The sequence below is a fragment of the Rhipicephalus sanguineus genome, chromosome 8, assembly GCF_013339695.2.
Source record: "Rhipicephalus sanguineus isolate Rsan-2018 chromosome 8, BIME_Rsan_1.4, whole genome shotgun sequence".
NCBI classification, from domain to species: domain Eukaryota; kingdom Metazoa; phylum Arthropoda; class Arachnida; order Ixodida; family Ixodidae; genus Rhipicephalus; species Rhipicephalus sanguineus.
Genome location: NC_051183.1, coordinates 128,542,628 through 128,667,208, shown reverse-complemented (window position 1 = coordinate 128,667,208; position 124,581 = coordinate 128,542,628). Strand labels below are relative to the sequence as shown.

Below are 124,581 nucleotides of genomic sequence, written 5' to 3'. Positions count from 1 at the left end.
GTGGACAACACCTGGCATCCCTTGGCGTTCTTCTCCAAGAAGCTCGAAGCTCATAAAACGACCCCTTCAACCACCAGTTCCACTGACGAAACCGCGACCACCGCCCCGACAAATTTGCCAGCCTACTACAGAGAACTTCTGGCGGTATACGAATCAGTGCAACACTTTCGCCATATCCTCGAAGCACAGAACTGCACCATCTATACCGACCACAAGCCTCTTACCTACGCCTTCTCTCAACGTCGCGACAAACTTCCGCCTGTACAGCAGAACCAGCTCTCGTTCATTGCACAGTTCACCACCGACATCCAACATGTCAGCGGGAAAGACAACGTGGTCGCCGACGCGCTTTCACGTGTAGCAGCCATCAGCTCTGTGCAGATAACAGCGGACGTCCTCGCCGAGGCTCAGACTACGGACGCCGAACTGCAGGAACTTCTCAAGGGCAGGTCCTCACTTCAGCTGCAACAAGTCCCCATCCCAGGGTCGACAACCACTATCTGTTGCGACATGTCGACAAGACGAAGCAGGCCCTATGTGCCCCTGTCCCATCGCCGTGGTCTTTTCAACCAGCTCCACAACCTCAGCCATCCCGGCATACGCGCCTCGACACGCCTCGTGGCTGACCGCTACGTCTGGCCCTCCATGCAGCGGGATTGTCGCACCTGGGCGCGCACCTGCGTTCAATTCCAACGCGCTAAAGTCACCAGGCACGTCACGTCACCACTCGGAACATTCCCTCATCCCTCTGGTCGGTTTGAGCACGTCCACCTCGACATCATAGGACCCTTTCCCCCGGCTGGACCCTATCGCTTCTGCCTCACCGCCATCGATCGGTACACTCGATGGCCCGAGGCATGGCCCCTCGAGGGAATCACCGCGGAAGACGTCGCCTCGGCCTTCTTCACCGGCTGGATTGCTCGTTTCGGCTCCCCCCGCCGCGTAACCACCGACCAAGGACGACAGTTCGAGTCGCACCTTTTCAGGCTCCTCGGGATGACCATCGGTTTCGAACGTTTGAGGACCACCAGTTACCACCCCTGCGCCAACGGAATGATCGAGCGTTTCCACCGACAATTCAAAGCAGCCATTATGTGCCACCCGGACTCAACCTGGCTCGAGGCCATCCCAGCCGTCATCCTCGGTCTTCGCGCCACCTTCAAACCGGACATCCACGCTACACCGGCAGAGCTCGTCTACGGGGAACCACTCCGTCTCCCAGGGGAATTTCTCGCTGCACTGCCATCCAGCACTACGACGTCAGATCCCACCGACTTCGTCGCCCGGCTCCGACGCACCATCGCCGCCTTACGCCCGTCACCTGCAGCCCACCACTGCAAGCCTACACCTTTCGTCTTCAAAGAGCTAGCATCGTGCACGCACGCTTTCCTCCGCGACGACACCGTCCGCAGGCCTTTCCAGGCACCCTACAGTGAACCCTACCTGGTCGTCCATCGCGACGACAAAAACTTCACTCTGCGCCTGAACGGGAACGACGTCCGGGTCTCGATTGACCGGCTCAAGCCCGCATACATCGCTGCGAACGATCCGGGCAGCGCCACTCCACCCACAGGCATCTATCCACAGCCGCCGACCTCGCAGCCCGCTCCGGTCACGACACGCTCTGGACGTCTGGTACGCCTCCCAGATTTCTAAAGACCCTGAGGGCTCTGCACTCCGCGGGGGGGTGGATGTGGCAACACACTGCGCACAAACCGGCGCAGCCTCCGCCTCGTCTCTTGCAGTCCGGCGTGACACGGCTGCATGCTACACCACACCTCCGATAAGGGACAGCGCCACCGCAGCGTCACCGGAGGCTTACGTCACCGACGGTGGCTATAAAACCAAGCTGCCAAGCTCTGAAGTCATCCTTCCTTCGCGACCCAACTGAGCGCAGCGTCGGTATGCTCGCCGCGCTGCTGCTACTTCGCTAATAAACAGTTGTTATGTTAATGTTGGGATGCGTCCTTCCATCGACACGGCATCCCACAAAACTAATATATCTTGAGCAAGTAAGGCAGAAATCTGGGTACGCAAATGGATATTTTCTCAAAATTAAACAAACTTGGTCGCAGTTAAGAAACTTCCGAGTAAACATTTTTGTTCATAAGCGTTTCCTGCTTGATTATTATAAGAGCAAATTTGCAAATGTATCGAAGTATGTTAAGATATAATTGGGAAGTATCGTGTGGGATACAATTGTTCCGGAAGTATCTTGCATCTGTATCTCATATACTTCTTGCCTGGGTATCTTGTATCGTATCGCGATACGATTTCAAAGTATCTTTGCCCAGCCCTGCTGCATCGGTCAATGTTGTCCTGCATCATGAAAGTTTATCCTCATTTGTGCGGTTCATTTCATCAATATAATTATCAAGAGATACGACTTTGTTCACTAAAGAAGTGGCCGTGTCTATTAAGACGAATAGATTACATTGTACTGCCTCTCTGATCAATTTTTAGTATCATCTATTAAATTTTCTGTTTTCTCTTAAATTTTCGCAGCTGATGTACGAAATGGAGAGCGGAGTCAGTTCCGAGGCAACTGAAACTGACAGCATACCAGTGCCAGGAACACCAACTGAACAGCCACCATCGCCTGCGTCGTCGGCGGCGCTGCAGTCGTCGGCTGCAGCGCCGCCGCTATTTTCTACACAAAACGGCCCCCTCCAAGGCAGCCGGTCGCGCCACGCAAAAATTCTAGCACGCTCTTGTCTTGTGTAAACAATGATGGTCAGCACTGTGTCCAACAGTGTTAGAATGACTAATCACATCATTTTTGCCTTAATCCTTGACCAAGGAGAGTACAGAAGCGTGGCTCCATGCAGCCTGAGATATTTTACTTGGACTACATCCCGATAATTTAAATTTGAACGCTGACTGCAGCCTGAGACGTTTTACTATGTCGATTACTACTTCTTTAGCGACCGTCGGTGCGAAGGACATTGCTTCTAAATATTCGCTTTCGAACATATTTATCTTTATTCATTTGTTTTGTGAACTTTTGAGGCATATATGCAATATCTACACACTGCAAACGGACGCGTATGTGCAGAGAATCTCGACGAGGCGCGCAAATATATGGACGCCGTCATGCGGCGCCTTCGCCGCGACAACCTCGTGCAAGGGGTCACGAAGGCCGAGCTACGAAGTCCGGATGACGACTGCTCCGCGTGGGAGCTGCACAGCAGCACGATCTGGGGCCTAGAACGGATCAGCCACGACGTATAACCCTGGCCGCTGAAGACACGCCCGGACGACGGCGATATCGACGACGTTGGGCCACCGGAACGCTCCGACGTTGCCGCAGTCGTGCTCTTGCACGACATCTGCTTGAGGCCGTCGTACAACTACACGAGCCCCACGCTAACGGTCTCCGGCCAGGTCTCCGGGTAAATTGCCATCGCGCGGCTCTCCATGATCATTGCCCGTGAGTACGCGGCGGAGCTAGTATAGTGTTTTACCATTTCGTTTAAGTTAATTTCAGGGGAAGGTTTATATACACATGTCTCAATAGACTGCACAAAACAATTCAAAAATTTACAGCAGCGCCTATTGGGCCCGACATGATCGCATTCTAGAAGGCCAATCTGTATTTGCATGTGCTTTCTTTTCTTCCACATTCATCGTTCGGCAATCAACGCGCCCGAAAGCATGCTGGCTGATGTGCTCTGCAGAGAATTCACGTATCTCTACGACCTTAGAGTTAAGGTCAGCTAACCTCAACATGGCTGGTCCTGCCCTTTTGCCGATAAGTCAGACTGTTGAGGCGTGTTACCAAGATACTGACTGACCAAATGCAACGGGCAAGCAGGTCTGGAACACAAACAAATGTGCCTGTCATGTCAATTAGCTCGACTATTTAGACAATGACGCTCAGTTAGGTAGGTCGCTTACATAGGTAGTCTTTTTATAATCGAACTTTTATTGAAGGAAAGGTTTTGATCAGCTCTAGTAATTGTTTTCATATTTCATGCAGTTAAGCGTAAGTTTACTGCAGATAAAATCTTGTGACTGTTGTTGCATATCAAGAACGCAGGATCAGAGGGCGGAAGAGAAACTTTATTGAGCTGCTCGTAGTTACAGAGCCTCGAGCAGACTGCCCCGATGGAGGCGGGGTCCTCGAGGAGGAGGAGGGCCGTTCCGTCACTCTCTTGTTTACAATACATGGCGAGAGCGGCGTCCCGGGGAAACGTGATTCTACACGTCTTTAGTTCACGGCGGCTGCAATAGCACATAATTCACAGCCGCGCACAGATGTAAATACGGAGAGGCTAGTGGTCTCTCACTATACACACTCACGTTGTTAAACACGCACACTTTGCCGTTGCTTATATGTGTGGCTTTTTAGTTCCCAACAACTGTGTCCGTTCTGAGTGCATTAACTGAAATCACTAACTCTGAAACACTGAGTGCTTTTCAGACCACCATTTCATAGCATTTGGACAAAGCTCCTATTGCCACAGCCCTCTGCACGGCGTGACAGGGGGCCAGGGTGCAGCGTGGCAATCCCCAACCTCCAGCTTATTCACGGAATATGGGACGCGAAGTTTGCTCCATACCGTTACGCAGTCGGACCTACCGCGTCAGTTTTTAAAGAGAAGGATTATGACCACGCAGATTTTATTGCGATAGCAATTATATGGACAGTCTCGGCTGGATTTCGCCGTCGCCGCCGTCATGAACCTTATATGTATAAGTATGTATATAAATATATCAAAGTCCCAAAGAAAAATAAGTCAGAAAAATGTTTCCGAAGCGCTGAATCGAACCAGCGACATCTCGTTCCGCAGCGCGTTGCGCTAACCACTACGCCAGAAAGCGCAGGTTCTTCATGCAGCTAACGGTTAGCGTTATATACACACCCTTTATCGCTGGCATGATTCAGAGACGGCAGACGATTATAAGCGTTTCTTCGTGACCAGCGAGATGGCGCGAAGAGCGCGGCGGGCGGATTTAAAATTCGTCGGCGAGCTCGCTCGCTTCTTCTTATATTTGCGCAGGGAGAACCTTGCCCTTCCGCTGTGTGCTCGCGCGGTTTTCTCGTGGTGAGAGGAAGAGGGATGTTTCGAGCTTTTACCGTGAAGTCCGCGCTCATGTTACGGAGCGTACGAAAGTCACTCGAGCTCAAGGGACACCCCTAAACGAACAAACAGAAGATGAGCGCGAACTATCAAGTGTCACAGCTCGACACTTGAAGCACGCTAGTTTCCTTCGCTGCTTCGGCCGCCTTTGCAAGTGGGGCGCTGTTCAAAGTGAGAGTATCCGTTGGCGAGCCTCACTTCGTATAGCATTAGTTTCTTGCTATCGCATTCGTTGCATCGCCCTTGCGGCGAAACTGTGTCTTTTTTAACGATAATGTCGGCCCTAAGCACACCTGATGTTGCATTCCAAGGACTATTTGCTTCCCATCTTTACTTCCGGAAGCCACGGACCAAAGGGAGGTCGTTTAGAGACGGTCGCCATTACTTCATTTTCAGGTTTTTTAACACGAAAGTGTTTTATGCCGGGGTCCACCAAGTACATCCGTCACGGATATGACGTTGATAAAATAGACGCCAACGGGTGAGAAAGAAAAAACCCAAGAAGAAGATACCCGCGCTGGGAGTCGAACCCACGACGTCGCGGCCGCGACGGCAAGCGCCTGACGCCCTACCGAGTAAGCTAACTTGGGAGATGCTAGACATGGCGCGAACTCGCCTTATATCTTTCACCCACGCCTCTTTCACACATTCTCTTTCGCGGCGTGCAGAGCGGGGCGGTGCCGCCGTCTGTGAGATGTGAAAAGAAGTAATGCTTCACGATCGGCACTTACTAGCACTTACTCCGAGATTGCACGCGATATCGGAGGTCATGGTTAAAGCGTCTCGATACCAGAGAGGTTGACTGGCCGCGCTGGCGTCGCCGCCGCACCCTTCACGCAGTTACTTTCTTTGCCTTTGGCTTCGTGTTAGTGTGCGTCGGCTCATCGCAGTAGTGCGGCTTCCACGTGCACCAACGGGATTTCTCCGCCGCCGACTGCTTCGATTGCGAGAGCACCGACTAACAAAACTGCTGCAATATTCGTTGCAGAAAGGACGCGATTTTGACGGGCGAATGTCGTGCCTTGGTGGAGCGAGAGCAGCGCCTGCGAGACAGAGGCCAGCGGAACGCACGTGTTTGCGGCTCAGGCTACGAACATCTACCTCCCGTGTTGCTGAAGCGCAGTGTGCGTTATGTATGCATGAGCAAAGGCGTCGGCTACCCATTACTAGAAAGCGCACACCGTGCCGTTTCTCACCTTAATTGACGACACTTTGAAGAAGTGCATACCGGGTACCAGTGTTGATTATGAGATTGTTGATATCATCCTTACGCGGGATTCACGATTCGCTGTGTCCAAATTTATGTTCACACCGTCAGCTACCATAACGGTTTAATCATGATCATGGGCGTTAGTCGTCGCGATAGCGACATGCTGTCAACATGGGTGCATCCATGTGAAACAGTGCTATAGCTGCCAAATACGAATAGACATTGTACAAGCTCTCATATATCACTACACAATAAGCACTACTTCTGTGAAGACACGTATCTCTTTCGTGTTATATCGATTCCTATCACGGAGGGATCAGCCATGTTTTTTTTTTACATTTCATCGTCCATTGTGAAGCATGTCGTCTTTTGGATTCGACCGTAGCGGGGAGTGGAGAGGTTCACACAAGGGAGGGCGGCCTCACACCTCCGCCCTGATCAGGACGGAGGGGCGAGGCCTCCCTCCCTTGTGTGAACCCATCCCAGATCTTACAAATGTATCAACATGTTGTGCAAGTCTCGTGTATATGTGGAGTAGTTGCACAGAGTTTTCGCGGTTTTTGTGTAGGGTTCAACTTGGGAACGAACAACACGTACAAATCTCTTTTTACCGGTCGAAGGTGGCGGTGTAGGCTTATTTCACTCATGCCTAAATCAAACCGTGAGCATGCTTGTATTTTTAGAGATCAAACCAACGAATTTTGAGAGCAATCATAAAAACAAGCTTGCGCGACTCTACCCGGTTTTATAGTATCAACTAAGGCTATAACTAGACCAAGCATTCGCAGTTTTCTCCATGAAGTTCTGTCTTCTTTTCCACATCTTGAAGCACTATTTTCATTAGAATATTTGAGTGGAATCGCACGAGAAAGATATATAAATATCTTATAGAAGTTATGCTACCTGTGCCAATGTATCATGCAGTTTATGAAATTGCATCCGAAGGGAATGTTCTAAAGAGGGTAAAGAAGATACCAGTAAGGGCGTAAAAAGTCATTGTTCTTTGAACTACATAGCAAGACACTTTCTCCCAATCCTCTGCTAGAGCAAAAAGGACTCTTCGTCCACTGGAGTATAAATTGTATGATATGCAACAAACCAGAAACGATAGAACACATATTTTTGGATTGTTGGGACGCAGTCGTTTGATGGAACATTCTTCAACGCACTTTAAACAAAGAATTACCGTTTACTCCCTATGTTATTCGCTTCCTTCCCCTAACACAACATGTTTCCCCTAAGACACAGTTATGCTGGTATGCATGCTGGTTGTGTTAGAGAGTATTTCTTCGAATATGCAATATATTTAAGAGAAACCTAACGAGTTCAGGAAGAACCACCATTATGGATGTTTATGTTGGATGACCTGATTTCATTGAAGCGCTTTTAAATCTTCGACAGGTTCACCTTTTTAAGTAGCACCGTCATTGTTATGCGTGTTGTTTGTATTTTGTGTGTTGAATATGTATGTTTGCGACATGAAATTGAAAACTATGCGTAATAAAGAAGAAAAAAAATTGGCGATAGTTCGGTGGGCTAACCACCAGCCACGGTCGCAGAGCTAGAGGTCATGGTTTGGAATCCTGACAACGGAACATTTTTATAGTTTTGTTTCTTTTCCATCAGATCGCATTCAATTTGTTCACGTATTTCCGGGACGGAAATGCGTCATGAAAGTCTTGGTGAACCCCGGCATAAAACACTTCCGTGTCAAAAGGCGCGACTTTTTGACGCGTGCAACAAGGCAAAGTGACAAAGCATCAAGTAAAACAAGTAGAAATATCTCACCGATGTGAACTGCGTCCTATCCCAGGAAGCTACACGTACAAAATGAAGGCGCATTATTTGTATTTGGCGCTGAAATGCAGACTCAATGTGGGACTACATTCATGGGCAGTAGCCTTCACTTCGTTGACAAGAAAAGTTGTCCATAGAGAAATTAAAAAGTTGAGAGAGGACACTCCGTGAAATATGGCCTCAGGAAGTACGTCACGACTTCGTAACGATCTAGTGCGCTCACTAAACGGCAGCGGACGCAAGCGCAAAAAGAAATGTTATCATCAATCGAACAGAATTGTTTTTCCAAAATAATAATTATACGCCCAAATATGACATGTTCTTTATACATACAACAATTTAGTCAACACACCTCACGTGGTTAGTTCTCTTCAGCCGTACTGTGAATTATCATTACCTGTATCTCTTTCTATTATAACTTATTCAAAATAAAAATTACATCACGACCTCATATCGCACGAACCATTGAACGAGACAAATTAGGGAATTGCTAAATCAAAGCGACAAACAATAGACCGATCTCACCGCGAGTTGCACTACGCCACCGCTGCCGCAGTGCATGCCGGTACTTGTAGTACTCGGTACGTTCAGCTGCCTACAGCTGGTGCATCGGCGAGCTGGATTAACGAGCTTTAGCGGCCTTATTTCGATGAATTGAGATGGTTGTGTTGACGTGCTGTGTGCTGGGATGCTACAACAGGAGCCTGAAGCAAAAGGACTCGGATTTTACGTGTTCCCAAAGGATTTCAAGCTCCGACAGGAATGTGCGCGACAGTCAACGAAGTCGGACAGAGAGGCAACTACCGTGCACTTTCTTGTTCAGCCTGTTTGTGAACTGCCTGTGCATGATGCATCGTGGTTTAGCAGTGCCCTATTGCGTCATAATAACCTTGCTGCGCGAACGATGGACCGATCAGCGACAGCAAAAAGTTCATATAACGCGAGCTCGATCCCCTTGCTGGGGCGATCGCCGCCAGCGACGACAGATTGGATACAACGTCCTTTCCGGGCTCAACAGAGATCGCTTTAGTATATAGGGAGACCTAAACTGACCTCTCACCAAATGCGACGACGACTGTCAAGCGTCTAGCATGAACTAGACCTGTAATACAAGCCAATATTATAAATGCATGCTGTGTACAGCTCGCGCCGTGGAGCGCACGGCGAAAACTCGGCCGTGCCGGCATCGCAGCCAACTCCGCCGCCGGGATTTCCCTATATTATTGTGAACGCATCGTAAAGCGGGCAACAGCGGTAGCAAAGCTGAACTTCTTTATGAGTGTGGGCTATTAACCGTACACTGCTGTTTCGAAGCGGTAGGCCTAGCGACGATACCGGCGCCGAGCCACCGGCTGAGGCCGCCGCCGCCAGCTGGAGCGAGCTACTGCTTATCCGTCGCATTGCGTGTGCCGCCAAAATCTCTTACTGACTTGTCCATCCCTTGTACAGCAGGAAATATTATGCCATTCACGAGATTTTTGTGATGTTAACCTTGGCAAGCGGCATGAGCGGCCAGTCACAGTTCAGCGGACGCGCCTCTAACCTGCTTCACGGCGACCGTTTTATCTTCATTCACGTTTAACTTATTACTGTGATGGAAGTCCTGCGCTGACAACAAAGTCTACATGGAAAGTGTCGCCTCGACAAAAAAAAAAAAAGCGCAATAAGGTTATTTTTTCGTCCCTTCGGCTTTTTTTCTTTTTTTTTTCTCCTGTTGTCGTATAGCGGAGAGCTCTATGCAGTTTGGCAAGTTATTTTCCGGATACTGTAGCTTGTGTCGCTTGTGTGCTCGCATTCACTGAAGAAGATATTTCCTCTCATGACGACGGGAACGTGATTTCTTTTTTTATTACTAATATTTATTCAGCAAAACGACGCAAGCTCATGAACCCGACGAGACGACCTCCTCACATGTAAGCACTATCAATTGTTCTTTTTTTCTCTTAGCACTAGGATGCAGTTTAACCTGAAATAAAATAGCATACATTGGAGGTGCGGACACAGTTTTCCACCGCGTTCAATCGTCTTGCGTGTCGAGGATTGGTGCAACACGCCAATATACATAAAACACGCAGCAAGCAGCCGCACCAGCAGCGCTCCGAGAACTACAACTAAGATGGCGGCAGTGCCACTGTCGGAAACTCGCGCATGCGCAGATGGTCTGGTGGGATCGGTCTATTGCTTTGCCATTGGGGCGAAGAAAAGTGTTCTGAAAGCATTACCTTTCGTCATAGCCAAACGTCGGTTACGCAGAGTAATCCAAATGTCGCGCTAGTGAAACCGAAACAGGAAGAGCAAGCCACTTGCTCTCATAAACCACCAGGTGCGCTAGGGTCGATTGGGCCGCTGGGGTCTATGAGAGGGTCCGCTCTTAAAGGGGCCCTCCAACTATAGTGTTCTGCTCCAACACTTCTTTTGAAGCGCCTACATCGCTGCCTACCGCATCGACGCGTAGTGGCACTCGCCAGAACTATTGCGGGCGGAAATGACGAAGATGAGCGCTGGCCTATGATTGGATAATTGTAACGTTAGAACTAATAACGGCGTTGCATCACAAAAGACGAGATTATTGGGTTTAGTTTTTCTTTAGCATGCTTTTGAACACCAACTAGAGAGACGATGTTAGACTTTTCAGCTTTAATAGGCACCGTACAGTCGAGTTTTCCAGTGCGACTGCAGCGCCAGAACGCAAAACCTAGCGGACAAAAAACGCAATAATGAGACGGGGTTGCTCAAAATGGAACGCGATGTGCGCGTCTCCCTCTCTGAATGAGTGGGCGGACTGCGGCCGGGATACACGGGGGACGCGTTCGCGCGTCTGTTTTCTGCGTGCCCCTAACGGCCAATGCCAGCGAACTTGGGACGGGCCAGTGCGAGCAACGCAGCTCCCTCTGGTCAGTGTACGGTGCCTATACTGCAGCGCCCGGGAAAGCATGCGCCGAACGCCACGGCGCTAGAGGGAAACGCGCTCGGGACGCTCCAGGCGCCGTTGTTTGTAGAAACTGAAGGGAAAAAAATGTAAGAGCGTTGATATAGACGCCGTCGCAACAAGAAACATGTCTAAAACTAGAAAACATGATAGAGGCGTTCACGATCTGCCGCGTTTCGCACGCGCAGTTCACTCTTAATGCACCACATTGTTTGTTACTATTGCAACGGCGTCATCATTACGTTGGAAAGAACGGGCAACATTGTATGCAAGCTTCCCGTACGTAGGATCTTTCAGTTCATTTCATTGGGGCGCCATCAGACGTCACAGGGCGAGTGAAACGTGGCCAGGTGACCCCGCGAAAATCGAGTTGAGGGTAGACCTCCATTTTATTGTATTTTGAGTGTTCTAGGCTGAATAACTTCGGATTGCGTGCCCCTACCGCTGCCGTTCTTGCTTCACTAATCTATTCAGCCTTCAGTCTACGCAACCCGAAAGTAAAAAGTGTAAAACAATGAGGTCAGAAAAAGTGTTAGAGTGTCCCTTTAACTTTTTTTTTTCATTCTCTATGAGTTGTCCGCGAGTATACTACTGTGAGAGAGCAGCTTGCCATCCCGAAAGTAAATACGAGTGATCATTACGAACCGCTTTCACCTGTCGTGGGAGGGTCTATGGAGCCAACTAGGAAACGACACACCTAACGTAGGTGAATCTTGAAAGCCTACGTGCTCGGTCGGGTGTAAATTCGGAGTTTCGTTTACCTACACGAATAGTTTTACATGTAACCTGCACAATAGTAATTACTAAGAGAAAAGAAATCAAGTTTCCGTTCCATCTTTTAAGCAATCTTCTACAAAACAGATCAATCGCTCAAACGTTGCAGCATAAATGTATTCTACGAGTTCCTATATCACCAATCAATTGGGAGGTTCAACAACAAGAAGCACTGGTAACCACAGCAATGAATGAATGAATGAATGAACGAATGAATGAAATGAAATGTAATTCGGAATCTCCTTTTGAAGTTGTCTAGGCCACACGTGAGTATTGAGTGTTAATGTTGGTTACGTCCTTCATTAGAACGCCGCTTTCGCGGGACATGAACATGTTAACGCGATAGCGTTGAAAAGCTAGTTTCGTATCAATTCCGGTGTCGGTGTCGGCGGCGTCGGCGGCAGCGCCTTTGGTTGTGAGCGAAAAAGCAGCGTTATCCGTGAGCATAAATTTGAGCTAAGTGCAATTTAAAGATATGAGCTGGAGGGCGTGCGCACTTTGGCTTTTCTTGCGGCAAGGTTTATGTCTCCACAGAGAAGCGAAGGTAGGCTGGCGATTGGGAAGGCGATACGAACACGGCCCGATTACACTAGCTTGTTGACGCCGTCTCCGAGAGAGACAGGCTCGCGGTACGGGCGCACCATCTCTTGGAGGCGTTGGGACGCTGCTCCGCAGTTTTCCCGCCGTTTCTGAGCGATGGCGTGATCACGCCGCGCGGATGGTCTCTTACAAATGCGTAGGGGGTGTATCGCTGCTTACCAATGACAAAGGGCACACACATTTGTGCGCGAATTCTCTGACACACATGTAGAGGGTTAATCAATACTTAGAAAAATTTGCAGTGACTTAGGTCGGCTATGCCAGGATATACATAGCGTTAGCAAAAGTTCAGCTGATTATTCTTAGTTTTCCAGATTGACTAGGATAATTAGCCTACTTCTGTTCATTCTTCGTACGCTGAACCGCTAATTGCCAGACAACTACTTCGTGATCCGATGAGATAAGCTTCTCGGCTGTTCTACGCCGTTGTACAGCATTTGCGCTCTCCTTCTCCATGACGTTACCCACCTGCAAACGCCAGTCAGAGGCGCTATCAAGCGGCTCCAGCGCAGTGTCAGACGGCGACTGCACAGCGAAGGCGAATAGCTGCGCGCCCGCCGGCACCAGTGTGTCTGCCATGGCTACGACGTCACTCCTCTCGAATACGCAGACCAACAGCGGCGAGTCGCACGCGGCGGCGACAGAGAGCGCGTGAGATGCCGGCTCCGGTGAACCTGCTGTGTGACATCACTGATCCTCGCGCATGCGCAGCACGGCTCATGAGGATCCAAGCGAAATCGGCTCCAGCTAGGCAAGTGTAGCTAACGCTACAAAAAGTGTCACGCCACAGGGCTGTTGACACGTATGTGATGGATTCTGTGCATTCGTAATTTCTTTGGGTGGAGTGGCTGCATGTGTGAGTGCAGTGTGTGTGTGGATGGGTGTGCACTGAGTCAACTCAACGCGTACGGACGCAGAGAGAACCGAGGCGCAGGGCACTGTCTATATATTTCCTCAACAGTGCACCAGCGCATAATACTCGCTCGTACTTTCTACACCGAAAGCAATATTGTCAAAAAAGTTTTGTTGAACAGGGCGGAAAGATTTAGCCTGTAGGTATGAGTTTGTGTGTGTGTGTGTGTGTGTGTGTGTGTGTGTGTGTGTGTGTGTGTGTGTGTGTGTGTGTGTGTGTGTGTGTGTGTGCGTGTGTGTGTGTGCGAATATTGCTATTTCGTGCAGCTCTTAAAGGCGGTGCTTAAGGGTCCCCCAAATTTTTGTGACATGACCACAGTCTTTTATATTTGCAAGCTTCATGAGTGCCTCGAACAGGCACACAGCAGCCACATCCCGGTACTACGGAAGTGGCTGTACGGCATTAAATTGTTACAAGGCATATTTTTTTTCTACTGTGTACAAGCCTTCCTTTCGGCTTTACATCTTGTCCTATTGAGGGCTTTTAAATGCGCCAGATTTTCAATGCCGACTCAACAAGAAAATTGTCTATCCGTGCCTGTGCCACGTAAGGCAATATTCGTCATAAAGAAGAAAATGCATAAAAAATACATTTTCTTGGCGTTGCTAGTTTTGTCAGGCTTGGTACGTTATTATATGGACTCAATAGCTTCCGTTGCATAGCTGCATTTATGGTACTACTACACTCCAGAAACACTCCTTGTTCGAGGATTTTCACGCGATAGCGTTGGAGAGTTCGTTTCGCAGAATGCCGCCGTGTGTCAGTGACGGCGTCGCTTGTGAGCGAAAAATCATCCGTGGCAGAAAAAGCGAGAAAGATGTAAATAAAATAAACAGTAGAAACCTTCGGTCCGATTGAGGATCGATCCCGGGCCAATTGCGTGGCATGCAGGTGTCCTACCACAAAGCCATGGTGTCGAAAAAAACGCTACATAAATGCCATGCAGTCTCCTTAACGCATTTTTTTCGGCAGGTGTTACTACGAAAATGAGCCCATTCGGCGATTTGTAGTCGCATTGGCGAGGTTATCAAACAACGGCTTTTGCGCGACGCCATGTTTCGATAAATGCCGGGATAGTGCACCCATCGCCGTTAATACACACACAAACTTGAAAACAGCTCCAAAAATGGACAACTATGTCCATCTAGCGGAAAACATATTAAGCAAACAGCAAACTTTAAACTAATGTGCTGCGATCTGCGAGGCCTTGTGAGAAACATGTCTCGACTCTAGCACAGAGAAGGGTTTTAGATCGAAAACCTGTACTATTACTATAGAAACATCGCACGCGCGCGTTTGTGTGTCTGTGTGCGTATTAATACACACATTAATAAGCATGCACTTAGTGCAGGCCCGTAGCCAGGGGGGCCCAGCCCTCCTCCCCCCCGAAAATTTGATGACACATGGTGTTTTAGCGAAAACAAATCATGAAAATAGGCGTTTTTCTCACATAGACAAGGATTTCAGCAAGTGGGGCCCCCCATAGGTCGGCAAACTCACTCATGAGTCGACTCAGTAAGACTCACTTAAACTCATATCGAGCCGTGAGTCTGAATCTGAGCGAGTCAGGCTGAGTAATATTTTCGTGAGCCTGAGTTCGAGTGAGTCTGGTTGAGAACAATATCAGTGCCTCTGAATCCGAGTGAGTCCGAATCAGGAAAATTTTGGTGAGTCTGAGTCCGAGTGAGCCCCAAGGGCAAAATATATTTCACGAGTGAGTCTGAGTGAGATCCAAATTGTTTTGCCGACCTATGGTCGTATCTACTCAACTTCAGCATTACTATCCGCCTTATGATGACTGACGTTTATACTCACGTCTGCCCACACATACTTCAAAACACTAGCATTCATACGCCATCTTAATATTTATTGATTAGAGGCGAGAGTTATGGAGGCGGGCGACGGGAGAGGGGGGGGTTGATCTCGCTCTCAAATCTTTCACGGGAAGTACTTGATTAAAATATCTCGTGTGAGCCATCACTTTCAATGAAGACGTTCTTACTGGGTTGTAATCATTAATAACTCTTATTCCAAGGCATCACATCAAAACGCGCGAAGTAGAATGCCAGGTAGATGTGATATTGGGGTCATTCACGCCAACTGTCCCAGTCGGGGCGCTCGACAAAAATCAGTTTCTGTGAAAAAATCTGAGAAAATTACACACATATAGACATTCGTAATACAGTATTTTCCCAAATTAATTTGAGCGGCAAAATGTGAGTGCCATTTGCACTTCACGAAATGTTGGAGAACCAGGTATGAAAAAAAAAATCGCTATAAATCCACCGTTCCAGGCATTCTTTCAACATTTGATTTTCTGCGTTTTTCGAGTATCGTGATTTCATTATAGGGCAGTTCCTTATAGGAGCTTTATATTTTGTACTCCCTAGCGCGTAGGTAAATTTGAGTAAATTGTCGTGTTTTCGGGATTTTTTTTACAAAAGGCAAATGTCCATCAAATTCAGAAAGTATTTTTATAAAACTCCATAAAGCGTACTATCTGCTAAATTTTTGTTTTGCCTGTGTACGGCCCATAGGCTCTAAATGAAATCCTGAACTTGGCAAAAACGCTACATTGGCCTATGTTGAGACGTCTGTAGCACCCTAAGTTGATCCAAGAAAAAATAAGTGGAGAAGCGCTTACGATTTAAAATCATAAAGACTTTGTCCAGAGAAAGTTTTTTCAAAGTAGTTTTTATTTTAGTTGAGAAAACAATTTTTGAAGTTGAGTCCCACCATTGCATTGTTTTGCTGTGGGGACAATGCAAATCAACTGCAACAATGCAAATTTGCTGCGTAAAAAATAGGTAGTGTATTCGTAGCACATGATTTTCAATTTCTTTTTTTAGTACGTAATATTGTTTATTACATGCGAAAGTGATAATAAACAGAGGTAAGATTATAAAAATATCATTGGCTTAGGTGCCACAATTCCACCAATATTGAATCGCGTTGCGTATTGCATTGCTTACGCACTCGAGGCGGCGTACCACTACGCCACAAAAAGCATCTGTTAATGTGATATAACAGCTGTAAAACTGCATGTTACCAGACTGATAAATCCTACTTTAACCCAAAATCCGCTGCCCGCAACCACCCAAATAAGGATGTCAAAAATAGCATGGCATATTTTGTTCCTGTAGGGTGGCGGACGACGTACAGAAAGTGCGAATACACGCGCGTCGTCACCTAGTGCGCCGTCCCTTGCGGTATACATAGATGAACTTCGTACGGATCCGCTATAAACGTCGACGCTCACGCCTCCTTTCTCAGTTTTACAAGAACGTTGAGACCACTTATTTTGACGCCCGTTCATTCTGAGAGCGCCATGCAATAAGTAATGCGATTCATTATTGGGGGAATTGTGGCACCTAAGCCAATGACATTTTTATATTCTTACCGCTGTTTATTGTCACTTTCGTATGTAATAAACAATATAACGTACTAACAAAAGAAACTGATAACCATGTGCTACGAATACACTACCTCTTTTTTTAAGCAGCAAATTCAGTTGATTTATTGTCCCTACAGCAAAACGATGCTATGGTGAGACTCAACTTCAAAAATTTTTTTCTCAACTAAAGCAAAAACTACTTCAATTAAACTTTCTCTGGACAAATTCTTTATGATTTTCAATCGTATGCGCTCCTCCGCTTATTTTTTCTTGGACCGCCTTAGGGTGCTACAGACGTCTCAACATAGGCCAATATAGCGTTTTTGCCGAGTTCAGCATTTAATTTTAGAGCCTAAGGGCCGTACAAAGGCAAAAAAATTTAGCAGATAGCATGTTTTATAGAGTTTTATTAAAATAATTTCTGAAACACGACAATTTACTCAACTTTACTTACGCGCTAAGGAGTAAATAATATTAAGCTGCTATGAGGAAGTGCCCTATAATGAAATCACGATGCTCGAAAAACGCAAAAAAGCAAGTGTTCAATGAATGCCTGGAACGGTCGATTTATAGCGAATTATTTTTTTCATACCTGGTTTTCCAAAATTTCGTGAAGTTCTAATGGCGCTAACATGCCAAAAGGTTTTTGCCGCTCAAATTAATTTGGGAATATACTGTATTACTAATGTCTATATGTGTGTAATTTTCTCAGATTTTTTTAGAGAAATTGATCATTGTCGAGCGCCTCGACTGGGACAGTTGGCGTGGAATGACCCATTGATGTCAAAGAGCATGGACATCTTGTTCGAAAAAGCCAATTATACTCTAACGGACTGATGAGTCGACTCACATAGACTCAGATAGAGCCGTGAGTCTGAGTGAGTCCGAGCGAGCAATATTTGGGCGAGCTTGAGTCCGAGTGAGTCCAGTTGAGAAACTTTTCAGTGAGTCTGAGTCCTAGTGAGCCCGAATGAGGAAACGTTTGGTGAGTCTTAGTCCATGTGAGCCCTAAAAGCAAGATATATTTCATCAGTGAGTCTGAGTGAGTTCCACATTTCTTGCTGACCTATGGGCCCCCCCGAAACAAAATCCTGGCTACGGGCCTGACTTAGTGGTTGAAGTGCGCTCTAGGGGCCGGATTTAACTATCGCGTTCAACTCTTGAAGGCGAAGCTTAAGGGTCCCCCAATTTTTTCATCTCTTCAAGTCATCATGCCCTGAAGGTTTGCCTTGTTTGACTTCACAGTATAGGTTGTTTGTTGCTTGGCTGCTCACTAGCACCAATTATATTTAGCACTTAACATAGTAAATATCATTTATTACAGCTTGGCGCACTAATTTAGTTGATGTTTGTTACAACCTGTATACAAATAAATAGAGTCATAAATATTTTACTTTGTTTTCTAGGTGTAACTATACAGACTATTTTTGAATAAACACTGCCTCACTTTTCTTGAAAGTGCCTTGCGCAAACGTCCAATAATCCACGAAAATACTCTTATCAATCAGGATTCAACAAGTAATGGGTAAGTAGAGCACCAAGTCGGGCTAGTTGGTTAAGATTCATTATGACGACTAAGACTGCGCTAAAAACACAAAGACAAAGACGAGGAAACAGGACTCGCGCAGTCTCACAACTGAACGTTTAATGTTTGAAGGATGGCATATATACACAGTTAACACTTGATGAAATAAGATCATTGGACACAGATATGTCTTCGTCACAAAGTGGCACCTAAATATTTCAGCTCACAATCGGCAAGAGATACGGAAGGTTCACTTATAGACCCCCGTGTAGTGTTAATCTTGAAAGCCTCGAACACTACACGGGGGTGTATAAGTGAACCTTCCGTATCTCTTGCCGATTGTGAGCTGAAATATTTAGGTGCTACTTTGTGACGAAGACATATCTGTGTCCAATGATCTTATTTCATCAAGTGTTAACTGTGTATATATGTCATCCTTCAAACATTAAACGTTCAGTTGTGAGACTGCGCGAGTCCTGTTTTCCTCGTCTTTGTCTTTGTGTTTTTAGCGCAGTTTTAGTCGTCATTGTTGAATCTGCCGCGGCAAAACGATGGCGGGAAACGCCATGCCGCGCACAAGACGCGCGAAGAAGCGGGCGTAAGGCGGGGCTGCACGTGAGCACGCAATAAAGGGAATGAAGGAAGAAGTGTTCAACCAGGGCAATACGGGTGTCGGCCTCTTCTCTGTCGCTACATTATTGGTGCCGAAAACCCGGGAGAAGGCCGACATCCTCCTGCACCGATGCCGTACCGAGGATGAACAAGTTACGCAGACATCGAGGCGCCCTTCGCGGTGCCACTGCCCGACTCCTGTCCGAGGCCAACGAGATCCTCCTGCAAGGCACACTACCGTCTTCCGCCGACTTGCAGGAACTCATCGACGAGCTTCGCGACAAGTACTCCGCTCTCGCTGAACTGGACAAACAGATCGCCTATGCCCTTGAGGGTGAGAAGTTTGACGAGGAAATTACGGGCGCTATTGAGTACCACGAGAATATCGTGAAAGCCGTCAGCAGGCTTCGGTCCGCGATGAACGCGCGTGCAGCGGTTGGTTCTACCGTCACCGAAACCAACCAGCCGAGGCATGCGGGTACAATTTACAGAGCCAGCAGCTCCAGGGGAGCTGCCCACTCGGAGGCCATCGGCCAAGACCTCGCCGATCCCTCTAGACCACAAGCACCGGGTTTGCAAGTCGCCTTGCCGAAACTTCAAGTACCCACCTTCCGTAGCGAGAACCGTGAGTTACCGGGTTTCTGGGAGCACTACGAGGCGACCACTCACACGCACCCCAAGCTCACAGACATCGAACCGTTAAGTGCTTGAAGCCTAACTTGGCCGGCGCTACGAGGCGAGCCACCGAAGGAACACGGCTGACTGAGAAGTATTACAACGTTCCCGTCAAGGTGTCCACCGAAGGGTATAGCCGAAAAGATCTCGTCGATGATCACACAGACAGCCTGCTTGCCATTGAGCCGATCGAGTCTTCGTCCCAAGTGTCAAGGCTGCAGGACGTGAACGACAAAATCGAGTTCAGGACCAGCTGTTTGGTCAGCCTTGGCACGCCGTTTGCAGAGAACGCGGCTGTTCCACACCGAGTACCGTTGCACTCATTGCCGGAGGACCAGGCGATCTTGTACCGTAAGCGCACGAACACCGACACACACATCGTGGACTCTGCGGGGCAATCAAACGAAGAGCAAGTGAAGGCAATCCTGAAGTTCAGTGAAGTTGAAGTGGGAAGTCAGGAGCCGAGAAAAATGTCAGGTGAAAAAAGCACTTCAGGTAAAGCATCAGACAACCGCAAGGCAACGGACGTCTTGACAGCGCCTCATCTACCATGCGCCGTAGCACTGGCAACGATGTCATCATCGTCAGGTGTAATTTCAGGGCCTGGACAGACTATGTGTCCCCTCCGCGGCATCTCAAGACACGTGACGCGTGATTGACGAGCCACACCATCAGAAGAGGAAAAGCGTGCACAGAGCTACGGAGGCACGGCATCGATTGGGAGGAGCCTCTTCCACCTGACGTCGAGGACTTGCGGAAGTGGGCATCGGATCTTCCTGTTCTTTCTGACCATCGCTTTTCACGTTACCCGTCATTGGCATCTGAAGACCATAGAGGCGTGACAGTACATGACCGCCCTCTAACGCAACTCTGCGAGGACACCAAGGATGCACGGGCGCTGACACCCTCGCACCTCCTAACCGGCAAGCACGTCGTGCGGCTACCAGCAAGAACTACAGGGTGTTTGCCTGGTTCCACCGCGCATGACCTGCGAAGGCGTGTCAGGTGCGAGCACGAGCTTCTGCAACGGTTGTAGAAAAGCCGGAAGAAAGAATATTTGCTTCGCCTGCGCTCCGCTCATCAGTGCCATCCGTCTTCGTTCCGACTGCACGTTGGCGACATTATGGTTATCCAGAATCACAATGTGCCGGTACTGCAGTAAAAGTCACTAGAGTGGTCAAGGCGTATCCAGGCAAGGACGGCATAGAGAGATTTCGAATTCGCCTACGCAAACGGCCATCAAGTCCGGCGCACGGCTCATTGGCTGTATCTATTGGAAGCAAGCGACCACGCCGCGGCCCCGGGAGGATGTTGAATATGCCGCGGCAAAACGATGGCGGGAAACGCCATGCCGCGTTTCCGAATCCTGTTTTCCTCGTCTTTGTCTTTGTGTTTTTAGCGCAATTTTAGTCGTCATAATGAAGTAATGGGTAAGGTAGTGAACAATTAATCGTAATTTATTTATTATAAAAAGTAACACCCAAGCACTCCACACAAATTGGTGACAAGAGAAGCTGAGAGATGCGGCCCCGGCGTTTATCACGTGCTAGCATCTTTCGAATTGTCTCGTGTTGTATCTTTTGATTTCTGTATGACCACATTCAAGAGACGTGTGCCTCGAACCTTGTGTTCGGTGAACTTAGCTTAACTCCATATTAAGAACATCTAAAAAATTTTATCGGTAGCCATTTATGCTTCGACGGCTATTGTGCGGCGAGTATACATGCTGACAAAACCTGAGGAGAAACTAGTGTCAGCGCGGACACCCTTGGAGGCAGCGTGTGCTAGCATTGCTTCTCCATTATAGCTTCCGCGCACTCACGGACTCGCATACCGCGAACTTGTCCCGCTTCCATGCCACATATGGCTTCACTGTAGAAACTAATGGACCGCCCCTGCAGCGTTTGTTTGAACAGACAAGGAACCTCATTTGCGAATACCTGTGGCTGGCGAGTCCGCGGACGTTCGCGTAACCTTGTGAAGTACGTCGAAGACAGCCCCTCAACGACACCATTTTTATTCACTAAATCGAGCCGTAGCAATCCGATAATTCAAAGCGAACCCTATCGGAAAAAGCTGCGTTTCCAGTGCCTTCCAGTGCCTTTCAACGCACTGGGTGGCACTGGAAACGCTGTACAGTGTGTGCCAGTACATTACAGCGCGCTGGGAGGCACTGAGATGGGCTGTACAGCGTGACCAGTGCCGCCCAGGGCGCTGAAAGACACTGGAAGGCACTGTAAAGTGTGGCCCAGTGTCTTACAGCGTACTGCGAGGCACTGGCCAAGCTGTACAGTGTCTGCCCGCGCACTGGGAACACTGGCGGCACTTCGGAGAATAGGTGCGCTGTGTGGACCTCGTATAAAATTTGATATTGGATCGCGAGATGCCGAAAGAAAAAGTTATCAAATATTGCACAATATCATCCTACTCTGTGCCCTAGACATATCTAGCTTTAGTTCTAGTTAGGCGACGGACTTACAAATAGGCTTCCCAAGCAACGCTTAGCGGCGCTGCTGCTCTTGACAGGCTGCGCCATCTCTGGCAGAAAAAGAGAAACTGGGGTGTAAGCAGCGAGCGTTGACGCTCGCTTCCGTGCACGTGCTGAGCCCTCGCGGTGAACTTGCGGCGTCTCACAATGTACCGCTTGCAGTGTGGCTTCAAAAGGATCTTCAATTTGACTGGCACTTCCGAAAAGCGAACTTGATAAAATAAGAAAGGCTCGTCAATCACGTTAACGGTGAAGAGCAGACGATCGACGACAACGACGCCCAACTCAAAGCGAAGTGCATTTCCCAAGTCGCGATTACACCGTGTAGGACGTATACCTCGAGGTAAGTCTCATTCTGTCATGTTAAATATGAATGGTCCAAATGCACTCCGAAATGAAGCCGTACACGCTATCGATGTTCTCCAGCGTGGACTACGAATCATATGATTGTTGTTTTGATATGGCATGCTTACAGTAGCAGCCGTGTACTTTCGTGAACAAACGTTTGCGGCGTGTGAAAAAAAAGATTATACGGCCATGGCACTGCTTCCTGAGAAGGTTAGAGTCAAGTCCTCCGTGCCGCTGGAGAATCTACCGCCGATTAAGACGCGAGACAGCTGGCTGAGCTTTAACCACTGTGAAGCAACATGAACTGCTCGCCTCGTTTTTGCGGCTCTCGCGTCATGCTCGCAGTCTCCTTTTATGATATCGACCTGACAGGCGTATAACACCTGCTGCGTGAACGCGGCTAGAAAATCGCACAAAGTCAGAAGGTGGTTACTTGAAGGCTGCAATTGCAAAGCATGTATTAAGTGCCAGTTATATTTAGCGGCTTAAATATATATCACACTAATAAAGTGACAAAAGCAAAGCAAACCTGCAGAACGATGTCAGAGCTTGCTGAAAATGCTCAGACGTCCGTTCCGGCGTGATAAAGCAGCCCTCCCGACGCGTGAATTGCAGGCGCCGAAGTTCTGACAATGTGCCGAGTTCAGTTGAATTCAACCAACCGAGCAACGCTAACGGTATAACGCGAGTGTGAACGTTCAACAACGACGGGTAGGTCTCACGAACACGGGGAATCAAAACACAAAGTTGTTTCACCTACAGAGGTAACTGGACTTTGACAATGCGAGAAGACAGCGAGTAATCATGACTGTAGTCGCTGCGTGCATGCGCCGCGTTACTTACCGATTCAGGTAGTCGGAACGAACGAAAGCGATGAACTCAGACAGCCAAAATAGAAGGCGAGACAGCGCTGTCAGTTATCCACGCTTGCCGCCTTTATTTCTCGTACGACACGCCCGGCAACCGATACAGTTTAACACGTGAATCGTAATAATAATATCTGGGGTTTAACGTCCCAAAACCACCAGATGATTATGAGAGACGCCGTAGTGGAGGGCTCCGGAAATTTCGACCACCTGGGGTTCTTTAACGTGCACCTAAATCTAAGTACACGGGCCTCAAACATTTTCGCCTCCATCGAAAATGAAGCCGCCGCGGCCGGAATTCGATCCCGCGACCTTCGGGTCAGCAGTCGAGCGCCATAACCACTAGACCACCGTGGCAAGGCAACACGTGAATCGTGTGCCTTGGTGTTGTCTGCACTATTGTGGCTGGCCACTAAACCGCAATACTTCGGACCACGCTTGCGCTTCCGCGGGGTCGCTTCTGCCATCGCGGAAATGCGCAGCTTCGCACAGCAAGCCTCTCGGTTCAACGTACCCAGCTGACGGCCCCCCAGTTACCCGCACCGAGAGAAGAACGCGTGCGCACGTGCGCTACCGCTACCGTAAAAGGGGCTCAGTCGGCTGCGCATAAGGTTCAGAGCTTTCCGACAGAGCCGCAGCGCGGCTGGCGCGGCGCTGTCGCCGCGCCGCAAACTTGAGCTTGGGTTCCCTATACGCTGAACACATTCATCTGTCGAGCAAGATCGCGTGCCCATTCGCTGAAATGTGTGATCCAGCGTTGTGAACGTAGTTTATATAACTGTATCAAATAACTTATCATTCGCAATACAATATGACTTTAGCATTAGTCTGATAATAAACATCAACCGACCGTGCGAACGGTTATTGGATTCTTCGTAAATGAATATCCACGTTATTCACTGCGATCGTGGCGCACGGAGTACAGCACTAAGCCTAATGGTCAGTTCGGCTAGGGTGAACTACTGCGGCTGTATAGTACGCGGAACGTAAAATAAGCACAGAAAATATATCAATACAGGTGAAGAAAACTAATGTTCTCTGCGCTGTTCATATGGACGTTGTTTTCTACATAGGTATATGACTAACCGCTTAGCGAGTCAGTGCGATTGCCACAACACATCTGCGGTTACGCTAATATGTTCTTCAGCAGAACGTGAGCAATAGATGTTTTGATCCTGGGCAGCAAATAACAAAGAAATTAACTATCTCTCCGTTAGGTTTTCGCGAGCACGAAGAGACTGAAATCTGCTTTTCTAAACGAGAAAATGAAAATAGTAGCTACCGGAGTTAGGTATATCATGAAGCAAAAAGAGACCAACTCACGTCTTTGAAGTGTGGTGCAGCGGTATAAGTAGGACACAGAATGTACGCTGCGTCGAGGTGGTGGGTTCGACTGCTGCTCGCTCTTGTTTGTTTTTTTAGTCGCAGTGCACGTGTTTCAGCCCTAATTATGATCTGGCCAAGTTCACAATTTTTAAAAACAATTGAAAAGCCTTATATCGGCCCGTAACGGGTTTCCCAGTAGGCAGCGCGCCAGAGTCCAGAGTGGCTAGTGCAACGTGCCAGCGTCGCAGTACGCAGTTCCACGCTGGTCCAATCTTCATGTATGGCATTGGGACAGCGCCACTGGGTTTTCCAATAGGAAAATCGTATCCCGTTTAGGCTCAACGTCACAGCCCATGAGGAATTTTTTTTGAAGTAAATGCCTCGAACGATAGATTTCCTAAAGGGCAGTGACACAAGATCAAGACGCCCTGCCATGTGTACGCTACAGCTCTGGCGTTTAACGGCGTAGCATTGAGTTGAGAAAGAGAGAGAAAAATGCAGAAGCAAATGCGAACCAAGATGAAGTAATCTGAAATGATGTTTGTCACCCTTCCTCTGAAATAAGATTAGAAGGCATGTAGAGATGAGGGAGAGAAATTTTGGAATCAAGCGTAGAACTCTTGCCTCAGGAGCAACGCGACAGAGAAACTTACAAGACAGGGTACGCACTCCAGGACAGTGAGCTCACTGTTCTATACTACTCTGCATAGGGAGAGGGAGACAAGAGCAACGGTAAGAAAAAGGAGGGTATCCATAAAGGGTAATCCCGCTGGCTGTACGTTGAATTAGGAAACGCGATTTAAAAAGAAGAAATCTGGGGAGCGGCGAAGCATGTAGGGAGAGGAGTTTCTGCTCCTCTAACGTGAAACCTATGGAGGGGCGAAGCAAGCAGTGTGCACCGGTATTTCCCACACTAAAATCACTGCTAATGGACAAGGAGAGACAGAAGGGAGATTTAACGCCGAGACGCGCAGTCCGCTTTTAGTTAACGTGCACGCTCCGAATCTTTATTGTTCAAGTATGCCAAAGAGGAATCTCCCACCGGTACTACATCGCAGGTCAAGATCTAGTGCCTATATATAGGGGTGGACGGTGAACGGTTGTGCAAAGCGAACAGTCGGTTTTTAGGGGCGAAGCTCCTTAAAGCGGCACCCGTTCGTCCCTCGTAGTCGTAGTGCGTAACCAGTCGTTACGCTAGTACCAGATCTTGACCTCCAAGGTGGTGCCGGTGGGAGATTTTTCCTGTGCGTTGTTGAACAATAAAAAATTCGCAGCATGCGCGTTAACTAAAAGCCGAATTCTTCTGCCTCTCATTCCCCATTAGCAGCCATTGGCATGTTCCAGTAGGAAACGTTAGTAGAAGTAGAAGTGTAAGTGTTAGCTAAAAGCCGACTTCTTCTGTCTCTCATTCCCATTAGCAGCCATTGTTTACCTCCAAGGTAGTGCCTGGTGAGCATTCTCCTGTGCGCGATTAAACAATAAAATTTTGTTCAAAACGCCGTTGATTGATGAAATAAACGAACGAAAGACGCCAGATGTTTTCTAAAAGCAAAACGAAAGAACGCCAGATGTTTCTAAAGCAAAACGAGAAGACGCCAGCTGCTTAACGAAAGACGCCAGATGTTTTCTAAAGCAATGGTTTTCTAAACAATGAAAATTCACAGCGTACATGTAAAATTAAAGTCAGCTGCAAGTCGTCATAACTCTCATCGAGCCTTTAGTATAAACGCGCCCGATCTCACGTCGGTGATGATGTACTGGGCAGAATTCACGGAAGATTCACGGTTTACCGATGAACCTCCGCAGCTTCGCCCACTCATTATCATTCGCTCCGTGGATATGCTGTGATTTTTTTCACTCAAGAAACTCGCTGGTAGACGCTGCCTGCGTCGATCTTTTCTCTCGCGGGTGAGGGCGCGTTCTCATTCCTTGCGAGCTGGCAGTTTAGCGTTCATCGCAGAAAGAGCGTTTCCGTAGTCAATGCCACCGTTCGCTCTCTCTTGCCATACGGCGAGCGCTGGGGCGGTGGCGCCCTCTCTTGCGCTCAAGCAAATGGAGCGTCCCGACAGCAGACGACGATACACGATGCATGCCGACACGCGGAGACCCTAAAGGGTTTCGCCCCTAAAAAGGTAATGAGAATATCCGAAAAAAAATTTTGGTCACTGCTCTAAGATATGGTGCGTCACTGCGCCACATTGTGGCAAACAGCGTTGTGGTGACACACGAAACCTTAAAGCAAGCCGCATAGTGAAAATTGCCTAACTGCATCGCATGAAATTGATTCCTACAATGCGTGGGATGACCCGTATTTTTATTCCGCAAAACGTATATTAATCGCTTTGATCACGTTACCGTACGCTATAAAAAACTCGTGTGGCTAAAACTTAAAAAAAATTGGCCGCGTATCTGCGTGCTTCGCTGCAAATGTCGTCTAAAGACGATAGAAGAGGCGCTGCGTGAGATATGGACGCCATCTGGCAATACGTCGGGAACATGAGTGCTATGTTGCGGACTGGTAGACCCGGCGCAGCAGCAGGCGAAGACCGGCGGTGACCAAAACGACCGGCGGGGACGCCAGCCAGCCCGAACACGTGGTTTGGCGCGAAGCGCTGAATCAGAAGAAACGTCCGCACTCAACGAGTACTCTCCACACACTCTTTTATTAGATGCGAAGTATCTTAAGGTCGAGCTCAATCCGGTGGTGGTGGTGGTGTGCGGCGTGACCACCCTCACTGCGCATGCGCATACCCTCTCCACATACCTCCTCTCCACTCCCCCTCACCATTCCCCTCCCCCCTCTCCACTTCCCCTCTCCCATCCTCCTTACCACTATTCCTCTGAAACGCGGGCTAGACATGCCGAAATTCTCTCCTGCATAACGCCGCGATGAGCTCGAGCGCATGCGCGTCCCCTGCCCTTCTCTCTCCACTCCTACGCTGCCCCCCTCTCGCCCGCCTGTCAACCGCGTTCCCCGCTCGCCCTGTGAGAATTAACGGCCAGGCTAGATGAAAGACACGACGCGCGTAGCGTCCCTCTTCGCGTTCCACGACACGAGGTCGGTAGCATGCCCAATGAACGCCAACGGAACGCGATCGTGCAAGTGCTCCGGCTTCGCATCGCCTCATGGTCCCCTTTAGCGGGAGATGGTGTAATTTTTACACGTCGCCTGGCTAAAACAGGAATGCCAAAGCGGCGCCCCCTAGCATTCGTGCAGTGCAATACAGAACCGAAACCGAAACACAACAATGAGCTCGTTCAGAGGGCACGGAGGAAGTCAAGTTTAACGCGCAGTCGCATTTTCAGCGCAGCTTAAGAAACTAGGGTCTTTAGAATTACGTATGTATGCATTTTCTATTAAAGGAACACACCACTTAATACTTACCTAGTGATGTTGTGCCTCAGATATGCGTAATGTTTGCATTTTGATCGACAATGTACACAAGTATGAACCTAGTGAGCCTTCAAGCTGCCTGACCCTTGAGCAAGTGGTTCAACTTTGGCCGAGTGGCTGAATCGAGTGACGTGCCGACAAACAGAAAGACAGAAAGACAGACCAAAATTTCTCGGTTGAAGTATCCTAAGAAATACTATCGTCTTTAATAAAGGCTACGTGCCGGGCGTGATGGTACGGTAAACAGACACCCCGAAAACACCTATGTACAATCGTACAATCCGTGTGGCGTCAGATTGCTGTACTGGTGAAAGCAGACTAAGCTTTGCCTGAAACCCGTAAGCTGAGACCACGATGTAAGATAGATGCCACCATATCATTAGAAGATTACGCAACATTAAACTTGACTTGAGGAAGTCGATGGGGTCGCCATTCCTCGAAAAGAGTGTTTACAGCACGTCACACAAGAACTGCGGCAGTGCTTGAGAAGTGCTGCATGGTTTCCTTTTTTTCTGTTGGTGGAGTGGAGGACGAGCTTCGAGTCGACGATGATCTGGCAGTACACGAGATATTCTTTCCAGATCCACACAGTGCAAGCAATATCACGATCGCTTCACGCTTCCCTGGAACATATTGATGATTGAAACGGCATCCGTTGAAAAAGCGGCGCAACATTCATGCGAAACGTAGAAAGTATGTAAATTGTCTCGTCTACATGGCAACTGGCAGAGAGTACGTCTGTTTATCGCGCAGAGAACCGGCACGAATCTTTCAGCTTTGTCAGTGGCAGAGGCTCCGTTCTCTCGCACTATACAACGTTTAATACATCAGCTACAACGCACGGAAGCTGGCGAGACTTGCAGCAGTAGATTCACTCGCACCTTGAAATAGTGCAATGATTTTGCCACCCGTAATGTGATTTCGTTTTTAGATTGTTTAATAAATGAAGGTGCTTTGTGCCTGCGAAACAGACAAACCCCGTTTTTTATGTGGTTGTCAATAGGTTGTCTTAGATCGCTTCACGTGTCGTTTCTTGTATTGGGGCCTCAACGACATGGTTCCGGCGACGCGGATCCGGAACCAGTCGCAGAGGCACTTCTACGATGACGAAATCCAAGCGCGAGACGCGCATAATTAGACATTTTGATGACGGAAATTCTTGCAGAGTATCCACAGCGTTGTACCTGATGAATGAAACGGGGTATATGCCTACTTTTTCGTGCATACGCTTGAAAAGGGCGCCAGAAGGGTCAAACTTCAGTAGCTTCTAAAATCGTGGTTGTTCGGGGACGTCACAAAATCTTGCGCTAACGACGAAAGTCAAGGGGCTCGATGCGCTAATGAGCGTATACGCGAGCATTCGAACAAGGCTCAAAAACAAGCTACAGATAGTCAATTATCTCTTCATTGTAAGAATAGTGGGTGCCAGCCATCTTTTAAAGAGAATACTTATTTGTCCAACTACCATGACGAACGGGCGTTTCATTTCAGAAGCTTATCACGTCCACAACAGAGGCTAGGCAATTCTAATCCTAAACTCAATTTCCCTCTTTCCGAAGGAGATAGAATTCATGTCCCGATTGATCGCTTTATTGCCTCTGCGCAGACTGAGTATTCAATTTTCTGTCGTTTCATTGCGATAGTGGTGAAATATATATACGCTGACTGAAGGAATAAACACATTTGCTGTTAACTATGAAATGTAATGCCGCTGGTTGCACGTTGAGCTGAAAAACGTGAGTAAAAGATATGACGATAATAGTTTAAACAAATCTGGGGTCACTGTTACACATATTCTCTCACTGTACCACATTTTTCACAAACAGCATTCTGGTGACATGCGAACCCTTAAAGACCAACGCAGTATCACACAGTACTGATTGCCCACATAGTTAAGTGTAAAAAGTAAGAATTGCCCTTGATTCCCCCAGGCGCTGTTTATTATCGACTCTGCAAATGACTGATATTCACACAGCATAATTATTAGGCAATCAATGTTTTTTCGTGAGAGTTTTAGCAATTATTTAACTAGCGTTTAACTAAATATTACCAGCTGCCTCGCCAGCTTCTTAAGCTGGGGCAAAGTCCCGCGCCGTAAGAGTAACCTTAGTTCCAGAGGCGACCGCTACAGGCGCAGCTCGCACGAAAGAGAAGTCTTCTTCCTCTTGTTCTTCGAGCGTCTTGATGATAATATTAACGCAGGCAAAACCACATATAGCATAGCCAACTGTAGGATGCGGCGCTCGCCCCACTCCGGCAGTGCGCTTCGATACAAATAACATGAACGAAGAAGACAAGGCGGCGGAGTGGAGGGCTCGCAAGGCAGCAGGAGTGCGGGCTCGCCGCCAATACCCTGCGGTGAGAGCTCGCGAGGCCGCAGAGAGACGTCAGCGCCGTGCGGATCCCGAGATAGAACCCCGCGAAGCCGAAGCAGCCCGGAAGCGGCGGCAAGAGAACCTCGAAGAGGTACGGGCGCAGGATGCAGTGACCAAGCGCCGAAAGTGGTCGCTACCTGAAGTTGGCGGCGCCGGCGCGCGCTTTAAGCGCGATTTCCTGAACCACACGTTCGGCCACAGCTGCATGGTCTGCGACCACTCGTGGTTCGACAACAACCTGACCACAATCGCTACTACAACAACGTGTGACGTCTTTATATGACAGCAGAGGAATTGTACGGAGCATGCAGGGTTTACCGATTATCTCCGAGCCAGTTCCTCAATCATCATTCACTTCGTGGATAAGGCGTGATTTTTTTTAATATTTGTCAACAGTAAATAATGTTGCAGTTCTACATAAATGGAACCTAATGGCAGGCACGAAATGCGTGGGCGATTCTTTTCCTTTGTATTCATTTAGAGCAACGAAGAGAATACATTTTAACGTCGGCATCGGAACGCGACACGGTGACCGTTGAACATCGAAGTGCCTTGCCCAAGATGCTCGGATGGAGTAGTGTTACCACAGTGGCATTCGCAGACTGTGATTTGTCTACTCCGCAGAAGCAGTAGTAGACTGTGATTTGAGAAAAATAAGCTTAAGTCGTATGCATAAATCACAAAAGATGAATTGACGTCTATATTACCAAGGCCATTTGTATATACGCTTAAAAGCAGTGGATCAGGAATGCTTCCCTGCGGAACTCTGTGTAGCATGAATGAAGCATGAATGAGAGCTGTTAATGTGCACGCTTTGCTGGAGTACTGTAGGTAAGACTTGAATACACAGAGAAAAGAACCTCTGAAACCATAATATTGAAATTTTTTAGAGTGTGGTGTCATATGTTCGGTCGAATGCCTTTGAATAGTCGATACAAATTCCAAGTGGATACAGTTCGGGGTCGAAAGCATCAATGATTCTTTCTTTTTGCATTAGTAAGGCGCTCTCTAACTTTTCTTTTTTTCGCAAGCCCGAACTGATAGGTAGTAATGAAATGATGCTTGGTTAAGAATGAGCTCATTGATTTGTCTATTACTTTTATGACATTGAAAAATACCGGGAGTATTGAAATAGGCCGGTACTTAAACATGTTAGATTCGTCACACCCTTTAAACATAGTAATAGCTTTGTCGAATTGAAGTTGGAGACGAAACTGGCCGCATGAGAACAGCTGAATAATAATGCGATGTAAAACTTGAGCAATGGTAGTACTAACGTATTTAAGTGGCCCAATATGAAGACCATCTGCATCACTACAGGTAGTTTTGCTTAGAGATATGAATGTTGGCACATGTTTCAATGTTGGAACCCAGTGGCTCCCGCATCAGAGGCGGACGCCCTAACCACTCGGCTATCGCTGCGGTTGAAAGATCAGCGTGAACACGAGCGCACATGGCATTATTGTGCCTAACTGTGAAATAATAATTTTGTGCAGTTCATTGTTCAATCGCTCATGGTTACGTCACGTTATCTGCCGTATTGGATAACACCGCTGATTCGTTGACCCACTACCATAACAGCATGAGCGGGAGGCAGTCCGTTGCATTGGCAGCTTATGGCTTGCCATAACTACACTGCGTATTCTGCTTGTATGTAGGGTTTTACTTGGCACATGCGCAGCAGGGTGCATTCGCTCAGAGGAGTCAAAGATGAGGAAATGGGCTTGCTTCATTCGTTTGTCGAACAACTCGATAATCTCTTCTAATATTGCGCAAGCACTCTTTCGCCAGTACCCCAGCCAAATAAGAGAAAAATCACAGCATATCCACGGAGTGAATGATGATGAGTGGGCGAAGCTGCGGAGGTTCATCGGTAAACCGTGAATCTTCCGTGAATTCTGCCCAGTACATCATCACCGACGTGAGATCGGGCGCGTTTATACTAAAGATTCGATGAGTTATGACGACATGCAGCTCACTTTATTTTACATGGACGCTGTGAATTTACATTGTTTAGAAAACCATTGCTTTAGAAAACATCTGGCGTATTTCGTTAAGCAGCTGGCGTCTTTTCGTTTTGCTTTAGAAACATCTGGCGTTCTTTCGTTTTGCTTTTAGAAAACATCTGGCATCTTTCGTTGGTTTATTTCATCAATCAACGGCGTTTGAACAAAATTTTTATTGTTTAATCACGCACAGGAGAAATCTCACCAGGCACAACCTTGGAGGTAAACAATGGCTGCTAATGGGAATGAGACACAGAAGAAGTCGGCTTTTAGCTAACACTTACACTTCTACTTCTACTAACGTTTCGTACTGGAACATGCCAATGGCTGCTAATGGGGAATGAGAGACAGAAGAATTCGGCTTTTAGTTAACGCGCACGCTGCGAATTTTTTATTGTTCAACAACGCACAGGAAAAATCTCCCACCGGCACCACCTTGGAGGTCAAGATCTGGTACTAGCGTTACGACTGGTTACGCACTACTACGAGGGACGAACGGGTGCCGCCTTAAGGAGCTTCGCCCCTAAAGATCACAGCCTATCCACGCGGTGAATGATGATGAGTGGGGCGAAGCTCCGGAGGAAATCATCGGTAAACTGTGAATCTTCTGTGTAATGCCCCATCAATCATCATATAAAGAGGGAAAGACACTGTGTGCATATTACAAACATCAAACTTTTATTTTTCTTAATTAGATGATGCTTGGCTTGCGTTGTCCCTTCATTATACACGGCTTTATGGCCCGTGAAATGAAGGGATAGCGGTTCCTGTACGGGTTCCAATTGGAAATTTTAACATGCCAGGTCTGTACACGTCCCTCGGATGTCGTTGGTTTCATATGATCAAAGAACGTGCACGTGAGAGCATATTTGGCTGCCATATGCTGTATTACCCACTCACTGTTCTTTTTGATATTATCGACATTCAGGTTACCAACTAACACAAACGATCTATTCTTGTACTTGTCAGATTTACACAATGCCGTGTCAATGAATGTCTTGATATTCCCACTCGGCAAATTGGGTGCAAGGTACATGGTCATGATGATGCATCCATCAACATTGATGGTAGCATATTCACCGTTGTGGCTCTGTGTCGTTGGTAGTAGTTTCAGATCTTGTGACTTTTCTGTTTGTTTGACGTATACGGCCACACCACCTGCAAGACGCTCTGAATCATCGATGCACACGACTGGAACGTATCTTTTGATATACGGTCTTTTGGCGTTCCACGTCTCGGTAAGACAGAGAACGTCCACCACAGTAAGTATGGGGTCCCGTTTCACATCGTTTACAAGCTTGACATAAAACAAGCTAGGCTTACATGGTAAGCGGGAAGCTACAGAAGGCAACAACAAGTAAAGAAACATAAGAGAACGGCAATCTTTTGGCAAGACGTTCGACCACTGCAAAGTTAACGGCGTGGGTGGGTCTCTGTAGCCTTGTCTTCCATCCGGCGAATTTGAGCGAAAGAGAAGGCGAGCCAAGAGGGAGCCTCATGGCACGTTACTTCTGAACTGTTGTCTTCGGCTGTCGTTGAAAACACGAGACGTAGTAAAAAGAAAGAACGCCACATAGGCGAGCACGCACGAGAGTCTCACTCGTCAACGTCGTCTGCTTCATCTACTGCATACCAGAACACGCACTTCTCACGAACTAGAGGTGGCTACTACCAACAAACGAATGAAGGATGGACAGACCCATGGCATAAGGAGGTTCGCCCCTAAAACGGTTTCCGTAACGCTTTGCCGTTGCTAATGTAATTAATAAACGAAATCATTTCTGACATTACGATTCTAGAAACTTTTAAGTGTCGATATTCGCAGCTATATAGTGACCCTTAAAAGGAAGGACATCACTAAATTGCAGGAAAAGCTTCCCGTAGGAATACACATGGCAGCACAGCAAGTGCATATAAAGCATGCAGTGGTATAGAGTGAAGAATTACTAACCCAGAACTTACCAATATCGTCGGAGCTTCAACCCTCGACTGTCTGAGAACGTACGGTATTGAATCGAACGCCGTAGCTTTCAAGTGTGCGAGGTATCGTACCATCGACCTCCAGTGTTCCTAACTCAACTACAAATGGTCGTTAAACCAAATCTATATCTTGTGAAGCAGGAAGTGAAACTTCAGCGTTTCCTCTTTTACAGCGTAGTTGTTAGGCGCCCGTTCCTGGGTTGGCGTCCTCCCTTGTTGTCCCTCGGCGTAACCGAATGAACGAGAACAGCGCAAAATGAAGGCGAGCGCATAGCGCAGAGAGTATATATCGCACTCGCAAAAGAACAAAAGGGCGATTAGTTCGGCATAAAGCTTTTAAGGAATTTACCGTAACTTCGGCGCGCAAGTTGCCTTCACGGCACTTTTCCTGGCCAAGGTACGATGGTCACGGCAACGATTCCGGCTTCACGGCAACGATTTCCTGGCCAAGAAGACGATGATCACAAGGCGGTTCCAGGGCTTCGATGAGGTAGTTCACTGGCGATGTTTGCTGCAGGACACGATATGGACCGTGGTATGTGGGGTCCAGCTTGTTGGAAAGGCTAGTAGTAGTAGAGGGCACACGCAGCCAAACGAGCGAGCCAGGATCGTACGATGTAGTGTTAGTGAACACGTCGTGGGAGTGCTTCTGGCGCCCCTGGTTTTGCGTTGTGAGTGAGCATGCAAGTTGGCGGCATTATTCAGCGTATGTAGCTGCTTGGGGTTGAGTGATGGACTCTGAGGCGTCGGGTCTGTACAAAAGAATAGTGCCCATAGTACGAGAAGGCTCGCGCCCTTAAAGGTGGAAAAAAGGGGAGAGCCCAGTAGTGCTTTCAATGGCGGTATTTTAAGCTAAAGTCACAAGCGGTAACAATTAGACATACACCAAATAGCCCAGTCCATCTCCTTGATAACGAACGGTAGTACTCGGTCCCAATTGGAGTGGTCCGACGAGATTAACAGCATGTCACCGAGAGTACGGTTAAAGTGTTTGTCATCCCGTTTGTTGAGGGCGATAGGCGCTTTTGGTACGTGCGGTACACGACGCAGCAATCACGGAGCAATGCTGTGATGACGTCTGAGAGAAACACGCGACCGCGATCACTCAGCAACTCTCTTGGGGCGCCATGCCGAAGGACAGGATTCTTGAGAGTAAAAGTGGCAACGTCTTTTGCTGCAGACGAAGGCAGGTGTGACGTTTCGGCGCACCGTGTGTGGTGGCCTATGGTAACGATTATCCAATGGTTACCGTTTGCAATGCTAACAAGGGGACCGTAGATGTTGATGTCGACGCGGGCGAACGGTCGGGAGGTGCATGGCAAAGGTAACAAAATGCCAGCGGCGTGTCTTGCGTCTCTGGTATGCGAACATGCGCGAACGCATTCACAAATGAAACGGTTCATGCCACGCCAGTAATATCGAAGCCTGATGCGAGAATATGTTTTGAGGAAACCTTCGTGGGCCGCATTGTGGGTCGTCCTGCAACTTGGAACAAATTTTGGAGCGGACGTGACGGGAATGACGAGTAACCACTGACGGCCGCCGGGTGTGTTATTTCGGCGGTGAAGTGCTCGGCTTGCTGGCGCAATCTCCGACAAGATGGTGAAGGGTTCCGATCAGACAGAATGTCTAGAATGAAAGCTAGCCAAGTGTCCTTGCGTTGCTAAGAAGGCATGTTGGTGATGGTGAGGGCGGTGGTATCGCAGGTAGTATGTGTGAAGCAGGCAGAGGCAGGGGCGAACGGGAGAGGGTGCCTGCGTCTGCATATCTGCGGCCAGAGTGAAGCACCACGGGAATATTGTATTCTTGGAGGCGTAATCCCCATCAGGCGAGGCGACCACTTGGATCTTTAGTGATTACAACCAGCACAGGGCATGGTGGTCGGTCACTACGTCAAATGGGCGTCCATAAACGTACTGCCGAAATTTCTCTATCACCCAAATAATGGCAAGGCATTCCTTTCAGTGTCAGAACGGTTGCTTTCGGCTTTGGTAAGACTTCGGCTGGCGTCAGCAACGACGTACTCTTGGAAGCCATCTTTCAGTTGCGCAAGAAATACCGCCTAGCCTGACACCGCTACCGTGTGTGTGGATCTCAGTGGGTCCAGATGGGCCGAAGTGTGGCAGACTAGGAGTTGAGGATGCGGCGCAGTTCGTTGAAGGCGTCATCACATGGGGGAGACCACGCCGAAAGATCACTAGAGCGTGCGAGGAGTTTCGTCAAAGAGCGATGATGGTAGCGAAGTTGCGGACCAAGCTCCTGAAATGGGAACAAAGGCCAATGAATCTTCAGAGCTGTTTCATGGTAATTGGTTTGAGAAAAGCTGAAACGGCTGTTAGTTTAGTGGGGTCAGGGAGAATACCGTCCTTTCAAACCAGGTGCCCTAGGATCGTAAGCTTCCAAGCGGCAAAGTGGCACTTCTTCAGGTTCAGTTGCAGTCCCGCGGCGGAGAGGCGAGCAAGAACTTGCTCGATGCGCGTTAAGTGGGACGCAATATCTATGGAAAAGACGACATTGTCGTCTAGATAACAAAGGCAAATATTCCACTTGAGGCCTCCAAGGATCGTGTCTATCATACGCTCGAAAGTAGCAGGCGCGTTGCATATCCCGAAGCGCATGACTGAATTCGTAGAGGTCGTCGAGCATAACAAAAGCCGTTTTTTGCGACCAGCCTCCGCCATGGGCACCTGCCAGTAGGCAGACCATAGCTCTAAGGAAAAGAAGAATTCTGCTCCATGTAGCGAGTCTAAGGCATCGTCGACGCGCGGCATCGCGTTGCGCGTGATTCGGTTGAGACGGCGGTTGTCCCCGCGGAACCTCGTGGATCCTTCCTTTTCTCGACCAGCACAACTGGAGAGGCCCAGGGGCTGCTGGACGGCTATATTATTCTACGTTTGAGCATACCTTCTACATGCTGATCGATGATACTGCGTTCAGAAGTCGACACGAGGTATCGACGCTGTCGCAACGGTGCTTGTTGACCGGTATCAATAAGGCGAGCAACTGCTGACGTTCGACGTAAGGAAGGCTGGTCGTGGTCAAAAGAGGCTCAAAAACGCTGGAGGAGTCAGACGATCTGATTCTCCTGAGCAGGCGTAAGGTGGGTATCGACGGCCTTGCAAAATACATTCATAGGGGCAGCTGTGTCAGTTGCAGAAGTGATGGCACAAGGCTGTAGTGATGCTGTATCTCCAAATACTGTATCGTCGAAAATGTCATCAAAAGCTGCGAGGCTCCCCACACAATCACAGCGTAGTAGGAGAGACTGGCAAGCAGTCTTTGCACGCGTAAAGCGCCGCAGAACCATTGCAACATTTTATGATGACGAACGAGAGGACAAAGGTTCGCTAACGCGCATTAGTTACAGATGGTTGAAAAAACAGTCCAGTTAGAAGCAGCAGGTGAAGACACGAGCACTAGGACGGCGGGCAAAGGGGCGAGGTGGACGTCAGCTACGGCATACACTTTAGGGGGACTCCGGTTGTAAAGCTCAGGGCACGGAGTCAACAATGTGAGTTCAGCACGAGCGCAGTCTACGAGGGCCTAATGTGTAGAAAAGAAATTCTATCCTAGAATGACGTTGTAGGATGATCGCGGAAGAACGATGAACTTGACGGCATACCGAACATTTTGTATCAAAACACGAGCTGTGTACTGAACCGAAGGCGTGATGCAATGCGGTGTCGCCGTACGCAGGGCAAGGTTGGTAAGCGGCGTGGTCACTTTCCTCAAATTTAATTTCGCTCTAATCACAGAAGCGACGGCTCTTGAGCCGACAAATGCACGTACAGCGATACCTTCTACTATTATGTCAATTGCCCTGGGCCGAAAAAGCGGATGTTTTGAAGAGTTCGACAACAGCGTAGTTCTTGCGTCCGGAACTGCAGTGGTCATTTTTCCTCTGATGCGGGGCTAGGTCGGCGAAGCGTCGGGGCCCCTTCCGTGTCAGTAGAAGTCGTGCGATCGCAGTACTGCTTCTGGGTAGTCTCCAAGGAGGTTTAAAAAAATCTCCTTGCTGTCTCCGACATTCTGAGACGCTCGTGCGCGTGTTGACACGGAGTGTTCAGCTGTTCTTGAAGTTAAAAATTTAGCCATACGTTGCATTTATATCTAAGTTTAACTGCCTTGCTGACCACACCTATCTTAGGATACCCATTGGTCATTGTACGTAGCGACCACATAGAGGATCACAAGGCGAGAAAACCGAACTTATCTATGGTACTTCTCTGTAATCAAACAGACGTGGCCCCAATACCAATCCTAATTTTGGGGGCTTTCATGGCCCATTCTTCTGACAATTTTCTTCAACTTTCCGCTAAAGCGTACAGTAGGTCAGTGACCGTTGGGTGGTAAGTTGTCCTTAGTAGTTGTTGAAAGAAAAGCAGGCGGCTTCACTCTTTCATTGGCAGCGAGGTGAATTGGGTACGTGGGTTAGCGACTATTTTCCGGGGAATTCAAAGGTGGGAAAACATCTCAAGCAATGTCTTGGCCATCCTCGCACTTTTATTTCATGGAGAGCAACTACGTCTGGGTAACGCGCTGCAAGGTCCACCACAGTTTTAACGTATAGATTGCCATTGGCCGATGTACGTGGTAGTGGACCGATGATGTCAATAGCGATGCGCTGGAAAGGCGTATTGATTGGCACGGTTCGAAAAGGCACACGTTCTACCAGGCGCTTTGAAACGGTCTTCTTGCAAATGTCGCATGACTTTACGTACCACGTCATATCAGATTGCATGAATTGCATGAACGCAGGAATTAGCTTGTGCGGGCTTAGAAACCCTTGACTGGTCTTATCGTAATCACGTGGTTCAGCGAGGACCGTTTGACTAGACTGTTGCAATGCCTGCAAGCGCAGCCGAAGCTCTAGCAACGGGCGTTCTCGAGCTCGTAGCTGCGACTCTCGTTCGTAATCTTCTTTCGCTGCCTCACGCTTTTGCGCACACTCCGCTTTCTCTATTGCGATCCTTGTCTCTCCCCTGCTGGAGTGCCTTGCCAGTGAGTGCCAGCTCTTTACCGAGACCTCTCAGCTTTTCGACACGCAACTTCAACCACCGCACGGGAACAAATTGAGGTAACAGAATAGAAAGTTGGGCGAGTTGGTCTATATTCATATTTAAAGAAAAGCGGCGCACAGAAAAAAAAAACGGAGACAAAGAAGAGAACCACACACAGCGCTGCACTCACAACTGAAAGTTTATTCAGAGCAACAAGAATTTAAAAGGTAAAACCGCGCATGACAAGTGAGGTACAACGTGATTAGGTGATACGCTCATCAATAAAAGTATACTCTTTTTTGTGCAATGTAACCGAGGTCTGGCTTACGCAAGCATCACGTGACTTGTTAATATGATAGGCTTCAGAAACCTCACGGGTGACTTCATCGTGGTGCTTAAAATAATAACTGTGTTAGACAGAACAGGTGTGCACCCACACGTAGCACATTGCGATACCAAATGGGAAGGTATCCCATTCCCAAATGGGAATGGGAAGGTAGGTACCAAATGGGAAGGTATGGGAAGGTAAAAGGGGGAGCCCTGCTTCCTCTAGTTTTGCAACTTGCTTAGCAAAACTAGAGCCCAACACATGCCTGCAAGATTTTTCTAGAGCGCATTTAAGACACGTGAAGGCGATGCCCCTCTTTACCACCTTTGAGTGGGCTGATCCAAAATTAAGAATTGGTTTCACTGATCGTGGCTCAAAACACCAGCAAATATGGGAACTCTGAAACCGAAGGTTAAGATCGAGAAATTGTAGACAGTCGGATTCTGGAACCTCCGATGTAAAGGACAGACCCATGCCTTCTGTCCTGAACACCTTCAACACATTGGAAACATTATCCGGGAACGTGACATCCTTTACAACAACTAAAAAATCGTCCACATATCGGAAAATACGCATCACAGTTCCGCTTAGGATTGTGTCTAAAATGCAATCTATTTTTGCTAAAAAAATTTCACAAAGGACAGGTGCAACGCGCGAACCTATACAGACTCCTGATCGCTGGATTAGGATCTGCCCTCGCCAACCAATGTACGTAGAATTTAGGTAAAAAGCCTGTAATTCAGTGAACGATTCTACAGAGGTACCACTACTACTTCTGAAACGAAGCTCATCATTGTCTTCCTTGATGCATTCCTGAACGCACACTAGGAGCTTATGATTAGGAATCGAAAAAAACATGTCAACAACATCTATACTGTACGCCAGACAGGAGCTCGTGTCGCGCTCCCTAAGAAACTGAACCACCGCACCCGAATTTTCCACTCTAACGGGATCATGAACGCACAGCTGCTTCAAATGGCTTTCTAAATACCTGGATACATTTTTTTGCCACGTGTCTGTTTCCGTAATTATGGTACGAAAAGGCATGTCAGGCTTATGGGTTTTTATAACAGATATTGTTTATCACAGCTATATACACAGTTATTATTTTTAAGCACCACGATCAATTCACCCGTGAGGTTTCTGAAGCCTGTCATATTAACCAGTCACGTGATACTTGCGTAAGCCGGACCTCGGTTACATTGCACAAAAAAGAGTTTACTTTTATTGATGAGCGTATCACCTAATCACGTTGTACCTCACTTGTCATGCGCGCTTTTTACCTTTTAAATTCTTGTTGCTCTGAATAAACTTTCAGTTGTGAGTGCAGCGCTGTGTGTGGTTCTCTTCTTTGTCTCCGTCTTTTCGTGCGCCGCTTTTCTTTAAATTGCATTTTCCGACTACACCGACACCGACAAGCGCAAAAAAAAGCTGTCGGCTCAATCAGTCTGGTTTTTTATGTCAGTCAGTCAGTCAGTTCAGTCCAGTCAGTCAGTCAGTTCAGTTCAGTCAGTCAGTTCAGTCAGTCAGTTCAGTCCAGTCAGTTCAGTCAGTCAGTTCAGTCATCAGTCAGTTCAGTCAGTCAGTTCAGTTCAGTCCAGTCAGTCAGTCAGTCATTCAGTCAGTCAGTCAGTCAGTCAGTCAGTCAGTCAGTCAGTCAGTCAGTCAGTCAGTCAGTCAGTCAGTCAGTCAGTCAGTCAGTCAGTCAGTTCAGTCAGTCAGCCAGTCAAATAGAGGCAGCTAAGAGTGTCTCAAACATTAAACGTTCAGTTGTGAGACTGCGCGAGTCCTGTTTTCCTCGTCTTTGTCTTTGTGTTTTTAGCGCAGTTTTAGTCGTCATTGTTGAATCTGCCGCGGCAAAACGATGGCGGGAAACGCCATGCCGCGCACAAGACGCGCGAAGAAGCGGGCGTAAGGCGGGGCTGCACGTGAGCACGCAATAAAGGGAATGAAGGAAGAAGTGTTCAACCAGGGCAATACGGGTGTCGGCCTCTTCTCTGTCGCTACATTATTGGTGCCGAAAACCCGGGAGAAGGCCGACATCCTCCTGCACCGATGCCGTACCGAGGATGAACAAGTTACGCAGACATCGAGGCGCCCTTCGCGGTGCCACTGCCCGACTCCTGTCCGAGGCCAACGAGATCCTCCTGCAAGGCACACTACCGTCTTCCGCCGACTTGCAGGAACTCATCGACGAGCTTCGCGACAAGTACTCCGCTCTCGCTGAACTGGACAAACAGATCGCCTATGCCCTTGAGGGTGAGAAGTTTGACGAGGAAATTACGGGCGCTATTGAGTACCACGAGAATATCGTGAAAGCCGTCAGCAGGCTTCGGTCCGCGATGAACGCGCGTGCAGCGGTTGGTTCTACCGTCACCGAAACCAACCAGCCGAGGCATGCGGGTACAATTTACAGAGCCAGCAGCTCCAGGGGAGCTGCCCACTCGGAGGCCATCGGCCAAGACCTCGCCGATCCCTCTAGACCACAAGCACCGGGTTTGCAAGTCGCCTTGCCGAAACTTCAAGTACCCACCTTCCGTAGCGAGAACCGTGAGTTACCGGGTTTCTGGGAGCACTACGAGGCGACCACTCACACGCACCCCAAGCTCACAGACATCGAACCGTTTAAGTGCTTGAAGCCTAACTTGGCCGGCGCTACGAGGCGAGCCACCGAAGGAACACGGCTGACTGAGAAGTATTACAACGTTCCCGTCAAGGTGTCCACCGAAGGGTATAGCCGAAAAGATCTCGTCGATGATCACACAGACAGCCTGCTTGCCATTGAGCCGATCGAGTCTTCGTCCCAAGTGTCAAGGCTGCAGGACGTGAACGACAAAATCGAGTTCAGGACCAGCTGTTTGGTCAGCCTTGGCACGCCGTTTGCAGAGAACGCGGCTGTTCCACACCGAGTACCGTTGCACTCATTGCCGGAGGACCAGGCGATCTTGTACCGTAAGCGCACGAACACCGACACACACATCGTGGACTCTGCGGGGCAATCAAACGAAGAGCAAGTGAAGGCAATCCTGAAGTTCAGTGAAGTTGAAGTGGGAAGTCAGGAGCCGAGAAAAATGTCAGGTGAAAAAAGCACTTCAGGTAAAGCATCAGACAACCGCAAGGCAACGGACGTCTTGACAGCGCCTCATCTACCATGCGCCGTAGCACTGGCAACGATGTCATCATCGTCAGGTGTAATTTCAGGGCCTGGACAGACTATGTGTCCCCTCCGCGGCATCTCAAGACACGTGACGCGTGATTGACGAGCCACACCATCAGAAGAGGAAAAGCGTGCACAGAGCTACGGAGGCACGGCATCGATTGGGAGGAGCCTCTTCCACCTGACGTCGAGGACTTGCGGAAGTGGGCATCGGATCTTCCTGTTCTTTCTGACCATCGCTTTTCACGTTACCCGTCATTGGCATCTGAAGACCATAGAGGCGTGACAGTACATGACCGCCCTCTAACGCAACTCTGCGAGGACACCAAGGATGCACGGGCGCTGACACCCTCGCACCTCCTAACCGGCAAGCACGTCGTGCGGCTACCAGCAAGAACTACAGGGTGTTTGCCTGGTTCCACCGCGCATGACCTGCGAAGGCGTGTCAGGTGCGAGCACGAGCTTCTGCAACGGTTGTAGAAAAGCCGGAAGAAAGAATATTTGCTTCGCCTGCGCTCCGCTCATCAGTGCCATCCGTCTTCGTTCCGACTGCACGTTGGCGACATTATGGTTATCCAGAATCACAATGTGCCGGTACTGCAGTAAAAGTCACTAGAGTGGTCAAGGCGTATCCAGGCAAGGACGGCATAGAGAGATTTCGAATTCGCCTACGCAAACGGCCATCAAGTCCGGCGCACGGCTCATTGGCTGTATCTATTGGAAGCAAGCGACCACGCCGCGGCCCCGGAGGATGTTGAATATGCCGCGGCAAAACGATGGCGGGAAACGCCATGCCGCGTTTCCGAATCCTGTTTTCCTCGTCTTTGTCTTTGTGTTTTTAGCGCAATTTTAGTCGTCATAATGAAGTAATGGGTAAGGTAGTGAACAATTAATCGTAATTTATTTATTATAAAAAGTAACACCCAAGCACTCCACACAAATTGGTGACAAGAGAAGCTGAGAGATGCGGCCCCGGCGTTTATCACGTGCTAGCATCTTTCGAATTGTCTCGTGTTGTATCTTTTGATTTCTGTATGACCACATTCAAGAGACGTGTGCCTCGAACCTTGTGTTCGGTGAACTTAGCTTAACTCCATATTAAGAACATCTAAAAAATTTTATCGGTAGCCATTTATGCTTCGACGGCTATTGTGCGGCGAGTATACATGCTGACAAAACCTGAGGAGAAACTAGTGTCAGCGCGGACACCCTTGGAGGCAGCGTGTGCTAGCATTGCTTCTCCATTATAGCTTCCGCGCACTCACGGACTCGCATACCGCGAACTTGTCCCGCTTCCATGCCACATATGGCTTCACTGTAGAAACTAATGGACCGCCCCTGCAGCGTTTGTTTGAACAGACAAGGAACCTCATTTGCGAATACCTGTGGCTGGCGAGTCCGCGGACGTTCGCGTAACCTTGTGAAGTACGTCGAAGACAGCCCCTCAACGACACCATTTTTATTCACTAAATCGAGCCGTAGCAATCCGATAATTCAAAGCGAACCCTATCGGAAAAAGCTGCGTTTCCAGTGCCTTCCAGTGCCTTTCAACGCACTGGGTGGCACTGGAAACGCTGTACAGTGTGTGCCAGTACATTACAGCGCGCTGGGAGGCACTGAGATGGGCTGTACAGCGTGACCAGTGCCGCCCAGGGCGCTGAAAGACACTGGAAGGCACTGTAAAGTGTGGCCCAGTGTCTTACAGCGTACTGCGAGGCACTGGCCAAGCTGTACAGTGTCTGCCCGCGCACTGGGAACACTGGCGGCACTTCGGAGAATAGGTGCGCTGTGTGGACCTCGTATAAAATTTGATATTGGATCGCGAGATGCCGAAAGAAAAAGTTATCAAATATTGCACAATATCATCCTACTCTGTGCCCTAGACATATCTAGCTTTAGTTCTAGTTAGGCGACGGACTTACAAATAGGCTTCCCAAGCAACGCTTAGCGGCGCTGCTGCTCTTGACAGGCTGCGCCATCTCTGGCAGAAAAAGAGAAACTGGGGTGTAAGCAGCGAGCGTTGACGCTCGCTTCCGTGCACGTGCTGAGCCCTCGCGGTGAACTTGCGGCGTCTCACAATGTACCGCTTGCAGTGTGGCTTCAAAAGGATCTTCAATTTGACTGGCACTTCCGAAAAGCGAACTTGATAAAATAAGAAAGGCTCGTCAATCACGTTAACGGTGAAGAGCAGACGATCGACGACAACGACGCCCAACTCAAAGCGAAGTGCATTTCCCAAGTCGCGATTACACCGTGTAGGACGTATACCTCGAGGTAAGTCTCATTCTGTCATGTTAAATATGAATGGTCCAAATGCACTCCGAAATGAAGCCGTACACGCTATCGATGTTCTCCAGCGTGGACTACGAATCATATGATTGTTGTTTTGATATGGCATGCTTACAGTAGCAGCCGTGTACTTTCGTGAACAAACGTTTGCGGCGTGTGAAAAAAAAGATTATACGGCCATGGCACTGCTTCCTGAGAAGGTTAGAGTCAAGTCCTCCGTGCCGCTGGAGAATCTACCGCCGATTAAGACGCGAGACAGCTGGCTGAGCTTTAACCACTGTGAAGCAACATGAACTGCTCGCCTCGTTTTTGCGGCTCTCGCGTCATGCTCGCAGTCTCCTTTTATGATATCGACCTGACAGGCGTATAACACCTGCTGCGTGAACGCGGCTAGAAAATCGCACAAAGTCAGAAGGTGGTTACTTGAAGGCTGCAATTGCAAAGCATGTATTAAGTGCCAGTTATATTTAGCGGCTTAAATATATATCACACTAATAAAGTGACAAAAGCAAAGCAAACCTGCAGAACGATGTCAGAGCTTGCTGAAAATGCTCAGACGTCCGTTCCGGCGTGATAAAGCAGCCCTCCCGACGCGTGAATTGCAGGCGCCGAAGTTCTGACAATGTGCCGAGTTCAGTTGAATTCAACCAACCGAGCAACGCTAACGGTATAACGCGAGTGTGAACGTTCAACAACGACGGGTAGGTCTCACGAACACGGGGAATCAAAACACAAAGTTGTTTCACCTACAGAGGTAACTGGACTTTGACAATGCGAGAAGACAGCGAGTAATCATGACTGTAGTCGCTGCGTGCATGCGCCGCGTTACTTACCGATTCAGGTAGTCGGAACGAACGAAAGCGATGAACTCAGACAGCCAAAATAGAAGGCGAGACAGCGCTGTCAGTTATCCACGCTTGCCGCCTTTATTTCTCGTACGACACGCCCGGCAACCGATACAGTTTAACACGTGAATCGTAATAATAATATCTGGGGTTTAACGTCCCAAAACCACCAGATGATTATGAGAGACGCCGTAGTGGAGGGCTCCGGAAATTTCGACCACCTGGGGTTCTTTAACGTGCACCTAAATCTAAGTACACGGGCCTCAAACATTTTCGCCTCCATCGAAAATGAAGCCGCCGCGGCCGGAATTCGATCCCGCGACCTTCGGGTCAGCAGTCGAGCGCCATAACCACTAGACCACCGTGGCAAGGCAACACGTGAATCGTGTGCCTTGGTGTTGTCTGCACTATTGTGGCTGGCCACTAAACCGCAATACTTCGGACCACGCTTGCGCTTCCGCGGGGTCGCTTCTGCCATCGCGGAAATGCGCAGCTTCGCACAGCAAGCCTCTCGGTTCAACGTACCCAGCTGACGGCCCCCCAGTTACCCGCACCGAGAGAAGAACGCGTGCGCACGTGCGCTACCGCTACCGTAAAAGGGGCTCAGTCGGCTGCGCATAAGGTTCAGAGCTTTCCGACAGAGCCGCAGCGCGGCTGGCGCGGCGCTGTCGCCGCGCCGCAAACTTGAGCTTGGGTTCCCTATACGCTGAACACATTCATCTGTCGAGCAAGATCGCGTGCCCATTCGCTGAAATGTGTGATCCAGCGTTGTGAACGTAGTTTATATAACTGTATCAAATAACTTATCATTCGCAATACAATATGACTTTAGCATTAGTCTGATAATAAACATCAACCGACCGTGCGAACGGTTATTGGATTCTTCGTAAATGAATATCCACGTTATTCACTGCGATCGTGGCGCACGGAGTACAGCACTAAGCCTAATGGTCAGTTCGGCTAGGGTGAACTACTGCGGCTGTATAGTACGCGGAACGTAAAATAAGCACAGAAAATATATCAATACAGGTGAAGAAAACTAATGTTCTCTGCGCTGTTCATATGGACGTTGTTTTCTACATAGGTATATGACTAACCGCTTAGCGAGTCAGTGCGATTGCCACAACACATCTGCGGTTACGCTAATATGTTCTTCAGCAGAACGTGAGCAATAGATGTTTTGATCCTGGGCAGCAAATAACAAAGAAATTAACTATCTCTCCGTTAGGTTTTCGCGAGCACGAAGAGACTGAAATCTGCTTTTCTAAACGAGAAAATGAAAATAGTAGCTACCGGAGTTAGGTATATCATGAAGCAAAAAGAGACCAACTCACGTCTTTGAAGTGTGGTGCAGCGGTATAAGTAGGACACAGAATGTACGCTGCGTCGAGGTGGTGGGTTCGACTGCTGCTCGCTCTTGTTTGTTTTTTTAGTCGCAGTGCACGTGTTTCAGCCCTAATTATGATCTGGCCAAGTTCACAATTTTTAAAAACAATTGAAAAGCCTTATATCGGCCCGTAACGGGTTTCCCAGTAGGCAGCGCGCCAGAGTCCAGAGTGGCTAGTGCAACGTGCCAGCGTCGCAGTACGCAGTTCCACGCTGGTCCAATCTTCATGTATGGCATTGGGACAGCGCCACTGGGTTTTCCAATAGGAAAATCGTATCCCGTTTAGGCTCAACGTCACAGCCCATGAGGAATTTTTTTTGAAGTAAATGCCTCGAACGATAGATTTCCTAAAGGGCAGTGACACAAGATCAAGACGCCCTGCCATGTGTACGCTACAGCTCTGGCGTTTAACGGCGTAGCATTGAGTTGAGAAAGAGAGAGAAAAATGCAGAAGCAAATGCGAACCAAGATGAAGTAATCTGAAATGATGTTTGTCACCCTTCCTCTGAAATAAGATTAGAAGGCATGTAGAGATGAGGGAGAGAAATTTTGGAATCAAGCGTAGAACTCTTGCCTCAGGAGCAACGCGACAGAGAAACTTACAAGACAGGGTACGCACTCCAGGACAGTGAGCTCACTGTTCTATACTACTCTGCATAGGGAGAGGGAGACAAGAGCAACGGTAAGAAAAAGGAGGGTATCCATAAAGGGTAATCCCGCTGGCTGTACGTTGAATTAGGAAACGCGATTTAAAAAGAAGAAATCTGGGGAGCGGCGAAGCATGTAGGGAGAGGAGTTTCTGCTCCTCTAACGTGAAACCTATGGAGGGGCGAAGCAAGCAGTGTGCACCGGTATTTCCCACACTAAAATCACTGCTAATGGACAAGGAGAGACAGAAGGGAGATTTAACGCCGAGACGCGCAGTCCGCTTTTAGTTAACGTGCACGCTCCGAATCTTTATTGTTCAAGTATGCCAAAGAGGAATCTCCCACCGGTACTACATCGCAGGTCAAGATCTAGTGCCTATATATAGGGGTGGACGGTGAACGGTTGTGCAAAGCGAACAGTCGGTTTTTAGGGGCGAAGCTCCTTAAAGCGGCACCCGTTCGTCCCTCGTAGTCGTAGTGCGTAACCAGTCGTTACGCTAGTACCAGATCTTGACCTCCAAGGTGGTGCCGGTGGGAGATTTTTCCTGTGCGTTGTTGAACAATAAAAAATTCGCAGCATGCGCGTTAACTAAAAGCCGAATTCTTCTGCCTCTCATTCCCCATTAGCAGCCATTGGCATGTTCCAGTAGGAAACGTTAGTAGAAGTAGAAGTGTAAGTGTTAGCTAAAAGCCGACTTCTTCTGTCTCTCATTCCCATTAGCAGCCATTGTTTACCTCCAAGGTAGTGCCTGGTGAGCATTCTCCTGTGCGCGATTAAACAATAAAAATTTTGTTCAAAACGCCGTTGATTGATGAAATAAACGAACGAAAGACGCCAGATGTTTTCTAAAAGCAAAACGAAAGAACGCCAGATGTTTCTAAAGCAAAACGAGAAGACGCCAGCTGCTTAACGAAAGACGCCAGATGTTTTCTAAAGCAATGGTTTTCTAAACAATGAAAATTCACAGCGTACATGTAAAATTAAAGTCAGCTGCAAGTCGTCATAACTCTCATCGAGCCTTTAGTATAAACGCGCCCGATCTCACGTCGGTGATGATGTACTGGGCAGAATTCACGGAAGATTCACGGTTTACCGATGAACCTCCGCAGCTTCGCCCACTCATTATCATTCGCTCCGTGGATATGCTGTGATTTTTTTCACTCAAGAAACTCGCTGGTAGACGCTGCCTGCGTCGATCTTTTCTCTCGCGGGTGAGGGCGCGTTCTCATTCCTTGCGAGCTGGCAGTTTAGCGTTCATCGCAGAAAGAGCGTTTCCGTAGTCAATGCCACCGTTCGCTCTCTCTTGCCATACGGCGAGCGCTGGGGCGGTGGCGCCCTCTCTTGCGCTCAAGCAAATGGAGCGTCCCGACAGCAGACGACGATACACGATGCATGCCGACACGCGGAGACCCTAAAGGGTTTCGCCCCTAAAAAGGTAATGAGAATATCCGAAAAAAATTTTGGTCACTGCTCTAAGATATGGTGCGTCACTGCGCCACATTGTGGCAAACAGCGTTGTGGTGACACACGAAACCTTAAAGCAAGCCGCATAGTGAAAATTGCCTAACTGCATCGCATGAAATTGATTCCTACAATGCGTGGGATGACCCGTATTTTTATTCCGCAAAACGTATATTAATCGCTTTGATCACGTTACCGTACGCTATAAAAAACTCGTGTGGCTAAAACTTAAAAAAAATTGGCCGCGTATCTGCGTGCTTCGCTGCAAATGTCGTCTAAAGACGATAGAAGAGGCGCTGCGTGAGATATGGACGCCATCTGGCAATACGTCGGGAACATGAGTGCTATGTTGCGGACTGGTAGACCCGGCGCAGCAGCAGGCGAAGACCGGCGGTGACCAAACGACCGGCGGGGACGCCAGCCAGCCCGAACACGTGGTTTGGCGCGAAGCGCTGAATCAGAAGAAACGTCCGCACTCAACGAGTACTCTCCACACACTCTTTATTAGATGCGAAGTATCTTAAGGTCGAGCTCAATCCGGTGGTGGTGGTGGTGTGCGGCGTGACCACCCTCACTGCGCATGCGCATACCCTCTCCACATACCTCCTCTCCACTCCCCCTCACCATTCCCCTCCCCCTCTCCACTTCCCCTCTCCCATCCTCCTTACCACTATTCCTCTGAAACGCGGGCTAGACATGCCGAAATTCTCTCCTGCATAACGCCGCGATGAGCTCGAGCGCATGCGCGTCCCCTGCCCTTCTCTCTCCACTCCTACGCTGCCCCCCTCTCGCCCGCCTGTCAACCGCGTTCCCCGCTCGCCCTGTGAGAATTAACGGCCAGGCTAGATGAAAGACACGACGCGCGTAGCGTCCCTCTTCGCGTTCCACGACACGAGGTCGGTAGCATGCCCAATGAACGCCAACGGAACGCGATCGTGCAAGTGCTCCGGCTTCGCATCGCCTCATGGTCCCCTTTAGCGGGAGATGGTGTAATTTTTACACGTCGCCTGGCTAAAACAGGAATGCCAAAGCGGCGCCCCCTAGCATTCGTGCAGTGCAATACAGAACCGAAACCGAAACACAACAATGAGCTCGTTCAGAGGGCACGGAGGAAGTCAAGTTTAACGCGCAGTCGCATTTTCAGCGCAGCTTAAGAAACTAGGGTCTTTAGAATTACGTATGTATGCATTTTCTATTAAAGGAACACACCACTTAATACTTACCTAGTGATGTTGTGCCTCAGATATGCGTAATGTTTGCATTTTGATCGACAATGTACACAAGTATGAACCTAGTGAGCCTTCAAGCTGCCTGACCCTTGAGCAAGTGGTTCAACTTTGGCCGAGTGGCTGAATCGAGTGACGTGCCGACAAACAGAAAGACAGAAAGACAGACCAAAATTTCTCGGTTGAAGTATCCTAAGAAATACTATCGTCTTAATAAAGGCTACGTGCCGGGCGTGATGGTACGGTAAACAGACACCCCGAAAACACCTATGTACAATCGTACAATCCGTGTGGCGTCAGATTGCTGTACTGGTGAAAGCAGACTAAGCTTTGCCTGAAACCCGTAAGCTGAGACCACGATGTAAGATAGATGCCACCATATCATTAGAAGATTACGCAACATTAAACTTGACTTGAGGAAGTCGATGGGGTCGCCATTCCTCGAAAAGAGTGTTTACAGCACGTCACACAAGAACTGCGGCAGTGCTTGAGAAGTGCTGCATGGTTTCCTTTTTTTCTGTTGGTGGAGTGGAGGACGAGCTTCGAGTCGACGATGATCTGGCAGTACACGAGATATTCTTTCCAGATCCACACAGTGCAAGCAATATCACGATCGCTTCACGGCATCCGTTGAAAAAGCGGCGCAACATTCATGCGAAACGTAGAAAGTATGTAAATTGTCTCGTCTACATGGCAACTGGCAGAGAGTACGTCTGTTTATCGCGCAGAGAACCGGCACGAATCTTTCAGCTTTGTCAGTGGCAGAGGCTCCGTTCTCTCGCACTATACAACGTTTAATACATCAGCTACAACGCACGGAAGCTGGCGAGACTTGCAGCAGTAGATTCACTCGCACCTTGAAATAGTGCAATGATTTTGCCACCCGTAATGTGATTTCGTTTTTAGATTGTTTAATAAATGAAGGTGCTTTGTGCCTGCGAAACAGACAAACCCCGTTTTTTATGTGGTTGTCAATAGGTTGTCTTAGATCGCTTCACGTGTCGTTTCTTGTATTGGGGCCTCAACGACATGGTTCCGGCGACGCGGATCCGGAACCAGTCGCAGAGGCACTTCTACGATGACGAAATCCAAGCGCGAGACGCGCATAATTAGACATTTTGATGACGGAAATTCTTGCAGAGTATCCACAGCGTTGTACCTGATGAATGAAACGGGGTATATGCCTACTTTTTCGTGCATACGCTTGAAAAGGGCGCCAGAAGGGTCAAACTTCAGTAGCTTCTAAAATCGTGGTTGTTCGGGGACGTCACAAAATCTTGCGCTAACGACGAAAGTCAAGGGGCTCGATGCGCTAATGAGCGTATACGCGAGCATTCGAACAAGGCTCAAAAACAAGCTACAGATAGTCAATTATCTCTTCATTGTAAGAATAGTGGGTGCCAGCCATCTTTTAAAGAGAATACTTATTTGTCCAACTACCATGACGAACGGGCGTTTCATTTCAGAAGCTTATCACGTCCACAACAGAGGCTAGGCAATTCTAATCCTAAACTCAATTTCCCTCTTTCCGAAGGAGATAGAATTCATGTCCCGATTGATCGCTTTATTGCCTCTGCGCAGACTGAGTATTCAATTTTCTGTCGTTTCATTGCGATAGTGGTGAAATATATATACGCTGACTGAAGGAATAAACACATTTGCTGTTAACTATGAAATGTAATGCCGCTGGTTGCACGTTGAGCTGAAAAACGTGAGTAAAAGATATGACGATAATAGTTTAAACAAATCTGGGGTCACTGTTACACATATTCTCTCACTGTACCACATTTTTCACAAACAGCATTCTGGTGACATGCGAACCCTTAAAGACCAACGCAGTATCACACAGTACTGATTGCCCACATAGTTAAGTGTAAAAAGTAAGAATTGCCCTTGATTCCCCCAGGCGCTGTTTATTATCGACTCTGCAAATGACTGATATTCACACAGCATAATTATTAGGCAATCAATGTTTTTTCGTGAGAGTTTTAGCAATTATTTAACTAGCGTTTAACTAAATATTACCAGCTGCCTCGCCAGCTTCTTAAGCTGGGGCAAAGTCCCGCGCCGTAAGAGTAACCTTAGTTCCAGAGGCGACCGCTACAGGCGCAGCTCGCACGAAAGAGAAGTCTTCTTCCTCTTGTTCTTCGAGCGTCTTGATGATAATATTAACGCAGGCAAAACCACATATAGCATAGCCAACTGTAGGATGCGGCGCTCGCCCCACTCCGGCAGTGCGCTTCGATACAAATAACATGAACGAAGAAGACAAGGCGGCGGAGTGGAGGGCTCGCAAGGCAGCAGGAGTGCGGGCTCGCCGCCAATACCCTGCGGTGAGAGCTCGCGAGGCCGCAGAGAGACGTCAGCGCCGTGCGGATCCCGAGATAGAACCCCGCGAAGCCGAAGCAGCCCGGAAGCGGCGGCAAGAGAACCTCGAAGAGGTACGGGCGCAGGATGCAGTGACCAAGCGCCGAAAGTGGTCGCTACCTGAAGTTGGCGGCGCCGGCGCGCGCTTTAAGCGCGATTTCCTGAACCACACGTTCGGCCACAGCTGCATGGTCTGCGACCACTCGTGGTTCGACAACAACCTGACCACAATCGCTACTACAACAACGTGTGACGTCTTTATATGACAGCAGAGGAATTGTACGGAGCATGCAGGGTTTACCGATTATCTCCGAGCCAGTTCCTCAATCATCATTCACTTCGTGGATAAGGCGTGATTTTTTTTAATATTTTGTCAACAGTAAATAATGTTGCAGTTCTACATAAATGGAACCTAATGGCAGGCACGAAATGCGTGGGCGATTCTTTTCCTTTGTATTCATTTAGAGCAACGAAGAGAATACATTTTAACGTCGGCATCGGAACGCGACACGGTGACCGTTGAACATCGAAGTGCCTTGCCCAAGATGCTCGGATGGAGTAGTGTTACCACAGTGGCATTCGCAGACTGTGATTTGTCTACTCCGCAGAAGCAGTAGTAGACTGTGATTTGAGAAAAATAAGCTTAAGTCGTATGCATAAATCACAAAAGATGAATTGACGTCTATATTACCAAGGCCATTTGTATATACGCTTAAAAGCAGTGGATCAGGAATGCTTCCCTGCGGAACTCTGTGTAGCATGAATGAAGCATGAATGAGAGCTGTTAATGTGCACGCTTTGCTGGAGTACTGTAGGTAAGACTTGAATACACAGAGAAAAGAACCTCTGAAACCATAATATTGAAATTTTTTAGAGTGTGGTGTCATATGTTCGGTCGAATGCCTTTGAATAGTCGATACAAATTCCAAGTGGATACAGTTCGGGGTCGAAAGCATCAATGATTCTTTCTTTTTGCATTAGTAAGGCGCTCTATTAACTTTTCTTTTTTTCGCAAGCCCGAACTGATAGGTAGTAATGAAATGATGCTTGGTTAAGAATGAGCTCATTGATTTGTCTATTACTTTTATGACATTGAAAATACCGGGAGTATTGAAATAGGCCGGTACTTAAACATGTTAGATTCGTCACACCCTTTAAACATAGTAATAGCTTTGTCGAATTGAAGTTGGAGACGAAACTGGCCGCATGAGAACAGCTGAATAATAATGCGATGTAAAACTTGAGCAATGGTAGTACTAACGTATTTAAGTGGCCCAATATGAAGACCATCTGCATCACTACAGGTAGTTTTGCTTAGAGATATGAATGTTGGCACATGTTTCAATGTTGGAACCCAGTGGCTCCCGCATCAGAGGCGGACGCCCTAACCACTCGGCTATCGCTGCGGTTGAAAGATCAGCGTGAACACGAGCGCACATGGCATTATTGTGCCTAACTGTGAAATAATAATTTTGTGCAGTTCATTGTTCAATCGCTCATGGTTACGTCACGTTATCTGCCGTATTGGATAACACCGCTGATTCGTTGACCCACTACCATAACAGCATGAGCGGGAGGCAGTCCGTTGCATTGGCAGCTTATGGCTTGCCATAACTACACTGCGTATTCTGCTTGTATGTAGGGTTTTACTTGGCACATGCGCAGCAGGGTGCATTCGCTCAGAGGAGTCAAAGATGAGGAAATGGGCTTGCTTCATTCGTTTGTCGAACAACTCGATAATCTCTTCTAATATTGCGCAAGCACTCTTTCGCCAGTACCCCAGCCAAATAAGAGAAAAATCACAGCATATCCACGGAGTGAATGATGATGAGTGGGCGAAGCTGCGGAGGTTCATCGGTAAACCGTGAATCTTCCGTGAATTCTGCCCAGTACATCATCACCGACGTGAGATCGGGCGCGTTTATACTAAAGATTCGATGAGTTATGACGACATGCAGCTCACTTTATTTTACATGGACGCTGTGAATTTACATTGTTTAGAAAACCATTGCTTTAGAAAACATCTGGCGTATTTCGTTAAGCAGCTGGCGTCTTTTCGTTTTGCTTTAGAAACATCTGGCGTTCTTTCGTTTTGCTTTTAGAAAACATCTGGCATCTTTCGTTGGTTTATTTCATCAATCAACGGCGTTTTGAACAAAATTTTTATTGTTTAATCACGCACAGGAGAAATCTCACCAGGCACAACCTTGGAGGTAAACAATGGCTGCTAATGGGAATGAGACACAGAAGAAGTCGGCTTTTAGCTAACACTTACACTTCTACTTCTACTAACGTTTCGTACTGGAACATGCCAATGGCTGCTAATGGGGAATGAGAGACAGAAGAATTCGGCTTTTAGTTAACGCGCACGCTGCGAATTTTTTATTGTTCAACAACGCACAGGAAAAATCTCCCACCGGCACCACCTTGGAGGTCAAGATCTGGTACTAGCGTTACGACTGGTTACGCACTACTACGAGGGACGAACGGGTGCCGCCTTAAGGAGCTTCGCCCCTAAAGATCACAGCCTATCCACGCGGTGAATGATGATGAGTGGGGCGAAGCTCCGGAGGAAATCATCGGTAAACTGTGAATCTTCTGTGTAATGCCCCATCAATCATCATATAAAGAGGGAAAGACACTGTGTGCATATTACAAACATCAAACTTTTATTTTTCTTAATTAGATGATGCTTGGCTTGCGTTGTCCCTTCATTATACACGGCTTTATGGCCCGTGAAATGAAGGGATAGCGGTTCCTGTACGGGTTCCAATTGGAAATTTTAACATGCCAGGTCTGTACACGTCCCTCGGATGTCGTTGGTTTCATATGATCAAAGAACGTGCACGTGAGAGCATATTTGGCTGCCATATGCTGTATTACCCACTCACTGTTCTTTTTGATATTATCGACATTCAGGTTACCAACTAACACAAACGATCTATTCTTGTACTTGTCAGATTTACACAATGCCGTGTCAATGAATGTCTTGATATTCCCACTCGGCAAATTGGGTGCAAGGTACATGGTCATGATGATGCATCCATCAACATTGATGGTAGCATATTCACCGTTGTGGCTCTGTGTCGTTGGTAGTAGTTTCAGATCTTGTGCCTTTTCTGTTTGTTTGACGTATACGGCCACACCACCTGCAAGACGCTCTGAATCATCGATGCACACGACTGGAACGTATCTTTTGATATACGGTCTTTTGGCGTTCCACGTCTCGGTAAGACAGAGAACGTCCACCACAGTAAGTATGGGGTCCCGTTTCACATCGTTTACAAGCTTGACATAAAACAAGCTAGGCTTACATGGTAAGCGGGAAGCTACAGAAGGCAACAACAAGTAAAGAAACATAAGAGAACGGCAATCTTTTGGCAAGACGTTCGACCACTGCAAAGTTAACGGCGTGGGTGGGTCTCTGTAGCCTTGTCTTCCATCCGGCGAATTTGAGCGAAAGAGAAGGCGAGCCAAGAGGGAGCCTCATGGCACGTTACTTCTGAACTGTTGTCTTCGGCTGTCGTTGAAAACACGAGACGTAGTAAAAAGAAAGAACGCCACATAGGCGAGCACGCACGAGAGTCTCACTCGTCAACGTCGTCTGCTTCATCTACTGCATACCAGAACACGCACTTCTCACGAACTAGAGGTGGCTACTACCAACAAACGAATGAAGGATGGACAGACCCATGGCATAAGGAGGTTCGCCCCTAAAACGGTTTCCGTAACGCTTTGCCGTTGCTAATGTAATTAATAAACGAAATCATTTCTGACATTACGATTCTAGAAACTTTTAAGTGTCGATATTCGCAGCTATATAGTGACCCTTAAAAGGAAGGACATCACTAAATTGCAGGAAAAGCTTCCCGTAGGAATACACATGGCAGCACAGCAAGTGCATATAAAGCATGCAGTGGTATAGAGTGAAGAATTACTAACCCAGAACTTACCAATATCGTCGGAGCTTCAACCCTCGACTGTCTGAGAACGTACGGTATTGAATCGAACGCCGTAGCTTTCAAGTGTGCGAGGTATCGTACCATCGACCTCCAGTGTTCCTAACTCAACTACAAATGGTCGTTAAACCAAATCTATATCTTGTGAAGCAGGAAGTGAAACTTCAGCGTTTCCTCTTTTACAGCGTAGTTGTTAGGCGCCCGTTCCTGGGTTGGCGTCCTCCCTTGTTGTCCCTCGGCGTAACCGAATGAACGAGAACAGCGCAAAATGAAGGCGAGCGCATAGCGCAGAGAGTATATCGCACTCGCAAAAGAACAAAAGGGCGATTAGTTCGGCATAAAGCTTTTAAGGAATTTACCGTAACTTCGGCGCGCAAGTTGCCTTCACGGCACTTTTCCTGGCCAAGGTACGATGGTCACGGCAACGATTCCGGCTTCACGGCAACGATTTCCTGGCCAAGAAGACGATGATCACAAGGCGGTTCCAGGGCTTCGATGAGGTAGTTCACTGGCGATGTTTGCTGCAGGACACGATATGGACCGTGGTATGTGGGGTCCAGCTTGTTGGAAAGGCTAGTAGTAGTAGAGGGCACACGCAGCCAAACGAGCGAGCCAGGATCGTACGATGTAGTGTTAGTGAACACGTCGTGGGAGTGCTTCTGGCGCCCCTGGTTTTGCGTTGTGAGTGAGCATGCAAGTTGGCGGCATTATTCAGCGTATGTAGCTGCTTGGGGTTGAGTGATGGACTCTGAGGCGTCGGGTCTGTACAAAAGAATAGTGCCCATAGTACGAGAAGGCTCGCGCCCTTAAAGGTGGAAAAAAGGGGAGAGCCCAGTAGTGCTTTCAATGGCGGTATTTTAAGCTAAAGTCACAAGCGGTAACAATTAGACATACACCAAATAGCCCAGTCCATCTCCTTGATAACGAACGGTAGTACTCGGTCCCAATTGGAGTGGTCCGACGAGATTAACAAGCATGTCACCGAGAGTACGGTTAAAGTGTTTGTCATCCCGTTTGTTGAGGGCGATAGGCGCTTTTGGTACGTGCGGTACACGACGCAGCAATCACGGAGCAATGCTGTGATGACGTCTGAGAGAAACACGCGACCGCGATCACTCAGCAACTCTCTTGGGGCGCCATGCCGAAGGACAGGATTCTTGAGAGTAAAAGTGGCAACGTCTTTTGCTGCAGACGAAGGCAGGTGTGACGTTTCGGCGCACCGTGTGTGGTGGCCTATGGTAACGATTATCCAATGGTTACCGTTTGCAATGCTAACAAGGGGACCGTAGATGTTGATGTCGACGCGGGCGAACGGTCGGGAGGTGCATGGCAAAGGTAACAAAATGCCAGCGGCGTGTCTTGCGTCTCTGGTATGCGAACATGCGCGAACGCATTCACAAATGAAACGGTTCATGCCACGCCAGTAATATCGAAGCCTGATGCGAGAATATGTTTTGAGGAAACCTTCGTAGGCCGCATTGTGGGTCGTCCTGCAACTTGGAACAAATTTTGGAGCGGACGTGACGGGAATGACGAGTAACCACTGACGGCCGCCGGGTGTGTTATTTCGGCGGTGAAGTGCTCGGCTTGCTGGCGCAATCTCCGACAAGATGGTGAAGGGTTCCGATCAGACAGAATGTCTAGAATGAAAGCTAGCCAAGTGTCCTTGCGTTGCTAAGAAGGCATGTTGGTGATGGTGAGGGCGGTGGTATCGCAGGTAGTATGTGTGAAGCAGGCAGAGGCAGGGGCGAACGGGAGAGGGTGCCTGCGTCTGCATATCTGCGGCCAGAGTGAAGCACCACGGGAATATTGTATTCTTGGAGGCGTAATCCCCATCAGGCGAGGCGACCACTTGGATCTTTTAGTGATTACAACCAGCACAGGGCATGGTGGTCGGTCACTACGTCAAATGGGCGTCCATAAACGTACTGCCGAAATTTCTCTATCACCCAAATAATGGCAAGGCATTCCTTTTCAGTGTCAGAACGGTTGCTTTCGGCTTTGGTAAGACTTCGGCTGGCGTCAGCAACGACGTACTCTTGGAAGCCATCTTTCAGTTGCGCAAGAAATACCGCCTAGCCTGACACCGCTACCGTGTGTGTGGATCTCAGTGGGTCCAGATGGGCCGAAGTGTGGCAGACTAGGAGTTGAGGATGCGGCGCAGTTCGTTGAAGGCGTCATCACATGGGGGAGACCACGCCGAAAGATCACTAGAGCGTGCGAGGAGTTTCGTCAAAGAGCGATGATGGTAGCGAAGTTGCGGACCAAGCTCCTGAAATGGGAACAAAGGCCAATGAATCTTCAGAGCTGTTTCATGGTAATTGGTTTGAGAAAAGCTGAAACAGCTGTTAGATTAGTGGGGTCAGGGAGAATACCGTCCTTTCAAACCAGGTGCCCTAGGATCGTAAGCTTCCAAGCGGCAAAGTGGCACTTCTTCAGGTTCAGTTGCAGTCCCGCGGCGGAGAGGCGAGCAAGAACTTGCTCGATGCGCGTTAAGTGGGACGCAATATCTATGGAAAAGACGACATTGTCGTCTAGATAACAAAGGCAAATATTCCACTTGAGGCCTCCAAGGATCGTGTCTATCATACGCTCGAAAGTAGCAGGCGCGTTGCATATCCCGAAGCGCATGACTGAATTCGTAGAGGTCGTCGAGCATAACAAAAGCCGTTTTTTGCGACCAGCCTCCGCCATGGGCACCTGCCAGTAGGCAGACCATAGCTCTAAGGAAAAGAAGAATTCTGCTCCATGTAGCGAGTCTAAGGCATCGTCGACGCGCGGCATCGCGTTGCGCGTGATTCGGTTGAGACGGCGGTTGTCCCCGCGGAACCTCGTGGATCCTTCCTTTTTCTCGACCAGCACAACTGGAGAGGCCCAGGGGCTGCTGGACGGCTATATTATTCTACGTTTGAGCATACCTTCTACATGCTGATCGATGATACTGCGTTCAGAAGTCGACACGAGGTATCGACGCTGTCGCAACGGTGCTTGTTGACCGGTATCAATAAGGCGAGCAACTGCTGACGTTCGACGTAAGGAAGGCTGGTCGTGGTCAAAAGAGGCTCAAAAACGCTGGAGGAGTCAGACGATCTGATTCTCCTGAGCAGGCGTAAGGTGGGTATCGACGGCCTTGCAAAATACATTCATAGGGGCAGCTGTGTCAGTTGCAGAAGTGATGGCACAAGGCTGTAGTGATGCTGTATCTCCAAATACTGTATCGTCGAAAATGTCATCAAAAGCTGCGAGGCTCCCCACACAATCACAGCGTAGTAGGAGAGACTGGCAAGCAGTCTTTGCACGCGTAAAGCGCCGCAGAACCATTGCAACATTTTATGATGACGAACGAGAGGACAAAGGTTCGCTAACGCGCATTAGTTACAGATGGTTGAAAAAACAGTCCAGTTAGAAGCAGCAGGTGAAGACACGAGCACTAGGACGGCGGGCAAAGGGGCGAGGTGGACGTCAGCTACGGCATACACTTTAGGGGGACTCCGGTTGTAAAGCTCAGGGCACGGAGTCAACAATGTGAGTTCAGCACGAGCGCAGTCTACGAGGGCCTAATGTGTAGAAAAGAAATTCTATCCTAGAATGACGTTGTAGGATGATCGCGGAAGAACGATGAACTTGACGGCATACCGAACATTTTGTATCAAAACACGAGCTGTGTACTGAACCGAAGGCGTGATGCAATGCGGTGTCGCCGTACGCAGGGCAAGGTTGGTAAGCGGCGTGGTCACTTTCCTCAAATTTAATTTCGCTCTAATCACAGAAGCGACGGCTCTTGAGCCGACAAATGCACGTACAGCGATACCTTCTACTATTATGTCAATTGCCCTGGGCCGAAAAAGCGGATGTTTTGAAGAGTTCGACAACAGCGTAGTTCTTGCGTCCGGAACTGCAGTGGTCATTTTTCCTCTGATGCGGGGCTAGGTCGGCGAAGCGTCGGGGCCCCTTCCGTGTCAGTAGAAGTCGTGCGATCGCAGTACTGCTTCTGGGTAGTCTCCAAGGAGGTTTAAAAAAATCTCCTTGCTGTCTCCGACATTCTGAGACGCTCGTGCGCGTGTTGACACGGAGTGTTCAGCTGTTCTTGAAGTTAAAAATTTAGCCATACGTTGCATTTATATCTAAGTTTAACTGCCTTGCTGACCACACCTATCTTAGGATACCCATTGGTCATTGTACGTAGCGACCACATAGAGGATCACAAGGCGAGAAAACCGAACTTATCTATGGTACTTCTCTGTAATCAAACAGACGTGGCCCCAATACCAATCCTAATTTTGGGGGCTTTCATGGCCCATTCTTCTGACAATTTTCTTCAACTTTCCGCTAAAGCGTACAGTAGGTCAGTGACCGTTGGGTGGTAAGTTGTCCTTAGTAGTTGTTGAAAGAAAAGCAGGCGGCTTCACTCTTTCATTGGCAGCGAGGTGAATTGGGTACGTGGGTTAGCGACTATTTTCCGGGGAATTCAAAGGTGGGAAAACATCTCAAGCAATGTCTTGGCCATCCTCGCACTTTTATTTCATGGAGAGCAACTACGTCTGGGTAACGCGCTGCAAGGTCCACCACAGTTTTAACGTATAGATTGCCATTGGCCGATGTACGTGGTAGTGGACCGATGATGTCAATAGCGATGCGCTGGAAAGGCGTATTGATTGGCACGGTTCGAAAAGGCACACGTTCTACCAGGCGCTTTGAAACGGTCTTCTTGCAAATGTCGCATGACTTTACGTACCACGTCATATCAGATTGCATGAATTGCATGAACGCAGGAATTAGCTTGTGCGGGCTTAGAAACCCTTGACTGGTCTTATCGTAATCACGTGGTTCAGCGAGGACCGTTTGACTAGACTGTTGCAATGCCTGCAAGCGCAGCCGAAGCTCTAGCAACGGGCGTTCTCGAGCTCGTAGCTGCGACTCTCGTTCGTAATCTTCTTTCGCTGCCTCACGCTTTTGCGCACACTCCGCTTTCTCTATTGCGATCCTTGTCTCTCCCCTGCTGGAGTGCCTTGCCAGTGAGTGCCAGCTCTTTACCGAGACCTCTCAGCTTTTCGACACGCAACTTCAACCACCGCACGGGAACAAATTGAGGTAACAGAATAGAAAGTTGGGCGAGTTGGTCTATATTCATATTTAAAGAAAAGCGGCGCACAGAAAAAAAAAACGGAGACAAAGAAGAGAACCACACACAGCGCTGCACTCACAACTGAAAGTTTATTCAGAGCAACAAGAATTTAAAAGGTAAAAACCGCGCATGACAAGTGAGGTACAACGTGATTAGGTGATACGCTCATCAATAAAAGTATACTCTTTTTTGTGCAATGTAACCGAGGTCTGGCTTACGCAAGCATCACGTGACTTGTTAATATGATAGGCTTCAGAAACCTCACGGGTGACTTCATCGTGGTGCTTAAAAATAATAACTGTGTTAGACAGAACAGGTGTGCACCCACACGTAGCACATTGCGATACCAAATGGGAAGGTATCCCATTCCCAAATGGGAATGGGAAGGTAGGTACCAAATGGGAAGGTATGGGAAGGTAAAAGGGGGAGCCCTGCTTCCTCTAGTTTTGCAACTTGCTTAGCAAAACTAGAGCCCAACACATGCCTGCAAGATTTTTCTAGAGCGCATTTAAGACACGTGAAGGCGATGCCCCTCTTTACCACCTTTGAGTGGGCTGATCCAAAATTAAGAATTGGTTTCACTGATCGTGGCTCAAAACACCAGCAAATATGGGAACTCTGAAACCGAAGGTTAAGATCGAGAAATTGTAGACAGTCGGATTCTGGAACCTCCGATGTAAAGGACAGACCCATGCCTTCTGTCCTGAACACCTTCAACACATTGGAAACATTATCCGGGAACGTGACATCCTTTACAACAACTAAAAAATCGTCCACATATCGGAAAATACGCATCACAGTTCCGCTTAGGATTGTGTCTAAAATGCAATCTATTTTTGCTAAAAAAATTTCACAAAGGACAGGTGCAACGCGCGAACCTATACAGACTCCTGATCGCTGGATTAGGATCTGCCCTCGCCAACCAATGTACGTAGAATTTAGGTAAAAAGCCTGTAATTCAGTGAACGATTCTACAGAGGTACCACTACTACTTCTGAAACGAAGCTCATCATTGTCTTCCTTGATGCATTCCTGAACGCACACTAGGAGCTTATGATTAGGAATCGAAAAAAACATGTCAACAACATCTATACTGTACGCCAGACAGGAGCTCGTGTCGCGCTCCCTAAGAAACTGAACCACCGCACCCGAATTTTCCACTCTAACGGGATCATGAACGCACAGCTGCTTCAAATGGCTTTCTAAATACCTGGATACATTTTTTTGCCACGTGTCTGTTTCCGTAATTATGGTACGAAAAGGCATGTCAGGCTTATGGGTTTTTATAACAGATATTGTTTATCACAGCTATATACACAGTTATTATTTTTAAGCACCACGATCAATTCACCCGTGAGGTTTCTGAAGCCTGTCATATTAACCAGTCACGTGATACTTGCGTAAGCCAGACCTCGGTTACATTGCACAAAAAAAGAGTTTACTTTTATTGATGAGCGTATCACCTAATCACGTTGTACCTCACTTGTCATGCGCGCTTTTTACCTTTTAAATTCTTGTTGCTCTGAATAAACTTTCAGTTGTGAGTGCAGCGCTGTGTGTGGTTCTCTTCTTTGTCTCCGTCTTTTCGTGCGCCGCTTTTCTTTAAATTGCATTTTCCGACTACACCGACACCGACAAGCGCAAAAAAAAGCTGTCGGCTCAATCAGTCTGGTTTTTTATGTCAGTCAGTCAGTCAGTTCAGTCCAGTCAGTCAGTCAGTTCAGTTCAGTCAGTCAGTTCAGTCAGTCAGTTCAGTCCAGTCAGTTCAGTCAGTCAGTTCAGTCATCAGTCAGTTCAGTCAGTCAGTTCAGTTCAGTCCAGTCAGTCAGTCAGTCATTCAGTCAGTCAGTCAGTCAGTCAGTCAGTCAGTCAGTCAGTCAGTCAGTCAGTCAGTCAGTCAGTCAGTCAGTCAGTCAGTCAGTCAGTCAGTCAGTTCAGTCAGTCAGCCAGTCAAATAGAGGCAGCTAAGAGTGTCTCTGTCGTCGATGTCGCTACCGCTACCATGTGTATATCGCCTAACCAGAGTAGTATGCCTTTGTTCCCAAACCACCGGTACCTGGGTCCCGGGAATCCACAGAGCAACGGAGCTCCGGTGGACGAGGACGACGGCATAGCCAAGTCGCACGACGAAGCCTACGAGCGGGCCAGGAGCCACGAGGACGTCTTTGCTGCTGATCAGGCATCTGCGGCTCTCTTCTTGAACGACTTTAGACGCACGGGTAACTGGCACTCCGCATTAGGTGCAGTTGGTCTGGGCACGAAGAATATTGTGGAACAATGCGTCTTGGGCTCTATGGAGTGCCAGGATATAGACGGAAACGTGCACATAACGGGGAATCAGATACATCAGACGCAAAGCGATACCAGCCTGACTCAACTACCGGCGTCGCCCATGGTGCTCAGATGTCGCAGCAGATGCACTCAGACGCCCCCACCCGTCCAGGCGGAGCAGGAGTTGGAGGTTACGGTGAAAATTCGACAGAGCTCGTTCAGCAGATTTTGCGCGTACCTCGCGACCACGGAGTCGTCACAGTCTTCCGTGACAGCAAAATACTCACCACATGGGCGTACGCAATGCTGAAGACCAATTTAGTTTATGACACCGAGAAAACGTTTCCAGGAGTTCTGACTAGCCTGTGACGCTTGCCAGTGGACCGGCCGTATCTTTACATTCCTCATGGCACCTACCTTAACCTACCAGCTCACACAAGAGCTGTTAGTTGCTCTGTCAAGGTAACCCCTCATGGTTTACGCACGCCATGGAAGACGCTCTTCGGTTGTCCAACCCGTCAACTCTGGCATGCTAGTTTATGGCCTTAGCTCCGTCGGACTGAACCACTACTTGGATACCGGCATGTGTCGTGTGAAGAAAGGCGAGACAAACAACCCGATGAAGCCACAGTCTTATTTACCATTTCAGGAGAAGGACCAATCGGATCTGGCTAAGAGCTACTGGGGTCTAAATATCACACCTGGAAACGAGGATCACGATGGCGATGACGAAAAGAGCATACCTGCGTGCATGGGTGTACCACGTCACTACTTTGCCTACGACTTTATTCACATTGACAAGGCAAGTCCCCGCTTGACCAAGTTCGTAAACCAGTTTCCTTTCAAAGGTCACGTGGGCACACCTATAGTCAACTATGAGTAACAGTTTGGAAGTGACGCATGGCTAGAGATGGGTCCAACTTATAACGCGGGAAACGAGTTGCTAACTCGTACACACCTTGGCCTGCCTGCTGACGTTGTATCCTACATCACTAGCAACATGTCAAACTACGAATCGTACGAGCAAAAGCCAGATACCAACATCACCATGCGGCTTCGACCCGACGATATGCACACGCGCCACGTGAAGTATTTGGACCCTATGGAAAATACTTACTTCACCCGAGGTTTAAAAACGATGGCGCACTCAACTATTCAACCGAGTTTGAGTTTTGGGGTATTGGCAGCAAGCAAGTCTAACAAGGATGACCCAGGCAGTACTGAAACGTTTCAAGACATTGCCGCGTTTTTTCAAATTGACACAGAACTTGTCGTTCACTCTGACATAGACACCATAGTTGCCGACAGTGTTACTTTGCCATCGAACGTGGGGCCTTACTTGCGTCACTCGAACGAAAACATCAAAGCAAGTTACAACAGCCTCACACGTCACGAACGTCCAGTCAACCTCGCTCGCACGGAGTCTGAAGTTACGGAACACAAGGCAGAGCTGCAGAAGATTGCGCAAGCACAAATTAATGCATCAAAAGAAGCTGCTTCAAGAACCGAACGCTCGGTGCCATTTTTCCCGCAATAGATCGTTCTGTTTAATAAAAGCAAAATAAAAAAAACACAACTTTTGTTTCATTTCTTATTTACTTCATAATTCTGCGCCGTTGTCGTTGTCGTCGAAGCCTAAGAAGAGATATATTTAAATATATATATATATATATATATATATATATATATATATATATATATATAGATATAGATATAGATATATATATATACTTTTTCTGAGTGTAACTACAACGACAACGACATACAAGGAAAATACGTGTTTAAAAAGCGCCTTTGTTATAGAATAGAAGAAAAAAACTCATTTATATTCAACTGAGCGCCATGCAGACGACGGAGAATGACTAACTAGTTGTCGCGCAATCGTAACTCGTTCTAGACGGGTTTTTACACTAATTATAAAGGGCTTCCAAGGCCGCCGCGAGGGGTATATAAAGAGGTCTGCAGCAGCTCAGAACTCACCGTCTTCAACAGGCTGTCCACTCAGGAGGACCTCAAGCGGACACTCAAGACGCCTTCGGTAAGACCTTTTTTCTCGGTTAGCTATGCTACATTCTATAATTCTTGCATTTTTCTGCTTTTTAATAGAGACCATGGCAGAATCACGCAAACGTCAGCTTAATGATCAAGACACAGAAGATGAGGTACCCCTATATTACCATTTGGAATTATTTTTTGGTGACGCCATCAATATTCCCAGGGACAAACTACAAAGTTTATTGGTTCGAGCGACGAGAACAGTACCTATGACATTAATGAAACCCTGGCGGCATTTGCGGAACCTGATCGAGACGTGGGAGAAGTATCAAATCCAAACGTGTCCGAACCAGGAACAGGGGTTGGAGGAGGTGGAAAAAGTTTACAACCCCCTCCACGCTGGGCACTGCAGCTACAGTCAGTTCCAAAACGAAGAAAGCTTGTGCATGATGTGTTTCCCGCCCGAGATGACGGAGAGGCTGAGACAATTTGTCACGACATTATCAGAGGATTCGAGCAAGGGCCCACCCAGTACAGAATCGCTGCCGTCGCACTCCACACACGAGGAACTACACTCCCACACGTCCACGTCTTACACGACTGCAGCTGGAGCAACGGCACTTGCCGATGTGTTATCTTCGCTGGCTTCGTCAGACGACCAAATCGCTCGTCAATTTGGTCTACAAGCGCCAGTGCATGGGACCTCTACCATCTCGTCAAGTATTTCAATAGTGAGCCCCGAGTATTGGAATACATTAAAATGTGAGGAAATGATTGGGGTCGCGACGTTAGAAATGAAGTTTTGGGACAACTCGAAGGTTCTGGACACGAGCCCGGGCGAGTTTTGGAAATACTGTACCCGAAACTTCCGCATTCAGTTGCATGTGACGACGCCCATGGAGGTCAGACGAGCGGTGGAGACACTGACGAGGTACGCGCAAGAACGGGTGCAAAGTGCCGAAAACGTTCAAAAGGAGCGTCGGAAGAATCCATCTACGACTGGCTACGCGAAAACCCCGTATCGCCGTTGACAAACATTGTGCGCACCCCCAAGTGGCTGGCAAACCCGGTGTTTCGGTTCGTTCGCCTGGACGACAAGCGCCTCCAACGACCTATCCAGGTGTTCAATGACGAAATGTGCTCGTACACCACCTTGGACTTTATTGAAATGTACCAGCACACCCAGCCTCTCTTTGATGCCCCACACGGTGACCTCGCTACCTTTTACATGGATGTGCCCGCGCCGTTTGATGCCATGGTGGAACTATTAAGCTTTCAGTTTAATGGCATCCACGAGGAAGTGTCGGCCTTTGTAAACAACCTATATAGCCTGGTCGAGAAGGCGGTGCCCAAGAAAAACTGTATGGAGATTGTGTCCCCTCCGAGTGCAGGAAAAAACTTTTTTTTTGACCCCGTTCTTTCCTTTTACATTAACCGCGGTACGATCCGTAACTTAACCGCTACACTAACTTTCCACTTCAGGACACCGTGGGCCGTCGCATCCTGGTGTGGAACGAGCCAAACTGTGAGTCGTCTGCTTTTGATACTGTTAAAAAAAAATTTGGTGGTGACGTAGATTCGGTGGCGGTCAAGTACTCAGCTGATCAGACCATTTCCAGGACGCCCGTCATTGTGCTCTCAAACAACGAGGTGTTTCCAGATGACGAGGCCTTCAACCACCGCATGTGGCGCTACAAGTGGCGAGCGTGTCCTCCACTAAAGAAATACGACAAGAAGATCCACCCGATGGCCCTGGTCCTCCTGTTTGATGCTTTTGTACTCGAAGAAACACACGTCGGCACGCGCCAGCTTGATCAATAAACAGCTTTGAACCTAACATCCTGAGTACTTGGTCAATGCTTTGCATTTTCCGACTACACCGACACCGACAAGCGCAAAAAAAAAAGCTGTCGGCTCAATCAGTCTGTTTGGTTTTTTTATGTCAGTCAGTCAGTCAGTCAGTCAGTCAGTTCAGTCCAGTCCAGTCCAGTCCAGTCCCGTCCAGTCAGTCAGTCGGTCAGTCAGTCAGTCAGTCAGTCAGTCAGTCAGTCAGTCAGTCAGTCAGTCAGTCAGTCAGTCAGTCAGTCAGTCAGTCAGTCAGTCAGTTCAGTCAGTATCGCGTGCGTGCGCGTGCGTATATGTGCGTTCGTGTCTGTATCGCGTGTGTATGTGCGTGTGTGTGTGTGTGTATCGCATGTGTATGCGCGCGTGCCTGTATCGCGTGTGTATCCGCCCGTGTATATATGTGCGTGCGTACGTGTCCGACAGCGGCATTTGCACAAAAAAGGCTTCGGGCCCACTCATTTCAAGCAACTTATTTAAGTATACCACTACATTCCTTCTTTGCTACCTTCTTTGAGCTCATCAAGACAACAATGAGGAACGAAATTCTCGACTATACTTTATGCTGCTTACATCATATGCGCTTAATACACCTCCGCGTTACCGACAGCCGAAGCAGCGACGGAGAACTAAACCACTCTGCCGCCATTTGGTATACTCATTTTTTTTTAATCGCTTCGAAGCGTCTTAAAAAATTATATTTGTCCCTTATGTTCTGCCGGAAGCCCACTTTCGTCACGACTGTTTCTTAAGGGGCAGATTCTCATTTAATGCTTCAAGGGGCCGATTAAACAAGCGCGCGCAGTGATTCTAATGCGGCTGCGGCGAGTCAGTGGAAGGTTCAGCGTGCCGTGCTCACCGTGCCGGCCAGGGGAGGCGAGAAATCCGAGGAGACTTGAGGAGGAAAACGCGCGCGCGGAGGAGAGTGTCGCTACTTTCAAGATCAAGGGGCTTTATAAACGAGAGCACAGCTGCGCCTCTAGCAGGAGCGGCGAGAACTAGCATGGCTACAACGGCGCGACAACGAACAAGCCTCCACCTTAAAGAGCCCTACCCCTAAATAAACATCATCTCCCCCTACGGGCAACCATGGTGCGTTGCGAAAGCATCGCGGGGGGTTCGCATCGAGTTTCCGTTTCTCTTATGTGACTTTTCAGACGGTGGTTGTCGAGGAGTCTGTTACCGCTTGCCGACGCTGACATACGTTCGGCTTCCCAAGCCTTCCTCTGCTCCGCGGCGGTGGCGCTGCCGCTGCAACTAGCGCCGACGTTCACGTTGTTCATGGCGTTTCGCACACCGTTTCACAGACAGAGAATGGCGGAACCACAGCGAACGCGCGCTTTCGCAGCCTCGCAGCTTCGAGATTCGCTTACCGGTGTTGCCGTTTACGTTCAGCTTCGCGAGCGTCCATAGCGTTGTTGCGAAGGAGAGTGCACCGCCTGCCGGCGTTGCCGTTTACGTTCAGCTTCGCCAGCGTCCATTGCGCCGTTGCGAAAGAGAGTGCAACGGGAGCGAGCGCGCGCCGCATTATATACGAGCGCACAGCTGTGGCGGAGAAACGGGAGAAGAAAAACGAAGCGGAGGCAGCGTTCACGCCACCTGCTCCCCACCGCCTCCCACCTCGTCGCTCTCACGCGAGGAGGGGGGGGGGACAGATGGCGCATGCGCAGTATGGGTGCGGACGCCGCAGAACGGACAGTGCCCCGAGCATAAGATGCTTTCGCATCTAAAATACCTTTGGTTTTTGCTTATACTTGGTACCATGGGGCGCATTTAGAAAGGCAGCCGAGGGAGCTTCGAAGATAGGTTCGACGAGTTAGAGTATAATGCACTCCATTATGGGAGGGCAGATGCCGTCCCGGTTTCAGCGATGAACGTGAGAGCCATGGCACAGTCGATGGAGCCGAATACGTAAGGGCACACGAAGCTTAAGTCAACTTAAAAAACCTCCGAGCTTGATCTGGCTTTATTGCACAGTGACGCTGCCTATCCAAATAGTTTTGCTTGTATTCAACGCACTAAACATTGCCACACGAAAGAAGTCAACTATCCTTTGCATCCTTTAAGTAATAGCATACAAGACAAAAGAAATGCTTCAAAATGTGTCAAATAAATGTCAGTGACGCGTTCCTCATCAGTCACGGCGAAGGTGCAACCAATGGGTGCAACCAAATGAATCACTGATAGCCATAGCAATGAATAAATGAATGGATGAGGAAGTGAATGAATCAATCAAAGAATGAGTGAAATAATGATATACACAGAACCTCTTTTTCGGGTTGTGTAACCTTTGGCCACCTTGTTTTCTGAGTTTATTTTTCTTGGAATTCGGGTGCTGTTTTTCGGGCTTTATTTTTTGTTTGAAATGCGGCGTTTATCATAGTTTATTTCTCTTAAATCCCCATCCTCCGAAATTCGAAGATTATCCATAATTTATTCCGATTACGCTATCACCTCAGGTGAAATGATAGCTGAACACGAAAACATCAAAACACACGAAGCGCATTATAGTCATCTGGAAGGTTTGAGCACGCAAACACATATAAACACAAGTAGAAATACTTCAGCCCAATACATTTACGTTTGTGCGCATTACAGCACTAAAGCTTGTTGTAAAACACGCAAACATAATTTACGAGGTCCGTATATTACAGGGCTCTCAAACACGTGGCCCGCAGGCCGCATGCAGCCCGCGGATCGCACATAACTGCCTTCGTTCCATATCTTTTTTGTCATCTTAAAGTAGTAGTTCCATAAAATTTGTGGACCTCTAGTTTTTACTGTTAATCAGTGGCAACTGACGCGCTCATAGCGGCGATGGCACTCATTTCCTCCAACGCGAGATGAATGTTTAATTATATGCTAGTTTTTTTTTAGGAACGGAGGCAGTTTCGATTTCAAGCATTCTTAAAAAAGAGTAGTAGTACTTGCTAACTTTAGGTAGTAAGGGCTCGTCACATATGTTCCTACACTGCATTTAGTAACGGCAAAGGTAGTAGCTGTTGCTTCGATTCGTTAATCACGGTAATTAGTAACAGTTTCCACCCTGGTTGTAAGAAAAGGTTGTAAGAAAAAAAGGTTCTCCTGCCTCTTCGCCGCGCCATTTCGAATGATTTGTCGTGTGCTCGTCAGCTTTTGATAATTGGAAGCGACGAGCTCAACTACATTACGTGCCAGCATGGGGCGAAGCAGTCGTGCGCGTCTTACACCAGTGGCACTTCAAGTACCGCAAGAAGGAAGGTCTTTGTCGCGGACAGCTGCAAAGTTGGTTAATAAAAGCTTCCAAGTAGGACTGGGTATGTAATTTGCGTCGTCACGCGTCTCCGCCGTGCATTGAACGTTGGCCTTACCAACGCCTCCTCAGGCGCTGGCCTTACACACCCAGGAAATGAGCCGTTCTTCGGAGCTTGTGGGGACATAGGTGAAACGCGCCAGCACAGACGCCTGGCTGTGGACGCCATTTCCAGAAGGTCGACAGCGTTTGCGTGTGTGCCTGTGCAGGGGGTGGGGGGGGAGGAGGGGGAGCCTGGCGTAATGGAAGAATGGGCAAACGGGAATGGTTTTCTCAGCAATGCGTTCGTATTTCACCTTTAGTAAATCATTCAATAACTCGCTTGTTTTTGTTAGTCATCGGAGTGCTTACTTTTGTGGACTATAGGAGCACAGGTCAGAGAACACCAGACGGTCGAAATTTCCGCAGCCCTCATCTACGGCGTATTTCATTATCATATCGTGGTTTTGGGACGTAAAACCCCATATATTATAATTACTTATTGGGTAGGAGCCCCTGTCCTGTCCAAAACGTTTCTCCCTCTTCTGTGTTCTTGCCAGCTGGCATGACGCAAGCGGGCGTCTCCAGATGCCTACTCGTCGCTGCTCGGACCGGCGTCGATTTCAGTTTGGCTTCTTCGCACTTGATTGAAGCAAGAATCATTCGCGACGTCGCGAATCACAGCAATTTCCCATACCTTAGCATTTTCCTAATCACTTGTGGGCACTGATGACGGCGGCGGCGACGGCGGTGGTGACGACGACGACATGAGCACACGTGCGCGCCTAGCAGACGAAATGACAGCTGAAACTCGCGTCACCGTTGTGTGTGGCCACGCGATCAGATGAGGGCCCTTTCAGGGCGTGACCGGGGGGTGACCTAACGGCGCACATTTAACACAAATATACAAAACAAATATTATGCCTTAAGGGCAAGTCTATGTCGCAAATAAAAAAAAAGGAAGCGCTGCCAGCGCTGCAAAGTGGCGGGCTTCGCACTCGTTTTTAACCGCGCTCGTTACTGCCATACTAAACAATATTACATATATTTATTCATCCCCTGTGACATTATAAGCGGTGAATCGTTACTAGGGCATCGATAACAACACGTGGACACAAAAAAAGATGGCTGATCCCTCTATCATAGAAATCGGTATAACACAAAAGTAAAACTGTCGTCACAGGAGTAGTTGACTGCTTTATTGCATTGGTATATCTGAGCTGTATAATGTCTATTGTTATTTGGCAGATGTAGCACCGCCTGATGTGGAGGCGCGCACGTTGACGCCTAGTAGTACATCTCCGTACGGACGATAACGCCCATGATCACGATTTAACCCTTGCGGTAGCTGAAGTTCTTAACATATACGTGGACACCGCATATGGGGGTGAATCCCGCGCAATTATGGCTTTAACATGCACATTATAAACACTTGTACTCCGTATGCATTCCTCCAAAGAATCGTGAAGCGCGAAGGGAAACGCCAAGCGCGTAGTGTCTTCCCTTTTGCCTGGCAGTTAATTCTCACAGGGAGAGCGGGGTACGCGGTGCGACAGCCAGGCGAGCGTCGGAGAGCTATTTTTCGATATAGATGGATGCTATGAGCGAGGCATGGGGGAAAGCCACCACCACGTGGCGTGTGAAACAAAATGACGCTTCTATTGGAAACGCGCCGAATGGGACTCTCGCAGCCACGGCGCGTTTTTAAAGACGATAGTCTTTCTTGGGATACTTAAACGGAGAAATTTTGGTCTGTCTTTCTGTTTGTCGGCACGTCCCTCGATTCAGCCACCCGGCCAAAGTTGAACCACTTGCCCAAGGGCCAGCCATCGTGAACGGCTGACTAGGTTCATACTTCTGTACATTGTTGATCAAAAAGCAAACATTACGCATATCTGAGGCGCCACATGACTATGCAAGTATTAGGTGGTGTGTTCCTTAAATAGAAAATGCATACATACGTAATTCTAAAGACCCTAGTTTCCTAAGCTGCGCTGCAAATGAGACTGCGCGTTAAACTTGACTTCCTCCGTGCCTTCTGCACGAGCTCATTGTTGTGTTTCGATTTCGGTTCTGTATTGCACTGTACGAATGCCATGGGGCGCCGCTCTGGCGTTCCTTTTACCCAGGCGGCGTGTAAATAAAAGAGTGTGTGGAGAGTACTCGTTGAGTGCGGACGTTTCTTATGCTTCAGCGCTTTTCGAACACCAGCGTCGACAACGACGGCGATACTCCCTGCCCCACTCTCGGCTAGGTGTTAAAGAAGCGCATGAGTGGCGCCGCCTGCAGACAAATACATATCCGCATCTGCGTTTAAAACATGCCATTCACCCGACCGCATACGCGGGTGCTTGCCCGTGGTGTGGAGGACAGCCAACTCTTTCTCACATTACGTGGGAATGTGAATTAAGGCCCCCAAAAATTAACTCGCCTCAGATTCCGGCGCAAAAATTCAGGACGGAGCAGTGGGAGACCCGGCTCGCCAGCGAGGAAAAGGAGGCCCAAGTGGCTCTCCTGGACCAGGCGCGGCGGGCTGCTGAGGCCAGTGGAGCCCTGGACTAGGGGCCCCACCCACCTGTTTCTCAAACCCCTCTTCTTTTTGAATAAACGTTTTTTTCAATTCAATTCAGCGCTTCGCGCCAAACCGCGTGTTCGGGCTGGCTGGCGTCCCCGCCGGTCGTGTTCGTGACCGCCAGTCTTCGCCTGCTGCTGCGCCGGGACTACCAGCCCGCAACACAGCACTGATGTTTCCCGACGTATTTCCAGATGGCGTCCATATCTCACGCAGCGCCTCTTCTATCGTCTTTAGACGACATTCGCAGCGAAGCACGCAGATACGCGGCCAATTTTTTTGTTTTCGTTTTTCGAGCCTGGTGGCACACATGTCATCACCCCATTATAAACTGGATGCTCATATCATCACGTTCATGTAGCCTCTGTTATGTGTTTGGCGGTAGCTCTATCTTGACCCGTAGTCAAGAAGGCGATAAAGAAAACAAAAGTTCGGCGGTAGCTCAGTGGGCTAAACGCCCGCCAAGAATCGCGGCAGAGCGAGAGGTCATGGGTTCGACTCCTGTCAACGGAAGTTTTTTTCTTATTGTTTTTTTTACTTTGCCATTTGTTGGCAATCATTTTGCTGACGTATTTCCGTGACGGAAATATCTCATGAAAATTTTGGTGGACCCCGGCATAAAACACATTCGTGTTAAAAAACGCGACTTGCAGAAAGTTCATGTCACTGCTCCTTTAAGCGACTCCAGGAGTACTGATAGCGTACCTTCGAAGACAATGTCTGGTACAGGTGAGCATCTGTATTTTAGGACGAATGAATATAAATATTGACCTATAGTTCTATAACCTACTACCTGATTAGGTGCGCTTGGATCATGGCAGTATATAGCTTTATTTTGTATGCAAATCTCTTAACGATTGCGGATAGCCGATTACTGGAGCCGTTGACAACTGCTGCAGCTGCAGCAACCGCTGAGCCGGTAGCGACATCCTGTTGCGTTTTGTTCAATTACAGTTAATTTTGGTTTTCTGTTTTTTTTTTCAGATGGTCGCAGCTCTTGTAAATGCAAAAACAATGTCGATACTGTGAGTTGATAATTATCTCACTGGAAATGCTTTACACATGGCCAGTAATTGGGTATGTCACTGCAATGTTATATTTGTGGGTCGCATTGTAGTATTAGGCTCTTCATCATTAGGTGGCGCAACCAGCGTTGTCCATCTGAAGCCCTTTACGTCCATCGCGTACACGTCTCCGGTTATCCCGCCAGACCTCGTGACGTACGTTGTTGACAAATCCTGCGCGCACTGTGACATCATCTCCTTTAGCTTCAATTTCCGATTCGGCGTTTTCACGAGCTTCAATGTGTGTCAGCGCAAGGACCACGTTCATAGCCCGCAGCAGTGCAAAACCCTCTCTCAAAGCGAAGCAAACGAAGCTAAACACATAAGGTTAGGTTCGGGAGAGGGCAGCGGGCAACATGCCCGACAAGACGGAATTTCGGCACATTGACGAAGCGCACCGTCTGGTCAATGCGTAGGGTGTGGAGCGTTGCGCAGAAAAGCCTTACACCGTCTTCACTGCTGCAATTTACCCATCATGCCTGGTGATCGCATGTGTCGTATTCTGGCTTCAACACTTGTAACCCGACGTCTTCCGTATCTTCCTCTGTAGTCGCCGCTACACTTCTTCAAACATCGCAGCCGGTCACCCACACAAAATGCGGTAAAGATCTTCCTGTAGCTGCGGAGGCAGCGGTACCTGCTAACGGGTTGGTTACCAGATGCAGCACAGTGCATTCAACAGAATGGACTCCGCTGTCCCCCTGCCACTGGAGGACGCACCCAGCGCTTCGCAGCCGCAGGAACTTTCGTATCGATCTGGTCTTGGTGTCGACGCGGTGGGCCCCGCGAGGGCCGTCGAGCATGGTTGCACGATAGGACATGCATGTCCGGCCGGATATTTTAGAGCAGAGCTGTTATTACCGCCGTTTTTCCGCTTTGGAATGTTGACAAGAAACTGTAATCATCATGTTGGCGCGCGCTCTCGCACTGCGCCGATTTTTCCTGCGTGGGATGCAATAAATCAGATGGGCGAGAGAACGAGTAGAGCATAGAGAGTAGACATAGAAAGAAAGAAAATCAAGTAAGAGAGAAAAACTAGAAAGACATATAAAGAAATAAAGAGAGGAAGAGATCGAAAGAGACATAAAAATGATATAGAAGAACAGAGATAAAACAGAAAGGGAAAAAACAGAGAAAGCGAGAAAAACAAAAAAGATAGAAAGGAACATAAAGAAGAGGCAACCAAAAGTAGAGAGTTGAGAGAGAACCAAGGGGACAACTAGATAAAGGGAGAAAAAGACAGAAAAAGCGACAAATGTATACACAGGAGCACGTACAAAGAAAAAGAAAGAAGTAGAAATAAACAGCGACAAAAAGAGATATGAAAACACAGCAAAAGAAAGAGAGGACGAACGAAAGAAAAAAACAAAGACAAACAGGGAAGGCTGCCGAGCTAGATTCGTTTTGGGTTTCATCCTTGCGCGACTCAGTGCAAGCCGCTCAAATATGTTTTTAGTTTTGGCGATTTTTTATATGTTACGCGGTGCATAGTCACCATCCTCTCTTATCATCATCGTCATCATATTTTTTTCCGCCATCGCGCCGCGCGTCTCATGCAGCTGATGCCTTGACCTCGAAGCGTGAGCCCGGGAGAACGCACTGTTGAACTTGGCCGGACTGGACGTTGCTGCCGCTCCGCTCTAAACGAGTGGCGAGAACGGCACGGCCATGTCGGAAACCGTCACGTCGCTACATGTGGGTATGCTCAAAATGCATGGGATTGAAAATTTTATTTCATAAACTGTAGCGAAATCTGTTGCTTCATGATCACTTTGTCAGCGTCGAAAGCTCTGTACATAAGCTCGAAGATGACAACTGAAACCACTCCCGTGTCGACTGGAACCATTTGAGGTTGTTGGCGTCGATCTGTACGGTCCCCTTCCTATGAATCTCACCGGTGATCGATGGATATTTACAGCCGTCGACCATCTGACACGCTAAGCTGGAACAGCTTCCGTGACTTCTGCCTCAACTTCCGAAGTTGCTGCCTTTATATTCTGAGCCCTAATGCTTCGTCAGTGCGCTTCTCGTGTCATTCTAAGTTGCCCTTGGAAAGGCATTTCTTTCACAGCTTGTCGACGAAGTGCTCAAGGCCTCGGGCACCACCCACAGAACAATCTACAGTTACCATCGTCAAACGACCGGGCTGACTTAGCGATTTCATCGCACGCTGTCAGATATGATAACCGTGTACACCCAACCGGGCCACACAAACTGGGACGCTGTTTTGCCATTCGTCAATATAGCGTACAATACCTCCGTAGAGCACACAACTGGTTACTCTCGCACAACAACTCTACCTCGTCCAATGTTATTGCCCCGCTTCTTTTCGTGACGTCTCTTTCTTCTCTGCGCCTGTTCAACCAGTTCCATCCTCCAGTGAAGAATACGTGTCCCGTCTGTTTGATTGTCGCCAGCTCGCCAGCATCAACACCGAAGCAAAGCGACAGGACCGCGAAGTTCATTATTATTTATTTATTTAGAAAGACTGCCAATCTCATATGAGATCAAGGCAGGGAAAGGGGGGTTACAGCAACAGGAATAAGAAAATAAAATCAATTACAGTCGTTCACAAAGTAATATAAAGTGATAACCTTAAATAGTAATACATACAAACAGCAATAGATTACAGCAGGTAGTACAACAATACGCAATAAATACATAAATACAAGCATAGTTAAATACACGGTATACAATATAAGGTCTATTCCAATAGAAACATAAAAGGTAAGCAGAACACACTAGTACATAAATTGTTGTGATTACAAAATAAGTAAGGTGATAAAGTAACTTAACCGTGCTATGTTAGTAAAGCTTCCTCGATTGTCGTGGAGAACATGTCTAGTGAGAGAGTGTTAGCAATTGATGGGTCAAGTTCATTCCAGTCTGCTATCGCTCTCGGGAAGTAAGAGTATTTAAAGTAGTTAGATTGGTGTGTATATTCATTTAACGTTAGGGAGTGTTTGTTACGTGTAGGTCTTGCTGTGTTTATCGAAATATATGTAGTAGTGTCGATGTTTATCTGGTTGTGAAGGAGTTGATGCATGAATTTCAATCTCGCTACTTTGGCTCTATTTTCAAGGGTAAGAAGGCCAGCGCGTTTTAGCAAATCCGTGGGTGAGTCTGAAATTTTGTATTTGCTGAATACAAACCTAATGGCCTTTCTTTGGATCTTTTCTAGTTTACCAATGTTATGTTTCGTGTACGGAAACCATGCAATGTTAGCATATTCGAGAACTGTTCGGATAAAGGTTTTATATGCCAAAAGCTTGATGCCGGATGACGCAAGACGGAGGTGTCTTCTGAGGAAAAAGTGCTTTTTTAAGGCAGTTGATGTAATGGTGTTAATGTGGGAGTCCCATCTAAGGTCGTGTATAAGTAACAAACCAAGGTATTTGTGTTCTTGAAGTCGAGCTAGCTGAATGTTATTTGCGGTGTATGCGAACTCAGACATGTGTCTTTTTCTGGTAATTGTTAGGGCAGCTGATTTTTTAACGTTAAGGGTCATTTTCCAATCAGTACACCATTTAGAAACTGAGTGCAGGGCTTCATTTAAAGTTACGTGGTCCTCGGCAGAGTTAATTTCATGATAAAGTATACAATCGTCTGCACACAATCTAACTTTAACTTTTATGTTAGATGGCAGATCATTGATAAAAATTAGGAAGAGAACTGGAGCCAGTACACAGCCTTGAGGCACACCAGATGTGACGGGAGGAAGAGTGGATGCCTGATGGTTAATTTCTACAAACTGTAGACGGTTGGTAAGGTAATCTTGTATCCAGGAAATTATGGGTCCGTTTCCTAGAGTTGATTCAGTTTTAGTCATGAGTTTATTGTGTGAGACACGATCGAAAGCTTTCGCAAAGTCTAGTAGGAGAATATCCATTTGTTTTTGGTTGTCCATGCTGGATGATATTGTCACGTGGTCGTGACGTCGACGAAGACAGCAGTCGGCGTTTGCAGGATGAAACTGTTTATTTGGCCGAACTTGTGGCCAGAAAATGAGAACTAGAACTACAGCAATGCACGCTGTATAATGATAGCGGCGAACAGGGCGTCGTCCGTCGATCCACTGACTAGCGGTGAAGCGCGTCGGCATTTAAACATGTGCCGTCGAATATTCCAGCGTTATCGCTGGCTGTCGTGCAAATTCTAGAATAAGCTCGAGTGTGCGCGTCTTGCGCGAAATCTTAACAAAACGATCTACAATGGCCGCGAAGGTTCTCGAACAATGAGGCGCGGTTCGCGCTGAGCGTTGCTGACAGTCTTTGTGGCCGAAAACCGAATGCACCAAAAGTGATAAAGAAACGCACGTGGCAATGCCCCCCTCTGAAAAAGCATCGTCCCGATGCTTAGAACAGGCTAATGCATGCAACAATAAATAACAAGAATAAAGCAACAAAGTACAATAGACAATAAGAACAAGAAAGAAAGCACAATAATAAAGCAAAATGACAGTCCTCAGATTCGCTAACGCGCGTAATATGGTTTGAGGCGCACGACATGGACGACTTCAGGTCGTGCACGGCGCCGCTGAGAGTTCGTAATGCCGTCAGGGACAACCTCGTAGTCGAGTGCGCCGAGGCGTCGAAGTACCCTGTACGGTCCGAAGTATCGTCGAAGAAGCTTCTCACTGAGTCCCCGTCGCCGTATTGGCGTCCATACCCATACACGGTCACCGGGTTGGTATTCCATGTGGCGTCGTCGAAGGTTGTAGCGGCGGCTGTCAGTCGTATGCTGGTTCTTGATCCGTAGGCGGGCGAGCTGTCGTGCTTCTTCGGCGCGCTGTAAGTAAGCGGCGGCGTCGAGATTTTCTTCGTCGGTGACGTTGGGTAGCATGGCGTCGAGCGTCGTCGCCGGGCTTCTTCCGTAGACCAACTTGTACGGCGTCATCTGCGTCGTTTCTTGGACGGCCGTGTTGTAAGCGAAGGTCACGTACGGAAGGACGGCGTCCCACGTCTTGTGCTCAACGTCGACGTACATGGCCAGCATGTCGGCGATGGTCTTATTTAGACGCTCGGTGAGGCCATTGGTCTGTGGGTGGTAGGCGGTGGTGCGGCGGTGGCTCGTCTCGCTGTATTTGAAGATCGCCTGAGTTAGGTCCGCAGTAAAGGCGGTACCTCTGTCTGTTATGAGGACCTCTGGGGCGCCATGACGCAAGACGATGTTCTCCACGAAGAACTTGGCTACCTCGGCGGCACTACCTTTGGGCAAGGCCTTCGTCTCGGCGTAGCGGGTGAGGTAGTCAGTTGCTACGACGATCCACTTGTTGCCTGAAGTCGACGTCGGGAACGGCCCCAGTAGGTCCATCCCGATTTGCTGGAACGGCCGGTGAGGTGGTTCGATTGGCGGCAGAAGTCCCGCAGGCCTAGTCGGCGGTGTCTTCCGTCGCTGGCAATCTCGGCAAGTCTTGACGTAGTGGGCGACGTCGGCAGCAAGGCGTGGCCAGTAGTATTTTTCCTGTATTCTGGCGAGCGTGCGGGAAACACCGAGGTGTCCAGCCGTCGGGTCGTCGTGTAGGGCCTGGAGGACTTCTGGTCGCAATGATGAGGGCACGACAAGAAGGTAGTCGGTTCGATGTGGCGAAAAGTTCTTCTTCATGAGAACGCCGTTCCGCAAGAAAAACGACGGCAGTGCTCGCTTGAATACCTTCGGAACAACGGCGGTCTTGCACTCGAGGTACTCCATAAGGCCCCCCAGTTCGGCGTCGGCTTGTTGCCTTTCGGCGAAGTCGTCGGCACTTATAGTTCCGAGGAAGCAGTCGTCGTCGTCCTCTTGCGGCGGCGCGTCGACGGGGGCACGGGACAGGCAGTCGGCGTCAGAGTGTTTTCGTCCGGACTTGTACACGACGGTAATGTCGAATTCTTGAAGCCTCAGACTCCATCGTGCGAGACGACCTGAAGGGTCCTTCAAGTTAGCTAGCCAACACAAGGCGTGGTGGTCGCTCACAACTTTGAAGGGCCGACCGTAGATGTAGGGGCGAAACTTCGATGTAGCCCAGATGATGGCCAGGCACTCTTTTTCTGTTGTGGAATAGTTGATTTCTGCCTTTGATAGCGACCGGCTAGCATAACTGATGACCCTTTCCATTCCGTCGGTCTTCTGCACAAGGACGGCGCCGAGTCCTACGCTGCTTGCGTCGGTGTGGATTTCCGTATCGGCGTGCTCGTCGAAATGCGCAAGTATCGGAGGCGTCTGCAGGCGTCGTTTCAATTCTTGAAATGCCTGAACTTGCGACGTTTCCCACCTGAATTCGACGTCGGCCTTCGTGAGTTGCGTCAGTGGCTCGGCGATCCGTGAAAATTCCTTGACGAAACGTCTGTAATAGGCGCACAAGCCGAGAAAACGGCGTACGGCCTTCTTGTCGGTGGGCGTCGGGAAGTCAGCGATGGCAGCTGTTTTCCGCGGGTCTGGGCGCACTCCAGACTTGCTGATCACATGACCCAGAAACAGGAGCTCGTCGTACGCGAATCGGCACTTTTCTGGCTTCAGGGTCAGTCCAGATATCTTGATTGCTTGAAGTACTGCCTCAAGCCGCCGGAGATGCTCGTCGAAGGTCGAGGAGAGCACGACGACGTCGTCCAAATACACAAGGCACGTCTGCCACTTCAATCCGGCCAGTACGGTGTCCATGACGCGCTGGAACGTCGCAGGTGCCGAGCAAAGACCGAAAGGCATGACCTTGAACTCAAAGAGGCCATCGGGTGTTATAAAAGCGGTCTTTTCTCGGTCTCTTTCGTCTACTTCGATCTGCCAATAACCGGTCTTGAGGTCCATCGACGAAAAGTACGTCGCGCTGTGAAGTCGATCCAGGGTGTCGTCTATCCGTGGGAGGGGGTACACGTCCTTCTTCGTGATTTTATTCAGGCGCCGATAATCAACGCAGAAGCGCAGTGTCCCGTCCTTCTTCTTCACTAGCACCACGGGTGACGCCCACGGACTCTTTGAAGGCTGGATGATGTCGTCGCGTAGCATTTCGTCGACTTGTTTCTTTATGGCCTCACGTTCTCGCGTCGAAACTCTGTAGGGGCTCTGACGTAGTGGCCGAGAATTTTCTTCTGTTGTAATGCGGTGCTTAGCAAGGGGCGTTTGTCGGACCCGCGATGACGACGAGAAACAGTCCTTGTTTTGCAGTAGCAGGATTTTGAGCTGGTCTTGCTTGACCTTCGGAAGGCTCGGGTTGACGTCAAAATCCGGTTCGGGGCCTCTATTCGTCGAAGCAGGTTCGGGAAGACGGACGGAGTTATCAGGAAGACGGACGGAGGAAGACGGACGGAGTTATCATCTGTCTTGTCACTATACAGTAGAATCTCATTATAAGTAAGTAGCTTCGGGACCATAAATTAGTTCGTTACATGCGATAGCCGTTGTAAAAAAGGAGATTTAAATTGCGTCAACACATGCGCCATGTGTCTCACGCGAAAATCTCAAGCACAAAAAATGGCTGAAAGCTTGGTCTAAGCAGCGCAAAGCTAGATATACATTAATAAGAGCAGCTACAGGGGCTAGTTGGTGTTGCATCTTCTAATTACCGCTTTTTATCCTACGAGGACAGACTATACGAAGACGGAGATATACAGCGAAACTGACCGGTCTCCTACCTATTTATTGCTGTATCTAGGCAGAACCTGGCTGTAGCTAAGTTGAACTTGGCTTCAACCGTTGCTTGAACTTGGTTGTAGCGGGGTTGTACTTAGCTGTTACGGCGCATGAGACCGAACAGCTTCGCTGTGTGTCGAGGTTTGCGCGGCTTAGTGCAAGCTTTGAGCCATTTTTAAGCAATTACGGACCGAAGTTATCAGAACACATACTCATACGCCAGCTCTTGGACTCGGTTAGGCATTTATAAAGTAGTGAGATTTACCCAATTCCTGAGACACACACCCGTTTCTGCTGATGGTAGTTTTGTGGTTCGTCGGACAAGGAACGATTTGCTAAAGAGCTTCGCTATAAAAAGGCATTTTTCTAGGCTTCCAACCCAAATGAGTTAATCCTTACGTGTCGGCTTGTGTGTTTTCAAACTTTACTAAAATAAGGAGTTATATGAGAACGAGTTCTACGACATACAGAATATCGGCAACTTTTATAAAGCTTTTAAGTTATTAGCCCCCCCTCCCGCAAAAAAAAATATGTGGTGCTGAATTAATTGTCTTTCAATGATTAATGTGATTTTTATCCTAGTGTTTCGAGCCTAGCACGAATCAAGTATTCCTTCCTTATAGAAGTTATCGCTACGGCTCTCGCATTGTCAGTTTCGTTATAAAGAGAACGTATCAGTTGAATGTAGCGTCACCAACCAATGTAAGTCACAATTAGATGTATTTTACGTTCTCCATTATGGAAGGGCAGCGTACCATCCCAGTAAGAAGGAGGAGTGTACATAGCAAACAACGAAGTCCTCGCGAGGGCAGTGTCAATGGAGCGAACTCCAATGGAGTAAACCTCGTTGATGTTCATCTTGGAAGCATGCGTGCTCGATCTGGTTTCATTTCAAAGTTTACGCTACCTATACAACTAGTTATACTTGTAACCATACAACAGAAATTACTTCAAGAAAAGAAATGAACTTTCCGTTCCATCCTTTAATCAACCGTTAACTTTATTACACTTCTTCGAATGTCGCCTCTTAAATGCCTGCTACAAATTTCTGTGCCACAATTTTCTAGGTCACTAATCAATGGGCAGGTTCAACAAAAAAAAATATGGCAGATCCTACGCACTGTGGGAATCGATGTAATGCGAAGCAGCCGGCAAAGAGCTGCTACAAGGCCTTGTTCGTTTTTGAGGCAAATGAAGTCATTCACGCCATGGCATCTAGTTCATTATATATCGTATGTTTCCCTGCATGCATGTATGTCCAATCCGTATGTACGATGCTAATGAAACGTGTATTCTGGAATATACGATGCACGACCTGTCATTTATGTTAAACACGCACTTCGTGTCATGCCATACAAATTTTGGTGTATATCCAGTTAACGAAACGGCCGGAAGCGCACAATAAGCGTGGCATGTAAATCATCTCGTACATGACATGCGTGTCATGGTTTTCATGTTGCCACCTCTCATTTACGTTCGCCACACAGCCGCGTCGCGCAGTACCAGTTTTGGTGTATATCAATTCTGAGCGAAACAGCAGCGATTGGACAATGAGCGTGGCAGTAAATCATGCCGTAAATTATACGCATATCATGATTTTCAAGTTACCACCTGTCATTTATGTTTGCCATACAGTCACGCCGCGCAATACCAGTTTTGGTGTATGTCAAGCGAGCTAAACGGCCGCGAGTACGCCATGAGCGTGGCATGTAAATCATGTCATACATGACTTGCATGTCATGATTATCATGTTACCACCTCTTATTTACGATCGTCATGCTGTCGTGTCACGCATTACCTATTTTGGTGTATATCGCGCGAGCGAAACGGCAGCGATCGGACAATAAGCGTGGCATGTAAATCATGCCATATATTATATGCATATCATGATTTTCAAGTTACCACCACCGCTTTACGTTCAGCATACAGTATTGTCACACAAAACGAATTTTTGATGTATATCAAGCGAGCCAAATGGCCACGAGCGCACCACGAGCGTTGTATGTAAATCATACAACGCTCGTGGTGTACATGTCGTACATGAGTTGCATGTCATGATTCTCCCGTTATCACCACTGATTCACGTTCATCACACAGTATCGTCACGCAATACCAATGTTAGTTTATATCAAGCGATCCAAATGGTCGAGAGGGCATCATGAGCGTGGCACGTCAATCATGTCGTACATGACTTGCATGCCATGATTTTCCCGTTGCCACCACTGATTTACGTTCATCACACGGTATCGTCGCGCAATACCAATTTTAGTGTATATCAAGTGAGCGAAACGGCACCAATCGGACAATGAGCGTTGTATGTAAATCATGTCGTACATAACATGTCATGATTTTCACGTTACCACCTCTGATTTACGTTCATCGTACAGTCTAGTCGCGCAGTACCAATTTTTGATGTATATTAAGTGAGCCAAATGGCCGCGAGGGCACCATGAGCGTGGCATGTAAATCATGTCGTACATGACTTGCATGTCAAGATTTTCCCGTTGTCACCAATGATTTACGTTCATCATACAGTCTGGTCGCGCAATACCAATTTTGGTGAACATCAAGCGAGCAAAGTGGCCGCGAGTGCACCATGAGCGTGGCATGTAAATCATGTCGTACATGACTTGCATGTCAAGATTTTCCCGTTGTCACCAATGATTTACGTTCATCATACAGTCTGGTCGCGCAATACCAATTTTGGTGAACATCAAGCGAGCAAAGTGGCCGCGAGTGCACCATGAGCGTGGCATGTAAATCATGTCGTACATGACTGGCATGTCATGATTTGCCCGTTGCCACCACTTATTTACGTTCATCACACAGCATCGTCGCACAATACCAATTTTGGTTTATATCAAGCGAGCCAAATGGCCGCGAGGGCACCATGAGCGTGGCATGTAAATTACATCGTACATGACATGCATGTCATGATTTTCATGTTACCATGTGTGAGTTATGTTTCCCACACAGAAATGTCTCGTCTTACCAGTTTTGGTATGTATCCAATCTTTTAAGCGGGCGCGAGCGGCCTGGGACCATGTAATGTAAATCGTGCTGTACATGACACGCGTGTCAAGTTGTTACTATGACACGCGTGTTATGATTTGCACTTTAGTACTTGTCGTTATGTTTGTCATACACTCTTGTCAGGCTAAGCAATTTTGATATATATGAAATTACCGCGACGGCCGCAAGAGCCCCAACACCGCGGCATGTAAATCATGCTGTTCATGACAGGCATGCCATTTTTTTCATGTTATGACCTGCCACTTATGTTCGTAATTGGGTCATGTTGTGTCGTACGAATTTTGATATACATCCCGTTAACGAAACGGCCAGGAGAACAAAAAGTCGTAAGCGGCTAGATAGATAGATAGATAGATAGATAGATAGATAGATAGATAGATAGATAGATAGATAGATAGATAGATAGATAGATAGATAGATAGATAGATAGATAGATAGATAGATAGATAGATAGATAGATAGATAGATAGATAGATACGCTCAAAGTCGCAGAAGTTCGCTAAGAAAAGCTTCGCATTTAAAAAGAGCACCGACAGCCATAACAATGAAATAATTGAATCACTGAATGAATGAATGAATGAATGAATGAATGAATGAATGAATCCAAGCAGAACCTCTCTTAGGGGTTGTCTAAGTGACGCATATGTCTAGATATTTATTGTCTCATCGCGACTTTCCCTAGAACGTTCTTTTTGAATGCAATCGGCATGGTCTCTTTCACCAACATTCCAACGTTCGTCACCGCCTGGAACAGCTCCACAGCAGCCGCATCCCGCTACTACTACTTGGCATTATATTGCGGCAAAACATGGATTCTTCTTATGCCTACAATACTCTGTGTCAGCTTTGCATGGTGTCCTATAGACGACTTCTAAGTGCATCAGCTTTTCTATGCCGCATCAGCTAGAAAATTGTCCGTCCATCCGTCGTTTATTCACGGAAGACAATGATCGCCAAAAGAAAATTAATGTATAAAAAAGTCAAGCTTCTTGGAAGTTAATTTTGAAGGGAGCCGAGTGTCAAGACCACTGCTCTAAACCTCGACGCTTGCAAAATGTGCACATATATCAGGGGTAACAAGCTCACCTCCGCTAGTGGGCCTCAGTCACGAAATTTAAACCCGCAAGGGCCGGGGCAGTGAAGAAGGTTGGACCAGAGGAAAGGGAGGGGGGTGAACAAAATGTCGCATAACGCTGCCATTTGAAAGAACGCATGTCCCTTATCTCATATATGCGTCATTTCTGAAGCAGATTTGGCGTCACGATTCGAGAAACATATCGTTGCCGATATCCAGAATGACTCATATCTGGACGCCGATTCTGAAATACACAAGCCGTGTAACACGATTATGTTTCAACACGTCAGGACCGCATGGGGTTCCCCACAAAAATAATTGCTTGAGGCAACTCCCGCCTATGTAGTTTACGCGAACAAAGCGTTAATAATCACATTGAGCGTATAATTATTGCCAGCTCAATTTAGCGAACTACAATATTTTCTTCTTTGTGAAGCCGTGGGGCGCTGGCAAAACGTCGGCGGGTTAATGTTTGAGACCCCCAATATATGTGAAGCGCACGAATAACCTACACACTAAAGGGAAAAAAGAGTCTTCTGACTCATTTCGGGAAGTCTTAACTTGCCACGTGTATGACTCTGTAGCGAGAGAGAGACGTGAAGGCAGCCGACGTGGCCGTGCCGAAGTCTCGCCCCTTTATTCGAAGGCCAAGCAGAGCGGCAGCGGCTGCCGGCGTCCAGTCCCCCGGAGCGTGAGCACGTTCTTAACTGCTCGCGCCTCGAGCGCTAGGCATGAGCTGCGCGAGAGACGCGGCGCGGTGGTTGTAAAATGACGATGATGATGAATGGCGATGATGATGGCGCTACAGATTACTCCCCCCCGCAGAAATGAAGCCGAAATGAAAAACTATGGGGGCGTGTATACAAGGCTGGTGACGCGATACAGAATGTCCGTGGGCAGTCCAGGTCGTCAACGGTGAAGGACTATCGGGAACCCTTGGGTCTCTGGCGGGCGGCTCTGGGAGAAGCGTAGAGGGCGGGGAACTAGGCGAAAGTACGCTGGTGTCGTGCCGAGGCGGATCCCACGACGACATGAAGGGGCCTTTCGGTAGCGGACCGGTCGGCGCAAGTGAGCGCGGCTGGCAGATGGAGTTGAGGGCGGGTGCACAAGGGCCGGTGCGGGCGATGTGCAAGAAACAATGCGAAATGGCGCAGTGAAGCCACGACGAGCAACCATCGGCGAGTAGCTGCTGCGATGGGTCTTTCCTGTGCGGGCACAGCGCTGACGCGGATGTCGGCACAGCGCGCCTGCACAGTGGCCACATGTCAGGTGGGCGGCGTCCTGTGTCAAGGGCTCAGGAGCAAATCTGCGGTGACATCGAGCAGGCGTAGTCGCTGCAGGCTCTGATGATGCACCTGTGCGCGTTGAAGCACCTTCTGCAGGTGGCACAGGAGGGCTCGTGCGCTGATCAGGATGCTGGAAGCCGGTCGACGTGGCAGGCGTCACATGTGCGGCTTGCTCTGCCATTGGCGAACCAGCAGGCATGTCGTCCTCAGGCGCTTCCGTCATAGTAGCAGCGTCGCGCAAGTGCGGCCGAAGTTGGTAAGGGGCACGAACTTCTGCTGCGGTAGACGTCAAGGGCGACGCTGGTCGCTGCTGACAAGAGGCGCAGAGCTTAGAAGTCGGTGAAAGGTCGTGTTCGGGTACCGTCGACGGCGAAACCTCCGCGAGCGAGGGGCGAACAGTGGGCGAGAGGTTGTCCGTGTCAGCTTCCAGTTCGGGCGGCAAGGTAGCCAGCGTGGAAGCCGAGGTCAGGGACGTGTCGTGAGCCGGCGAGGACAGGGACGACGGGCCGATGGCGGGCATACCTGATGGATCGTCGGCCGAGGGCGTCGAAGAAACGCGGCTCGTGGCGGACTGGTCGATGGCAGCAGCAACGTCGTCGGGCTGGTCGTCCGGCGCAGGGACCGCTGCGCTGGTGGCCGGACGAGAGGTTGAAAGAGACGTAGCCGGGGAAGGTAGGTCGCGGTCATGGGAGGGCTGTGGGCCGGGTAGTACCGCTCGCGTTGCGGAAGGGAAAACCCGGAACTCACGGGTCCCCGGTAGCGGGCGGTACGTCTCGCCGTAGCGGGTCAGCACCGCAGCGCAGAGGTCGTCATATGGCTGCGGGCTGGAGGACGACGCGGCGGACAGATGACGCAGCTCAGCCGGGAGGGCGTCAAGCAAGATGTCGTGCATTCGTGGCTGCGCGGTGACGCCATTCACCGCGAGGCAGGCGTCGAGCTGCGTAAACCACGCTCGGGGGTAGGCCGGGTGAAACGTCGGAACTGGAGGGCAGAGTCGCGGAAGCATGGCAGGGGGCTGCTCGGCGAAGGGCGTGTTCTCCGGGTCACCATTTGTAGCGAGAGAGAGACGTGAAGGCAGCCGACGTGGCCGTGCCGAAGTCTCGCCACTTTATTCGAAGGCCAAGCAGAGCGCCAGCGGCTGCCGGCGTCCAGTCCCCCGGAGCGTGAGCACGTTCTTAACTGCTCGCGCCTCGAGCGCCAGGCATGAGCTGCGCGAGAGATGCGGCGCGGTGGTTGTAAAATGACGATGATGATGAACGGCGATGATGATGGCGCTACAACTCCATTTGAAGAGGCACGTCCACGCTCTTTGGTATCACTTGCTTTTCCCTAAGACAATGTTGTCTAATTTGTTCGAAAAATTTGCGCCTATCTTCTGCACTAGTTCGAGCGTGCACGCAGATAACTCGCCACTCAAGCGACGCTAACACAAAATCATATACCACGATCCGTCCAGGCACACTGGTAGTGACTGCCTGAAGTTTAGCGTTTAGTGCCTGCCGTACAAAATACACGCACCCAGCCGATGTGCCAACTGCATGATTAACTAAAGCATGATACCGAGCTAGAAACGGGCGCACCATGCTCTCGGCCTCCGCTTTACCAGCAACCTTAGTTTTTTGAACCGCTATTAAATCTAGTTCGTATTCACTGACTAATCGGTACAACTGATTCTGTTTTCTTTTTGCAGCTATCCCTCTAACGTTTATAGTAGCTACACGAAGCGTCTTATTAAACATTATGGCTGAATAAAAAAGGGAGGCCGTGAGCAAGACGCTTACCTTACAAAACAACAAAGCAGTCAGCGTATACTTGAGCAGAACATCACGTATGCGGCGGTGTCTCATCCGCCGCACTCCGTTCGGCCTAGACCGAGATGTTCGGCCGTGGTCGATAAGGAAGTCTTCGCGTCGTCGCTGTCTTCGCCGGTGGTTCGCCGCCGGTGCCGTCTTCAAAAGCATCATTCGCGTCGCAATTATTCGCAATGCCCACGAACTATAGGTGGCGCGCCGTGCGATTCAAGATGGCGCCCGGAGGAGGGTCAACCCGTTTGTTAGCATAGGAACAGATAGGACGTGCGAACTCACGGCCCGTGCCACTTTCACCGGATGAAGTCATGTGCTGCACTGAAATGGATATGAGACCAAAATACTTTCCCAAACCATGGAAAGTGCTCACCACCTAATTATTTGCTCTGGTGTGAAAGGTTACATTTCAGTTCCGTTACCGTACGCCAACGACGTTTTGCGAAATCCTGTGCGAGCTACAGAAAACTGCATGAACTAGAATTGACGTATGAACTGAACGGCACTATGAGGTAGTACGTACCGAGCCTGCCTGACGGATTTGTCGCAGTAGTAGGCCTCCAGCGAGTAGCGTCATCGCTGCTGCACGGGACCGCATGTTTAACGTGGAGATGGTTTGCAAACATATTACGCCGTCGTCATTACTTGCGGAGTGAGGAACGCGGAGTTACTTCTTCAACGCAACACAAGCATTTAACATCCCGTTCAGTAGCGCTTGTATCACAGCCATGCTCAGACGCTAGCCGTGTGCATTCACTTCACTCGCATGTTGCAGGTTCGATCAGCACGATCGAAACATGAATATCGAAAAGAATGCACACGTATGCTTTTCACAACGTCGAATACTTCGACGTAGCGAAACATTCGTCGAACAACAATGCCGTTCGGAAGGTAACAGTGAAGTACAGAAGTTAGCCGAAAGGCGTGGATTGTGGCCGTGACTGCACGATTCATCGCTCTAACCATTTCGTTTCGCTGATCAAGCTCGAGCGTGTTGGCTGCATGCGGCGCTCCATAATATCCAAAATAATTCCGCTACATGCAATGCACAAGAAAAACTATCCTTTTATTTTGATCTCGCTCAACGATACTATACACGTTAAATACAATCAAAGTGACTTACGAGCTTTTAAGAACATTAACGCACGAGGGGACGTGAAGTGCAACTCGCGTCAGTTTGCAGCTGATCGTTCATTGTCGCTGTCACTCTCGGTGCTTTTACAGCCTTCTGCGTCCAGTGAAAAATCCTCGTCGTCAAGATGGTTCTTTTCAACATCACTGCTGAAAGCAATCTGAAGAATTTCCTCCGCCGAACGACTTCGACCACTTCGCGTCAGCATGTTTACAATTAGCAATTATAGACAGGCGTCTGGGCGCGGAGAACATTTCGCTGATTTCGCTCTCAAACAGGTGAACAAGCAAATCGCTTGCAGTGTGCTGCCACCTATCAACAAACGTACAAAAACATGCGGCGCAGCGCTGGCCGTGAAATCAACACTGGTGAAGGACAGCATTGAGAGCGTGCGCTCCACGAAAGGCGTGGAGTGGACGCATCCACGAATGACTAAAACGTCGCTCGCACGATTCGTAACAGCGCTTTCCTGACAAAAGGTAGACGCCCTAAAATGTATATCGCCAACTTGAGATTGCTCACTTATAGAAGAGCACATCGCGAGCCCGCGCAACCTCCCGCGTACAATGATATGGGATTCATGCACTGCAAAAAACACTGACGAATGCTATATGCAAGTAAAACAGCGTGACTTTCTACTGAAAATGTCAGACGATAACACTGAACTAACCTACGTGGCTACAGAAAACCTCGCAAAGCTGAAATGTGTAAACTGTAGGCTATCATTGAAAGCGCGAATTGCCACGTATTTTCACGAAAACTTCGCGTCTCGCAAGAACGAATCAGATTCCTCGTGTCACGGAGGGCCCGGTTTGTTCACTGATGCAGGGAACATGCAAAGTTGTAGTGTTCCTTTTTTGCCAACGCGTTAACACTGAGGCTAGCACAGCCGAACAAGGGAGCGACTGCGTAGTGCTGCATTTTGTCGGCTACTAACCCTCCTCGAGAGGATGCTCCTGAATTCCGCTTGGCGACGCGACAGTCTGTGGGCATTGCGAATACTCCCGGGATCTCTTCACGACATCACTAGGAGTGACAGACCTCGATGCATTCATAGGTAGCGTCTCGGTGGAACTTTTCATCGTCTCTTCGGAAATTGCACTGCCCGCTGCCTCCGTGGTCGTGGGAACGTGCGAAGCGTCGCCGCCACTAGGAGAATTTTGGCCCATGGTCTCCCTACTAACGATCTTCTGACCTTCATCCGGGGAGGGCTTAGTTTTTTCATCGTCGAAACGTTGTTACCGGTCCATCGCGCAGTTTCCTCTGCGTCCGCCTGGTCTATCATGTGCTCTGCGAGGTCATCGTTCTTAGCAGGCGCTGTCACGGAGGTGTATGATGCGACTGAATTAGTGCACTGCGCCTCATCGTGGCCGAAACGGCGACACAGGTTGCAACGTGGCACTTGACAGTCTCCACGTATGTGGCCTGTGTTCTTGCATCGTAGACACAAAGGCACCCTGCCCGGCACGACAACCAAGGCCATCTCACCCGCGATCTCCAGCTGATGCGGAATATCATCAATTTTGACGCCGCTTTTCAGCTTTAGCGACGCGGTTCTCATCGTGGACGCTTTCTCAGTGACGCCATATGCACGCCATTTTTCCCGCATGACTTCAGTCACCCTTCCATAAGGCGAAAATGCAACGCGCACGTCATCATAAGAGACGCCGTGCGGCACCCAATGAATCTCGATGCGCAGGCCCTGGTTGTCGGGGTCGATGAGTAAACACGGGCGGTCTTTCAATTTACATCTTTAGTAGCCAGGAGCTTACTCGTTGCCTCGACAGTGTTCAGCGTAACAGCCCACACGTCGTTCATCTGGTAAGCCCCCAACGCAACAACGTCGGAGAGCGCACCAACTTTAGGTGTCCATGTAGTCTTCGATGCGAAAAGGTCTGGCCCTCGGGTCCCCATGCATAAACACCGTGTTGGCTACCTATGCGTCCTGTCGGCAGAGAAGCAGAATCACCTGATAATCTTCATCCTTTGCGGAAGAAAGCCTGTTACCGCGTCCCGCCTGGGCAGCCATCACCGCTCCGACGGAGCAAGACATCCCGCGTCCGATGCACTCGAGAGAGACGGTGCGTTCTTCGTCATACTAACGGTGTGCTATTTATATACACCATTTGCCGTTGGCGGTACTCAGAGATCGGGGTACATCAGCTTGTTTTCGTTATCACTAGCGAGATGGCGCGAAGCGCGCGAACAGCGCACTTTAATGGTCGTCGCCCCACGCGTTCAGATGAGCTTGTGCCTCAACAGGGCGTGGTCGCTCGTACGCGTGCGCTTATCTTCTACCTCTTGAACTCTCGCCACAAGTTTGCGTTGAAGTTACAAAGAGCACGAAGGTCACTTCGCTCACTGTAACGGCCGCTTTCGCGAAAGCAGCGCGCTGCTCATAAACAAATAAGTTACAACTGTGGCAGTTCGCGCTCATCATGTGTATGTTCGTTCCGTGCGTCTTTTCTGCTTGAGCAGCGCGTTGCAACTTTAGAGCTGCTTGCCGTTCTTCTCGGAACATTCAAACTTGTTGCTATAGCATTCATTCCTTCGCCCTCGGGGTGAAACAATGCGCAACAAACGCTCAACTATAGTGTACTAGAAGGAGGCAGTAGAACAAACGAAGCGGCCGCGCCGCATCTCGGGTGATGCTCCGACGGGCCATCGTAGCGGCGGCGCTGTAGTCACTTTGTACTGAAGCCACTGAAGCTGTGGAGAGCGTCTGCACTAGGCGCGCGCGCGTCGCAGCCTACGAAAGCGCATAATTGCGCTTTTTGAACACATTTAATACATTACTGATCTTTAATCGGTATCTCAACGCCTGCTACGCGCCGTGGTGCACGAGTGAATATGCAGGCGTGCCAAAATTGCTCCGAGATATTCCCTGTTTATGGAGCCTGCCGGCCCCCAAAGAAGGCGACAATCGGACTTTGTACCTAGCTGCTCACTGATTGCTGTGCGGTTTCCAAGCAACACTTCGAGGCGCGTTACAATATAAGTGACTACAAAGAAATAAAAAAAAACCAGCGACGAAAGCCTACCATTCTTCTGCCGGCAGTCTCTACGATATTCATAGCATTGGTCCTTATATGAGCTCCATTGCGCTCGACTGTTTTATGAGTAATCTGAGTACAAATAACTCTATCAAAACATTTATATTACTGACGGCTGAGTTCTGCCAGTTTTGCTCTGTTTCTTCAATGCCGAAAGGCTATCTTGTTTCAACAGCGTGCTTCCACGCATAGGCGTGCGCAGGGTCACCCTTCGGGCTGGGGGGTGGGGGGCGAAGTCGGGTGAATGTTCGTCGCAGCCCCCCCCCCCGCCCTTGCGCACGCCTACGCTTCCGCGGTTACTATGCATCGGTTATGTGACCTCTGAGTGCTTAAAATACCAGGAAGCCGAGCCAGCTGAAGGAGCCGAGCCGAAGGCGCGCTCCGAGGCACAAACATCATGTATCAGGGCTTGCTCATCTCATGCATCTTTAAATGCGCAGATGTAAATATAGGCTGTCGGTTATTCTGCCTAAATTCACTAAAACCAGCTCTCCTTTTCAATGGACAGCTTATATTGCACTTTTCCTGACCTATCGGTGCCATTGCAAAAACTTCTTTTTCAAATGCATGTTTTGTATATAATTTCGTTGCTTTATTTGTAAAGTGTCAAAATTCAAGCCAGGAGGGGCGGTGGTGCTCTGCGCTTTGCGATATTATGTTTTTATATATATGTGCATATGTATATACACGCACAAATAAGGGCAGTAAAGTCTTAGCTTCCCACCCGGTGCCAATAACAATATCCATGGCCGCCCCTGAGGCGCGTTGACGCCACTCGACAGTTCTAGTACACTCTAGCTCAACTACGTCTGTGAAGACATGTTTTACTATAATGATACACCGATTAATATGACAGAGGGATCAGCCATGTTTCTTTTTAAATGCGAAGCATTCCTTAGCGAACCTCAGGCACTTTGGCCGTTCTATCTACGTATCTATCTATCTGTCTAGCCGCTTACGTCTGGGCGCTTTCCAGGTCGTCTCCATAACTTGTATTATACCAAAATTGGCATAGCAAGGGATCAGTGTATGGCGAACACGATCCACACGTCATGAATAATGCAAAATACCTGTCGCGTACGTCATGAAACCCTTTCTCTCAGTCACGTGTGGCACAAACCCGCATACCAGAGTTCATGTTTTGCGGGATATGTGCCACAGGTGATAGAGTCTCAACCAACACAGTAACCGCGAACACACACACACTGACACTGAAGTGATAATAATAATACTTGTTGGGTTTTATGTCCCAAAACAATGATATGATTATGAGAGACGCTGCAACGAAGGGCTCCGGAAATTGTGACCATGTGGTATTCTTTAACGTTTACCGAGATCGCACAGTACACGGACATATACATTTGCCTCCATCGAAATTCAACTGCCGCGGCCGGGATCGAATCCGCCACCTTCGTGTCAGCAGCCGAGCACCGTAACCGCTACGCCACAGCGACTTACGCAAGGAAAGTGAGGAAGCTGAAGATAGAACAACCATGAAGACGCTCAACTACCATCCACTCATCCACATGGTCCGCACGTGGATTACTCAAACGCCGGGAATCAATGCTTCCTGAAATAAATCTGTAGAGAGAACCAGGCCTCTCATCTTTACCGGTGACTTCAACATTGATTTATCAGGACCTAACAATGCCTGGTCCTTATACTGCGTGAAAGGACTGCTTAGATGCGGACAGGGCATCAAAAAGACCTCGCTGTCGCGTCCAGGGCAGGAGGCATCATAGAGAATTTCATCGTAAGAGGCATAAAGGATTTTCACCAGCTGTACTATACCTCGCACTTAACTACCCTTAGACCCCTCGTAGCCGCGATCACGAACGGATGCGAAGAACAAGTTCGGTCCAGCTGCTGGGGCTCACTGATCACTGTGATGAGGACCTTCTTCAAAAACTGTCAAGAACACCTTCCACACATGAACACAGGTTCGCGCGTGCGTGTGTTCGTTCTCAGTGCATGCGTTCTCCGTCATAACGGACAAATGCAAGCATAACAAATTTAGCAACTCCAACGTGGCTATAACGTAAGTACAGGGTCGACCACATTTAAGGTGAACACCTCATTACTGTTGAAGCCGGTAAAACTAGATGTTGATTCTACTTTACGAGGGAAATGTCCGTTTTATGACGTCTAATCATGGTGTCCGTAAACGCGATAAAATTTTCCGAATTATGTATTTAACATCAGCTTCTATGAGGCCTTGAATACTAATAAGGTGTTCACCTCAGATGTGGACGACGCTGTACATGCAGTGCGCCTGCGCGTGCCACTTGGCTTTGTATATATCTAGAAAAACATTCTTGAATGAAGGTTAGTTGCGAGTAACGGCTGTTCCTGCACATCTGTGTTCCTTCCTTGTCTTGTTCAGATTCACCCTATCCAGTATTGAAGAATATAAGCACTACATATCAGCTTACCCCGTCTGGTGTTGATAACATTCGTGTTGCTGTTGGCATCGTTACGCAACAGTAAACAACTGGCTATATAATACATATGCAAGTCTTCAACATATGAGTGTGCGTATACCACTTAAACATTTCTCTAGCGTCATTCCGTAACGTTTCGGTCAATGTGAGCAATTACGCCACAGTCACCGTCCCCGCGCATGCTTCCCATAACATCGATTTCCACGGTATGTGGGATCTGCCGAAATTTTTGGTTGAAGATGCATCTTGAATGGTGGCGTCGCAATAGTTGACATAAGAGTTCATAGCAGACATCTAAGCGGCAACATTCGAAGCAGTTGCTTTGTCGTGTAAGCGTTTGCTTAAAGGAAGGAAGAGAAATTTGATTATTTTCTTGCAGTAATTTCTGTTGTGTAGGTTGCAGTAACGTTATTTGGATAGGTGACCAAATCTCCGAAATGTACCCAGATCGAGCACGGAGGCTTTCAAGAAGGGCCTAAGGTAGGTGTGCCGTTTTATATTCGGCTCCATCAAGAATTCGTGTCTGGGTTTCCTGGGAATCCTATACGCACTGATTCTGAACTTCGGGACGGCACGCTGCCCCCCCCCACCCCTTAGGAGAGTACACATAGTGATCGCAATCATCAACCATTTATACAGCGAAGCCGTATGCTTCTATGCTAAAATGCATGCGCAAAAAGAGAAAACAATGGCAGGAACAGGGAAGACGTCGCGCAAGCACAATATATATATATATATATATATATATATATATATATATATATATATATATATATATATATATATATATATATATATATATATATTGCTGTCTCTTTGCAGGGAAATATGACAGCATTTTTGTGGATGCATACGGAGGGAATATGCCGGAAATAGAAAATTTTCATGCCTTTGACGTTTGACTGGGAATGGTGTGGCAACTGGTGTGGCTTGTCAAGCCACACCAATTGTGGTATATAGAAAACGAAAGAAACGGTCGTGGTGACAGTTGTGCGTAAGTCAGTGGTGCGTAAATCATACGGTTCATGAGTTGCATTTTACGGTTTTCATGTGATGACCTGTCATTTATATTCGCCATACATTCATGATACGCCACATCAATTTTGGTTAGATCCCACTAGCTAAACGACCAGAAGAGCAGAATGTCATAAGCGGCTAGATATAGATAGATAGATAGATAGATAGATAGATAGATAGATAGATAGATAGATAGATAGATAGATAGATAGATAGATAGATAGATAGATAGATAGATAGATAGATAGATAGATAGATAGATAGATAGATAGATAGATACGTTTAAGGTAGCAGAAGTCGCCAAGAAACGCTTCGCATTTACCAAACGCCGACAGCCGGTGCGCAAATGCCGGGGAGTTCCATTTCTTCATCACGTGAGAACGCGTGCGTACGCGTGCCGGTAAGTGAAAACTACCGCTTTTTCTTTCATCATCAGTTAGAGAACAACGGTATGCTTCATTCGGGGCTGGAAAAGCACACGCAATCGGTAAATCATGAATTATTTCACGCGAAATCAACAACGCGCCGACGCAGCTTCAGCCGCGCTGGATCAAATATGTCGGCGGGCCGGACGGTCACCATATTTCACCCGTTCTAGTTATTTTATGCGGCGCTGCCTACAGTGCCACCAAGCAACAGCTAAAGAAGCACGCCCGCTTTTGACGGCATCCCCCGTTGCGAGACCGAAGCTGGAGCGTAACAGCGCTTGTCTACCGGCCGTGGCTCGGTATATTGTTTGCCAATAGATGACGCCAAAATCGGGACGTCCTTCTTTAGCTGTTGGTTGATGGCACTGTAGGTAGCCGCCGCAAGAGCGCAGGACTTGCACTCGCGTGTTTGCTTACATAGATGACGATAACGTACAATTTGTGCGCTCACGCAAGTGAGTTGATGCAGTGAATAGCCACTTTTAGGACTCTTGGTAACCTTCGCCATAGTACGTCAAAGGGGCATCGCCATTTGATCGAAATAAATCCGTGTCCCACTCTACGGCGTGCCTCATATTAAAGCCTATGGCGCTTTTTACACGTAAAACGCGATCAATTATATATTTTCCTAATTTCACGCATGAACTGTCCAGTGGTATCACGTTTACTAAAATATTGAAAAAGGATGGTTGATCCCTCCGTCATAGGAATCGGAATAACACGAAAGTAAAGCGTGCCCTTACAGTAGTAACTGAATGTTTACTGTACATTGATATAAGAGCGTTTGCACAATGTATATTTGGATGTCTGGAAGCTATAGCACCGTAAACGGGGATGCACCCACTTTGATGATTGGTGATACCTTTCCATCCCGACGACTAACGTCCATACTAAATGATTACACAAAACATTGGCGTAGCTGTAGTAGTTAACGGCGAAAACGTAATCAGAGAACGAGGTCTGATAGCCATAAGAGCGTCGCACATTGGACGCAGAACTTGGCCGCCATCCCGCGGCATGTTAAAATGTGATTGAATACAACGCCCGGACTAGAGGGAAACGCAAACCGCGTCGTGACGCCCCCCTGCCACGATTTTTCTCGGGGCGAGTGCGTGAGCGGGGAAACGTGGTGTAACGGCCAGGTGATGCAGGCGCGCGTCGCAGAACTATTTTTGGTTTGGATTAGCCTGATGCTATGAGCGAGGCCGACGCCTTTACGACGCTTGGGCTAAGATCGCCGCCTCCGGTGTGTTAAGACATTGACAAAATTGAACTTCTATGGAAAACGCGCCGAATGGGACGGACGTGTAAAGCGTTGCAGGTGTTAATCACGGAGGCCACAGTAATGACGAATTACTTTACCGCGCCCAGAGGGCAACACCACCCGCCGACCGGTAGAGTAGTTGATAGAAAAGGCGCGTTTCTAAAGACTAGAATCTGTGACCGTGGCGCAGTGGACAGCGTGTCGGGCATCTGTTGCTGCGACCGAGCTCTCGTGGGTTCGATGCCCGGCGACGGAACTTTTTTTCTTTGCAATAGATTGTGTAAATTTTTTCGACGTGAATTCCGTGACGGAAATACGTCGCTGAAGTCTTGGCAGACCCCGGCATAAAACACTTTCGTGTTAAAAAGTAACTTTCATGCTTCTTATATTGCTTGTTGTATTGATAAGTGCTATAAGTGTTGTGCAAACTAAAAACGCGTGCTCTTGACAAGTATGTTAACGACGAAAAAATCAAATTATTGGTGTACAATCTGAGGTGTTCATTAAAACAGAACTGTTTTTTGAAGCGGGGCATACTGTATTTATGGCAAGCAGATCGTGCGAAAACGTATACAAACAACACCAGACACACGAAAATATGCGGCGCATCTCGCACACGCCGAGCGATTAAGAAAAGAAAAAGAAAACCCGGCACGCACGTTACTCAACACATAGAACAAAAACAATGAACGTCACTCGTGTATTGTTCGCATCAATCCTAGGTACAAGTAATTGCACGCGACTGACCGAGGTTCGGGTAGCACTGGATGGTCTGACGCTGCCGAGTGAGCGCGAAAGGGCGGCCGCTCTCCGCTGAACGGAATCGTGACGTAACTCGGCGTGCGCATGCGCGTGCGCGTATGTCCACGTGGTTTAGGAGAAAAGTTCTCCATTGGCACTTCCCGCAAGAGGGAGCGACGAGCAAAGCGTCAGCGAGGGAGAAAGTGGAGGAAAGCGAGGGAGAAATGGAGAAACGGAACCCGTTGCTCCATTCTCGCTCCTTTTTTTTGTTTTTAGAGTGAGGATACGCGCTGTAATACAGTGAACACTTTGGTCTGTGCTATTCCGCACAGGAAAGTGGGAGACAAAGGAACGAGAAAGCAAGGAGGGCAACTGTAAAAGGCAATACCGCTCGATCTACATTGAATTAGAAAACGGTTTTTAGCTCGTCTGTATTACGTTCTAACGTTACCGAGCTACCGGAATACCGGACTGCATTTACCATGTTTCCGGAATGTTGATCACGGTGGGGCGTTGCCTTCGCGCGCGATCCCTGCGCAGTTTATGCCTGAGTTGCATACGCGTATACAGGGATCTTAATTTCGGGGGCGGAGGCGGGGGGCAGGAGACGATGTCTGACCACTCATGCCGAAGCTCTCCCCCTCTTCCCCCCATCCCCCCCCCCCCGCGCCGTTTGTCAAGTTCGAAAGAAAACAGGCTTCACAATGAATAAAAACATAGAAATGAAGCATTGATGTGCTTCTCAGAATGACCTGCCTTTGGTCCCAAGCTTTCGAGGTGTAAATGTAGGAAGTAAGCACCTCTTGGAATGTAACATCAGCGGTATTCGGGCGTCATTATCTTCAAAACCCTGCATGACCGTATAAACTATCGCATTGACAAATGACATGAATGTTCCTACCGAGTAAAGGTACGACGCAGACTTGGAGCCCCCTTCAGGTGATTAAGGGGGCGCACTCTGCCCCTCCTCTTCCACCCTCTGCCAACGTCTATCCTGGGTCATGCATTCGCACGAGCGGCGCTATCATTATGCAAATTGTTGGATGATGTTTTCTTTTGCCAATGATCTAAACAAAACTCCTAGGTGCTACTAAATTTGATACTGGCTTTAAAAATACATATTTAAAAAGTCCTAAAAGTTCTCGCTAGAATTATTTAGAATTCTTGTAACAAGTATTGTAGACGTATAATAACGTGGTGTTAGCACGCCTACAGGAGGCTTTCAAGCTGCGTGCGTCGAAATAACATATCAGCTTCTGATATACTTCGCGCGTTTGCTGTCCAGATGTTTATTCGTATTCTTGAGGGAAACAATGTGACTTTGTTTAAGGGTTCGTTACTCTTGGTTAGACACAATATTAATGAGAAATGACAGACAATATTGCCAAGGAAAGTTCGTCCACTTTACTTTCTTCACATTTATATTTTATTTAATAGAAATAACACCCCCTTTACTTTCCTTGGCATTATTGTCTGTTATTTCTATTTAATATTGTGTCTAACAAAGAAAAAGAAACCCTTAAAAAGTCGCCTCGTTTCCTTCATTGATAGCGAGGGTCCTTGTTCTGGCAGACTTGATGCCTTCAGGTATTATGCAAGGGATTATTGTTCAGCTGCCGGCTCGTAAAAAGATCACCTTCTGCGTGACGCCAACAGGCAGAAAAAAAGAGTGTGCCACACTCACCACCATGGCTGCGACCGGCGCTGACTAACCCTCCTATGTTTTGATGTACATATATGCCCCATAAAGTGGACGAGAGGTTGAACGCCGCCGTAGCTCAGTGGTAGAGCATTGGACGCGTTATTCGAAGATCGCAGGTTTGGTCCCTGCCGGCGGCAAGTTATCTTTTCGTCTACTTTGCATTCTTCACATTTATATTCTAATTACTAGAAATAACACCCCCTATACTTTCCTTGGCATTATTGTCTGTTATGTTTCGTTAATATTAATATTCTTGTGTTTCTTGGGGAACTTCACCATACATTCTTACCGTGCGGTTTACACTGGGCTATTTCGGTTGTGTCCTAGTGCACCGCAGTGATCGCAAACGTTTTTATCTAGAAGTGTTTCACAATGCGCGCTAACGATTGATGATCGGCAGTGACATGCGGTGAGAAGAATAACGCCTCTGCCTGCATATTGCACAATGCAAGATGCACTGTCCACAACACGCGCAAAATTCAGCGCGCAATCACATGGTGACCCGCGGAATTTGCAGTGGTCATAGAATTACTTGAGAAATGCAGTTGACGTAGGCGTATCTACCGGGGGGGAATGGGGGGCGCTAGCCCTCCCACTGAGAAATGATGGGGGGCGGAGCCCCCCCCCCCACTTTCGACAGTGGTGATTGTCGGCTGCAGAATGGGAAACTAAGTCAGGGAAAGTTTCACTTGAACGCAGCAGTAACGTAATTTTGTAATACACTTTGTACCACGATTCTGCTGTGACGACTGTCTTCCGTGTGTCATGACCACGCACTGTAGGCTACCTGCGGTGCGGGCTGTTCATGCCAGGCTTGTGCGTCTTGCGCTCGAGCATTGCAGCGGAGGCTATCCGTCAGCAGGGTATCTATAACATTACATCAATCTGTCATGATTTTATTTTTTCCTGCCTGGCCTGAAATTTAAGTAATCGGTGACGCAAATATGGGCGGGAACCGGTAAACGTTTTATACCCAGATCAAACACTCCCCTTTTTCCGGAAATTCAGTTTCTTTCTTTGAAAACGAATAGCATCGCCACTGCTCCATATTCAAGCTGTTGAGAGTTGATGAGTTTCACAAAGTGTCCAGTATTTTAGTTGTGCCTAGCCAGGACAGCTAAAATAGATTCCCACTTTAGTCTCCAACTAGCCTGCTTCACTTGGCTTATCATATGGTAGCCTGTAGCGATCGTGGCGGCTTGTAACAAGGCAGTGAACTCGAGTACATTGAGAAGCCCAGCTTTCAAGTTTGCCCCGTTACTTGATCTACCTCACGAGTGAGATAATCAGCGTCCACGGTTTTCTGGACTAAGAAGGCTGCCTACCTGGAAAGGCTTTTGTCTGTTCCTAATAATGTTTATTTCTCTCTCTACCTCTTTGTCAGCAACGATGAGGTCACAGAGAGTTGTACACGCGCAAAAACAGCTCAACATCGTTGTACTACAACTGAAAGTGTCTATTACAGACATATGAATCCATCTCGCCCGCTGCTATAAGCAGCCGCTCCCAATGTGATTGGCGGGCAGCCTTCTCAATTACGTTCAGAAAGAGACACTGTCGGGCTATACCGAAAAAAATGAGTTATTGTCCAGCACAGTAATGTGCTGCTTATTGTGCACACTTCATTTTAACGCCGCGAGTTTTCGCAGACTTGTTACGTCGCGTAACATTTGGTGGTGATTTTGTGGCACCTTGAAAATTTTTGACGAATAGCGAAGAACCAATGACAAACAATACGCTGTATTGAATATAGTTCATTATTATTATTTTTTACGCAGTCATGCGTACGTGGTAATTACGCGGTGGATCACTTACGCGTCATTTGTTGCGTCGTTTTACGAGCAGGTGCTGTTAGCATGACCCAGAAAATTTCTGCCAATCATTAACAGCTAACGACCTGTACGAAAGGAAACAATGCGGGGTGGTTTAACGTTATAATCGCCCGCATTTTACGGCGAAAGCTGTTATGAGATCACAACAAGGGCCGTTGTTGGCGCCGTAGTTGTCCGCTGCCGCCGGTTTCAGTAACCACTATCGCGCGAAATAAAAAAAAAGAAGATGAATTATCCGTGATGGAACGAGGTTCGAACATGGGCCCTCTGCGTGGGAGCCCAGCACTCTACCTCAGAGCCGTGCCGGCGCTTGAAACTGTGTTGCAAAAAGACCCTATACAGGCTTATTATAGAGAACGCACCCCATTAACATATGTAATTTAGTGTGGTAGAAGAGTAAAATAAAAACAAGGCGTCAAACAACGCAAATTCTGTAACCAGGCGTTCAAACAATGAGAATTGCGCAACGATTGGGTTGTTGAATGCTTCCAACCCATTACAAAGGCCTCTACCATAATTCTTCATCGTCATCATCCACAGCATCAACAAAGTGCACATAATGCGTTACAGGTGTTTCGCGGGTGCCACGGGTCTCCGCAGAATGACGAAGAATTGCGTAGTGGCTGCTTCCCTATTTCACAAAAATTATGATGATTTATAGCCTAGTGGGCTCCTCGCAAGTGCACTTCTATTGGTTGCCAAAGAAGCCCATAAGGCTCCCATGATCCATTTGCTCGGGGTCTCAATAAAGTTAATTCTACCTCTCCCTCTCTTTCTCACGTTAACGTATGTTATAAAGCTGGGTGGTGTAGTTAAATATCGACTGGGCGTAACACAATCCGAATTACGTAAGTAGCGGGTCGTTTGAAGCTTCGAACCCATAACAAATGTCTCAGCCATAATTCTTCCTCGTCATCAACCGCAGCATCAACAAAGTGCGCATAATGCCTCACAGATGGCACCTCCCTTCTCCGAGGAATGACGAATAATATCGTGGTGCGTGCTTCCCAAGTTCACAAAAAAATATGAATTGTGGCGTAGTGGGCACGTTGCTAGTGTATTTTTAAGTAGCCACAAGAGAGTTTACAACGAGCTCTAGAAATGCCGCTCTTCCAGCTTTCGCTGTGACTGTGCTGCGCTTTCCGCGCAGGCCGGGCGTTTTTTTTTCTAGGGAAATTTGAGCTTACATAGTTTACATAGGCTATTTACTTGGAGGAACCGGAGGGGAAGAGTAAAGGGCCACTTCGCCGCTTTTCCGTCAACCCCCCACCCGAGCTGGGAAAAGTAGCAGGGCAAGGAACGACACCTAGTGTATAAATTCGTAGTCATTTATTATCTTATAACTATACACAACCAGCTCAGTGTGGTTTGCTTAAGTATTAATCGACTCAACTTGGCCTTCTTCTTGAGAAATACTTTATGTTAGAGGGCTCTAAGAGTAAAGACATTGGCACTCGGCGTATCCCGAAGACTTCTGCGAAGTATCTAGCTTTGTCAGCCACATGTTTTGTTTAATAAGTGAGAATTTAGAGTCACAGCAGGTTCTTTATACTCGTCGTATGTACAACGTCAAACTGCGGCTGGGAAGTTAGCTGATGGAATGCTCAGATGATCTGGGTAAATTTGAGTGTGCTTTTTAAACGTCACGGTAATATTTCAAAAATTTTATTAAACACTGCTGTGTTCTCGCAGTATGGTGCGGCACAGCCTGCACAATCTCTTTGTACAGATTCTTCCATGATTTAAAACAAACAGTTTTTAAAAGCAAGTCATCTGATCAGCTCTATGAATATCAAAATTAACCTCAAATCAAATATATAAATATATATGTGTGTGTGTGTGTGTGTGTGTGTGTGTGTGTGTGTGTGTGTGTGTGTGTGTGTGATACAGAACTATCGGTATATTGACTATCGATAGTATCGATAGTTCTTTTTACACTATCGATAGTGCAATCGGTAGTACCATGGTTAATATCACTAGCGATATTACTGCCACGCTTGTTTACTGCTTTGTTTTGATGTATGCGGGTTTCATCCACAAAGATTGTTAGCAACGTTTGACGCAGACCGCGCCGTAATGATTGCGAAGCTTCACGGTTGGTTGAGATTATTGCGTTAAGGTTACGCGCCGGACGCGAATAGTGAAGTTTATCCGAGAGTCTAAGTACAAGCCACAAAGTATGGCTGTTTCTTGCGCGAGGAAATAACGAGGGAAGGGGTTCAGGGGAGCGCAAACTTTCGACTGTTTATTCAAGAGAAAGTGCAACGAAATATATAGGCACAGACATGCGCAGCAAACTAGGCACACAGCGAGCGCATATCACCATAATCACAACCTCTGATCTATGATCTTGCGCTCTGCCTGCGAAAGGGACAATGAAGTGTCACTGATACACATGGAACCTCGTGCTTTGATATGATATGCCTCCAACAACTCTCGAGCCGTGTTGTCCCCGCTTCTACCCAGAATCTGAATCTTATTCAAACACGGCTCACACTTATGTGAACTGCAGTGGGTCGGCAAATGTGCCCCATCTTTACCTTTTAGTGAAAGCTCGTGTTCCCGCGCACGCTCATTCACGCACCTTCCCGTCTGGCCGATATACGTCTTGCCACAGGTTAGCGGAAATTCATACACAACACCGGTGGCACATTTTGTGTACGACTTTGCGTGCTTCTTGCCGCAGCCAACGCCCTTTCGGTGTTCTTCACGGCCAAGACGCATAAGCCGGACGTTCCTTTTAGGACGATTGTGAGTGAACGAGGTACCTGGCAGAATGTGATCAGTAAGTTTTTAATGAGGCAGCTAAACTCGGTTGCAGTGAATGACCCGTTTAGAACTGAAAATTCCTCGTGTGTTACCCACTTTCTTCAAACGAACCCTTCGATTGGGTACTTGTTCTCGGTTGATGTCGAGGACTTGTTTTATTCTGTCCCGCACGGCGAATTGTTTTCATGTGTAAGACGTTGCATAGACGAGAGTGGTGTTGTTGCCTTCTGGAATGCCGCGGGAATGACTGTACAATCTTTTATGTCCCTTCGCGAGTTTTATGTCAAAGTCACCTTCATCAGTTTTAATGGAGATTTTTATGTCCAAAGACAAGGCATTTGCATAGGCTCTTGTGTCGCTCCTGTGTTGCGCAATTTGTTTTTATGTTCTATTGACCGTGCCTTGCACCAGCATTTTAATGGGGGGGAGGTTTTAAAAGTTTTTAGGTACGTTGACGATTTTCTGATTATTTTAAAGCAACTAACAACCGCTGGATATCATCCCATTGTTAACAATGTGTTAGCGGCCTTTTGTCGACTCGGGAAGGGATTGGTGTTCACACACGAGTTGCCGGTTCGTGGCTCCTTGCAGTTTTTAGACTTGAACATTACCCTGCAGAGGTGTCACGCGTGTTGGCTTTATTCGCCTAGGTCTACAAAAGAATCGCTGCCATATGAGTCGGCGCATTCCAAAACTGTGAAAAGGGCTATAGCTAAACATTGCTTAGAGTCTGCACTTGCAAGGTCGTGCTCGCACGTGATGCAGAAGGTTTTTCAAAACCAATTGGATCGTCTGTCCTTGGCTGGTTTCCCTCGCACGCTCCTCATCGCCGTCGCCGAGTCGCTCCTCCAGAAGTTCAAGAGTGAACACCACGGTGCTGGGGTAGAGCAAGAGCGGAGAACGGTGAGACCTGAGGTCGTGCCGTATATGCACCGGGTGGCACACAACCTAAAGAAGGTTGCTAACAGACACGGCGTGCCAATTGTTTTTTGTGCGCCGCGGAAGCTGGCTCAGCTATGCCCACGTATCCTATCTGATGGGAGCAAGAAAGGTGGCTGCGGCAAGAAGCACGCAAAGTCGTACACAAAATGTGCCACCGGTGTTGTGTATGAATTTCCGCTAACCTATGGCAAGACGTATATCGGCCAGACGGGAAGGTGCGTGAATGAGCGTGCGCGGGAACACGAGCTTTCACTAAAAGGTAAAGATGCGGCGCATTTGCCTACCCACTGCAGTTCACATAAGTGTGAGCCGTGTTTGAATAAGATTCAGATTCTGGGTAGAAGCGGGGACACCACGGCTCGAGAGTTGTTGGAGGCATATCATATCAAAGCACGAGGTTCCATGTGTATCAGTGATACTTCATTGTCTCTTTCGCAGGCAGAGCGGAAGTTCATAGATCAGAGGTTGTGATTATGGTGGTATGCACTCGCTGTGTGCCTAGTTTGCTGCGCATGTCTGTGCCTATATATTTCGTTGCACTTTCTCTTGAATAAACAGTCGAAAGTTTGCGCTCCCCTGGACCCCTTCCCTCGTTATTTCCTCGCGCAAGAAACAGCCATACTTTGTGGCTTGTACTTAGACATGAACCGACTAGCCCAGCAACGTGTACTTCTTATCCGAGAGCTTACGCGTGCACCAGCGATAAGGCTGGAAGATGCGATGAATGATGTATCAAAGACGACGCGTTCCACCGATGATCAGATTACTCGACGGCCGACGAATGTTCTCGCCGCTATAAGTGCGCAGCGTGTAGCGCTTGCATTTTCAGTTTTGACTTTCTGGGCACAAGTTCGCCAAATATAGAGCTCCGTATTTCCCACTCTTGCTGCAGCATTCATCACCGTCACAACCACGTGACACTGCTGTCGATAGTGGTGTGAATAATGATGCCGTCGCGGGCCGGCCATGTTGCCGGAACATTTGCGATAGCCAACTACCAGCTTCGCTTATGAGCAATTCTTGGCGAAAGAAATAAATGATTTCCGCAGTGAAAATGGCGGAATATGTCCATCAATGAATTCACATCCGGAAGCAACCAGTTACACCTTATAATTAACAAACCTAGTTCGATATATTTTTTTTTTCATTTTGAAATCATAAAATGCAACACAAATTTGAAGCCGCGCAGTTCCACTACATGTAACGGCTTCTTTCCGCTACAGCTGGAAAGTTTGACTTGATGATCATGTGTCAGCAAAGCACTCGGGTAAAGAATACAAGCATGCCAACTTTCTTGCCCTTCAGGTTACTCTTCGTCCGCTGGAGTATAAATTGTATAATATGCAACAAACCGGAAACGATAGAACACAAATTTATGATTGTAGTAACGCAGTCCTTTTATGGGACCTTCTTCAACCACTTAAAAAAATTACCGGTTACTCCCTATAGCATTCACTTCCTTCCCGCAGATACAGCAGGTTTCCCCTATGACATGGTTATGCTGGTACGCATGCTCGTTGCGTTAGAGAGTATTTCATCGAATATGCAATTATTTAAGAGACACCTAACGAGTTCAGGAAGAACCACAAATATGGATGTCTATGTTAGATGACCTGATTTCATTGAAGCGGTTTTAAATCTTCGACAGGTTCACCTTTCTAAATAGCACCATCATTGTTATGCGTGTTGTTTGTATTTTGTGTGTTGAATATGTATGTTTGTGACACGAATTTGAAAACTATGCGTAATAAAGAAGAAAAAAAAATTTGGCGATAGTTCGGTGGGCTAACCACCCGCCAGCCATGGTCGCGGACCTAGAGGTCATGGGTTTGATTCCTGTCAACGGAACCGTTTCTCAGTTTTTTTGTTCTTCTCCATATGATCCCTACTGAAACGTTCCGTATAAAATCGTATGGAAAAAATATGGACTCCATACAGTTTCCTTATGAAAGATACGGAAAAAATATGGAATTTTATGGAAGTATACGGAAGTTGTATGGTATATACGGAAAGTTCATTATGGAAAATATGGAAGGATAAGAAAATTTTACGGAGTATATGGAAATGTCCTCATGGAAAATATGGAAGGATAAGGAAATTTTACGGTGTATGGAAAGTTCCTTATGGAAAATATGGAAGGATAAGGAAAGTTTATGGAGTGTACGGAAACTTTCATAAGGAAGATGTGGAAACCTAAGGTGTTATGGAAACGTACGGATTTTGTAAGGTGCATACGGAAAATCGTCATAAGTGTATGGAAAGTGTGGATTGTGGCAAATGCGGAAAATGTACAACTTGTGTAGATACATAAGGAAATCCGAGCTATAGTTGGTACGAATGCATTGTGCAATAGCGCAAATAAGACACAAGGACACAGGCGAGTGTCTGTATCATCTCACTCGCCTGTGTCAATGTGCGCTATTGTGCTATTCGAGAATGGATACAACTTCTGCAGATGACTGTGTGCTATACCCATGTCACACGGCAAATCTAATGTCATTTAAACGAATGACATTAAGTAAATGTCATTTTACCTGTGTGCTGTCACACGATGAAAACAAATGAAGGAAACAAGCATAAATTTAAGGGCTCGTTTTCTTTGTTAGACACAATATTCAACTAACATTAGACAACTAACACTCAATGAGAAACACGTCAATATTGATGAGAACTATTAGTTCTCATTAATATTGGCGAAAACAAATGTCATTTTACAATGATGACCATGACCTTAGCCCTCCTGAGCCGTGACTTTGGGAGCAGTAAACATCTATAAAAACATGCTTGACATGCGCGCAGTACCAAAAATAATTTTTTATCACTAGAAGGTGCACCTAGAATATAAACGCAGCCATTTTGCACAACTTGCCACAGCTGCACGACACAAACGAGGTCAAGCCAAGAGCCAGTTGAAAAGCAACGTGGCCAACAACTGACCTGGCTGCAGAAATGAGACAGCTGCAGCAATTTCGTGTAGCCACCGCCTCTCACCACAACATGAGCAATCGGACGATCAACATCCGCGATACAGGCAAAAACGACAACAGAGCACAAATGGCCCCTGCGGGGGGGGGAGGCGCTGATATTGCGCCCCCCCCCCCCGAGTCGCAGAGCCTCCTTCCCTATTATGTCACTGTGTGGAACTGACTTTGCGCCCCCCTTCTTAGGAGAATAGGGGGGGGCGGCCGCCCCCCCTGCCCCCCCCCCCTTGTGCGCACGCCTATGATAAGGAGGATGCATGGGCGCACTGGTGGAATTGAGCGGAACCCATCCGTGTGATACGCATGTGCGGAAAACATTTGTATGGCAGAAGTGAAAATATTTTAGCGCATAAGCTTCTCTATCAAATATGCAGAATATTTATTATTTATTTCTGAATACTGCAATATTAAAAGATCATATTAGGGCGATTAAAAAATAAAGATATGCAGGCTTGAATAAACAAACAAGCACAGTAATTAATGCAGGAATAAGAATGATATATATGCAAAAGTATAAAAACACAAATAGACTTACCAGCACAAAAATATAACCCAACGTGAGTATTCACTCATGTTCATAGTCGTCTGTACGGTATGATGTTCATAGTCACTACTCACATCCCTCAACACTCACCCATACTCAGACTCACGGCTACTCACACCAATGAGTATTCACGTGGTGTCTACTCACACCTCTCGACGACTCTTACTCACACCTACTCACACCGATGCCTATTCACTCACTTTAATACTCACGTCTAATCCCACCGTCAACACTCACTCATGCCTACTTATTGATGAATATTAACTCATGTTCATACTCATGCCTACTCCCACCCCTCAACACTCACTCATACTCACACTCATGCCTACTCACACCGATAATTATTCACTCATGTTCATACACACATCTCACATCCCTCATCACTGGCTCATACTCACACTCGCGAGTACTCACTCATGCTTATACTCACACTGACTCACACTCATTGATACTCACTCACGTCCATACTGCACACCGACTCACACTCATGAGTAACTACTCATGCTCATACTCAGGTTTGCTTACGCCCCTTGTCACTCATTCGTAATCACACTCACGCCTTTCAAATGACTGTGAGTGTGTGTACTCATGAGCATAGGTTGGCAAAAAATGTGGAGCTCACTCAGGCTCACTCACCAAGCATATTTTGCCTTTAGTGCTCACTAGAACTCAGACTCACCAAAATTTTTCTAAACCACTCACTCGGACTCAGACTCACTGAAAATTTTCTCAACTGGACTCACTCGGTCTCAGCTTCAAAAATATTACTCAGCCTGACTCACTCAGACTCAGACTCACAGCTCGGTCTGAGTCGACTCATTAGTGAGTTTGCCGACCTATGCTTATGAGTGAGTATGCCGAGCTGATTTTCACATCTTCTCTAGGTAAAAAGACCTGTATACGCACTGATGGTTGCAAATGATTCAGTTCAACAAAAGTGAGTTTTGTATTCATAAAAATATTTGTCTATGTTCATGGATTGGTTACCCAGAAGCTGTAAAAGGTGGGCTGAAAGTAACATGTCTTAAAGTAAGTCAATGAAGTTCTTTAGCTGCGGTTAAGCACAGCGTGAAATTACTAGTTTAACCCATTGTAGTAGCACATGAACACTGGCAACAAAGACACATTCTCTTTGCCATAAAATGACTCCACAAAAACTTTCTTTTGTCATAATTGTGTGCTATTGAACTTCTTGTATTCTCAGTATTAAACCAACAGTGACTTCAATCAAAGAAGACCCAGTGGCCTGTAGGCGTTGCTGCTTGGAAAGATTCACATTGAACGAGCACTTTGCCTTAAGCAGTATTAGTAGGCAGTATTTCCTGCATTATATACGTCATGAGAGCATACTCAGAGTCACCTTTATATGTCACTTGCACGTACTTAACTTCTGCCGAAAGGATCATAATAAATGTATCTAAGTGATCGCAATTTGAGGTAGCAAGTGTACGTGGTTTAAAGACTAGTAGTGCTACCTGTGGTGCGTATATGATGCCATTGAAACTTCTCTGAGACTGGTTTTGGTGAAATACGTTTTCTTCCACGATGTGCCACGCGTGTGCACAGTGTCATGCGTATGAAAGCTTTATAAGAGACAAACGTATTCAGTTTTTGGTAAAGAGCTTCACTCTCTCCCATCTAGTGTACAAAGAGTCTTATGCACATCTGTTTACGTAGTTCAGCCATAGAGGTAGCATTGGTGTACTTACATCTGTTCAAGAGAAAGCTATCACCATAAGTGACAATCTTGCCCTTCTGATCTTACTACTGTAATACCTTTATCATTAGGTTATGTGGCTGAACAAGTGCCTCATTTATTCACATGTTGTTGTATGTGCGAGCAAGTGTGGACATTGTTCAAATCACAGGTGATCAATAACACATATGCATCGTCATACAGAAGCTCCCTGTTGAAGATCCCAAACCACATGTCGAGGTGCTTGGTTATACTTTTCATGCAAGTTATCAAGTGGCCAATTTAAGTACAGACGAATGAAGCAAATTTGCCTGTGCTCTACTTTCTAATACACAATGAGTCTTGACACATATGTTTAATACCTCTTTCAACAACAAGGGTAGATGAAATGAAGCGGAAAAAAAAGAGGAAAAAGATGAAAGAAAGGCAGGGAGGTTAACCAGGCTGAACTGATTTGTTGCCCAACAGTGGAAGGGGGGGGGGGGTCACTGGTCAGAAAAACAGCCCAACTGACGTGCATGGACACAACAGTGTTCATCATTGATGCACGGATACTCACGTACAGAACTGGGTTGTTTTGAGAAATTGCAATAGCATTGTTTCAGCCCGCATTGCAGATTATGCTTGCAATGGCATGTTATATGATAAAATTTAAGCGCCTGTTTTAATAAGTTTGGAGACGCAACAAGGGCTTTAGAATTTAGATCATGGCTGCGTGAGACACATGTGCAACACAGAGAGTGCAATAAAGTGAGGATGCTCGAGGTTCACCTCAAAGAGTGGAGTGCGATAGCGAAATCGCGGGGCCCCGAGTGCATCATCTTCTCAATTGCTAGCGAGGTACACTTTTATCACTTTACTTTGTGCCCCTAGTTTTTTGTTTAGCTCGGTCCCTTTTTGCGGTCCTTATTTTGCAATATCGTCAAGTGGATAATGCCAAAAAAGAGAAAAATAACCGGTGTGCAAGCAAACACAGTGCCACACACATATCTAACCTAATGTTTATTGTTTTATTTTTAAGCTTCAGCTCCCAACACGCTAACAGGAATAGCAGTACATCAATGTAAATAAAAAAGAAAAAAAGCATTAACTGAGTAGGATTCGAACCCACGTAAACAAGTCGTGATCTCTACGCGTGAGTCTGCTACTCCAGCCTGCTACGCCACCCGCACACGGTCACAACACCTTCCTAATTTAATAGATCAAAGTGCTTACGCGCTATCTGAGAGTGCATAGTAGGTACAATATGAGATCATACTTATTCTTGCGGGCATATATTTTGGGACCGTATCTACGCCTCACACTTTTCTCGTATCTTTTCACTATAGGTTGCCGATCGCTCGCGTATGAAACACGGATGCTTACACACAAGCAATGTAATTTACACAAGCAGTTGAAGCTTGTTCCCCGAGGCTCTCTTGCGATTAATAGTCGGCCATCGCGCGAAACTGGAGTGATACGCCGTTAACCCGTGCGTCTAGCTGTGCCACTCCGTGGCTGTCTCGCTCGATGATCGATCATGAATTCAGCGCGGGAAAGCACACGGCAGTGCCGCGCGTAGCGGCGACATCAGCTGATCACGCCGGCTTGCTTCCCTTTGCTTCAACGCAACGAAACATCATGCCTTGCAAGATCACATACTGCATTACGTAAAAGTGTTACTGCTTTGGAGTCATCCTGCTATTCACTGAGGACGTACATACAACTACTGTAGAGTTTTGCTTCGGCGGCAAGCATCGATCGTAAAGCCGCACTACTACGTCCGTGGTACAAGCAGTAGAATCCTGTCGTCTGCTAGAACAAAAAAAAAGCTACTGAAAAAGTATTTACCTTTTCTCGTATAAATTTTTCTTGAAGACGTCATTAGTTTTTAACTATTTTGCCCAATAACATGCATTCTCTAACAATTTCACACGGCGACATTTTCTTTTTCTTTTTCACGAACAACGATTCAAGCCAGATCCATCCATAGCCGAAGCCAGATGTTATTTGCCTTTGTTCGCGAGAGTCTCGCGTGTTCTCGTCCACAAGAAGATTGAAGGTAAAAGCATTAAATTTACGCAAGGAAGCTTCGTTCCTCGTTTGTGCGGTGTGCAAAGATTGCGCGCAATTCCCGCTGTTCTCGGAGTGCCGATGAAGTACGAGTCGTTCAAGGAATCAACGAAATGTGCGGGCGCTCGAATGACTCCATGGCTGACGCCCGTGGCCACCTGCTACACGCCAGTGCGAAAGAAACTAAAGGTAAGTGGGACAGCTTATTATGTAAAGTATGCTACTCAGCGCAAGGCTCTGTTACCGCACTCGGACGTGGCGTCGTAAAGAGGCAGCCTTACGCACCTTTGCGAGCGACGACATTGTGCGCGTTTCCGATTCGCTTCGACTACGCTGATCTGAGCGTAGCCATGGCGCATCGGCACGGCCTTACGGGAGCGAATTCGCGAGAACATGCATGTGTGTGATGATCGATTTTTTCTTATGTGCATTGCAGTCAGCGGGACGCAAGTGGCGCTTGCTTGTTGTTGATAAATCAAAGCCTGCAGCGCCATTTGCTGCTGGGCAGCATTTTGCTCACGTTCGTGGGCTATATAATTTGTAACGTGGCTCAATTCACCTAGCCAACCACTTAAATTGTGATAATGAGCCTACATTCACGGTGAAGTGTTTATTATGCGCTTGAACGCTGGCTTGAGCTAGTTAAACGTAATCGTGTGTTTGCCTTGTGTAGGGAGAGGTGTTAAAAGAATCTTTGTGTGTATATGCACGTCGCCTTCGCGTGTCAGTAATATTGCACCAGCCAGCATCCACGTTGGACATCTGACGGTTATGAAAACTTGCATGCACAATGTGAGACTTCATATTCTGTCAGAGTTTCGCTTTTTATACATTAATGTGCTGCCAGCATGTAGTAGAATACATTACGCTGCTGTGTGGCAGTGGTATGATTATCACAGTGCTGTGGAGTTGCTGTGCAAGGATTTATAGGTACGATGCAGGAGAATTTCTCATCTGACTAGCTCATCAGGCATGTGCGTGTTTTAGCGCAAACAAGACAAGGACAGAAGGTTGACATGTAACGCAGAGGCGTTTTGCGGTGCTGGACTACTCAGTCTGCAGATAGAATTAATAGAATTGAGCTTAATTCTACCTGCAGACTGAGTAGTCCAGCACCGCAAGCCGCCTCTGCTTGCAAGGTAAGACATAGGACTCAGTTCGTGGACTGTAGGTAGGCGTGGTGAATCAGATTCCCCTCTCTTGCGGAAAGCAGTACGTCGGACAGACGGGGCGCTGTCAGGTTACGAGAGCACTTCAGCCTTGTGAAGAAGGGTAACGATGGCTGGCTCACGATGCATTGCAGAGCTTGTGGGTGCGCCCCGGGTTTTGAGAACACCAAAGTGTTATTGACTAACCGTGATGAACTAATGAGTAGAAGCCGCCAAAATCGCAAAGCTGGGTAGCGATTGTGCAAGCACGCCGTCCCTATCAGAAAAAGAATGGTGTTTTTTGAACATGCATTACCTTTCTGGTTGGTGCGCATAGCTTGTATAAAAGGTTATGACAAGAAAATATCACTTCTCTGCACGTCTCCTGTTAAAATCAGAATGACAAAAAATTCTTTGCGCATGACATCTGGCTGTAGCGTTTGACCATCACCACTGTATATATTCGTGCTTCGGTTGGAATAAACCATTTTGTTGAAAGTTAGCACACGTGTTGTGCCTCCCTTCTCGTCCTTGTGTCATTTTGCGCTAAATTTAGTTTTTCCTAATGTTTTACCAACAGGCCGAATTTCTCCCTTGTGCAGTTCTTATGTGAGCTGTCATGCAGCTCTATTCACAATGTATCGTCGATTGTGTCAATTTCTTTCAGCAAATTTACTGTGCTTTGGCCAGGCTTCAGTCGTAATGATTTCAGAATTTCGGCACGTGTGATACTGCCATCATTAGATGAAAAAAAAGCATCCATCGTCGCAATCTTTAAGACTCTGAAGCCTAAACAAAGAGCAAGGACTTTGCGACACAATTCGGATTAGCTCAACACTTGCACCACACAGTTTGCATGCGCAGTTCTGTCTAATTGCATCACAATAATATTGATGCCCATTAGAGCGTACCCGTTGTCACCCTGTGCGCGAGTTTCCTTGAAGGACGCTGAAAAGGCTGGGATTCTATGACGAAGAGTGTGATGGTTCAGTGTTCGGCACCTCAGTACGTCGCTAGCATTTATTCGCATTTACAAGACAACTGAATTAGTTGCCACGAAATATACTGTCGCTGAAGGCTTTCTCTATCCTCAGCATCTCAACTTATCGATTGGCACGACAGACACAAGGTGTAATGAAGCTAGGAGCTAAAATTGTTTGAATAGACGCGCTCTGAAGCACGAATGTGAATAAAGACGCACACAGCATCTTCGGATTGTCTTTGCTGAAAAATTAGGCATGCAGAAAGTTAGCCGACAATTTCAGAAAATGGACTGTAAGCACTGAGTGCATACGAGGCGCTTGTCTTGGGTGCGTGTTCACTCACTACTTGCTTTCGGAAAATGAGGTTCTCAGCTACAAAAAAAAACATTCAAAGAAAAGCACGAATATGCAAAATATGAAGAAAAGGATACACTTCCCAAATTGCAAACAACAAAAAAGTGATTTTTTTTAAATTTTGCCTTACCCTGTGCCCTTAAAGGAGTACTGACACGAATTTTAAAAATTTTCGTATTGTTGCTCTAAAAAATACTGGTGTCGAGAAACCTAAAACGAGTATTGTGGTGCCTGGGAATGCATCGTATATATTTTAATTACCGCTACCTTAAAAAGACACATTCGGTTTCGATATCGAGGGGGCGGCTTCTCAGTGACGTTTCATAGCAGTGTGACGTCACGGGGATACAGAAACTCGCGACGTACTAGGGGCAAATCCGTCATCTGCTCGTTGTGCACGTAAGCAACGATGAGCAAATTGTCGTCCAGTGACCCTGACAGTGATTTCTATGATTTAGGCTGCATGCAGGATGCAGAACTCGCTAACTCAGGGGAACTGTCTTGACTCGTCGGGATAATGTCCATTGCAGTGGGGCTGGCTTGCAGATGCTCAGCGACGAAAACTTCAAGTCAAATTAAATATTTTATACATATTCAACTCTGGTGTGTGGACAGCATTGACGCTGCATACGGAAGAAACAAAAAATGTCCCTTTTTCGATGTCTCAAAATCGTGTCAGTACTCCTTTAACGAGCACGAAGACGAAGGAGCTATTTTGAGCAGTGTCGTGGTAAATGGCTCACGCACAGGACAGTCCCAACAAGCATCACGTCTATCCTCAGCACTTTCTCTCTGGTAGGTAAACTATGCTTGGCTTTCGGAGTTTCTCTGTTTCGTGTGAGTGGACTAAACAAAGCTACTGAAACGTTTCGGTCTCTTTAGGGACTTCGTAAAGCTTTTCTGGGAGCGCGTGTAGCTTCATGGAAAGAAGCACAAGTACAGTACATACTGGTGTGATCTCCTTGATGATATTGAGGTTGCAATCTTTGACAGTAGTTCCAAGCAAGGAGCACGAGGTCAGCAAATATGTACTCAGCAGCACTCTTCTGGAAGGATCCTTACGATACAACGAAAAAAGCCATCTATGCTCACCCGTTCGCACTTCATGCAGCCGACTGCATCATGTACGTAAACTTGTGGCCACGCGTCGACGCCTCGGACATTTGCGAATTACTTGTCTTATGTTTTGTCGAGCTTTGTCATGCAGCAGCAGTGAAGTCATAAACGGCTCTAGGCCACAACATTGTGAGAAGCGGCTAGTTACACAAGCCTACGAGAAAAGTTGGGGCTGATAGCGTTGTGGTCATGACATGAGCAAGTTGTAAGGACACTCTAACTCCTGGTAAATATTAATTTTATCATTGTTTTATTTCGTCTGTACAGTGACCCAGTTGCAGAAACAGTGAATGCCTCGTTAAAAAGGGACCTTACACATGAAGCCACAACGGTCCTGCGTCGTCGCAGCAGAACCTGTTTTGTGTGTAAGTGGACAAAACAGAGCTAACGAAAGCCAAGCATGATTTGCCTACCTAAAAGGAAGCAATGAGGACATACGTGATGCTTGTCAGGGTTGCCTATGCGCTAAAGCCATCCACTCTGGTACTGTTCTGATAGCTCCTTCGTCTTGTACTCGCTGAGGCACACCTTCGGCATCTTGAAGACGTTACAACCATCTTTCTGTGACTGTAACTTTGCCGTACTTCGCATGCAACTACTACAACCCACAACTGCACGCGCTTCCCCGATTGCCAGCTCATCTGGCTGTGACAACAAAACGGGTTCTACCTCATTGCCACCATTGGTGCAAGCTCCCTATAGAATGCTTCTGTGTCTTGCATGTATATCTGTGACTGAAAAACATTATGTAAACTATGCTCATATCACAAATTGGTTGCAGCACTGTGGAGGCTGCAGGGCGGCTTTGCCAGTAGGAAGGGCGGAAATTCCTGAAGATGTGTTCATCCATGTTGCATCAGCTGCTTGGTGTTTTCATGGCATCTCTGCACACGTGTTGGGTGAGTAAAGTAAGGTGGTAGCAGAGCAAGGAAAACAAAAACATGGCAGCACAACTTGAAGCGCGTGCCTTTCACCTTGAATTTATCAATTTGTCATCGTGCACTGTGTGGCCTGTAATTTTTAAAGTGGCACTTCTATTTGCTGTATATTTGCATCCTCATGCTTCGACAGCAAAGTATTTGTGACTATTTTACATTGTTTCCGCAATGTGCTTTCAAGTTCTTGGTGACAAGGCTTAACAAGTGTGACTAAACAAACCACTAATCTCAATAATGACATAACACACCTGATGCTTTGTTCTCAGCGTAACGTGGTTCATAGCTATAGCTGACTTCACCGTTTATTTGTGGCTGATGGTTGTGGGCAAGCAGCAAGCACGACTTCGGATTGAAGCAGGCGGTCATGGCTGCATAGGCTGTGCCATGTTGCTTCGTAACCACAGTTACTGGTGGTTACATATACAATAAAGGAACACAACGTACATTCGAAACGAGGTTAACATATCGGATATCACTGTGACAAATCATGTGCCAAACAAATGCAAATGTCTCAAGCTTGCCACTTTAAACTGCCCCTAAACCACCCAGAGGTCAAAATTTAGTTGTGGTTTTGCAGTTGTGCATAAGTCTACAACGAACACATAACCGTGAGAATTTTTTGAAACTGTGTAATAGTGGAGTTACACGCGTTTGATGATACAAAAGAGGCCTCTCTGGTTTCGCTTTTTCCTTCTCTATGCTTCGTTTGTCAGCTCGTCTCTCTTCCTGGCCGAAGTGCTCCTCTTCACCATGCCAGGAGGAAGAGCGGTGAGCGGACAAACAGGCATTGTGGGTGCTGAGCAGATGAAAATGTTGACATCGCGGTAACACTGAGGAGCAGCACTGCCGAAAGGCCCAGAGAGGAGAAGAGATTGTTTCTAGGGGGAACTTGTAAGGCGCCCGCGGCTCGTAGTGCTGCCACATTTGACATTGTTGATCGTGATGATATTCGGAACTCGATGCGCACATTTACAAAAATGTTAAAAAAATATCAGAGGTGATTTAGAAGTCTAATGCAATTACTTATAGATTATTTCGCTGCGAAAACACATAGCTTGCTTACACCTCATAGCTTCCACCCTGCTGCAACCAGTTTGTGGGACGGAGTATACATATCAACAATAAAAAAAAGATGAAAAATAACTCAGTATCACTAGTCCAATTCCAGCAATCCCAAACCTGTAAATAACTGAACTGCTAATACTGCTATAACGAAACCCGTTCACAATGAATCAATGGTAATGAAAGTGTCATATTAGGAAAAGTTTCGCAGGAAAGCTCAGGAGAAGGCTCTCTTGCTCTTTGAATGCAAAGCAGATACCCTGCAACTAAGACGTGGATAGATATCATCTAGCGGTCACATTACAAGCAGGATAAAATATTCCGTTAAGGTGCTTTGCTTGCATGCTATAATGAGAGGGGTTTTTAAACAAAGAAACCGTTGTCACTTTGCCCTGTATTACTGAAAATCGCTTTGATATGCCTTTTCCTTTTAGGCGAATGGTTTACCTACCTGGTGGATATAAGTTGATTTTGGATAACAGTATAAATGCTCTTAAAACTTTGTTGACTGTACAGCTAACTTATTTTTAATATGTGTCGTGGTAGGCATGAAGCAGTAGGCAACGCGCTTGAGTAATGCGTAATGTGACAAAAATAATAGTACTTAATATTACAGGCTGCATACGTTTACATATCTCAAAATGTATGTGATATTGAAAGCATGGTAAAAGTATGTGTACAAGTTTTTGTTTCACTCCAACAAAACATCCGGGCCATACTCACTATGTGGGAACAAACAGCTTCTGCCCTTTTTAACTCATCTCATCTCTTGGTGGTCAAAAGAAGCATCGATAGCGCATATCCTTCCTTTGTCAGGCTACCTATCTGAAACACTGAATCCCGTTCATCTTAACTGTGTGCGAGTTGGTCCCTTTTTAATAAGTTTCTGTGTTTGTGTGTGGGGGTGTGTGCATGTGGACGGAGGGGGGGCACACCACCTGTCACCCCGTGTGACTTGTAGATTTTCTGTTGTTTGTTCTACAGATACCTCGTAATCTGAAGAAACCAGCAGAATGCATCAGTGTCAGAGTTGGCTCCTGTAGCGCATGCAAGTAAGATATGGTTTGCAGGATCAGTCATTCTGCCACTTGCACGAGAAAGGGCTACAGGAAGTCGTGCTGAACGCACTTGGTTAGCTTTGAAAGCAATCTTGAATTTCATTTTCGTACAGCATTACATAAGCTAGACATTACAGGTCTTATAGCGGTACAAAAAACATGCAACGAGCAAGGCTAGAAATACAAAAATTGCACAAGGAGGTTCAACACAAAACTTGGTTCACTTAAAATATTTGGCGTGACCTCTGCGTGTTTTCCAGCATAGGTCCCCATTTCACAATTCAGCTCATGCAGACCAGATTGTGTTAAGCAGGACACTCATTTTAACATATTAACATGGCTCAAAGCATAAAACAATTAAAGGGACTGACAACCAATTCTTGTGGTACTTGTTCTCTTTAGTTCACTGGAAAGCTAACTAGTCACTGTCTTAATCATGGAATAGTAACGCTGAAAGTGCTGTGAAACATTTTCAGAATTTTTGGATCTGTGGCTACTATGAAGTTGTGTACACACAACAAGGCGGCAAACAGTGGGAGGTCAACACGACAGCGGTACGAGTTTATGCACTGCAGTTTGGTGCACATGCGTGCATTCCGCATGCGTGTGCCATGGCTCGATATGTCCCACTAGTTGACACGAAGCCAACGCTGCTTATCAGCATCAACTCCTTTGCCTAGTAAGCAGCACAGAATAGGACGGGGATAGGTAATAATATAATACAGTGTAATTTTGAGCACTAATTATGGTGCACATTAAAGCATCAAACTATGTACAGCAAACAGAACGACTCGATAACACATCATCAGGCATCTTCTGCTAGGATGCATGGCATACTGTTTTTTTTTACCTTTAAACAATTTAAAAATGTAATCTTACTCAAATTGCGAAAAGCATGCCCTGCAATTCACGATCTTTTTATTTCCGCCAGGATCTAATCGCACGTTCTGGCCAGTTGTCGGTCCCTTTAGTGATTAATAAATCTTTGCATATTTTTCAGTGTAGTACCACCATCAGTGTCAACGTAAGCCATTTCATTAAAGAAGCCATCCAGAGCATCCAGCTAACGTTGCTTGCCTGTCCAGTTAGGGTTGTGGTTGTGCTGGATGAGCTTTTTTTACATACAGTGCGTAGTGAACTAACACCTTCAAAGTCAAGCGCAGGTTCAAAAAAAGAACTAAAATAGAGGTTGCAAATGCAGGGCCTTAACTTTAAGAAGGGATGCCTCAATGTGCCTTCTGGAAATGGGAGTGTTTTCTTTTGCTGCAGAAATTCGGATATTATAATTTACAATTCTAAGACCTCATCTACGACCTTGTGCAGGTTGATCTTAAGCAGAAAACCAGAAGTGGCAGTGGTCTCCAGAAGAGACAAGGACCCCAAGCTCTCTGTGACACAAGCAGGAAGGGCACTGTGGTGCATTGAAAACTTGCGCCATTAGTGCATTACCAGTGCACTATGCTGCTGTTTCATCAAGGAGAAAGGAGGTGACCAGCCCAGAGGAACTTCATGCTCTACAGTGTGAGTGCCTGGATGGTTTTGTTTTTGTCCTGTCACACGTGCTGAATAGTGGGTGAGATTCAGCCGGGGTGGCTAGAAGAAATAGGGTGACAAGTGTGGTAATTTCTCTAGCCAGGTAGTGTCGACATTTGCACCGGTGCTGTTAGTGGCCCCAAGTGGTGCAGCTGTTCAGAAGTTTCAACATGTTGTGGCTGCCGCCACAGACTATGTAGCTTTGTCATCTCGGTAAATGTTCAGATGCATCAGGAAAAATTCGCTATGTCACTTTCTTCTAGAGCTGCGAACATTTTGCATTATACTTGAGTTTTGTTCCAGGCGTGAGAGCACAAATGAGCCTAGCATAGATTAAATGCTGAAATTTTACTCACGGGAGGCCCTGCATGTATGCGTGGCCTTGTTATCATAAGCACCTTGGTGGGTCAGCACGTATGGTGAAAAATTGGGTATCCGTTGCTTCATGAATGCTACATAATCCATCAATCACATCCAGTGAATCAGATGCAGTGGCATACTGGTCAAACGGTCTCGTTGCAGATAAATGATGCGTAAATGGCCATTATTTGCGAAAAAACCATATCAGCACATTCATTGAATAAACCAGGTACAGCATGGACCGCTTATAACAAGTTGCCAGAGTCGCAAATATCTGCACTATAAGCGGTACTGCCCTGTAAACAAAACAACATTTGTGAAAGGCTGTACATCTGAAAAACATGACCAACAGGCACCCGCATGATTCCGACTATCTAGGCATGCAACTTGGGCGTAAATTTGCCAATGTTGAAAGGTTAACGTCTGCGGACCTGCAGTGTCGACATAGTGAACGCGGAAACAAGAAAACAAAAAGAAAGAGTGCCGTAGCGGAAAGCCGCTGACTGACTCTTCAGACCTCCACATTTATGCGAACTTCGCTGTGGTACCACACTGGCCAGAAAGTATACGTCGAAAGGCTATTGAAATTCCGGGGGCGATGTCCAAAAAACAGTGGCAACCATGAACTACCAATCTAGTGTTGCACATGCATTCCCTAGTTTTCGGTGAAGATTTAAGTCACTCCTGAATGCAACAACTGCAAAACGTTTCATTGACTCGGCACCAAACCGCAACCTTGATTGTCCGCAGACACTAACGACTAGGTAGCTAGTGCTCGTTAGGCCTAGCGTGTGGGAGTTTGCCCCAAACAACACGGATATCGGGCGTAGAAGATGTTGCACTCCTGTCCTAAACAGTGGGCAGCAGGTGTGAAACGAAGTTCCGGTCCGCGATCGGGAAAGTCACGCCAACTATCCTGAAAGAGTCTTCCAAGTTTGTAAGTCCACCTGCTGGTGGCAAAGGCAAAAGCTCTGTCGTGTCTTAAAACGTTATCACTTGCTGGGGTACAGAGGTCGCACGCACAATATCTCGCTCTACGATGAGACTTTTCCCGACAGAAAACCGAAGAGCCAAACAGCAGTTACGTGCACTTCATGCCGACACGGGTGGCCCTTCAGAGCGCAGAACACACACAACAAGCAGCCAGAGCAAAGGGAGCAAAGGCTTTTCTGTTGCCTAGGCAATCACTCCCCCTCCTCACACCATGATGCCCCCCTTGTTTTTCTTTTTTTTTCTTCCACTGTTTCCTGTTCATTCGCTCTGCATCTCATCCTCCATAACGCTGTGGTTCTTCTCTCCCAGGCTGATCCGAAGCGCACTCGCTCCGTGTCTCTGAGAATTTTGCGGCAGCCGCATTATAGCCGGTGTTTCATGTGGGGGGACTGCACAGTAAGCGGCATGCGTGTATACGTGGTGCTTTATGGGAGGGTATGCTGAATTCAGAAAAAACTGCATTATAACCGGTCCTGCACTGTAAACGATTGCGTTAAAAGTGGTGTGAACTGTACATAAATATTTTATACACTTTAGA

General features: G+C 47.6%; 1 pseudogene; it reads left to right on the top strand.

Moving 5' to 3' along the window:
* Positions 1 to 3,093: 3,093 nt before the first annotated feature.
* LOC125759495 (uncharacterized) lies at positions 3,094 to 68,235 on the top strand (annotated as a pseudogene).
* Positions 68,236 to 124,581: the final 56,346 nt, after the last annotated feature.